Below are 143732 nucleotides of genomic sequence, written 5' to 3'. Positions count from 1 at the left end.
TCCGCAGGTGCCATTCATATCTTGGGATAATGCGGGTATACCTATGGCAGAGGTCTACGCGTCTAAATGGTTCCACTCAACGAGATCAACAAAAGTGTTTTGGATACTCGGACAAAGGATGGATATAACATATAACATGTTATCCATCAACCGAAAGTCATAAGGGTAGGACCAGTGAAGTAGTTTACTCACCCAAATCAATGGGGTTAAGGCAAGGGCCCTAGTCCGCTTAACACTTGAGAAATGGGGTCTCGGAATCACATTATTCGACCAGGGACGGTTTTCTTGGATCATGCGGCAAAAATAGTGTTTTGCATGATAACAAATTTTAAAACCTTGTGTTTTTCTTTGTTGTAGTTTTAATGGCATATCAAAAAATAATTTTTCTAACCTTCGTTCAATCCTTGAAAAGGAGTTGAACGAAAGTAGCTTCCTTGAATGAAAAAAGAATCCGAGAATGGTTCTCAGATTCGAAGTAAAGAAAACGTCCTAGAACTCCCAATCCTAGTGTTGACTCATGAGGTATAAGTTCAAAAGACTTTGTAAGCAACCATGAAATATTCTCTTTGGAAGAGATATGGATGCATACGCGACCATTAGGCAACTGAGGAACAAGTTTTTGTAGAAGTCATGAATGGAGAGGTAGGAGACCTCTAAGGCAATCTAAAGGTCATCTTAAGCAAGGAAGAACCAAAAGGTTTCATAATTTCGATATGATTTTTCTATTCGAAAACTTGAAACAACTTGGATTTCCCCTATGAAGAGATGACGACAGAATTTATCTATTACCCAGTTCAATATCGATTGAACCAAGATAGATAAAGACCTTAGATGAGTCACTCAAATTTTTGTTAACAACTGAGCAAAACATATGGGAATATTGAATCTAAGAAAAGTTCTTGAGATTCAAAAAGGCAAAGGGTCAGTCAAGAGAGACAAACATTTGATCAAGGAAAGGCAAGCAGTTGCCGAATTTATGATCCAGATTGTTCCTCATTACTGTGAATGTTTCTAAACAATTGGAAACTACCCTTAGTACCTGGAAGACAAAAGGAACGGAATTGAGAATTGCGGATCTAGTATCTTCCTTATCGAAGTTAATCTAGCAAGTACCGTAGACTCTCTTCATCAAGTGTTTACAACCGGATGTGCGGCTCAGTGGGAGCTTAAGGGAATTACATAATTGACTAAAAGGAGAAAAGATCCAAGAGGTAGCATAAGCAAAGATTGCTGAAAGGGATCAAAGTTTTGTTTTAGACATTGATATAGCTTAGAACTTAATAGTGGTTATTATGTTCTTCTAGAAACATCAAGTGTTTTAAACCAGTGCTAAATTAACAAAAGGGTTCTTAGAGAACCGAAATCGTTAACATTGATAGTAACGGCTGAAATCAAAAGATTCAAACCCGTTAACTCTAGCATTGTCGTTTGGGTCTGGTTGACTTTACATACATGAAGAAGCTCCAAGACGATGGACTTCTGAGTCTCAATGATTTGAAATCATAGGCACATGTGAATATTGTCTCAATGACCAAATGACAAAGTCACCATTTTCAGAGAAGGATTAGGACTGGTAATCTATTGGGACTCATACTTGGTTATGTAGACCTATAAGATTACTTATTGGAGCTAACAAAAGCTACCGGATTGGATTGGAATAATGAAAATTTAATTCAAGAATTTGATAACCATCAAAAGAGTTGAGAAATGGCTTCCCAACTGAACCTAAGGGACACATCTGATGGATGGTGGGTCCACTGGGAGTAATCGAACGATGTTAAGACTAATTTGATCAGTGATGGGTTTTAGCCAGTCTTTCGAATACCTTTTGGGAAATATTCCGGAAACAAACGTTTTCTCACTTAACTTACTCCGTCTAAAGCTGAAAAGAGTCTATGACGATATGTAATTGGAAGGGTTCCATCACTACATTTATGGAGTCTGATTTACAAGGCACAAAATTAGCAAAGGGAGATGCTAGAGTGCCCAAAAGTATTACCAGTAAATGCCCAAATGACGTGGAATTCACTAAAAGACAAAGTTTTTTCAAAGTTTGACTACGGTGGGTACCGATTTTGTTTCGAAATGAGGAAATTTAGGCATTTTACTGGTCATACTTTTGGGCACTATATCATTTCCCATTAGCAAAACGGTCAAAATTTTCTTCGTAGGTTATCCAGAAGAAAAAATGAGGCTTTTCCACAAACAATCAGAGAACAAGGTAATTGTTGCTCGTAATGGTATCTTCTTGTAAATTAGATTTCAGGACGATAAGTGAGAGAAAAGTACATCGAACAGTTCGATGAAGAGTAACAAAACTATTTGGAACAGTGAAAGTGTCTCAAACGAAACTCTAAATACCTACCGAACAACACGAATTAGATTCGCAAAAGAACTCTCAAGAAGTTGAAAGTGTCTCAAACGGAAACATCTCAAAAATTGAGAATATTCGACTTGTTGTTTACAACCCCTTTAGGTCGTAATGCCTTGTCTATCTAGCTTAGAATATTGAAATCTTGCTGATAAAAGATAAAAAACATAAAACCTGCGGAGAGCTATGACGGAACCTAACTCTGAAAAATTGGCTTGGAGCCGAAAGGATCGGAAATGGAATCCTTATCTCTTTCAGATTTAGTCAATGGAATAAAACCCATTGGACGCAAATTAGCTTTCGAAAGGAGAAAACTGAGAAGGATGGAAACACTGGTGTTTCCCAAGCTAAACGGAAAGGTAAAGGCCGTGAATTCCTAGCACGAAACTACGAACAAGATTTTTACATTCGTCTCTTGAGTCCATAAAGATCACACTGACACATGAAGGTCAAAACTAACTTCATTTGGAAGAAGATGTGTACTCAACACAATATAAAAGGTTATTGATTCTAAAAGTTAGTAAAATATGCAAGCTTCGGGAATCGATCAATGGATTGATGCAGGCAAGTAAGAGTTAGAATCTTCGATTCAAATGAGGCAATCAAAGATGTTTGATTCCTAAAAAATGAAAAAAATCTCGAACATTAGGAATTTCAAGAGGGTAAGTGGGAGTAAACCGTTTTCTAGCTCTGGTATGTATAGGACATACTGACTCAATAAAGGACCGCACAAAAGGTAAAATGCTTTTGGGCATCAAAGATCTATGAGGATAGATCGAAAGGATGATATGACTAAGTCAAGGAACTTACTCAGATAAGATTCTTGAAAGGTCTAACGCGAAAAAAAAACTCTAGAAGAGGGATTCGACCCAAGTCTCATGGCATAAAGCTAAGCAAGACTCAAAGTGCGGTAGGCTCTGATGAGCAAACACGCGCTAGAAAGATTCTTATGGTTAAGCATAAGATTGATCATGTGGGACATGATGAGCATTCGCCTAAAACCATCTCATATACTAGGAGTATTATTATGAGAAGTCGCCATTTGAATTCAGATAAAGAAATCTGAACCACAACTAATGAACATCCTAAATAGCTTGGGAAGTACTTAGGATAAGTTATTAGTACAAAGTGAAAAGGAAAGTTGAAAATACATTGCAAATTTCCAGGCATTGAAGGAAAGTAGGCTGGAAGAATTCCAAGGCGCATATTGTTGCAAACTCTACAGACGAAAGAATATAATCAAAGCTTTAAAAACATTGCTTCTACGTAAAGAATACTAGAGATTATCAAAAGAATTAAAGGAAGGAACCTTCGATTAAAGAGATAATCAGCAAAGTAAGATTGGATAAGATCCATTTTTTTAACTAAACTATCACCTAAGACAAAGTATGAATCATACAAGTGAAGGAGTTAAAGGAGATGTCCTTCGACCAAGGTGACAATGCGAATAATATGTCGAATAGGACAATTGATGTGGAAGATCATCAAGTCCGATTGATTTAGGGATCGTAAAGTTGTAGCTAGAGACCAACTACGACCGTCGAATTACGAAGTAATTCGCGGCTAACTTCGATCGGATCCTACAATGGGTTACACATAAGAGTGTCAAATTGATGTAAGATATGACTAGTGGAAGTGAGATATAACAATGGGAATGTCCCATAAACATATCTCATAGGCCTAAAAAGAAATTAGGCAAAGATAGTACAAAAAGGCCAAAAACAGGGTTTTTGGGCCTTAGCCGATTCGGGCACTTATAGGGCTCGTATTGGGCTGAAATTTTGAGGGGATATTTATGACATATCCAGTAGTATGCATGAAAAATTTCGTGGTGTTTGGACACCTCCTAATTAGGGAATTGAGAAAATATCATTAGATGCTATTTTCGACTATTTCCTTAAATCTTATTCTAAAGGGTGTTTTAGGAAACCTTTGAGGAGGTGTATTCTTATTAGGTTTCTATATAAACACTTTTAGGGCAGAGAATAAGGTGTGAAATTTCTCTCTAAGCTTTCTTACTCTACCATATCAAGTAGAGAGGAGAAAGTGAACTAATTCCAATTAACTATCTATCTAGTCAAGAAGAAAAGAGCTAATTCCCAACAACTATCTATCTAGTCAAGAAGAAAGGAGTTCTTCTTCCAACCACCATTGGTGTGCTAGCTAAAGAACAAGGTGGGAGATCAAGTTGATTGCTCGTGTCCCAAGTAGAAGAGCTACGCTTGAAGCTCTTGGTTTTCTCATAAGCAATTGGAAAGGTTCGAGGGAAAACTAGCGAATAAGGTATTTATCTTTCTAGTTTTACTTAGTATTATTATGGGCTTATGCATGTGATCCTGGGAATACTAGTGTAGACATTAGATGTCTTATTTCTGCTATAAACACTAGTAGAAGGGTGTAAAACCCAACAGTGGCGTCAGAGCCTCTTGCAATAAGCCTATCTTATCAAAGTTTTGGACCAATTCCATGCTTTTCTAGATAGATTATTGTGTTTAAAAGTGTTTTGAACACAAAATTTTGATTAATTTTGAATAGGCTTCAAGTATTTGTCAAAAGATTTCAAAATTTGTTCTTGAAAAGAGTTTCAAAACCTAAAATTTTGATCCAAATTGGTTTGATTAAAAGAGTTGTTTTAAGTTCTTTGGAAACTTTTGAAAAACAAAATTTGGAAATTTAGAAGTATTCTAAAAAGAATTTGAAATATTTTAGATCGGGACTTGTCCCAGGTTTTTTCAAGGGTTTTCGGACCATGAAAAGGGACCATCACTCGAGTGGGAGTTTTATCCAAATTTTCTCCCGATTCCAATCCAATATTTCTGAAATTAACCCTGGCCATTCATGGCCCAAACGGAACTTCTCTTTAAAATCGGATTTTAAAATCAAACCAAGACGCACCATTAGTCTAATCCTTTGATGTAGACTTAAGGTCCGTACATGACATATGGATGTCGACAAGAGTATCTCCCGGATATCCATGCATATATAATTGTTAGCCTTGAACTATATTATATGATTGCATGTGATGTGAATGCGGAAACTAGTATGACCATAGAATTTATTTCTTATTCTTGTTTTAAGCACAGATGGGTGCATAATTTGTAATAATTTTAATTTCAAGTTTACACGATCTGCGAACCGTTTGAGTCTCGTAACTAGAGTTTAGGGTTTACAAGTCCATTGAAGAAACTCAAGGAGGAAATCCAAAGGCGAGTGGGAGAAATCAATGGAGGTTCAAAGATGGAGATCTAGACGAACTAAAAGGCGAAACAAGAAGCAAACCAAAGTAGATTAGATCTTCTAGGCTAGGGGTCATTCTAAGATCCATATGTGCTTGATTTACTTTCTCGCGCGCATTTACTTACTTTTTACGCTTTATGTCGTGGATGTTAGTTAGGCTAATTAGTTCACTAAAACAAAAGCCAGACTAGCGTAAAAGTCCCTAAAAGTAATTTTGAGTATAGTGCCTATCCAAATTAAGACACTCCTTGCTCCCTTGTTCGAGGAAGGTGGGTCGGCCTTCGCAGAGTACCTCCTCTACCTTGGGACATTGCGGGTAGGCCTATAGAAGAGGCCGACATGTCTAAATGGTTCTACTCAACGAGATCAGCAAGAGAGTCTTGGATACTCGAGGCAAAAGGATGGATTTTACACTAAACATGTAATCCATCAACCGAGAATCATATGGTATGATCAGTGAAAGTGTTCACTCACCTAAATCAATGGGAATTAAGGGCAGGGCCCTAGTCCGCTTAATCCTTGAGAGATGGGATCTCGGAATCGCATTATTCATCTAGGGACACGTTTTATCTTGAATAATGTGACAAAAACTTAGGACTTTTTGCAAAAATTATCGAATGTAATACTTGGCAAAGTCCTTTTTCTATTTCATGTAGTTTTACTATGGCAAAAATCAATCTTTTCAACCTATGTTCAATCCTCGATGAGGATAAATTGAACATGGATAACTTCCTTGATTGGGAAAAGAGATTGAGAAGTGTTCTCAAGTCTACAAACAAAGAAAGCGTACTAGATACCCCTATTCCAAAAATAACTGCGAACTCAAAGGTTGAGGAACAAAAGCAAGCCAAAAGTATCCGGATGAAATTGGTTTCAGTAACTTGCCTTATGTTGGCCACCATGGAACCTAATCTTCAAAAGAGATTCGGGAAAATGGATTGCGCACACAATCATCCGTCGATTAAGGGACATGTCCCGAAACAAATCACGGTTGAGGAAGTACGGGGCTTCCAAGGCAATCCGGAATGGCATTGGAATGTCTGAATCAAAGAAAGAACTTCAACTGATTCAGAAGAACAAAGGGAAGAAGTAAAGAACTCACGGTTCCGACCAAGGTATCTATGTTATCGAAGTTAACTTAGCAAATACATTTGATTCTTAATCCTGGGTATTTGATACCGGATGTGGTGCTCATATCATTTCTGATGTGCAGGGCCTTCAGGGAATCAAGTATTTATCTGCAAGGGAGCTTGTCCTACGAGTAGCAAATAGAGCAACGGTTGCTGCGAAAGCTGTAGGAAAATTCAGTCTACCTTTAGAAACTGGTCTAGTTTTAGAACTTTATAATTGCTATTATGTACCCTCTATTTCTAGAAACATTATCTCTGTCTCAGAGTCAGACAAAGAGGGATACCTATTAATAAAAAACCAGCGTTGTTCTTTATATAAAGGTGAAATGTTTTATACCAGTGCTAAGTTATACAACGGTCTCTATATTACGAATATTGAGAACGAAGTCTTTAACACAGAAACCAAAAGGCTACGGTTAGATGATTCGAATCCAAGTTACCTTTGGCATTATCGTTTGGGTCACATTAACATGACACGCATGAAGAAGCTCCATAAGCATGGACTTCTAGGTTCGTGTAATTTAGAATCATATGACACATGCGAATCATGTTTAATGGGTAAAATGACGAGGTCTTCTTTTAAAAGAAAAGGAGACCAAGTCAAAGAACCTTTGGAACTTATACATACCGATGTATGCGGACCAATGAGTACTCCGGCGAGAGGTAACTATGGCTACTTCATCACGTTCACGGATGACTTCACTCGTTATGGTTACATATACTTGATGAGGCATAAGTCCGAATCGTTTGACATGTTCAAACAATTTCAGAACGAAGTAGAGAATCAACTTGGCAAGAAAATAAAAGCCATTCGATCCGATCGAGGTGGTGAATATTTGAGTCAAGAATTTGACGATCATCTTAAGAGTTGTGGTATAGTATCTCAACTCACTCCGCCAGGAACGCCTCAAATGAATGGTGTTTCCGAAAGGAGAAATCGCACCTTGTTAGACATGGTTCGATCTATGATGAGTTTAGCAAATCTTCCGAACACGTTCTGGGGGTATGCTCTAGAAACGGCTGCTTTCACACTTAACCGAGCTCCGTCAAAAGCTATAGAAAAGACGCCATATGAGTTATGGTTTGGAAAGGTTCCAAAGTTGTCTTTTCTCAAAGTCTGGGGATGTGAAGTTTATGTAAAACGTTTACAAGGAGATAAACTCGCACCCAAATCAGACAAATGTTTCTTAGTGGGCTATCCAAAAGAGACAAGGGGTTACTACTTCTACCACGAATCTGAGAACAAAGTGTTTGTTGCTCGAGATGGTGTCTTCCTTGAAAAGGAATTCCTTTCCAAGCAGACAAGTGGGAGAAATATAGATATCGATGAAATTCGATATGAGCAACAAATAAACACGGATATAGAGATATCAAGACGTTTAGCGGCTCCTATTTATCCACAAAGTATGGAAGAGGAAAATAAGGTCGAGATAGAGAAACTCGTGGAACCTCCCGCACAAGTCGAATTAAATTCGCAGGAGACATCTCAAATAGTTGAGAACACTCCAAAAGTTGCTCAGGCCCCTCGTAGATCTCAAAGGCTCCAGGAATTATCTCAGAAAATAGATGTCCTACTGTTAGAAGATAATGAGCCGAGTACCTACAACCAAGCTATGACGAGCCCCGACTCCGAAAAATGGCTAAAGGCCATGAGATCGGAAATGGATTCCATGTCAAAAAATCAAGTATGGGACTTGATCGATTTGCCCGATGGAGCAACACCAATCGGATGCAAATGGGTTTTCAAAGTAAAAACTGACAAGGACGGAAACGCTAGCGTTTTCAAAGCTAGACTCGTGGCAAAAGGATACAAACAGATTCATGGTATAGACTATGATCAAACCTTTTCACCTGTCGTAATGCTTAAATCCATTCAGATCATTCTAGCAATTGCAGCTCATTATGATTATGAGATTTGGCAAATGGATGTCAAAACCGCCTTCCTAAACGGACACTTGGAAGAGGATGTGTACATGACACAACCCGAAGGTTTTGTAGATTCCAAAAATGCTGGAAAAGTTTGTAAGCTTAAGAAATCCATTTATGGACTCAAGCAAGCAAGCCGGAGTTGGAATCTTCGATTCGACGAGAAAATCAAAGAATTTGGATTTCTCAAGAATGCAGAAGAGTCTTGTGTTTACAAGAAGGTTAGTGGGAGCATCCTAGTTTTCTTAGTCCTTTATGTCGATGACATATTAATCATATGAAACAATATTCCGATGTTGGAATCATTTAAAGACTGGCTTTGAAAATGCTTCTCTATGAAGGACCTAGGGGGGCAGAATACATATTAGGAATCAAGATCTATAGAGATAGATCAAGGAGGATGATCGGACTCAGTCAAGAAACTTATATAGATAAGATTCTTCAACGGTTCGAGATGACAAACTCCAAAAGATGATTCTTTCCCATGACACATGGCATAGTGCTTAGCAAAGATCAGTGTCCTAAGAGTCCTGATGAGCTAGCACACATGATGAAAGTACCTTATGCTTCGGCAATAGGATCTATCATGTACGCCATGATATGCACTCGCCCAAATGTCTCATATGCCTTGAGCATGTGCAGCCGTTACCAATCAAATCTAGGCGAAGCGTACTGGAGCGCCGCCAAGAATATTCTAAAGTACCTGAGAAGGACTAAGGATCACTTCCTGGCATATGGCGGGGAAGATACTTTAAAGGTTGTAGGCCATGTGGATGCAAGCTTTCAGACGGATAGAGGCGACTTCAAATCGCAGTCCGATTACGTCTACTGTCCGAATGGAGGAGCAGTGAGTTGGAAAAGTTCCAAGCAGAGCACAATTGCAGACTCTACCACTGAAGCAGAATACCTAGCGGCCTCAGAAGCTGCAAAGGAAGGAGTTTGGATAAAGAAGTTCATAATAGAATTTGGTGTCGTACCTGGCATAGAAGAGGGAGTGACTCTCTATTGTGACAACAATAGAGCGATAGCCCAAGCCAAGGAACCAAGAGCACACCAAAAATCCAAGCATATCCATAGGAAGTACCACTTGATTAGAGAAATCATAGAGAGAAAAGATGTGGTCATTTGCAAGGTTCACACGGATGACAATGTTGCAGATCCGTTGACTAAACCGTTACCTCAGCCCAAACATGATTCACACATGAGGGGCATTGTATAAAGCACATTGGGGAATGGCAACAAATGTAATTTGGATTCATAAAAGAGTTTATTTACCTAATTACTTACATTCAATAAATAAAATAAAAGGAATTTTATTTTTGTCCTTAAAATTTGGTTTGGTATTTAAGAGACAGTCCGTAGATAAAGAAAGCACTCTGAATAGGCTTGTCAGATACGTGATCTGATGAATGAAACCCGACTAAGTGAACTTGGAGTGATTCATTATCAATTCCCTAGTCCAGGTCATTGCATGGACAACAATGACTCACGAAGACTAGCACGGGAGTCGATGGGATAGCGCAGTTTCATGGGCTCATCTTATGTAAGGAATGTCTGACTTTGGTTCCGTTAAACGCCGCGCCATAAAAGGAGGTTATAAAAATGGATAGTGGGAGAGACAGGATAGACATGAAGTTGAGTGGGGGCGCAAGAATGGATTATGTCCTCCTAACCATGTTAGGATGCAGTGTCCTCGGGCCACTTGACGAACAACAACTGAAAATGCATGGTCGTGCTCAAATGAATTAAAAGTGAATCATTTGTTTTGACAGTTGTACTCGAGATCAAGAAAGTCTGAATGACGTGACGTATCAGATGGGATACTAAGTGACATGGGAATCGAGCATTGCACTTGTTCTAAGTCCAAGTGGGAGTCTGAAGGAGTTAAAAGAGATGTCCTTCGACCAAGGTGACAATGTGAACAATTTTTCAGATAGGACAATTGATGTGGAAGATCATCAAGTCCGATTGATTTAGGGATCGTAGAGTTGTAGCTAGAGACCAACTACGATCGTCGAATTACGAAGTAATTCGCGGCTAACTTCGATCGGATCCTACAATGGGTTACACATAAGAGTTCAAATTGATCTAAGCTATGACTAGTGGGAGTGAGATATAACAATGGTAATGTCCCATAAACATATCTCATAGGCCTAAAAATGAATTAGGCAAAGATAGTACAAAAAGACCAAAAACAGGTTTTTGGGCCTTAGTCGATTCGGGCACTTCTAGGGCTTGGATTGGGCTGAAATTTCAAGGAGAGATTTCTGACATATCCAGTAGTATGCATACAAAATTTCGTGGTGTTTGGACACCTCCTCATTAGGTAATTGAGAAAATATCATTAGATGCTATTTTCGACTATTTCCTTAAATCTTATTCTAAAGGGTGTTTTAGGAAACCTTTGAGGAGGTGTATTCTCATTAGGGTTCTATATAAACACTTTTAGGGCAGAGAATAAGGTGTGGAATTTCTCTCTAAGCTTTCTTACTCTACCATATCAAGTAGAGAGGAGAAAGTGAGCTAATTCCCATTAACTATCTATCTAGTCAAGAAGAAAGGAAATCTTCTTCCAACCACCATTGGTGTGCTAGCTAAACAACAAGGTGAGAGATCAAGTTGATTGCTCGTGTCCCAAGTTGGAGCTACGCTTGAAGCTCTTGGTCTTCTCATAAGCAATTGGAAAAATTCTAGGGAAAACTAGTGAATAAGGTATTTATCTTTCTAGTTTTACTTAGTATTATTATGGGCTTATGCATGTGATCGTGGGAATACTAGTGTAGACAGTAAATGTCTTATTTCCGCTATAAACACTAGTAGAAGGGTGTAAAACCCAACAACAAGGTCTAAGGCACAAGGTACATTTTGAGAATGACCTTGACAAGTAAAATTGAGTGAAGTAAAGAAGTTTACGGAGGAGACTCAAATTTATATACTCTTGTTATCAGGAAATAAACCGTTGTTTATTTTGTCGTCTAAATTTGGTTTAGTATTTAAACGACAGTCCGTCGATGATAAAATATTCCAAATAGTTTTTCAGATACTTGATCTGATGAATGAACCCCTATCAAGTGAACTTGGATTTAATTTGTCATCATTTCCCTAGTCCAGGTCATTGTATGGACAACAATGACTTACGAAGACTAGCACGTGAGAATGGCAAGACATCGTTGTTTCATGGGCTATGAGAATAGGAGTATTCAAGTCATCTACGTGGGTGTATGATTGGGAATACACACTAGATAATCCACCATGAGAGTACATCAAGAGTGATGAACGTAAAATACCTCTCATTGACAAGATTGGAGAGATTCCTCAAAACGTGAGTGTTCCACTCATCTTATGTAAGGAATGTCTGACTTTTGCTCCGTCAAACGTTGTGCCGTAAAAGGAGGTTATAAAGGTGGATACTGGGAAAGTCATGAGGCTAAGTGGGAGTGCAAGAATGGATTGTGTCATCCTAATTAAATTAGAAAAAGTGTCGCAGGGCCATTTGATGAGTAGAGATTGAAAATGTGTGCCCACACTCAAATTGATTAAGTAGTTAATCGTTTGGTTGACAGTTGTGGTCGCGATCAAGAAAGTCTGAAAGATATGACGTATCAGATGAGATACAAATTGACACGGGAATCGAGCACTGCACTTGTTCTAAGTACAAGTGGGAGACTGAAGGAGATGTCCTTTGACCAAAGATGCAATGCGAGCAATTTTTCGGATAGGACAATTGATGAAGAAGATCATCAAGTCTTGACGATTTAGGGATCTTAGTTTTTAGCTAGAAACCAACCGTCGAATCACGAGGCGATTCGCGGCTAACTTCGTTCAGATCTTACATCGGGTTACACCAAAGAGTGTCGACTTGATCGGAAGACATGACTAGAGGGATGAGACATATAAACATGGGTAAAACCCATAAATATGTCTAAAAGGCCTAAAGAAAGTCAAAGCAAAGATCGTACGAAGGTCCGAATAAATAGGTATTTGGGTCGGGGGCTTAAAAGACATTTAAGGGTCCATTAGTGGGTCGACCATGCCTTGGCCGACCGAACTAATAGGGCCGGCCAGATCTGCCCATTAGGGCTTAGTTTGGTTGGCCATAAGAGAGGAATAAGTTTCTATTTTTAGATAAATCCTAAACCTCCTTCTGTTTTGGTCTTTTAGGAAACCTAATTGGAGGTGGACTTTAACTTTGGGATCCTATATAAGACTCTCACTAGAAGAGATTTAGGTGTGAAAAATGTTCGATGAGGTTTCTTATTCTACAACATCAAGTAGAGTAAGAAAGACAGAATAGTTCTCAACTATCTATCTAGTCTAAAGAATAAGTGTTCTTCGTCTAACCATTATTGGAGTTCTAGTTAAACTTAAAGGTGGAAGATCATGTTAATTACTCGGTGTCTCAAGTAGAGGAGCTACAATTAGAGCTCTTGGTTTTCTTATTCAACTGGAATAGTTCGTGGGAAATTTAGCGATTAAGGTAATCTCTAGACTAACTTGTTTCATTATTAGCTTATGCATGAGATCCTGGGGATATTATTGTTAAACACTAGATGCATGAGATTCCGCTTAGAACACTAGGAGACACCATAACCCAACAAAACAAGCCAAACTCCTTCCAGAATGCATTAAATTCATTCTCTTCTTCTCGTCTCTTCTGAGTTCAGTATTCTGGTGGGTTTGGAATTTAATTTTGGTCTTAGAAATATTCTAGTATATCTAGAATTCTGAAGAAAGAAGTCTCCGAGTGAATTCCGTTTATTATCTTCTTCTCTTCTGAAATCAGTATTCTGGTGTGTCTAGAATATAATTCTGATTTTAAAAATATTCTAGTGTGTCTGGAATTTCGAAGAGAAAAGTACCCGGATAAAGTTATTACATTCAAGTGTCTAGAAGATCCATTCCCATCAGTCCAAGAGCTCATACTATTTACGAAGGTTCGCCTGCTTTTTGAATATAAAAGTACCATCTTAAATTCTGAAAGGATAGTCATTGTATCGTGAAGATATACACCCTAACTGTTGGTACTGTTATGGGGGTGTAAAATGTCATAAGGAAAGCGAATTTATTCTCGCTTCATCTCCATAAATTCTTCTTCTTACCCTCCATTAATTTTGTCTATTTTCGTTAATCCGAAAGAATGATTACTGATAAGTCAGAGTCTGCTTATTGTCTATCTCTCTATAACTTAGAGATATGAAGTTCCCTACTTCAACCCAGACTCTGTTTTAATTAAGACAAGATCGAGATAAAATGAACTCGACTCATAACTAGAAGAACAACACGTCGTAGCTAGAAAAAATAAGAGACCCACCACCATTAGCTTATGAGGGTCATATATGGAGTAAGCCATATTTGTACGAATATACATTTTCTTGATACCTCAAGTAGTATGTATAACTAGTACTGATTTTATTTTATTTTATTTTATCTACACCTAGTGTATCCCACATATCAGTATGGCTGGGTAGGAGATAATTTTTTATCCCAATTGGACATGAAGATCATGTGCAGGAAAAAGATAATGGATTAGATAATGAGGGTCCTTATGAAAGATAAGCATTACTTGCATAAGAAAGATAAATAAACCCACCCAAAATTAATTAAATCAACTATTAGTTTGATAAGTTATTGAATTGGCATATATTGGAAGCCGACTAGAAGCACCATCTTATCAGGATAACCAAATGTTAACTGACATACTACAATTTAATAATATTTTATGCTACTAGTTTAATATCAGCAGAATCCTTTCAACAAAAAAAAATATCAGCAGAATCAAATAGTAATTTAAACTTTACGACAAAATAAGCTATTTACAACAACTGGTTGTAAAATTGAAATATTTTAGTGACAAAAAGTTACCGTACCGATGTTAAGATTATATTTTTCCTACTCCAAACAAAGCAAATTATTTGTTGGGACATATGCCAAATTCTTTGGTATAAAATAGAATTTTCATATATTCCCCCCTGGTTTTAATTTTTTGTGCAGGATTTATCCTCATTTTCACAGGTCAATAGAGATTACTATGCGTTTTTTTTTGTTATAGACATTATTATGGGTTTTTTTTTTGTTATAGACATTATTATGGGTTAGTTCATATATAATATAGTTTTGCCTTTGCCCAAATTTAAAAAAATGTAGTACAAAAATTGTGTTGGAAGCCCTAACCTAAAAATGTATTGGACATCAAGTCCAAGAATACAAAAGATATTGGCATTTTAACCAAAATCAACACAAAATCGGTTCCTATTTGTTTAAGATGAATTGGTTACATATCTCTTTCAATTTTGCCCAAGTCTTATCTGGTTGAGATGTCCCAGTAACAGTATCATTATTAAAAGTTTTTGGCTGAGTTCGTGGAACTTTTGTCAAAAACAAAATGCCATACTCGTAGACTTGGGTCTCAAGTACCAAAAGAGGAGACAACATCGCTAATAGTTAAGAGTTGGGGCGTCACATGACCCATGACACAAATGTGACAACCCATGACACAAAATAACAATTGGTTATCATTATAATTTATGATAATGAAGCATTACCAATATTTTGTTGCTCCATTTAGGTAAAAATTTATCGGATAACAAAAGACAGACAATTTTAAACTAAATTTTTTTTTATGAAAGTATTTTTTTTCATTATAATTTTAAACTAAATAGCATTCACAATCCTTCTTGAGTTCTTCCGACATACTTGTGGACACTATTTATACGCTTACCCCTATCACTCTCTATCATGGCTCACCCACTATATCCTACTACATACACTAACACCACTAATACATCCACTACATCAATACTGCACCACTAGACCTTCAGTATACCACTTAACCTAATTTAAAAAAAATACTTCGAAAGTCACTAGACGAATAGTAAGATGCACTGATTTTGACACTTCCTTTCAGTGCGTGATTATGATTAATTACACCAAGAATAGTTTTGAAAGGTTCTGATAAAAACGTTTCCAACTAATCTTCTAGTTCGAGTATTTTTTTAGTTTATTCCTAGTCAAGCACCTTCTCGCGAATAAACTGATGTCAAATTTCTTGTTGCAATCATCAAAACTGAGTTTTTGTCATTACATGGATAATTAGATAATTCACTTTGGTGGTATCTTCTCTCGGTTGTTTGGGCCACAAAAATTCCTTATAGTTATTTATGAATGTATACGTTTACCATTCAGCTTTAATACTTGAAAGAGCAAACATATGTTGTGTTTTGCAACACCATGAGAAACAGTTGCAGAACCTAGATATGAACGATGCTAAACTAGCAGTTGGAGCATTCCTAATTCATATCACTTTTCTAATATCCACCAACTATCCATTAGTGCGGGACATTTTCATGTTCATTAATATCCGTGTTATTGGTTAGGGACATTTGAAATGTCCCGATGTCTGTGCTATTCGGTTGAGACATTTCAAATGTCTCGAAATGTCTCTGTTATTCGTTGGAGATATTTCAAATGTCCCGAAATGTCTTGAAGCGTCTGTGTTATTGGTTTAAGACATTTCAAATGTCTCTCGATGTTTGTGTTATTCCTTTGAGACATTCTAAATGTATGTAAATGTTTATGTTATTCGTTTGAGACACGAAACTACAGACATTTCAAGACAAATTGGTTTCATGAACATTTGAAGACATTTTAGTGCAAAATTTAGAGAGCTTTTAGAGAGAGAATGTCTTTTAAAATATGGAAGACACTTGGGGTCTTGGACATTTCAGTAATGAAGATAATAAAAATTATTATTATTATCATAAAATTAGATTAATAATATATAACAATATAACAACATTGATAATTTACATATTACTATATTATAATAATATTATACTCCTATATTATAATAATATTATATTATTATATTCTTCTTATTATATTATTATTATTATTATTATATTACTATATTATTATATTATTATAATAATTTATTATATTAAACTAAAATATAATTTTGAGGTATTAATAAAAATGTGTTGTTTCATACAAGGAATAAAATTTCGATTTCGGTGGAAATTTCGGTCGGTCCAAAAGTGGAAACGTTTCGTAGAAATGTTTCGGTCAGTGTGGAAATCTTACAGATCTACAGAAATGATAGAAGTATGATGCAATTATGTATAACAAGATTATTAAACCATAATGAAGCATAAAAATGATGTTTAACATTATCTATTAGTTTGAGGGAAACAATTACACAGTTACTTCCGGAGGTAAATTGAATAATTTTTTTGGCTATAACACCAAAAAAGATAGTTAATAGTTAACAAACTATGTTAGTTTGAGAAGGTATCGTCAATTACACAATTATATCAGGGGTGTTAATAGGATAAAATCAATTTAAGCAGTTAAGTCAAGGTGTAAATCATTCAAATAGATTTAAAAGTCGTGGAAAATATAACATAAAAATGAAGAGAGATCTAAGGGAAATGAAAATGAAAAAGACGAAGGAATGGATATGTTTCTAGTATTAGTTTCTCCAGTTTTTGTGCTAGATTTCAACTATGTCGGTCGAAATTTCTATCATGTCGGTGGAAATTTCGATATTTCCACAACTTCGGTGGAAATTTCGATCATGTCGGTGGAAACTATGCAGGAAATAGTTGTAAGTGTTATTTCGTGCACCTAATCTCATTTTAGGAAACGTTTCGCGAAATTTCGGTGAAATTTCGGGAAGTTTCATTCCTTGGTTTCATATGATAAGACAATAATAATAATAATAATATTTAAATGTTTACCAAATGTCTATAAATGTCCACAGATATCCAGAAACGTTTACGAAACTCGAAAAATATATTATTGAAATATTAACAAGAATATTTTATTTCATATGATAAGATAATAATAATATTAAAACAATAAATATCCATCAATGCCTACATATATCTACGGATTTCTACAAAAGTCGAAAAATATATTTGAAATATTGGTACCAATATATTATCACATATGATTAGACAACAATGAGAAAATTAAAACAATAAATGTCCACCAATATTTGTCCATCAATGATGAGATAATAACAATAAATAATATTATCATTATTAATAAAAATATTAATGATACTAATAATAATAATAATAATAATAATAATAATAATAATAATAATGTCCACTACACATTTTGTCTATGAACTCAATATTTTGAAATGTCTCCGAGACCTTTTGTTTATAGACCAAATGTCTTAAGATGTCTACAAGACATTTTGCCTACAAACTCAATGTCTATAAGGACATTTTGTCTACAGATAAATGTATCGAAATATCTTAAAATGTCTCGAAATGTCCTAAAATGTCTACGATATATTTTTTTCATGAATGTCCTTCTAAATCCCTATCCACTACCACCCGCTGAGAAGAAGATTGAAGGGCGTTTGTTACGGCAGACGCCTTAGCAAATGACCATAAAGTCGTAGCAAATGAACTTTAGCTATGAAAAATAACCTATAACCAATAGTGAAGTCGTAAATGGCTTTAGCTACAAACTTTCGACTACGGGGTAGTTCTTAACTGAAAAAAAGCTCTTTGGCTATGGCTCTGGTCGTCACAAATGGAAATATATTCATGTAATATATGTATATCCATTTCATTAAATTTATCAATATAATTATGTTACTTATACATTTTTTCTGTTGCAACCGCATTCGTTGCAAGAATTTTTTGATTTATGAAGTTAGTCAAGCCAAGCAGGGCCGACTCTAGTTTTTAGGAGGCCCAAATCAGTTCACAAAATTGGGGCTCCATTGGAGGAAATAAAAAGCAGTGTTTTTCACATTTTATGATGTAACGAATCGTAAAAAATGGTTTGGTAGAAGTTGGAGATGTTAAACTATGTGACTTGGGCGTACACCTTCCCGTGTATATAATGATTTATTCAAAGCTAGTTCTATAAAAAAAAAGTAGTTGAGAAATGGGGTTGGGGGATCTAAATATGGGTCATGGAGAACAAATAACAAGCATTAAACCGTTGTGCTACAACTTCCTAATGTTCAAACTGGACCTGCTCTAATACGTACTTATTACTAGCACATCGGCCCTCTTCTAAATTTGGGGCCCAATGCGACCAAAGCCCTGAAGACATGGTTAAGAAACAGAGTGAGTGATTGGTAGTTAAATGATGGTTTATTAGTCTTTACTGGAAAAAAAAATTATCGAATTAACAATTAGTCGATTATGGGAACATTTTAAAAGATGAACTCTTGTAGAGGTCAACTGCGTTTGTAATCCTTAATGTATTACTATAATATATGAATATAAGTATTTTAGGGTATGTAATTTTCACCCTATAGATGGAATTCTGGGATCCGTCCTTGCTTGTTATACATTAGTCTGAACTCCAAAGTTTTTTTCACGTAACTTTAAACCCTCTTCGTCATCCCGTGAGAAACATAACAATTTTACATAAAATTGGAAAAAGTTTACTAAAGAGTATGCAATATTCCAACCACCCACAAGTTGTCAAAACTGTTAGTATCACGTAGTGGTTCTGTTTCTTTCTTTACTTGCAAATATGGATTTATAATAGGGGGATTGAGCCAAAACTCCAAAATTAGTCCATTAATGGGAATCCAATCTTGTTCAAAAAAAATATTAGTTGTAGGTCAACGCACAGTTTTCTTGTCAGTGAGAAAACGGAGTTTACAAAATTGGGTGTACTTTACACGATATATACAAATTTTCCATGAAAGAAAATTTCGTGTTTTTCTCACTTTCCGGTAAAATTACAAATATGCCATCCCCTAAGACATTGACACATCAATTATTTTCTTCCTTTTTTTTCTTTCTCCAAACTGAAACATTCTTTCCCTCTCTCAAATTATTTTAACGAAAAATTATACGACATTTTGTTATGTACAGTACATAAGAATATTTTCTGTACATTCCTTCTAAAAGGAAAACTATAACACTGAAAATTTATAACAAATGCACAGTATATAATAAAATTTCATATACGTTCCTTCCAAAAGGTACACTATTTCACTTAGAACATTTTGTTATGTACTGGACATTTTTATATGTACTTCGATCTGTTTTAAAGATACCAAATTCGTTATGATTCTATTTAATTTTTAAGAAATCATACTTATTGATTTTAGGATTTTAAGATTCATGAATCCAGAAAAATCAAAGATTTCATTCAGAAATCCATTAATAAGAAATAAGTTAATACTTCAATATCTTAAAATCGAAAACTGATAATAGAGATCTGATACAAAACCTCCAGATATTTTCAAGAAAAGAAATTCAAAATTGTTCAAGAAAAAAAATATGGATTTGTTCAAGAAATACTTCATTAATTTCGATGGTGAATCCTTCAGATTTCTTCTTATAACCCTATTAATCTTTGCTTCATTGATTTGTAGATAAAATTTTAGAGAGAAGAAACAAAATTTATGTAAATTTTAGAGAGAGAAATGATGAAGAAACTATAGACAAAAATAAGGACAAATGAAGGTTAGATTGTCAATGTACGATGCAAGGGTAAAGTAGGAAGCAAAAAAATCAATATATGTACTGTTGGAAAGGGAAAATGTCAGAAAACAGAACACAAAACTGACCCTTTGGAGCTGCGCCTAATTTCTTGTAGACGTTGGGGCGGAATCTCATTAACCCCTCAACTTTTGGGCCTTCAACCCATTTTTTCCTTTATAATAGTAGTTATATGTTTGGCGCGCTGAAGGCAAAAAAAAAACATACCAGCTCACAAAACTAGCCTTTCCTAACTGATTCCAAGTCCGAAAGTTGCAACTACAATCGCTTCTATATCCAATATAATACTGGAAATTCAAAGTAGGTTCAAAAACACAATCATTGTGATAGCGATACTAGCTGCAATTTAGTTTATTGGATATTTTCAAAGTAGTTACGAAGTCGTTGTCGATTATCAAGATATTCCATAGTTTTCTAATGTTAGGATTTTTTTATATTTTAAAGTATTAAGAGTTCTAGTTGAAGTCTAATTAGAAGTCCTAGTTGAAGTCTAATTAGGAATCTTAGTCGAAGTCTAAATTGTCAGGATCTAAGCCTATATATATAGTTGAGTTCATGGTATTAAGGATATAATTTTTGGGAGTTATTATTTTTATTCGTATTACGTCTATCTTTAGCTGGACTTGAGAAAAACCTAAAAGTTCTTATCAATTGGTATCCACAACATCTGCTCTTATCACTCATTCGCACTACTTTCATCTTCCTTCATAAAACTTCGTTTACGGTACAAACTCGAAGAGGACAAAAAACAAGAAAGAAGAAGCAACTAAGTGAATTGGCGGAGTAGTGATATCAAATCAGGCATTGTTGATTGAGAAAATTGGTTAATTTGTTGAAAATAGAAGTATTGTGTTTCATAGAGTTGATCATTTTCAAGGTGAAAGGTTATATTTTACACGGTTTGACGAATCAGATGTGGAAGGATGAATTCTTCAAGTTGAAAAATATTTTGAGTTCTATGACACTGCACAAGATCGAAAGATTTAGTTTGCAATCAGTTACTTTGATGGAAAAACATTACAATGGGCAAAAAGAGTTTCTCCTCCATCCCATTTTGTTTAAACCTTTGGGGAATTCAACTAATTAAGGAAATCTTATTTATTGTTGACAAATAAAAATACTTTCCTAAACTACCCTCATTTGATTTAGAGTATTTCATTAAATATAACATTGGTAGAAGTGTAGAACCAATTAGAAACTAATGGGTAGTTTTGGAATCTATACTGTGATCATACTAATATTTAAATGAATGTTATATATAAAAGGAAAGTGAACAAAATTTTGTGGACATCCATAAAAGGAATAACATCCAAACAAAATGAGGTAGAGAAAGTAACTATTTCCCTCATGGGATAAGTTTTCGAAGCGGTTATAGGTCGCTTCGGGAGAACAACGTATGAAGATGTAGGGGTTGCACTAGCAAAAATATGACAAACAAGGTCCATCTTTGAATATCATGAAGAGTTTGAGCGACTTTCGAACATGGTTAATTGATGATCCAGAAAATGGTCCTCAGTTGACTGCGATCGATAAGTCAAGAAATACCAGAAGCCCAACAGGCCAACCCGTATCAAGTTAACAGGGATGATGAATCCAAAAGATGTCTACCACTCAAGCCCAGAATTATGGGGTTAACATAATCCAGAAAATGGTCATCAGTTGACTGCGGTCGATAAGTCAAGAAATATTAGAAGCCCAACGGGCCAACCCGTATCAAGTTAACATGGATGATGAATCCAAAAGATGTCTACCACTCAAGCCCAGAATTATGGGGTTAACATGATCGTCCTAGGCACCTAAGCCATGTCTTATCTTAAATACAACCAAGTCTGCCTTGAAATTTAAGAAAAGCCTAAGGAGTCTGCATAAGTGTTGTCGATACCTCAATCCCAAAAAATGGGGATAAAAGCGTGCATGATGTTTTACCAACTTAATCCCGAATCCTGTCAAAAATCCCAGTTGATGAAGATCTTAAATATATAAACTTGAGCTACGAGAGTCCCACAAGGAGGAAACTTCTGCTAAAGAATCTACAGAATTAGAAACATAACCTATCAAGTATCCATGAAGAAAGTAGCTTCTATTTATCAAATATACGAGATAACCCTAATATCTCCAGACTATGAAATAGTAGTTTGAATCCAACAAGATGGATCTCGGTCGCCTCATCAAACACTGTCTATCAAAAGTCGGTCAAAACAATCGATAAGAGGTAATCAAATCATCTCGCAGAAGACACGAACCAAATCGACGAGTAAGTCACAACTCCATAAACTCGGGTTCACTCGATACTTAATATGTTAACTTCAAGGGCAATCTGATTGTTTTGAACGTCAAAGAGATTTCTAAGTTCCTTGCATATTTCGCCCCTAAGATCGTGAGGAGCAAAGAAGGATTCAATGAAGCAGTTTCAACACCTTGACTAATTCCAGAAACAAATTTTGACATCTGCATTAATATTTTACCAGATAGTTTTTAATGAGTTGTTTCCTGAATGGATCGAAAGATGAGGCTGCACTGAAAATTAAACCCTTTAGTCTAGCAAATTTACATGATGCAATGTTTATAGCTAGATTACAAAAGGAAAAAAGTTTCATAGAGACGCCAAAGTTATAGAAGTATTACAAGAAAAACCCCCTTATCAACGCAAAACCACTAAATTCAAGACCACCATTTGTACCAAACCGGACTAATAATGAAGCCTGGTAATTCGTCGGCTCACATCAACCGAAGCTAAAGAAAGAAGTAAATGACAGTTATGTTACAACTGCGATGAGAAGTGGCATTGTCGCCATCGATGTATGACAGAAACTTTATTCTAGCAAATTTACACAAAATGCAATGAGAAGTTGCATTTTTCATTTCTGTAAATGAAAAATGCAATGAGCAAATCTGTTTTCTGCATTGGACCTTGATATGGCCTAATGAACAATCAGTAAATTAAAAACACCCAAATGTGATACTCATTCATTACTTTAGTAATACTATAAGCACTCCCCCTATAGGCACTCACATGTCCTATATGGACAGCAACATCTGTTATAACAAAATCATTGACTACGGATAAATATGGGGCCAAACTGCAACTATGGATAAATATGGGGGACCATATTGAAGCCAACCCTCAACATAGATTCAAATCACCAAAAACAAAGCTACCATCTAAATCAGCAATGTAAAAACATTAGAAGTAGGACAATTTGGTAGAAGAATTGAACATTCACTTGTTACAAGTGAAAGGAATTTATTATTTAACATGTCCGAGAACTATTATCTTTCCGCGATAAAGGTAATTACAACTATTCGTCGTGGAGATGAAATAGAGCAAAGTTTAACATAAACCTTTTTGACCAAACAAAACTTTCCATAATATAGAAGAGAAAAAGTTTCACTACCTTTAACCCACCCAAATCAGAGCACTTAAGCACTAACAACAACTGTTTTGATTCATCACATCTAGTAATAAGAAACATTTTTACTTCTCTCACCTGATGTTCAGATGATAGACACTACTTACCTGTTACCTTCTTATTTTCCTTCTCATCAGCTTCAGTGCTGCTTGGTTTTGGTTCAGCTTCAGTGCTGCTTGGTTTTGGTATAGGTTGAATCCTCACATATGGATTTCTTGTTAATGTTTCTCCTTTTAAAGCAGCTACATATCGATCATTTGTATTTTCCTTTCGCTGCAACTCTCCTAGATATTCCGCCAGTCTCTCTCGATTAACTTGACCCATCATCTAATTCACAAATTGGCAGAGGAAGGTTAGTAATAAGGTATATTATACACATCTTGAGGAAAGCAAGAAATAGTCACCATTTCATATCTAAAGTTCTTCAAGAAGAAAAAGAATACAGAAACTGTATTCGACTGTTATTTCGCAATAACAACCAACATAGCGCCAGCTATGTTTTTTATTATCTGAAATCTAAACTTAACTTGCTCGATTTTGACTTATCCCAACCCGACCTACCTGAGTCTGCCTTGTTAGAGCAGGAACAAAATAATCATTTGAATTTATTTCAGACAAGAGTCTCATAATTCAGTTAGACGGGCTAACTATCAGCCTAGCATTTAGACGAAGTCAGAAATCTCAAAATAGAAAAAATGTTCTGAAGACAGCCAATCGGATCTCGAGTAGGATTTCATGTCTGAATTCAACTGAACAATAACCAAGGACCAGTCCAGAGGTAATACCAGAGTCCAGAGCCAGCCTGAGGCGGCTGCTTTGGGCCACCATTATTAGGGACCCATAATTCGGGTCTGACACCAATTTGCGTTAAGCATTTTACATTTTTTCTACAATAACCTTGAAGATCTTCGTTCTTTTTTTGCTTATTGAGGCCAAGAGATCTTCAAATACTCTATGTCTAACAAAAAACCAAAAATGTACATTTTGGAGTTATCATCTCGAACAAATATGTTTCTTTTTCCTCTGGGGCGTCTTCTATTCATGAATTGATACTACTTGAGGACCCAAAGGACTTCATAAACTCAGATGATCGTAACTTGTGGACCCAAAACTTACACACATCATCTAAGTTATGCAACATAAGAAATGCCAACATTTATGTTTCTTCTTTGTTAAACATTTAAGTCTTTATATTATTGTAGCGAAGTGAAAAATACTTTGTTATCTAATCTTTTCACAGAAATTTGGTACCCTTTTTTCTACAAGAATTATTGTACACCTTTTGCACATGGAGGCATAAGCCTCAAGACATCGCTTCGATTTTTCATGGCAAACTACCTTGAGGCAGTAAAACTTCTTTTTTTAACATTGCTTGTATGTTTTAGTTGTTCACCGAGGATGTCCTACCTAAGCACATTTGAAATTGTATACTATTTCTGAAATTTTATTGGTTCAGAGTTTGTAGGCCAAATAGAAATACAAAAACTGTTTTCAGAAAATGGAAAACTTATGTTTGGTAAAAAGTGCAGATCGCATTGATGAATGAGAAAGGGCATGAAAAATGAGAGAAACGGAAACAGTAAAAAAGTGGGGGATTCTTTGGTAGAAGAATTACCAAGGAATCAGGGCGAGCATTTTTCCGGAGCTCTGCTTCAAGCTTTTCGTTGCTGGAGCTGGTAACTTGCATAACACAGTATCCAATCACGCCTGGTATAACACCACAGACAGTTGCAAAAGTTAAGAAGAAGGGCTTTGAATCTCGAGTCTTGCGAACAAGCCATCTCCATGTTCCACTCTTTTCCCACAGTAGCTGTGACATTTCTTTCTCCCTTCTTCTTATCTCTCTCTCTTCCTCTCTGAAGCAGAAACCAAGATACTGTAGACACCAAAGGATTAGTTTCATAGACTAAAATCTGGCTAATAAGTCATGAATTGCATGACTTTGAGTCGGTATCAAAGCTGCCAATCACTTAAAGTAACAACAAATAATAAACGAAACCATCAGGTAGAAACGAGAAAGTAACATGCATTTCGACTATTACTATGAATTATAAGTGTCATGTTCTTTTTCTGCGGATTTTCGCTTGTGATTTACAGCAATTGGCAACTCATTAAACGCTATCAAGCAACGTTATTCGCCAATCCCTTTGAATTTACTTTCTCATGATCTAAGAACTTGATAACAGTCAAACTAGTGTCTAAATGGAGATTGATTTGAGTTAGAAACATCAAAATGTTTCCCTAGCTTTTACAATATCTAATGACTATATTCATCAAAATGAATCAGTTGGGTATGCAAGAAGAAGAAAGGAATAGACAATAGAGATTATAACATGTTTCAATGAATCAAAATCTATTGCATAGAGGAAAATTGATTAAAATACAAAACCTAACTAAATCTTCAATAAGAATTTGCTTTGGTAATTACCAATCTAAAACATCAAAGTTCCTCAACAAATTTCTAGGGTTTTCTGATAAGATGAGGGGATTTAGTTTCTTACTTATAAATGCTCTTCCGGGAATCCGAGATTAGGCGCGAGAAAAAGAATTCTTACGGTAGGATTGTAAGAGGAGAAATACCTAATGAGATGTCAAATCATCTTCATCTTCATCTTCATCTTCACTCAAAATGGTGACGAGAAAAACGGAAGGGATTAAAATTGCGGCTAACGGCCCTCGGATAAATTGCTATCCGCACCGGGGAGTATCTCCTTTGACCCCAAACAAACTTAGTAAGAACACAGATCCACCAATCCGAAGGCCTCAATCCAGAACGAAGTAGCAACCCATCCCTAGCGTCCTGAGTGGCTGAGTCCAAACACTTATTGGTCACCCTACCCGACCGAGTGACACCCCGCCCCACAAGTAAAGGTTATTTAGGTTAAATTTCTATTTGGACCAAGTAGTCCTTTCAGCTCCTATTTTTCTAAATGCCGACCCATCCCAACGATGAAAGGTGAGGGATTTATGTTCGTGGACAGCCCCGCCCCACAAATAAGGACTATTTTGATCAAATTTCTATTTGGGCACAGTAGTTTTTTTAGCTCCTATTTTTCTAAATGGAACTTTAACTCATTTACAAACTCGTGTTAAATATCTTTTTTTTTCAAGTGATATAAGAGGAAAATCTCACATCACTTGGGAGAATGTTTGGAGCCTAGCCATAGGTGAATGCTCAAACATAATAAGTGGTGAGGTCTTTTGGGTGGGCTCGTGGAGCCTTCGCCAAGAACAAAATTCTGTATTTGTGGGTTTGGACTTAGAGTCTCAAAAACGTGGACCGTTAACTGCTAAGTCTTGAAGCGTCACAATTTGTTACAGTGTAACGAGAAAACAACAATATTTTGACACATGTGACATTTTTTAGCCTATTATCTAAATCCCATAATTTCCTTTCATAAATAATAGGAGGGAGATTTTATAGGGGCCCCTCATTTTTGTTAAAAGGCCACCCCCTCAATGATAATTGACCAGTAAAATGGTTCATGGGCAGGCCTTTTAACAAAATTGGGGAGGCCTTATAAAACTTCGCATAATAGGATTCTCATTACACTTACCACCACCTCCTTCCTCTCACCCTAAATCAACCTCTGTCTCTCTTTATTTTGCGAATCAAAGATGGCTTATATCTTTCTCTCTGTGACTTGAATTATTGTCAGTTTCACCAACAAAATCCATATGTGAAATCTCTCTAACATGAATCTTTGAACTATCTCTTCCATCTCTAGTCTATCTCAAGTCTCTAGATTGATGGAACGACAAATTCGACATCAATTAACCTATATCATTGAACTACAACTACAACAGATATATTAAACCAATAGATTAAACTCTACACTTAAAGTGCTACGTAGGTATTTGTAGAGTTTCTCTTTAAAAATCATCTCTGATGCAAAACACAACATGAACCTCTAAAATGATGTGGCACGATTTATTTTAAAGATCCTCAATAGGGCAATCTAAATTAATTTATGATCACAATATAAGTTTTAAAGTTGATGATATATAAAATGGTCAACCGTTGACTGACGTCAAGAAGTCAAGAAAAACCCTAGAAGCCCAACAGGTCAACTCGTCTCAAGGCAACAGGTCCGCTGGGTCCGAAAAGATCTGCCACCTAAGTCCAGAATTGGGAGGTCGACAATATCAGCTAAGGAGCTTCAGCCTTGTTCCGCCTAAACACAAACAGGTCTGCCCTAGGATTCTCAAGAAACCTAGGGGGTCCGCGTAAGCAATGCCGACATCTTACACCCCAAACTGGGAAGGCGGAAGCGTGCCACACGCTTACAGACTTGATCCCGAATCTTCCTAAACATCTCAATTGACTAAAGATCCTAAGTGTTTAATTAACTTGGGGTTCAAGAGTCTTAAAGACGAAGATACATGTGTTTACAGTTGGAATTCCTAATGCTCTTAAATATAAGTTTTTTCTTTTCAACAAAACAACACTAGAAGTTTTTTTTACCAAGTAGTTCTGTTTTCGATATAGAGTACAACTAGATTGGAAGGGAAATTTGTAAAATTTGGGCCTTATGAATTACTAATGGGTCTTACATTTACAAGCCCAAAAGTAAGTTGCATTCAATGAGCCCACCAAGTTTTGGGCTCAAGAATCTCTATTTATCTAGTTTATATAAGCCACATATATGAATTCAAGATCTTGTTATGTTGTCTTGATGTCTTGACACTTAATAAACATGTTGTGTTGTCTTGTTGTCTTTAAGCTAATGAGCGTGTTTCCTTGACACGTAATGAACACTTGTTGTCTTGATACCTAATGAATACATGTTGTGTTGACTCCGGATATGAACACAACTACAAGTTCTAGTAGGCCAGACAAATGACAATGACGAGAATGTCTTTTGTACTTGTATAAAAGAGAGATAAATATAGATGGAAGATATGATCTTGCTCAGAATTCCCATCTCTAAAAGACTTGAAGAAGAGGAGAGAAAGAAGTATACCTATTCATCTTTGATCAAAAAAGAACTTTATTATCTATATCTAAATTCTAAACTCAACATGGAGAAGTTTTTATTTAATGTTAAATTATTTGTTGTTTAGATGTGATAACATGATATCTCTACATCCTTCTTGTTATTACAAAATTTTTGGTTTTACATTTTGTCCCATGAACTCCATATATCTATTATATAAAACACAATGGTGTTTTTTGAGGTGGACTATTGATTTATCTCTGAGATATTCGTGTCCCTCGGATTTTCATCAAAAACTTCACGATCGAATGGTTGAATTTGAATTTAAGAAAACTACTCAAACTAAATTCGGTTATAACTTCTCCACCCACCCACGATTCACATCTCTTCATTTTATGGTCTAGAAGTAAGAGCTAAAAAACTGCCCACATCCTTAAATCTCTCACTATCAAATTTGGTTTTAACTACCCATACCCAGAACTATCTATTTTACCTCTAAAATCTCTCCCTCTCTTTCTCTCTCTAAGAAATTCGGTTCAGTCTAGATTGTAGAGCCATAGCTTCTCTATCTATTTAAATTCAAATCTTCCTCCCACATAATTATCTTACCCACCAACAAGGTGAATCACTTCTTCACAGTTAGTGTTACTTTCAATACTATTTGTGTTCATCTTATTAGTGTTTATTTTGTATTCTTTGATTTAAGGAGTGCCAGATGAAGAAGCAAATGGACCGAGTGATGGAGCATATCATAGTCACTTATGGACGGTTTTAGATAAGTAGAAACAACTATGTAGAATTGCAAACCAACTTATGTAAATATGAAAACCAAGAGAGATCGAGTGGAGAAGATAGAGTCAGAGAGCTTTGAATTACTCGGTTACATTTGTATTCATATCATATGTGTTTATATAGAGATTACATTTAGGGTTACATGGTAGATATACATGAAATATAAACAAACTCTATCTAAGATCCTAACCAATTTTGTACATGAAATCATAGATTTAGTTGGCCGGGTGTGACTGTTTGTGTTGGCCGGGTGTGGCTGTTGCCTTAAAACAAAAGAGAGTAAGAGTTACTCGGCTTAAAACGAAAGAGAGTAAGAGTTACTCATCTTACGTGACAAGGGATGTCGACTTGAATGGTTCAAGGGACGATCGCCTAAGAAACTTCTTAAGGAGTTAAGAAGGTTGCTCAAAAACCCCAATGAGTCTTGGGAAGATTCAAAAGAACTATAGCAGAAACCACTCTGAAATTGGATCGAAAATCCAAAGAGATAAGAGTAAGAATGGTTGAATCTTGTGAGACAAGAAGGTAAGTGGGAGTGAAACAAGAGTTGTTTCAGGGGTCCTGTATGTGGGAGACATACAAGAAAGGACAAGAAGACGAGGGTGAATTAACCATGGGCATCAAAAGTCTATGGAGATAGACCTTAGATGATAAAGACGAGTTCAAAAGGAGTTTTGGAGAGGTCTGAATAAGAAATTCTCTTGGAGAGAAATTCTACCCAACTCCCGTGATAAACACAGGAGAGACACTTGTGTTAAGAAACATAAGAACGATCATGAGATGATTGTTGTTTACCCGTACATCTAAAAGGTACTTGGAGTACGAAAAGATGTCATCGCCCATACAAGTCAGAAGATTGAAGAAAGTCATAAAAGTAATCTTCCGAAAATAAAGATAGGAATCTTTTAGGAAGGGCTAACAGATGGGAAAGAGTTTTCCATGCTGGGAGTCGTTACTTAACTCTACTAGATAAGAAAGTAAAATTAGAACTTGGGAAGTACTAATTTCAGTGGGAGAAAACTGATAATATCATAACAGCTTACGAAGAGTTCGAAAGCAAGATAATTACAAAGCGAAGTGAAAAGGAAACTAAACTGTCACCTTAGAACGATCATGAGATGCTCGGGTCTAAGGAATTAGGATCCAGGAGGAGAATCCTAAAAAGACTTGTAAAATTGAGAACGTGAAGGAGTTCACGCGGGTGCTCAAATTTTACAAACTCTTGTTGTCCGAAATAAACTGGGTTTATTTCGTCATCTAAATTGTGGTTTAGAATTTAGACGACAGTCCAAAAGGATGGAGTGTTCCAGGTAGGTTTATTAGATACGTGATCTAATGAAAGAAACCCTACTAAGTGAACATGGAAGCACATCATCCTACTATCCCTAGTCCAGGTCATTAGTTGGACAATAATGACTTATGAAGACTAGCATGAGTGATTGACAAGATAGCGCTGTTTCTTGGGCTATGGGAATAGGAGTATTCAAAGGTCAACTTCATGGGTGTATAGTTGATACACTGGAAACCCGCCGAATGAGAGTACTTCAAGAGTTGAAGTTATAAGATGTCATAACTCTCATTTAAGCAAATTGGAGAGATTCCTCAAAACATGAGTACTCACTCAGTTTATGGAAGGAATGTCGAACTTTGGTACCGTCAAACGCCATCCGTAAAAAGTGGTTATAAAAGCAGCATACTGGGGGAGACAGGATAGACATGAAATTGAGTGGGAGTACAAGAATGGATTATGTTTTCCTGAGTAAAATCGGGATAAAGTATCTCCGGGCCACTTGATGAGATACAACTGAAAAATGCATGGCCGTGCTCAAACGGATTAAGAGTTAATCGTTTGGATTGGAAGTTGTTCTCGGGATCAAGAGAGTCTGATAAATATGACATATCAGATGAGATGCGAAAAAACATGGGAATCGAGCATTGCACTTGTTCTAAGTACAAGTGGGAGACTGAAGGATATGGTGCCTGAAGTCTGAAGGAATGGTATCCTTCCGAAGGAGTGTCCTTCGACCAAGGATGCAATGCGTGCAATTTGGCTATTAGGATCTTAATGACCTTATTCGGAAGATCATTAGTCCGGTCCAATTAGGGGTCGTAATGCTTAGCTAGAAGCCAACTACGATCGTCGAATCAAGAGTTGATTCGCGGCTAACATAGACCGGATCCTACAAGGGTTACACAACAGAATAATGATTTGAACGGAGAGAATTGACTAGATGGATAATGGCAAATAAGTGGATTGGATCCGTTATTGGTAAGTCCAGAAAGATTCGGAGAAGTCCGAAAGAGTTAAACATGTCCGGGCCCAAAAGGGAGGCCCGGAATGGCTTTAGGGAAGCCGGCCATGTGATGGCCGGCCAAGGCAATAGGGCCGGCCATGTGATGGCCGGCTAGGCCCTAAGTGGGCCGGCCAAGGAAGCCCATAAAGGGCTATGTTGGCCGGCCACACTGAGGTGACCCAATGGAGGGTATTTTGGGTGTTGCCTAATAATTAGGTTTATGGAATCCTAGTTTGAGTCTAATACCTCTTCTAGGGAATTCTATATATACCTAATTATACAACCTAAAGAGAGAGGCAATTTCATAAGAGAAATTTCCAAGAGTCTGAAAGAGTTTCAGAATATACATCTCAGAGAGAGAGAGAGAAAAGGAGTTTTCTCAAGTATCTAGTCAAGAAGAAGGAGTTCTTCATCTCAACCTTCAAGAAGGTCCTAGCTGACTGAAAGGAGGGAGTTCAAGTCATTATTCGGTGTCTCAAGTAGAGGAGCTACACTTGGAGCTCTTATCTTCCGAATACTGATCGGAATTTAGTTCGTGGGAAAGCGATTAAGAGGTAATCTTCTTTCCAATCTAGTTCATTGGTATGTTCATGTATAGATCCTGGATTAGTGTTAAACATATGATGTTTGAGATTCCGCTACCAACACTAATAGACAATTAGGTGTATGAGATACACTAGGTTATTCCCCTTCAGTGGCATCACGAGCCGTTTGCATGAACTATCTTTGACTAGATGAATTAGATTCATACTTGAACAACTAGATATTAGTGTTTTAATGTTTGAATAGAGATTTAAACATAAGTTTGATGAGATCAAATTAGGGTTTTGGATGAGATTCATGACCTAGAAACACTAGAAACAAAGTTTTATGAAAAGAGTTTTCATAAACAAGTGTTAGGGTTTTAGAATTTTGATAGAAATCATTAAAACCATGAAGATTGGTTGATGAATTGATCAAAAACAGGACCTAACAGCAGCTGGAACAGAAAGAAAGAAAAGAAAAAGAAGTTGGAACGCAGGATTTTCCAAAAAACTTGGAAACCCTACTGGCCGGACCGGCCAGGACGCGTCCAGGACGCGTCCGGGCCGGACCAGCACGTCTCGGACAGACAGTCCGAGACAGACAGGGACACGGACTGGAAATCCCAGTCCGTGAAGGACCGGGAATCCTAGTCCGAGCTGGACTAGGAGTCCGAGACTCTCGGGTCTCGGACATCCCAGAGCGTCTAGGACGCGTCTGGGAATCCCAGTCCAACACGGACTAGGAGTCCGAGACTCTCGGGTCTCGGACGTCCCAGCGCGTGGGACGCGTCTGGGACATCCCAGTCCGAGATGGAATAGGATTCCGAGACAGGAACGTCTCGGATATCCCTGACGCGTCTGGGACGCGCTCGAGGGAACCTATTTAGAGTCTCGGTCTAGGACCGAGACACTGGACGGGCATCCGGATGCATCGAGGATGCGTCTGGAGCAACCAGAAGCATCTCGGATGCGACTGGAAGCTTCCAGACGCAACTCGGATGCGACCGGAGCATCCAGAAGCGTCTAGGACGTGTCTGGACGCGTCCAGAAGGCATCCCAGATGGGATGGCCTAGCCGTCTGTGCACAGAAGCGTCTGGGACGCGACTGTGGGGCACGGGTGCATCCCGGACCAAAAATCCGAGACCAGACACGTCGGGGACGCGTCTGGGAGTTCCAACAGCTCTCGGATTAAGCATCCGAGAAGCATATGCAGCGACTGGATGGCCTGGACGCGTCTGGGACGCAACCAGGACGCATCCTAGACATCTCACCCGAGATGTCTATGGTCTGTCCTAGGACAGAAGCGTCTAGCTGGGCTAGGACGCGTCTGCCCGAGAGACATAGCACGGCAGGAAGGTGCTGTCTCTAGGACCGGACCTTGACCAGGCCGAGTCAAGAGTTGACCAGAGACCAGTCAAGGGGCTTTGACCAGGGTTGACTCAGATCTTTTTGAGTGAGACTCAAAGGCCTTTTGGGCCATGATCTGAAAGGGAGTTTTTCAGACTTTTCTCCCGGTTCCGAGCATAATTTTTCCGACTTAGACCCGGGTTAGAGGAGTACCCGAACGGAGTTTTTCCTTATTTTGATTTTGGAAACAATTAAGGAAGAAACGTAATGTTTTAGTTTGAGTATTGAGAATACGAAACTTTAGAAACATTAGACATAGAGATGTCACAAATTCCCACGAATAGCTATGCGATAGCAAAACCTAGAAACGAATCTAGGATACATACTTTATTTATTATGATTGTCATATTTTTGTATGTATGGATGTATGTGATTGCGTAGAATAGTATACCTTTAGATAGGATTATCGTTTCTTGTTCTAAGCGCAAGGAGTTGTGCCCGAATAATACTTAGAGTATAGGGTCTTAGAATCTATTGACGAACTGAATGATGAGATCATGGTTCAAGTGGGAGTAGTCAATAGAGGTTCTTGGATAAGAATCCAATCGAACCATAGGCGAACAAGAAATAAACTTAAAAGATGGGATCTTTTAAGGGGTAATACTAAGATTTAACAAATCATTACGCAAACCCACATAAACTTTTACGTAATAAATCATGAATGGTTATGCAAGAGTTCACAGTAACGCAACTTGATAAATTACGTAATAAGTCCCAAAAAGAATTTTGAGTAAAGCCTACCCATATTAAGACACCTGTTGAGCCCTTGTTCATCGATGGTGGGTCATGCCAAAGCAGGGTGCCATCTTTTACCTCGGGACAATACGGGTAGATCTATGAAGAGGTCTACATGTCTAAATGGTTATTCTCAAACGAGTCAGCAAAAGGGTTTTGGATTTCGAGGCTAAAGGACGATTTAATGTTTAAATCGTTAACCAAGAGTCATATGAGATATGATCAGTAAGGAGTTACTCACCCAGGAGGGTGAAGTTAAGGGCAGTGCCAAAGTACGCTTAGCTTTACAGGAATGGGATCTTGGAATTATATTATTCTAAGGGGACAACAAAAGTAGAATAATATAGGCAAATTGGGAAAATTGCCAGGATAACAAGTTTAATCACTTTCGCATTTCTTACATGTAGTTTAATTATGACAACAAAAGACTCAAGCAGCATTCGCTGGCTTCTGGAAAAAGAAAAGTTGAATGGTGACAACTTTATGGTATGGGAAAGGAACTTAGGACTTGTCCTAAGATCCGAACATAAGGCAAACGTGTTAGACACACCTATTCCTGTTCTCAATGAAGATTCGACTGAACAAGAAAGGGAGCAAGAAAGGAACATTCGGAAGAGGTCCGAACCCATAACATGCCTCATGTTGGCAACCATGGAACCTAATCTTCAGGATAAGTTCATAGAGATGGATGCCTACACCATGATTCGACAACTTAGGAATTTGTTCCAAAAGAAGTCAAGAATGGAGAGGTATGAGATTTCAAGGACGATATTGGATATGCGTCTTGAAAAGGGAAAGCCTGTAGGGCCACATGTTTTCAAAATGATTAGTCTTTTTGAAAAACTGAATCGACTGGGAGTCGATAATGGCCGAGATTTTGCCACTGATATTATTTTGCATTCACTTCATAGTGGGTTTAATCAATTTAGAATGCATTATAATATGAATGGCTGGGACAAATCTCTAGAAGAACTACACGCTATGCTCCAAACAGCCGAAGAGAACATTGTAATAGCTGAACCTAAGAAAGAAGTTCTAATGGTTCATAAAGAAAAGGGATTTAAGAAGGACGGGAAGCAGAAATTCAGAAGGAAGAAAACGGGTAGAGTGAAAGGTAAAGAAGTTGCCATGAACAAGAGTACCCATTCTGATTCCAAGTGTTTCTATTGCGATGGCACGGGCCATTGGAAAAGAAACTGTCCAAAATTCCTGGAAGACAGAAAGAGCGGAGCTGGGAGTTCCGGTCAAGGTAAAAATTATTAAAAGTTATTCAATTAAATACACATTCCTCAAGGTATGCGATACCTAAAAGACTCTTATCATTGTGAATGACAGGAGCGAGAGGGAGCTGAGTATTTATTGAAGAGGAGATGAACCTGTCGAAAGCTGAAGAAGGCAAGAGTTGCTGGAAAAGCTCAAGAAGGATCATAGACTCGATAGGCAATACTTTAAAGTAGTTTTAGTATTTCTTTTTCCTTTTTAGAACATTGACTCTGTAATGAGATTATGGGAGTGAATAAAATATGAGATATTTTATGATGTTCTTAAAAGAGCCTATCTAACTTTTAAGTAAATTTTAACGAACGATCCGACTTAGTCATTCTAAATCTTGTAAGAGTACAAGAGTACAGTTAATCGTAGAAAACAATGTTGGACATGAAAGTCTGCGATTAGTGTGATTAGAATGGACATAAGACTTGATTGTGGAGGAGTTTTAGAAACAAATCCAAAGTCGAGAAGTGGATCTGGATGACTAAAGAATATGATGAGATCATGAGTTCGATAGTCATCGGTCTTCCAAAACACAAAGTCTAATATGTATCTGCCAAACCACTAAAAACCTAAAAGCTATAGTGAATAATTGAGTCCATCTGGATATGGATATTATTTTAGAAGGAGTTCTAAAAGGGTCAATTATTCTAATGTCTAAAGCGTATTAGACATAAGTTCTTCAAGAAGAAGAACGGGGTTTTCCTGCCAAACATCGGAACACAATGAGATTGTTGCTCTCGATGGTGTCTTCATTAAAAGGAGGGTCCTTCTAAGAAGACAAGTGGGAGGAAAAATCGAATGGGATTCGATAAAGAGCAACAAGAGGAAGTAAGGAGTTACTTGCCTTAAAACAAAAGAGAGTAAGAGTTACTCGACTTAAAACGAAAGAGAGTAAGAGTTACTCGTCTTACGTGACAAGGGATGTCGACTTGAATGGTTCAAGGGACGATCGCCTAAGAAACTTCTTAAGGAGTTAAGAAGGTTGCTCAAAAACCCCAATGAGTCTTGGGAAGATTCAAAAGAACTATAGCAGAAACCACTCTGAAATTGGATCGGAAATCCAAAGAGATAAGAGTAAGAATGGTTGAATCTTGTGAGACAAGAAGGTAAGTGGGAGTGAAACAAGAGTTGTTTCAGGGGTCCTGTATGTAGGAGACATACAAGAAAGGACAAGAAGACGAGGGTGAATTAACCATGGGCATCAAAAGTCTATGGAGATAGACCTTAGATGATAAAGACGAGTTCAAAAGGAGTTTTGGAGAGGTCTGAATAAGAAATTCTCTTGGAGAGAAATTCTACCCAACTCCCGTGATAAACACAGGAGAGACTCTTGTGTTAGGAAACATAAGAACGATCATGAGATGATTGTTGTTTACCCGTACATCTAAAAGGTACTTGGAGTACGAAAAGATGTCGTCGCCCATACAAGTCAGAAGATTGAAGAAAGTCATAAAAGTAATCTTCCGAAAATAAAGATAGGAATCTTTTAGGAAGGGCTAACAGATGGGAAAGAGTTTTCCATGCTGGGAGTCGTTACTTAACTCTACTAGATAAGAAAGTAAAATTAGAACTTGGGAAGTACTAATTTCAGTGGGAGAAAACTGATAATATCATAACAGCTTACGAAGAGTTCGAAAGCAAGATAATTACAAAGCGAAGTGAAAAGGAAACTAAACTGTCACCTTAGAACGATTATGAGATGCTCGGGTCTAAGGAATTAGGATCCAGGAGGAGAATCCTAAAAAGACTTGTAAAATTGAGAACGTGAAGGAGTTCACGCGGGTGCTCAAATTTTACAAACTCTTGTTGTCCGAAATAAACTGGGTTTATTTCGTCATCTAAATTGTGGTTTAGAATTTAGACGACAGTCCAAAAGGATGGAGTGTTCCAGGTAGGTTTATTAGATACGTGATCTAATGAAAGAAACCCTACTAAGTGAACATGGAAGCACATCATCCTACTATCCCTAGTCCAGGTCATTAGTTGGACAATAATGACTTATGAAGACTAGCATGAGTGATTGACAAGATAGCGCTGTTTCTTGGGCTATGGGAATAGGAGTATTCAAAGGTCAACTTCATGGGTGTATAGTTGATACACTGGAAACCCGCCGAATGAGAGTACTTCAAGAGTTGAAGTTATAAGATGTCATAACTCTCATTTAAGCAAATTGGAGAGATTCCTCAAAACATGAGTACTCACTCAGTTTATGGAAGGAATGTCGAACTTTGGTACCGTCAAACGCCATCCGTAAAAAGTGGTTATAAAAGCAGCATACTGGGGGAGACAGGATAGACATGAAATTGAGTGGGAGTACAAGAATGGATTATGTTTTCCTGAGTAAAATCGGGATAAAGTATCTCCGGGCCACTTGATGAGATACAACTGAAAAATGCATGGCCGTGCTCAAACGGATTAAGAGTTAATCGTTTGGATTGGAAGTTGTTCTCGGGATCAAGAGAGTCTGATAAATATGACATATCAGATGAGATGCGAAAAAACATGGGAATCGAGCATTGCACTTGTTCTAAGTACAAGTGGGAGACTGAAGGATATGGTGCCTGAAGTCTGAAGGAATGGTATCCTTCCGAAGGAGTGTCCTTCGACCAAGGATGCAATGCGTGCAATTTGGCTATTAGGATCTTAATGACCTTATTCGGAAGATCATTAGTCCGGTCCAATTAGGGGTCGTAATGCTTAGCTAGAAGCCAACTACGATCGTCGAATCAAGAGTTGATTCGCGGCTAACATAGACCGGATCCTACAAGGGTTACACAACAGAATAATGATTTGAACGGAGAGAATTGACTAGATGGATAATGGCAAATAAGTGGATTGGATCCGTTATTGGTAAGTCCAGAAAGATTCGGAGAAGTCCGAAAGAGTTAAACATGTCCGGGCCCAAAAGGGAGGCCCGGAATGGCTTTAGGGAAGCCGGCCATGTGATGGCCGGCCAAGGCAATAGGGCCGGCCATGTGATGGCCGGCTAGGCCCTAAGTGGGCCGGCCAAGGAAGCCCATAAAGGGCTATGTTGGCCGGCCACACTGAGGTGACCCAATGGAGGGTATTTTGGGTGTTGCCTAATAATTAGGTTTATGGAATCCTAGTTTGAGTCTAATACCTCTTCTAGGGAATTCTATATATACCTAATTATACAACCTAAAGAGAGAGGCAATTTCATAAGAGAAATTTCCAAGAGTCTGAAAGAGTTTCAAAATATACATCTCAGAGAGAGAGAGAGAAAAGGAGTTTTCTCAAGTATCTAGTCAAGAAGAAGGAGTTCTTCATCTCAACCTTCAAGAAGGTCCTAGCTGACTGAAAGGAGGGAGTTCAAGTCATTATTCGGTGTCTCAAGTAGAGGAGCTACACTTGGAGCTCTTATCTTCCGAATACTGATCGGAATTTAGTTCGTGGGAAAGCGATTAAGAGGTAATCTTCTTTCCAATCTAGTTCATTGGTATGTTCATGTATAGATCCTGGATTAGTGTTAAACATATGATGTTTGAGATTCCGATACCAACACTAATAGACAATTAGGTGTATGAGATACACTAGGTTATTCCCCTTCAGTTAGTTAGTCCAGTTCGAGCAGTTACTCTGATGATTTATTTGATTTTCTTTCCCCAGGTGTCTTTTGTGGAATTCAGTGTGAAAAACAGATAAAATCAGGAGAAAGAACACTTGAGGGCATTTTGGTCATTTTGAGATTCTAGTATTTGAGCCAATATTGATGATCGGGTGAAAAGTAGAGTCCAAGACGAGCCTGTGGGTGAAAACGGAAGTCGAATTGGAGTCCGGATAAACAAACTAGAACCGGTCAAAGTTTAAGTCTAAAATCAATTGGTCCAATCACCTAGTAGGCACGTGGCAGACGATCTAACGATTATGAAAGCATTTCGGTATATAATCGGGATGTGTGAGGTACACTTGAGTATTTCAGGAATCCTTGACTTAGTGTAACCCGGTGCAGGTTAACAAAATAGGCCTGGAGATCAAGCGGTCAGTTTTGTTCTGCGAACGCGTGGCGTTATCTTAAAGCAGGTCGCAGCGTCTTAAGGTACTACCCGAAGCACCTGATCGTTCCATAACCAGCTAAGACCCGTGACCCAGCTGTGTACGTATCTCCCTCTTCCTCTCTTATCTTCTAAATTCAAAAACAGAAATAAAGAGAGAGAAAGAGAAGGAACGTGATAGTACAGAAAGGAAAGAAAGATTAGATGAGACCGAGAAAGAGAAGAGTTGCTGTTTTTAGAGAGAGGGGATATTTTCTCTCTCTAAAAACTTAACAAAAAAATATGATAGAAAGAAGGAAAGAAGGAGAAGAGGATTACCACGGCTATAACAAGAAGAAACAGGGAGTTGGAGTGGATCATCTTCTCACGACCAGAAAAACCGAGATCATCATCTATTCGATCAACATCATCATCCATCTTTCATCTTCATCTTCTGAATTTCTTTTAGTGACAGAGAGAAATTAAGAGAGGTTGAAGAGAGATTAGACAGAAACCAGAGTTTAGACAGAGAGAGAGGAGAGGACTCCACGGTTATAACAGTTAGAGAGAGAAACCGAGAAAGATAATCATTTTATCATCATCATCACCTTTTCTGTTTCTTTTCTTTTCTTCTTCTTCTTCTAGTTCTTCTCTTAGTGAGAAAGAGAGAGTTAGATTAAGAGAGTTGAGAGAGAGAGAGAGAGATATTGTAGAGAGAGAAAGATTGAATCAAAGTTTATAAAATCCATTATCATCTTCTTCTTCTTTCTTTATCCTTAATCGGTTATAACTATTAGAGAGAGTTTATGTATTCATTAGAGAGAGAAAGAGAGAAGTTTGGAAAGAGAAATAAGAGAAAACAGAGAAGGAGAAGAAAAACCAGGGAAGGAAAATTATTTTCTCACCTGGAAATCGTTTCCGGGAAGACGAGAAAATAATTTTCCCTAAGGTTCTGTTTGGCTGCGCAGAAGGAAAAAAAGGCGAAAAAAGGTGTTTTCTCTCCGATTCTTTACTTTATTTTCCAATTCTTTTTACATAATGCCTATGAGTAACTAATCTTATCTATCTAGGGTTTTAGATGAAGTCATAATAATTATATTCTCGATAAATTTATTAAAGTTTTTATTATTTTAACGATAAAATCTTCCGGGTTTTTAGACCATTCATGGACTACAACCTGAGTTATATAAAGAACTCCCTAATTAGATCAAAATTAAATTGTCGTTAGAATTGATTATATGGATGGATTCGAAAAACCTTAGGTTCCCATAATCTGAATATCAACTTTAGTATTATTTGAATTTTAATTATTGTTTATCTTTTTATTATTTAAAAAATATTATCAATCAAACCATTTTTTGAAAACCTAATAGTTTTAAGATTAGAGTTGAAATTCGACTTAGTCTCTGAGGAACGAACCGGTCTTACCGGAATTTTACAACTTGACACCCGTGCACTTGCGGGTGTAGACCTATTTAGGAAACTTTTTAGGCCCATCAAGTTTTTGGCGCCGCTGCCGGGGACTTAGTTTGAATTGAATCTAATTTTATTTCTATTTTTGGTAAGTTTTTATTTTTGGACACTTTGACTTGCTTTTCCATTTTTGGTGTGTAGAACGCTAAGGAGCGAAGGAAAAGGCGCAACAAGGAGAGGAGCTCAAGAAGGAAAATTTACATTTTATTTTTAGTACTTTTTTTTATTTTTGGTGAGAGAGAGACTTTTAGACTTTCTAGTTTTTATTTTTGGTATTAAAGTTTTGACCCTAAATTGGAGGGCTTTATAAATTGTAACCGAAAACCAAAACCATTTTCAAAACCGTCTTACTTCCAAGTCTTAGAATAGGTTTCACTTAGTCTCTGAGGAACGAACCGGTCTTACCGGAACTATTACTTGACGCCCGTATACTTGCGGGTGGTGACCTATTTAGGAAACTTTTTAGGCCCATCAGCCGTCGGTGTGAAGTGTGGAGCAATTGTGTTATCTTTGATCTTCTCACGAACGAAATGACAATCAATTTCAATATGTTTCGTTCGTTCATGAAAAACAGGGTTGTCGGCGATATGTAGCGCCGCACGATTGTCACAATAGACGGACATAGGAGAGGAATGATTAATGCATAGATCATGAAGGAGAGATTTGATCCATCGTAATTCATAAGTGAGGTTAGCAAGGGATCGATATTCAGCCTCAGCGGAAGACTTAGCAACAGTGGGTTGTTTCTTGGATTTCCAGGATAAAGAAGTGGACCCAAGCATAGTAAAATATCCAGTAGTGGATCTTCTGGTTGTTGGGCAACCAGCCCAGTCAGAATCACAATAGCCCGAGACATGGAGTGTACTGGTGGCCGAAAGGAATAGACCATAATTGAGTGAACCTTTGAGGTAGCGAAGGATACGATGTGCCGCATCAAGATGAATGTTAGTCGGATGTTGTAGAAACTGACTAAGGTTATTAACCGCATAACCAATATCCGGGCGTGTGACAGTGAGATAGAGAAGTCGACCGATTAGGCGGCGATACGGAGAAGGGTCAGGAAGAGGAGTACCATCCGTGGGACCCAAACGAAGTTTTTGTTCCATTGGGAAAGCAGAAGGACGCGAAGCTGTTAAGCCAGAATCATTGATAATATCAAGAGTGTATTTTCTTTGACATAAAAAGATACCGTTAGAAGATCGAGAGACCTCAATACCCAGAAAATATTGAAGTCGACCGAGGTCTTTGAGGGAAAATGTTGTATCAAGGAATTGCTTGAGTTCCAAGATGGCCGAATTATTATTTCCAGTAATAATAATATCGTCCACGTAAACCAGAACATAAATTGAAGTGGTAGAAGTGTGATAGGAAAAGAGTGAGTAGTCGGAAAGAGATTGAGTGAAACCCTTTTGAATGAGAACAGACGAAAATTTCGAAAACTATTGACGGGAGGCTTGTTTAAGTCCATAAAGAGATTTTCGCAATCGACAAACTTTGGACTCCCCCTGTTTCAAAAAACCAGGAGGAAGTTTCATGTAAACTTCTTCATGGAGATCTCCTTGAAGAAATGCATTGTTGACATCGAGTTGATGAAGGGTCCAACCTTTGACGGCTGCAATAGATAGAAGGATACGGACCGTGACTAATTTGGCGACTGGAGCGAAGGTGTCATGGTAATCCAGACCTTCTATCTGAGTATATCCCTTGGCCACGAGCCGAGCCTTGTAGCGATCAATAGTGCCATCCGGTCTAAATTTAATTTTATAGACCCATTTATAACCAATGGGCCTCTTTCCTGAGGGTAAATCGACGACTGACCAAGTCCCATTAGACTCTAAAGCTGAAATCTCTTTAGCCATGGCATCACGCCAATGAGTTGACTTCATGGCTTGAGTAAAAGAAGAAGGTTCATCCGTTGAAAGAACGGAGGTAAGAAAAATTTTATGTGAGGTGGTAAAAGCATCAAGTGAAAGATAATTAACCAGGGGATATGGAATATCTTTTATAGGAGGTGATAATAAAGATGTGTTACATAAGTAATCAGAGAGATGTGGAGGGGGTGGGTCGTCGATTACGTGGTACCCGAGAGATGTGCTCAGGTGGATGTGGAACGAGTGGGTGCCCAGTGGAAGATTCCTGCGTGGGCTCAGTTGCCGAGTGGGTGCCTGTAGCAGAATCATCCCTAGACGAAGCCGGGGGTGTGTGCAGAGACGAAGGAGACCCAGAAGTAATAGGGACATTGGGTGTGTGTATAGGCGATGGAGGCCCAGAAGTAATAGGGACAGCGGGTGTGTGTGTAGACGAGTGGGTGCCTGTAGCTGAGTTCGTGATATTAAGACCGGGAGCAGATGAGGGTGATCTTGCTGGAAAATTAAAGGAGTGATGTGACACGAAAATGTCACATTTGGAGAGGCTAACTTAGACTAATTAGTCATTTTCGAGTGTTATCAATAATATTTTATGTGTTTTTCTTGTTTAGGTACCATATTTGGAGCTAAACATGGAATTCGGAATAAAGGGGGCGAATTATCACTATCATTTCATGTGCCCAAAATGAGAGAAAAAGACTTCAAGCAAATCATATGAGAAGAGGAGTCAAAGACGAGCCCAACGGTGAAAACGGAAGTCAATTCCGAGTTCAAACGGGGAAGTTGCGAAAGAAAGAAGTCGAGGTTCGGTCTTAAAACAAGGATTCTATGAAGGCACCCTCCTTTGGTTATAATTCTAGAAGGCACCCTCTTGATTTCCAAGTGAAGTCTAAAACCCAAGCCCAAAGAAGATGAAAGAAGGAAGAGATTTTGGAGGCACCCAATGGACTCAAGTTTGAGTCAAAGTCAAGGTTGACTATGTCTAGGGTTTGAGTCAAATACACTATTCATCTTCTTCCTTCTTCATTCTAACAACCAAGGAAAGAGAGAAAAAGAGGCAAGGGGCTAGGGTTTTTGGGTGTTTTTGAGCTCTAAGCTTCTAGGGTTTGAGTGGAAGAGAGGAAAAGAGAGAAGAAGGAGGTAGGAGTAGCCGGCCTTAGCTTGGCCGGCCTTAGCTTGGCCGGCCAAGCTAGGCCGGCCAAGCAAGGTCGGCACTACAAGAGCTCGGGCAGCCATGGAAGGATAGGCATGGGACAGCATCTCGGGACAGCACTCATCAACAGCCCGAGCTGCATCTTAGAAGGTGGAGCACGGGACGCGTCCAAGGAGCAGCAGCAGCCGCGACCTGCAGCAGCTACCGGAGCAAGGACGCGTCCACGGGAAGCTTTCACAGCAGCAAGGACGCGTCCACGGGAAGCTTCCCATGCTCCGGGACGCATCTGCAGGCGCGCACAAGGCTCGGACAGCACTCATTTGGCCGGATCTTGATTTTTGGCCGGATTTCTTCACTCTTTGACCGGACTTTTATGAGTTTTCCGGCAACCTTCTTGATCCGAAACCTTAGGGCTTTTGCTCCCCATCATCTTGGCTAACTTCCCATGTAGTTTGATTTGGTTTTGGGCTAGAAATTGCTAGAGAGAGAAAGCTAGGGTTTAGCTTTAATGGAGGTTTGTGATAAATGGAGAAGATGATGGTGGTCGCTATGGGGAACCCAGAAAATTGCTAAGGGGAGATCGGCTGCAACTAAAAACTCATATTTTCCGACGATCTTAGCCTCGAACCACATCGAAAAAGGGGGATTCTCTCACCATTTTCTTTCCATTTCTTATTTAATCACCATGTTTAGCTAACTTTAGTGTGTCGATTATATGAGATGAAATGTGATGAATTCGTGATTATGTTTAATGTGATTTGATGTTTTGATTATAAATTGATGTTCATTTATTTCGATTATCGTTTTGATCGTATTTTCATGTGTCTTGTCAAGCACTTCGCATAGTTAATAGACGAAACGAAATATTCGATATCGATCGTAGTCTAAGTCATAATTTCATGTGTCTTGTCACGCACTTCACATAGTTAGGCAACTAGACAACACTTTCGTTGACTCGGGATTAATCGATTATGATGTTTGTTTGACTAAGTATGATCTCCGGATATACGTAGTGCTTATAACATCACTTTAGGAGTCGAATATCAATTGTACCTCGACACATCAAATCGGACTACACATAGTCATAAGTTTATCATTATGGATTCCCGGACTTCGACACCTCTTTCACTTATTTGCCTCCCGACTCTTGTTCCTCCGAACTTTTCTCTCGAATCTCTCTCGCCCGTTTACTTTTATTGTTTAGTCTAGTTTCATTTGTTTTCTTGTTTTGTTACCCTTTCAATCATAACCCCCTCATTTATCTTTGTTTCCTTTCCTTTTTAGTCTAAGTTAGCATTTAATATCTAGACCTACGGATAAGACCCTTCGTTATCCGAACCGCCTTCCTATCCTTGGATCGACTCCGGTTTTACCGGTTACTACTTGATACCTCCGCTTGGGTGTGCAACCTTTTCGGGTGCATCAAGGAGCCATCATCTTTGATGGAGATGTGTGGCCGTGGTGGAGGAGGAGAAGGAGATGATACGACAGACATGGGAAACCGATCCTCGTGGAATAAAACATCACGAGAAGTTATAATTTTTCGAGTGGACAAGTCATAAACACGAAAACCCTTCTGTCCATATGGATACCCGACAAAAATTCCCGGAGAGGCGCGAGGTTCCAATTTATTCTTAACTATAGGTTTTCTAAAAAAACATAAACATCCAAAAACTCTAAGATGTTTCAATGTGGGGGGTGAACCTAACAATTTTTCATGTGGAGATTTGCCATGAAGAATTGGGGTTGCTAACTTGTTTATTAGATAGACCGCCGTAAGTACACACTCTCCCCAAAAGGAGAGAGGGAGTTTAGATTGAAGTCGGAGGGAACGAGCCACCTCTAAAATGTGCCTATGTTTGCGCTCTACCACCCCATTTTGTTGAGGGGTGTGTGTGCATGAAGTTTGATGATGAATACCGTGATTAAGAAACCAAGATTGTAAAGTGTGATTTAGAAATTCCGAACCGTTATCGGAACGAACGGTTTGGATTTTAGGAATCAAAAAGGAACCATTACCGGAAGTTACGTGTGAGATATTAGTGTTGAATTGAGTGGAAACAAATTTCGTAAAATTGATAATGAATTTTGATGTGTCCGATTTATTTGGAAGGAGAAATAACCAAGTACACCTAGAGTAGTCATCAACAATCGTTAAAAAATAACGGCAACCGGAGTGTGATAAAACGGAAAATGGACCCCACAAATCGACGTGGATTAGTTCGAATGAGCGTGTAGAAACGGAAGTACTATTTGGAAACGGTAATCTTGTTTGCTTAGATAAAGGACAAATATCGAACGGTTTATTCTCATTAATGGAAATAGATTTCATACAAGGTAGATGTGAACGTAAATACTTAAAACGAGAAAGCGACGGATGTCCCAATCGCCAATGCCAAACATTAAAGGAAACATGACTACTACTACTAGAAAAACAAGAAATGGAACAAATTCTAGGGTCCGTGCGAAGAAAGTAGAGTCCTTCCGATCGATCACCAAGTCCAATCGTCGATCCCGTCGCTGGGTCCTGAAAGACACACGAGGCAGAGTTAAAAAACACTTCACATGTTAAAGAAGTAGTTATTTCGGATACGGAAATCAAATTGATTTTGAAATCCGGAATATGTAAAACATCATTAAGAATAAATGATTTTGAGAATAAAATTGATCCAATGTGAAGAACACGAATTCGTGTTCCATTGGGAAGTCTCACAAAGTAATTAGGAGGTGCATCAACATAATTTGTAAAACGTGATAAAGAAGAACAAATGTGCTTAGCCGCTCCTGAGTCGATTACCCAAGTAGACGAGTTAAAAAACATACCTGTTAGGTTGATGTTGGGTTCGGCTTGCTGGTTGGAGGTACTGGGGGTGCCTGTAGTCTGTCGGGACTGGTCTAACAATGAAATCAGGCCCTGGTATTGCTCCCTGGTTAACGAAGTTGCTGCAGCCACTCCCTGTTGGGTCGAGTTCTGGGCTGGAAGAGCAAGGACAGGAGCAGCTAACATATTCTGCTGTGGGCGCCCCCTTTGCCGAGCAGCTGGACTTGATCGAGGTGGGTAACCATTCAATTGATAGCAAGTCGATTTCACATGTCCATGCATATGACAGTAGTCGCAATAGGGACGTTGTCGCTTTGGACGAGTTTGATCATTCCGGTCCGAACGACCACCATTACCAACAGCCAAGGTTGCGGCTTCGGAACCATGAGAATCGGATTTCACAATATTCTGTTGTACCTTCTCTTGTTTAACAAGAGAGTGTATACGCAAAATAGATGGGAATGGATCCATGAGCAAAATCTGACTGCGTATGGCCGAGAATCTATCATGGAGTCCTTGAAGGAACTCCATGGCTCGTCCTTGGTTGACGCGATCAATGATGGACTTTCCATGAGTACAAATGCATGGTTCAACAGTCATGAGGGATTGAAGTTCATCCTGTAAGGATTTGAGTTGGGTGAAATACGTCGAAACATCCAATCCCTCTTGTTTCAAAGAGGAAATAGCCCTCTTGAGTTGGAATATCTTTGGAGCGTTAGTCTGAAAAAAACGTTCATAAAGATTCTTCCAAGTTTCAGCCGCGAACTCATCATATAAAATTGAAGATTAAATGTCCGGTGAAACGGAGTTGAGAATCCAACTCGCAACCAAATCGTTGCAACGAGACCATGAATGTAGCTCCGTAGGAGACGTGGGTTTGACAATGGTGCCGTCGACAAAGCCAAGTTTATCCTTGGCTCGAAGAGCTTTCGTCATAGCACGAGACCAGGAGGCATAGTTATCTCCTGAGAGCAATGGGGTGATTAAAACGGTGGTGGGTGAATCGGAGTGGTGGACGTAAAAAACTTGTGTGTTTTGGGCAGCGGAAGAGATAACATCATCACTGGAAGACATAGTTGCAAAAGAGGATCGAAAAAAAAAATGTATATATAGGCTCTTATACCATGTAGAATTGCAAACCAACTTATGTAAATATGAAAACCGAGAGAGATCGAGTGGAGAAGATAGAGTCAGAGAGCTTTGAATTACTCGGTTACATTTGTATTCATATCATATGTGTTTATATAGAGATTACATTTAGGGTTACATGGAAGATATACATGAAATATAAACAAACTCTATCTAAGATCCTAACCAATTTTGTACATGAAATCATAGATTTAGTTGGCCGGGTGTGACTGTTTGTGTTGGCCGGGTGTAGCTGTTGCCGAGTCCATGAAGTTCGAGTGGGTGCCCTTAATAAACTATCTTTCTCTACAAACTTTTCTATTTTGTTTGAGTTTTGTTACGTTTTGATTTCATATTTGTTTTGATTTTCAGGATTAGAGTGTTTCCTCAACTTTCCTAGACACATTCGAGAGTTGTAAAAGTTGGACCTTCTCAATTTATTTTATTTTGTCTGTAATTGTGGTTGACGAAATTATGTTCATAAAAAAAAAGGTTCATATAACTATTGTCTCTCTCTCTCTCTTTCCTATTTTATTATTCATTTTTCTCTCATGACGGTGTGAATTTTAAGTAGTTTTTAAATTTTTTTGTTTTTCCGTGTCTTTCTTTACATTTTATGCATAGCCTAATCTTCAAGATTTGATAATATTTTAGATTTGTAATTATTTAATCAATTGGTTTTACTTTTATATGTCAGGAGAATGCTACAATCAATTGAATACCAAGTCAGATAGAAGAAGATAAAAGAGAATGTGGAATGTTGGTTTTTTTTTACTACATTCTTTTTTGCTTTCCTTTTCCATGTAAAATCTTATTTAAGTTAAATTAGTGTTCATTTATCATTTGATTAATAAAAATTAAGATTAATAAAAATTAATTAGTTTTGATCTAGGTGCTCAACTACTAACTTTTCTTTTGTGTTAAATTGGGTTGACATGATTATATAAAGAATTTGTTTCACCATAATAAGATTATTTTCTCCGTCAAAACTATTAAAATACTCACTTTTCTTTTCACAGGTAGTTTTTCTAACTATATTTCTCATGTATCATTGTAATTAATTGGTGTACCATATTCTCAACCAACAATTCAAGTTAACATACAGAAAATTGTGGCTTTAGTCTTTACAGGACTAGACCTATTTCATTTAATGTTACTAAATTTTTGTATTATGGAATTCTTGAGCTTTTTCTCCTTCACTTTTAAAGTTTTAAAACTTCACTTTTATTATGATGACTTTTTATTATTTAGTTATTTATAGCTTTTGTATTCCCACAACTAATAAAGAGAAAACTCTTATTCTTTTTTTTGGTCGTATGCAATGTAATTTTTATTTTTACCGATTAGTGGTTCGCATAAAATGTTTCGTTTTATTTTAAAGAAAAAGTTTCCAACATTTTTAATATACCACAAGTGACATTTCGTTTTTAATATACAACGAGTAAAGTTTCCAAATAAAAAATAACTAGTTATTTATAGCTTTTGTATTCACCAACTGAGATCATACAGGTATCTGTAATTCGCATAATTGCGAATTACAGACACCTGCATAATGTCGGATTGTGAAGAAATGGAAACAGTGGTACATGCATGTCTATTTGTATGCTCGACCCGAGTTATATTGAACGTAAAAGATTCACGAACACGTCATATACTCTTCCATAATGTACTAACAACGGCGTTAGCCAAAAGGGATCTACCGCGTCCGTAGGACGCGGTAGACACCTAGTATACATATATAGGCCCATGGCAACAAAATTGATACCTTGGTATTAAAAAGAAAAATGGTTATGTCAAAAAGAAAAAGTTGTTTGGTAAAAAAAAATAAAACAACATGCGTGACTATCCTTGTTTTCATAATGCCTAAAATATCTTTACTTACACAAGTAAAATTAGAGTTTCTGAGAACATCTCACAAAAGTGCAAGACGGCCAGATTTTGTGACTGGCGACCGCTTCAAAGGTGACGTGGACAACCTCAACTAATTTCAAAGTGATTGTTGAATCGTAGAGGCAATCACCCAAGCCCAAAGTCTTACTGATTAGAAACAAAGAATGCAACAGGGTTTTTAACTTACTATTAATCCTAGAGGCGAATTTGTATTGCATTTCCAATTGGAGAACATAAGTGAATTTGTTGTCTTTGTTTTTACATTTGTGATGTGATTTTACAATCGCCTATTGTGTCATATGTTTATCGGGGCAGAGATAGATGTTAGTAAAAAAATTTGTCGAGAAAAATCCATTCTACTTGAAGCAAAACGAGTACAAGCTTGTAACAAAGGTTTTCAATCAATAAGGGTTCGAGACACACGCTGAAAGAACATATAGTAACCAATAACAAGAGGACACCTTATTTAATCAACATTTTTCCAACTTTGGTTGAACAAAAGATTTTTCAGTATTTTAGAGAAGTTGGAAACCTTAGAGAAGAAATGACTTTTAGCATATAAACGAAGCTGATATAATAAAAGGGCGCTCTATTTTATTAACATTTTCCTAATTGTGAATGAAAAAGTTTCTTCAGTATAGCGCTAGGTCGAAAACCCTCGCAAAGCAATAAATTTTGGAATGTTTAAGAAGTTGATATGATAAATCAAAAGAGTTAACATCGTTAAACTACAACTCGTCATTGTTTAACAAACACTCCCCGATAATGCCTCATTGATAGATTTCATCAATTTAATCTGGATTCAGTAGTTAGCTGTAGTCTGTAAGGTCCAATTCTTAGCATGGGAATATGCAAACACCACAAAAAATGTCCTTGGAATGATACCTTAATCTTTAAGGTTGTGGATTGTGGTGGACTACCTCTCTTTTCATCCTTGGCAGTTTCATCATTATATTGCTTTCATATGCAGCTCGGTGCGAATAATGTATCTAACTTAACTAGTTGCATTTTCGTGTAATAGAAGGTAATGAATTGAGACTTTTTTTTTACCCCGGAGTCATAAAAGAATTCAAAACATGAAAAGGTGGACGCCAAATAACTTATGCAAAAAATATTATAGACTAGGGAAATAGAAAAGATCAAATACCGAAACCAGATCAAGTCAAACATAAATCTTTTTCCCTAAGCAACGCAACATGATATATTACATGAGCATAGAAACATACTTTATGATTGAAGTCTGTAAATACCTGGTAAGTAGTATCGAATTTGTGGCACATAAAACTGAGTGATGATACTCGTTTTTCTAACAGATATCGCCTAAGAAAACAAAGTTTGTATTTGGCAAGAGGAGAAACAACCGCCAATAATTCCTCTCTCTCTCTCTTCTTCTCAAGGAAGATAAATTCATATTTGTTCAGCTACCGCTGTGAACCAAGCCAGGCTCGGGTTCTCATACGCCTGGCCGGGTGTTCCGCTGGCTGAGGCGAGCGGCCTACTGACTTAACCATTGACGCTAGTGTGATGGGTGTGTCTCAGGCATCGGCTACCACATTTTTCAAGGATAAATCATTCTTATCTAAAACTTCCATAGCGAACAATGTGACTTACTGATCAGCCAGATAAGGAAGATGATGCAGAAAATCTCAAATCGAAACCAAAATACTAATTGTATTAAGTTCAAAAGAGAAGATACACTTGACAATACAAAGTTATTTCAACAGAGATAATCCTCCATTAACTTTCATTGTGCAGCAATCTAACCTACAAAAACCAAATATGAATAGCTCCTGCCAAGAAATGTAGACCATTACTTTGGAGAATACATACTGCTCCATGGAAACTTGACAGTTTCGGTTGGACGTTCATCACGATTGTTACGTCCACCTCTATACGACGATTGACTCTGTGTCTTGTACCTGTTAGCACCTTTTCCATAGCTTGAATGCTTTTCAGATTTGTATCCTCTGTATCCCTTTCCATCCAATTGTTTGCCGGGCTTATTTCCATCAAGCCAATGCGACTTTGTTTCTCCCTCTTCCACAATGCTCGATTTTGACTGCTTGTTCAGGGCATTTCTATCTTCTTCGATTATACGGATTGGGTACAAGTCTTGGGAGAGAGATAAGGGATGCTTTAAGGTTAGGTATGCCTTCTTATAGTCTGGCTTTGCGATCAAAAGTCCTCCTCGCTTCTTCTTTTTACCTTCCATGTTAAGAGTTCGAACTTCTTCAACATCGAACCCATACAGTGATTCAAGAACCCTTTTGATTTCAATCTTCACATTCCAAAAAGGAACAAGTAATTGAAAGAAAAAAAAACTTTAAAAAGGTTTCACTGCCGGATTATGGAAAGTAGTTGAACGGATTAAGATATCGAGGTTGTAGTACCTTAGAAGCTGAAGGAATGGTCTTGAGTGCAATTTCCTTGATGTTGTTAAAAGATGTGGGCATTAGAAGCTTAATGGGAAGATTAGCAAAATGGATGACCCTTCTACCCAACCTGCTTCCCATTTTTTCCCCTTACCTCTTACTTCTTTTCTTCTTATCTAATATCTACAGAACGAAAATAAAGACATTAGTTCCCTACTCACATTCACGTTCATGAGAGAATCGAGACTAGTAGTTCCCGTGTTTGTTTTACACAATTCCGGCAATAAATTGTCTTCACTAGCACCGAGTTTTTATATTGAGCAAAGCTTTAAAATGGCACTTTGAGAGCATCGCCATCGCAAAAGCAAGTTGACTGGACACGAAAGGATGACAAAAAATGAAACTTGGAAAGTTTTATCACGACGGTCATCACGGAAAATGAAAATAGAGAAGAAATATCATAGAGAGATCATGTCTAGTTCTCTACCAGATTGAAAGCCGAGGGGAAGCGCAAGGCCACAAGAAAACGTTGGGGTGCCTAAATGAAAAATGAGAAGTTAAGAGTTCAGCTGTCTAAACCCATAGACCAAAACACATCGAAATCAATTTCTCTCTCTTCCCTTAGCCCTAATCGATCGAAACAATCCAGAGGGAGAGAGCGAGAGGAAGTCTTGATCTTCTTCTTCCATTTACTGCAATTGAACATCAAGGTAATCTTTATTTTTCGGTTTCTTTTCTTCAATTTCTTACTTCCATTTTCCTTTTTCCTATGGTTTTGCTTCTTCTAATCAGTTTTAACAACCTATACCTGTTTTCCTCCTTCACTTTTCTTTTTCTTTCTTCCTTCTTTAGGGCCATGTTTGACTGACAGTGACCAGTTCAGTCGAACAACAAGTCTCTCACTCTCAAACAGCCAAGAGCTAACTGTGTTTTCTTCTTATATTTTTCATTCTTTTACTATTTTACGTACAAACTAGTGATTAGACATTATGATTTGTGTAAGAATTGTTAATGAATTGTCTATGAATTATGTATGAAGTGGTTTCCACTTATTTTTTTTTGTTTATGAAACATGAATTACATAATGAGGGTTCTTCTATATCCCGATTAGAAATCAACAACCAAACTCACACTATGAGGGTTCTTCTATATCCCGATTATAAACCATAATTACCTAATTACGATTTGAGAAAAAAAAATTAGTTCTCTATATATTCATTAAACCCCATTGTCTTTAAAGCCATTAAAACAAGGTTAAGGAGAGAAAGAAACATACAACAACATAAAAAAAAAACCCTAGCAATCAGAGAACCCATAAAATAAGAAGTAGAATTATTGGACAAATCAGAAATGAATTTTCAACATAACATCTTATCTAACATAAAGATTTCTTGAACTCTCTGTTCATATAAGAAAACACAAAAGCTAGGGAATGTGATCAAGTGTAGAACCTAAACAGTTGAAGATCGGTTTTGAAAGAAGCTTTTACCTGAGTTTTGGTGGCCGGGGGCGAGGAAGTGATTTGCTAGAAGAGGAGACAGGAGACCAACTACCCTAGGTTCCCTGAGAAGCCAAAACTGAGAGTCCTTTGAAGAGTTTTAAAATGGTTGAAGAAAAGAGAGAGACCCTATAATTAAGGTAGCTAATAAATGGACAACTAAATTTTTTATATGGACAACAAAAGATAAGGTGGAAATATAATTAACAACTTTTAATTGGGGGACAACCAAACACTTCTTCAATTCTCTCTCTTTCTATCTCCATGTGTACCGCCTTCTTCTTTCTGCTACCTTTTATCTACCCCTCTTTCTCTCTCTAAGAGCAAGTCCAACCCCAGCCTGTCTTAGGCCGAAAAACCCACTTTTTCACCTAAAATTATTGGCCTCAGCTCAGCCTCTAAAATTCAGCTCCAACCCCAGCCTCTCTTGAGGCCGAAAATTTGAATTTGAAATTTCCCAATTTACTAATAAAATTCAATTAAAAAAACATCGATTACAACTAATAATTGATTAAAAATTTAAAACTACTTAAATACGACTAAACAACACTAGAAAAAATAATTAAAAATAACTAGAAGGGGTTTCTTGGGTCTCGTGGTGCACCGTTGAACAAAGTCTCTCGCGCCGCTAAAAGCATTTGTTGAGCATGTTCGTCGAGAGACCTAATATCAATCTTCATTAAATCCATCGCATATTGTCGGTTCGCCAACTCCGTTTGCATCCGTAGAAAATCTTGTTGCACCTTTAGGGTCTCTTGTTGAACCCGTACTGCTTCACTCAAAGTTACAGTTCTTTGTTGGGAATCTTCTTCTCTTTTTTCCCAATATCCCTCACTGGGAGTTTTTGAAGCGGTAGAATGTGTGGATGGTTCGCCAACTCTTGCATTTGCTTTGGCTTGTTTACGGCCAATTGGTCTTTCTTCCGATGGATTGGTATTAGAATCTCTTTTACCGGATGTTGACTCTCCTGGCATGTCTGCCATCCACTTGTTGTGTGTCATCAAAATTTTGTAAACATGTAGGAACCTAAACCCTTTACCTTGATGATTTTTTTTATACATTTCGATAGCTCTTTGTAACTAAAATAAACAAAATATATATATAAGTATATATTATGAATGAAGTGAAAAGATAGAAAAAAGAAATTAAAAAGTTAGAAACAATTACCCGGTCATAATCGTTTTCTCCGCTTTTTGGAACTTTATTTATTATCCTCAAAGTCGATATAAAACTTTGACATTCCGAGCTTATCTCACTGAAACGAGATTTACAACTTCTAAGTGTGCGTTGAAACTTTGCACTCGCATTATATTCATCCGATATTTTTTGCCAAAATACTTTATATTTTTGGCTATTTCCGACAACCGCATCAAATGTTATTTTCAAATAACAATTAGTAAGTAAAATATCTTCATCCGCCTTATACGGTTCCCGTTTAGCCTTTGTCGAAGACGTCCCTCCTTGCACACAAGAATCCTCACATACTTCATAATCATCAACTCCTAATTGAGCCGACGGGTAAGTAGAATTAGGGGACAACATTTCCATATAACTTTGGTTATCGAATTCGTTGATGTCTAATGGATCCATGGGTGAACAAATGAAAAGATAAAAAAAAATTGAAAGAAAGAGAGATAGAAATGGAGAGGAAGTTGCAAGAGATGGAGAGAAAGAAAGAGAGATAGAAATGGAGAGGGTGAGAAATGAAATTGATCCAACCCCTATTTATAGGGGTTGGATCAATTTCTGGCCGTTGGATTTGCTCCAACGGCTAGATCTAGCCGTTGGAGCAAATCCAACGGCTAGGGGAGATGCCCCAAGTGACCGTTGGAAGCCCCAACGGTCACTTGGGGCTTCATTCAGTCGCCCCTAAAGTAAGGGGCGACTGAATGTCCGGCCCCAGCCTCCGCTCCAAGGGGCTGGGCTTGGAGCGGGGGGCTGAGGCCAATAATTTGAATTATTGGCCTCAGCCCGGCTGGGGTTGGACTTGCTCTAACTAAACCAAATAATCCCTCTTTTTCAAACTCAAAGACAATCTGATCTTTCATTTTCTCTTTCTCTCTACCCCATCTCTTAGGTCAAACAGATATTCATTATTCTTCATCTACTTTCTCTCTCTAAAGAAGAGATGAGGATACAGGATGTTGGCCTGATACGGGAGAAGTTGAAGTTGTTAAGTGATGGTGATACTGAACTGAAATTTAGGGGTTTTCATCACTATGATCTGCTAACTTTTTATTAAGCTTGAATTCTTGAAATGATAGAAAGGTTTAAATTTATTCATAAACCCTAGAAAAGGTCAACAAGAAAACTTATTAGATTATAAAATCACGTCTGATTCTTTGCTTTAAAAACATGTTCTTTTCTTCTTCTTTGAGTTTTGAATTTTTGATACGTAGCAATTGTTGGAGAAGACTACGATCTTGAGACAATGTGCCGGTGATGGTTGTTTGGAGAAGATGGCTATGAAAATTAAGAGACAATGAAATCTCTTTTGTTCACTTAATAAAAGTATCTAATTATTTTTACACCCAACATGTTTGTCCATCTAAAAATTTTGGTTGTCCATATATTGGCAACCATACTTAATTGTCTAGATTTGGCTTGGGAACTGTTGGTATACCTAGTGGTCGGAAGGTGTTGAAATAAAGTTCAGAAAGCCCAGGAAGTTCGAATACTAGAGAAGGGGGAATCTTTAGGCCATAATTTAGTTGGGCTATAGGGCCGGTCTTGTGAGAGTTTGAATGGGTGGTTATCGAGTTTATCACATCTTTGATGTATCATGTCAAATGTAATGACTATCCTTGATCGTAGTCAATTTCCAAAAAACAAAACTGTCTAGATTTAATCTGAAAATCCTATCTACGGGATCTGAACCGGAGAATGGTATGCTGGGTAGCCTATAGGCGCCCCACATAGCTACCATAGGCGCCCTGCAACTGATGGGGTGGTAATGGTTCAGGACATTTCTTGTCCCTCAATTTCCTTGTTATCGGTTGGGGACAATTCAATTGTCTCCAAATGTCTGTGTTATTCGTGTACGACATTTCAATTGTCCTGAAATGTCTGTGTTATTCGTTTAAGACATTTCAAATGTCCGGAAATGTCTGTGTTATTCGTTTGAGATATTTCTCGATTTTCGTAAACATTTGGGGATATCTGCAGACATCGATGGACATTTGGTTGAAATTGATTATTTTAATATTATCTATATTCTCTACTCCTATAAAATAATATATTTGTACTAACATTTCAAATATATATTTTTCGACTTTCGTAGACATCTATGAATATTAATGGACATTGATAGACATTTGATGTTTATTATTTTAATATTATTGTCTTATCATATAAAATAAAAGGAAATTTGGCCAAAACTCCCTAAAAAATTTGAGTTTTGGTTAAAAATGATTTATCAACTTTTTATAGGCTTCAACTCCACATGACATTTTTGTAAATAATCTAATATAGGGAAAAGACGAAACTGACCTTATTGCAAACGAGATTATAAACCAGTTTGCAAAGCTCCGCAAACCAGATTGCAAAGCTTTGCAAGACAAATCAAATCGCAAAGTAGTGCAAACTGCTGTGCAAACTGCTTTGCAAACCAGTGTGCAAAGTCATTGCAAGGCAAACCAGATTGCAAAGCAATGCAAACATGATTGCAAAGCTCTGCAAACCAGATTGCAAGGCAGTGCAAACCAGTTTGCAAAACTTTGTAAACTAGATTGCAAAGCAGTGCAAAGCTTCGCAAGCTAAGATTCTAAGGGCAATTTCGGCATTAGAAATGGGAGTGATTTTAGAATTGTCCTTCAAGACTATTTCTAAACTATATATGGGGCCTAAAAGGACAAAAAGATAACTTGTCTTCTTGACAAAAAAAAAACGTGAAATTGGGCCTCCGGCCTAATTTCCTTAGAATAAAATACTTTTATTAATATTTCAAAAATATATTTTTCGACTTTCATATACATCCGTAGATATCTGTGGACAAGGATGGACATTTGGTTGATATATATTATTTTAATATTACTATTGTCTTGTCATATGAAATAAAATGTTTTTATTAGTATTTTCAAAATATATTTTTCGACTTTCCTAGATATTCGTAGATATCTGCAGACGTTGATGGACATTTGGTAAATAATTATTATTGAATATCATTATTGTCTTTTCATATGAAATTAAAAAAAAGTTCTATTAATATTTCAAAATTATATATTCTTTTTACTTGTGTAGACAACTGTCGGAATAGATGGACAATTGGTAGATATTTATTATATAATATAGTAATAATATAAGAATATAATAATAATATAAGAATATAATAATAATACAATAATAGAATAATATAATAAGATAATATTATAAAGAGTTATTTCTTTTTGGCCCCCTACTTTATCATTAGCTTTCCTTTTGGCCCCTTATTGTTTGTAAATTCAAATTTGACCCCCTTTTGTTAACACCGTTAGTTAACTTTAGTGGATAATTTTTTTGTTTCCATAATTGACCTTGTTATAAAAGTGATTTTGTAAATTCAAATTTTTCTCTCTTTTAATATAGGTTGATTCTAAAAAAAAAATTCAACTTATTTAAAACAAACTAGGGGGCCAAAATGGTATTTGTTTTAAAAACATCTCTTAGAGTGTCTATCAACTCGGCAGAAAATCTACGAAATATCCTTGAACATAGAACTTCTAATTAACCTAGATACGAGATAAACTAAAAAAGGAAACCCTAACTACGCATAGTAGTCTGAATTCCGAACGGCGGATCACAACCGCCTCATCTACACCGTCTATTATAGTCGGTCCAAATCGACCTATAAAAGGGCATCACATCACCTTTATCAAGAAAAAGCTAAGTAAGTTGAACACACTCAATCGTTCCCAAGGATCATCAATACTCAATCTTTTAACTGGAAAGAGCAATCTGATTGTGTTGAGCGTGAGAGAGGTTTCCGAACCCTTTGCAGGTTTTCTCCACAAGTTTCTTGGGGCAAAGAGCGGGAATCGAAAGAAGGAGTATCATTCATCCAGACGGAGTATCTATCAAGTCAGACGGTCCATCATCAAGGTCTCAATTCCCTGACTGATAACCGAAGGTGACATTTTTCGACATCAGCAAGGTTTCCGAACCCTTTGCAGGTTTCCCCCACAAGTTTCTTGGAGCAAGGAGCGGAAATCGAAGGAAGGAGTATCATTCATCCAGATGGAGTATCTATCAAGTCAGACGGTCCATCATCAAGGTCTCAATTCCTTGACTGATAACCGAAGGTGACATTTTTCGACATCAGCAAGAGTGGTTTTCTAATTGGGGTGGGTTTTAGGTCCAAAATCATAGGGTTGATGGGTTTAGATCCTAAAGATAATAAGTATTAAATAAAAAATAAATTCATTAGGTCTAAATTACATGTCTAACCTCTCTTTTCTCTACTACTACCTAATCTATCTCAGGTTAAATAAAATTACCCATATTACAAGATAAAAATAGTTTTCCCAGTTTCATGAAAATAATTCCTCAATAAAAAGTTTCCATCTCTGGAAAAGTTGTCTTTCTTGTTTAAAGGAACGTTTCCTTAATCTTTTGACCCAAAGAAAATCGATCATAACTCTCTCTTCTTCAATTCACCGAGAAAAAATCTAGAGAAATCGTAGAGAAAACTCATCAACACTTTTCTAGTCTTCACGTGGAGAAAACCTAGAAGGACATGATGCTCAACGGGTTAAATTTCTTCGTTTACAATGTTCTCATTTTTTTTCAACGATAGCTTGTTGCACCGTGCATGATTTTGTTGTTCTTATTTTTAAAGATAGGATATCGATCTTTTTCTTAAAAAAATTCTTCAGGTCTTGTGCCACTATTTCTCTCTCTACAATCTTGTTTTGTTAAGAAAATTGCATCAAAAGTAATTATTTTTTTTTTAACAATTTTTTGTATATTTTCGTAGTATTTGTCTGATTCTAACAACGTATTTACGTTTTGTAATTTTGTGACTTACCCAGAAAATCATCTACTTTTTGTAATTTTGAATGAGCGTGTTTGTTTTACAGTCGGCAACGCTCTCAAATTTCTTGTAGCACTTCTTTGATTTTTCATAAATTGTGAAAATGGTTACATTTTCTAAACTTTGACAAAAAATAACTTGTTTTACAAACATAACAACGTTACAAACTTTGACAAAAAATAACTTGTTTTACAAACATAACAACGTTACTCTCAAAATGATTTTATCGGAAGTAGAACTGTACAGATTTTCCGTAAAGTTTTACATTTCAATTCTTTTACGTTTTTTTTATCTTATCATTCCAGAAATTACAAGTATTTGTTTGAACACTTATATATTTACAAATTTACATACTAGATTGTGGTCGTTTTTTATTTTGCACGTGGATGAACTTGTGGTCGAATCTAACTATAAGTATTTTTCACACGGGATATTAGCCAAATATTTAACAATACAAGCGCAAAGAAAGAGAGTTGAATTAACGTGGTTGTTATATCTAAGAGTGTTGTTAGAATCAATAAGATGCTAGATAAATAATCAAACTTTTATTCATCTACTCTAACTAATTCATAACATATTCCACACATATTATGCTAATTCAAATAATAAAATATTAAAAAAATACTGAAAATGTCAGTTAAATAAATATCAGTTTACATTATATTTTTTTTATGAAAAGAAGATTGCAGTAATGAAAAATTCAACTTTTTTTCTTACAAAAAAAAGTGAAAGAAAATTAAACATTTGAGTATTTTGTTAGAATTAAATAAATGTTTTAAAAAGATTCGAAATTTAATCAGCATATATATAATTATCATAATGATTTTCAAGACAAAATAGTTTGTAGAGATATAACCATTGTAAGAACGTAGAGAGAGAAGGGAAACTCGTTTTTAGGACAATAACGACTGATTTGGTATGTTGGTCTTGACAACTATAAATTTTAGAAATAAATATTCAGAATAAATTTTGACTTTAAATAACCACAAGAAACCTTTGATTTAGATCGATGTTTTGGGGAAATAAGAAAGTTTTCAAGGGTACAAAGTTTTGGGTGTAAACAAATATTTTTTGTTTCTTCCAAACAAGTTTTAGTGGAATAAAAAAAAATTTCTTCTTCCTCCCTCTTCCCTTCACACCACCATTAACTTCGGCGACCATAAACTCCGGCGACCCTTCAACCCTATTTTCGGCCGACTGTCTTCATCTTTCTTTCTTCATCCCTTCCTACCTCTCTCTCTTCTCTCTCTCTTCTGTTTCTCTCTTTAAATTCTGGCGAAGGGAAGAGATAGAAGATGATGAAGTCGCGAGCCGTCGCCGGCAACATCCGAACCGCGACTTTTTGCGGGCGAGTTATAAGGTGCGTCTGATTTGAATTTTTTGGTTATCCACCGTCTTCCCCTGAAACTTTTTTACCTTCCCCAAAACGGTGGCCTTGATTTACTATAGGTCAAAATATATTTATAAAAAGACAATAATGAGAGAAAACAAATGGCTTGAAGCATGAGAACTACAGGACTTATTTTCTATTTCATGTTTTATTTTGATCATTAGTATTTATTGATTTAGGATTGGATATATGACTAATTATCCCGTATTTTTGAACCTTCATCACGAAAATTAGTTTTGTAATAGAGTATTTCTCCACTGAGTACGTACAAAGTAGCTTACTAGGGAACTATAGCAGCATTCCCTTTTTCAAATTGGGCTTGTATTTGATGAAGAAAGAGTAAGAGAGAAAGTGGTTCTCATTTTGAGAGAGTTGTATGTTCTTGTGAAGAATGAGTTGCAATAGTTGGTTTCTCTCGACGACGACTATACCCACCATTTCTTCTCCCTTGAGCTTCAAAAATGCAACCATTCTATCACCTAAATCTGGTTACCCCTTCTCTTTCTCTCTCTCCCGGCAACTCAATTGGACCCACTACTCTTCTTCCTCTTCTTCCTCCTACCAGAAGAAGCATTCACTTTCCTCAATAATTAATTCTTTCATTTCACCACCAGAACTTGAAATTGATAACAATGGAGGAGGAGGAGGAGGAGAAGGAGGGGGGTTTGGTAACAACAACAACAAGAATCACCGTGGAGGGAATTCAGATGAGTGGTGGTGGTGGAACAGCAACAACAACACTGACAGCGGCGGGGACTACAGTTCTATCTTCCTCCTTTATCTTTTCCTTTTCTTTTGTGGGTATTGTCAATTTCATTCTAATTCAGCCCTAGCAAGAACAACTGAAGCTACTGAAGAAACTGAAGATGTAGTTTGGGAAGTTAGAGGTGGTAAATGGATTAGACTTCTTCCAGACCCTGACCCTTCCAAAGATTCATTCATCATAGTTGATACCAAACCCTTATCATTGTCTCTAGGTTTGAATTTATGGAGACAGTGTAAAGAACTCTTCATTCAACTTATGCTTCCAGAGGGTTACCCTAATAGTGTTAGTAGTGATTATTTAGATTACTCTCTCTGGAGAGGAGTTCAAGGTGTTGCTAGCCAAATCAGTGGTGTCCTTTCCACTCAGGTCTCTCTCTCTCTAACTCTTTTAACCCTTTCTCTCTCTACATATATGTATATGTGTGTTACTAATTGTTACCCTTGTTATTGATTTCCATAGGCTTTACTTTATGCTGTTGGATTGGGGAAAGGGGCAATTCCAACAGCTGCAGCTGTGAGTTGGGTACTCAAAGATGGTATTGGGTATCTAAGCAAAATTTTGTTGTCAAAATATGGACGGCATTTCGATGTGCATCCAAAGGGTTGGAGGTTGTTTGCAGATCTTATGGAAAATGCTGCTTATGGAATGGAGCTATTAACTCCTGCATTCCCTCATCTCTTTGTTTTCATTGGTGCAGCTGCTGGTGCTAGTCGATCTGCTGCCGCTTTAATTCAGGTTTGTTTTCTATCTTGAATTTCTTTTTGCGCGGTCCTTTAACCTTGGTTTATATACCAATATACTAGAATTATGTCATTGCATATTAGATAATGATCAGTTATCTTAACCTTCTGAAAGAATGAATTCGTAAGTGTTCTTTTATCAGTTATGGGTATCTGGTGTCTTCAGGAATACTAAACATTATCCGAAACCAAGAATTAGAAATAAGATATCCCATAAGATCCAAATGAACAAGAAAGCGTAATACCTGTGGTGGAAGCTGGAGAAAAGGAACCTACATTTAGTTATTTAGCAACTAGCAATCCCGACTAACTAGTTGAAAATCCGATATTGTGATCAAGCTGTAGTTTATTAGATGTTTACATCTTAATAACTACAATATATAGTTTCTATGCTGGCTTAGTAACTACAATATATATAAAAAAGTTCAATATTGTTGCTTCACAGGCTGCTACAAGGAGCTGTTTCTATGCCGGCTTTGCTGCTCAAAGAAACTTTGCCGAGGTAAAAAGACTAACTCTATTAGGATAAACTTCAGGTAATTGATTTACTTCTATGGATTTGCTTGTTTTTTTTTCTCCTGATGGTCAAGTAGCTCCCATTTGCTTTTTCAAGGTTCACTTGCTCGATTTCATTCTTGTTAAGATGTGGTACTATGGCAGGTAATTGCAAAGGGTGAAGCTCAAGGAATGGTGAGCAAATGGATTGGTATCATGCTTGGTATAGGATTAGCTAACTGCATCAACTCCTCGACTCCTCTTGCTTTTGCTTCTTTTTCTGTGGTAACTGCGATCCACATGTTTTGCAATCTTAGATCATATCAATCCATTCAATTGAGGACCCTGAATCCATATCGTGCAAGTAATTTCTTTCCTCCAATCTTATAGTTTTCTACAAACAGAAGTCACTAGAATAATGTCATAGCCCAAACTAAGAGTGTCCTTCAATTTATTTATCCACATGCTTGCATTTCCATCACTAACAATGAGCTGTTTAATTATTATTCTATTGTATTCCCTGAGTTGAGCTTTCATCGGTTTCTCGTATGCATCCCCATTCATCATCCTATATGCTGAGTGCGCAACGATACAACAGAGTCCCTTTAGCCATTCCCATCTATCAAAGGCCTTCCTTGAAAGATGTGAGTGGGTAAACACTAAACAGTGATAGCAGAGAAATACGTTTGCACAAGCAAAACCCATAAATTTATTATTATGTGGAGAAGATATGGAGTAGATGAGTCATCACATATGAGAATAAGGGAACTAGGGTCTCAACAAATACTTAACAGATGGATAGTGCAGTGTATCTGTATCCGTTTCTAATATCCAAAAATTATCCAATATATGAACCGGCAACACATTTGCCATCTTTATATGAATGTTTTCAAATATATCCAAATTCCAAACTATCTGATAAGCTTAATCTAAAATTTCTATTTAGAAGAAAATGTAAAGTTTTTCAAAGTTTTACACCCTTGTTCCCTTCCCCATGATCTGATGAAGTTTTGACCATATGAAGGGAAACATTATTATTATATGTCTATTTAATAGTATATATTATTTGTATTTAATAATTATATATCTAATAATTAATAAATATATTAATATTTTTTCGGATCGGATTTTTCGAATACAAATGTAGATTAGATACAGATATTTGTCTAAACATTGACAGGCCTAAATAAAACCATCAAGAATAAGTGATAATTTCTTTGGCAAATAGCAAACTGGTTCTTAAAGAGGACCAAGAACCTTGATTCCAGTATCCGACCTCGCTATCCTCAGTGGGAAGCAAAACATAGCAACACGTACCCAAGTTGGGTTTCTCACAACAACTGAAATTTTATATCATGTGTTTATGAATTATTTCCGTTGTCATTTAATCATTATTTCTTATTTTCTAGAATGCTTACTAATCTGAACTTGCTTACTGATTTTGCAACAGGTTTGGTCTTTAGTGAATATCTACTCAGTGGCCAAGTTCCTCCTGTAAAGGAAGTCAACGATGAGGAGCCGCTCTTTCCAGGCCTGCAGCTCGGTAATGTTGGCCTTGTATCCAAGGTAAGTGGTTAGGTTTACTCGTGACTTTTATGTTACTTAGATCTTGTTTTCGTTCCATGATTTTTTCGTTTACTTCTATTTTCTTAACCTTTTATAAAGGAAGTGGCTGTATAGTTCCCTTCAGCGGTTTAACATGAAACAGAGTTATACAATTCGGGGGAAGTCTATCGCTCTTTCTATGTTGACCTTGGGAGCCTGCTTTTGTGTAAAAGAAAATTCTACTCCAGGATATAATTGATTCTCTGCTATAAGCACTAATTTGTTTATGCACTTCTTATCGAGACACATAGGCTTACTATAGAGAAGTGATCAACTGATAGAAAAATCTGAATACATGTTACCCTGGACCTTATAGAGTTTATTGCTGCCACTTATCATGTGAACTCGACCTAATGTCACCATTTCCTAATGTAATAACAAAAATGATAAAGTAGTCGAAAATCTTGGCCGAATTAGGACCAAATCAGCCAGGATTTGCGGCAATCTTAAAATATGACGTTGAATAGGAAATCCTGGTCGTCCAAACTGATTTTGGCCTAAATTATGGCCCTGTCTTTCGGCCCATCTGTCACCGTTGATATAATAAGGAAGAACATAAAGTAAATTGAAAATATAAATCCCAGATGAGGATCTCAGATGTGTTCACTCAGCTTTCAAATTTGATTTTCTCAGTAATGGGTTTTCATAATAGTAAGAAACTGTGTGATACTTCGAAAAAGAGATATTGACAGGCTTGATAAGTTCAAAAATAGAAAAACGGGAGGTTTGAAGGTACTTAATGTAGTTTGAGAACTCAAGATACCCTAGCTTTAGGATATTGCCATATATTTATACTAATGGAAAGGTATTACAATGAACAAAAGTAACCCTGAGAAGAAAACAAATTACATGAAAGATATATATACACTAATACTTGTTAGTTACTTAATTACATAACCGGTTATTGATTCATGTGTGCAGGCAGAACCACAAGTTCTTTCCGACGAAGCCAAGGATGCTGCTGTTCAAATTGAGGCCCGCCTCCAGCTAGGCTCCAAGCTAAGTCAAGTTGTTCAGAGCAAAGATGACGCATTAGCCTTGGTTGAGCTGTACAAAAATGAAGGTTATATGCTGACAGAGCATGAGGGACGATTTTGTGTAAGTAGTACCAAAAGAACTTGTGCTTTCTCATGTTTAGTTTTTATAGAGAGTAGCTTGTAAACTGGATAGCTCTCTGGTGACTAAAATTCCGACCCATAATCAGGTTGTACTTAAAGAGGGATCTTCACCACAAGACATGCTCAGATCATTGTTTCATGTCAACTATCTATATTGGCTAGAGAAAAATGTAGGGATTGAGCCGAAGAGTGCAGCAGATGACTGCAGACAAGGAGGAAAACTGCAAATTTCTTTGGATTATGTGCAAAGGGAATTCGACCACATCAAACATGATGGGAACATAGCCGGGTGGGTCACTGATGGACTCATCGCTAGACCATTAGCTAACAGGATTCGACTACAAAATGTTGCCGCTCCTATTTCGAAAAGTTAAAACATTAAAAGCAACTACACCCGCTGTCACATTAGAGCAACTGCATTTTGTTATAGGTGGCACATCCGTTTGGCAGTTGTGTAGCCTCCAATGAAATGGAAAATGATTTGAACCGAAGATTGCTGATTCGAGGAAGTTTTGAGGCGAGGAAGTGGGAGGTTGTTAAGTGAATATTTTAGCTCACATGATGTAGTAAGTTTGGGTAGGTATAACCTTGATGTAGAGTTATTAGTTCATTTGATGTATTTAGAATGGGTCAATTTTCTGCTCAAAATTTCATTCTTTTCTACTTAAGGTCTTATCATATTACCACCTCCATGGGGACCCTTTTTCTCTGGTTCGAAAGTCGAATTCTTGTGATACTACATATGATAGACCTCCATGTGCTTATATTACATATTGAAATAAAATAGTTTATCTAAACTTGATCCTGCTCTATCTTATAAAGCCTTCGCTACAATTAATGTACCACCGAAGTGCTAAAATAACAAAAGATTTTGACAACAGAAGTTACCTAGTTGATGTGGCGGTTGTGATATTCATCTCTCAGCGTTCAAGATTTAGTTAAACTTTCAAACCACAACCGCTACATCAGCTGGGTAACTTCTTTTGTCAAAATTTCTTGTGATTTTAGCATTTCTCATGTACCATTAGAATAATGCAGTACCATTCTAATTCGAACTTTTTCGGATATTGATTTTCGGATATTGATTTAAATAATACCTCTATTATCTATACGTACTCTATAAAATTAGTTAGTGGATGGTTTCTAAAAGTGTTGTACTTGGCTTTCGACTTGGAGTAAAAGAATCTTCCTCACCCCAAGGTAAACTTTATTGAAATAGTAACTGGAAACAACTCTTGGTTGGAGTGGTAAGAGGTATAATCTTCCACGTAGAGGTCATGGGTTCAAAGCACATGTTGAACAATTCAAAAAAAAAACTTTTGGGTATCAAATTTTGGTGGCATGTGGACGAACAAATATCTTATGTAGACAAATCAAGAAATTAATTTTTTTATAAGGACAACAAATTTATTAGGGGACAGGAGAGTACCAAGGGACCTTAATTGTATCTTCCACCCCAATGAGAAAATAAATGGTAGAGAATGGCTCTGCTCTCTCTCCTTAAAACTTCTATCACAAAATATTTCCATTCCATTGCTATTAGAAGAAACAGACAAAATAGAGTCCATTTCATTAAGAGTAGCACCGGAGATTGGGTTTCTTCTAAAACAGAGATTACGTCAATCTTTACCACTCACCTGCAAATGATCTCCACTTCGAGTAAACAAATACTTTGGAGGAAATACTTAACTGGTCCAGTAAGTCTATTTCTGATTCTCAGAATAGCCTTCTTATTGCTATCCCGTCCAGTGAGGAAGTGAATATGAATGCTAAACACTTCGAGGCAGAGGCAGCTTCGGATCTTGACGGTTTCCCTCCCTTCTTTTATCAATCGAATTGGGATCCCATTAATGGTGACATCATTGAAATGGTTCAAACTTTTTTTAGACCATGATGCTGCCTCAGAAAGCTAATCATACTCACATTTGTTTGTTACCAAATCTAATACCATGCAAATCCCTGCGGACTACAGACCCATTAATCTCCTTAGTACGACATACAAAATGATTACAAGAATTCCAGTTGACCGCCTAAAAAATATTCTTAATGATATTATCTCCGCTTACCAAGCAACGTATGCCCCTGGATGCCAAATTAATGATAACATCAACATCGGTCAGGAATTAGTTCATTCTTACAAGAAGATTACAGGATCCAAAAGCTACTTTTGCGCTCGAACTTAATATGTCTAAAGTCTTTGATCGTATAGAATGGTCCTTTCTCTTAAACAAAATGACCAAACCAGGTTTCTCGGAGCATTGGGTCAATTTGATCAAATCTTGTGTAACGCCCCAAGTTCAGATGTCCACGCCGGCCGCCATGAAAACCTAAACTTAAAGCATTTCTCTGCAGAACAATAAACATATTCGATATAATCATCAAAAGAGACAAATAACATCACATATGAAGCTCGTAAGAAACAATAAATCATCAAAAAGAAACTTTATTTAGTTCACAAAACTAGAATGAAGTCTCTAGACCATCGACACATGGGTCGGAAATAAACGAATAAAAGAAATAACTACTTAGGAGATGCAACTCCAAATAACTACCTCCAACGGCTAACTACGACTCAAGCAGGTGGCACTTCCTATTTTCTTTGACCTGAAAAATAATAGGCTAGGTCAGAACCCGACAAGTAGATTTCGAAATCCCTTAAGCCTTAATAGACAGTTTCAAGATCTATCAAGATAAAAAGGACAACTCCATAACTTAAGTGAAGGTGTTCAAGTATGCATTTCAATCGGACAACTTTAATAAAGGAAAACACACTTAGAACAAACAACCAAAAGTGATATGATAAGTTGGTATCCACCAGGGAAATCTCATCTAAACCCTCCTTATAACCCTCGTGTTAACACCGTCCCTATACGCTCTATACCTAGGCCATACCTCCGTACGCATATATCATGGGAACCCGTCGGTCATCGCATCAAACAATCGGTAGAGAGGGTCAGGCCAACCACCAATCGCTTACAACTTTGAACCAACTCTATCACATTACCCACACATAATAACATCACACCACAACATACATGTATTAAAATTCATATTCATCAATATGTTACTATGACCTACTAGTTTCATACCGATAATATTAGGCAAGTAGTGACCGGTGTTTAACAATAACTTAAACAACATATATCCACATATCATGTTGAAGTCTATCAATTATTCTTTCATATATACAAGGAGCTCGTTTATGAGCAAGAGATGCCTAATTACGAGAATCATATACTTAAATCATGTCAAATAAAGGGGTTTAAGCCGTTGTTATCATTATAATACTTGCTGAATTTTTCTAGGGTTATTTCTCAAATGGCCCCCAACTTCGTGACCAGCTTCCTGCCTGACCCCCTACTTTAGCAAAAATACCCATATGCCCCCTTTTTCCCTTATCTTTAACTTTCCGTTACTCTCTCTCCTCCATCTCATTTTCTCTCTCTGCCACATCATTTGAGCACGCCACATCATCGTCTTCACCGACAAGGGTCGTCGGCCGGCCAAATTTCCGGCCGGCGACCATCAAACATAAAAAAAAAAATTCCCTCTCTCTTCTTTTTTTTCCCTTTCTCTCTCTAGATCTGGTTCACCATGAACCAGATCTAGGTCTGTTCGACTGAAACAGACCCTCAATTAATGAAGGTCTGTTCGGGTCTGATTCGAACAGACCTTTGAAGGTTTGTTCGAACAAGACCTATATTTGGTTCATGGTGAACCAGATCTAGAGAGAAGAGAGAGAGAGAAGGAATTTTTTTTTTATGTTTGAAGGTCGTCGACTAGAAATTTGGCCGGGCGGCGACCCTTTCCGGTGAAGACAATGATGTGGCGTGCTCAAATGATGTGGCATATAGAGAAAATGAGATGGAGGAGAGAGAGTAACGGAAAGTTAAAGATAACGGAAAAGGGGGCCATATGGGTATTTTTGCTAAAGTAGGGGGTCAGGCAGGAAGCTGGTCACAAAGTTGGGGTTATTTGGAAAATAACACATTTTTCTATCATCATACCAAAGTTGATATTTATACATAAATGTAGCATGAGAATAATAATAAAGATTGTACGTTCATTATCAAGATCATTAAGGCAAGTTTCCTTTATAATCTAGCATATAGATGTGATTTAAAGTGACCTAAAATTCTGGTTTTACAGAAGTGATTAATCTACTACTTCTAATGTGTATTGTTTCATGAACCTTATTTTATGTTCGATTAATACTAACTTTAGGGTTTATGGTGTTCCCTAGTTGTCTAGGTTTATCTATGAATATGGATATTCAAGCCGTAGGAAGATGAAACCTACCTTAATCGCCAAGAGAATCGAGTTGTCTGGTTGTCTTCGATCCCTTCTTCTCCTTCTTTTACTTCTTTTTTAACTCTCTCACTAGAAACCAATACCTCCCCCTCTTTAAAACTCACGGCTGGTTGAGAAGAAAAGAAAGAAAAGTCTGATGGGTAAGTAGGGTTCTGATAGGGGGTTTTAAGAGAATTACTATTCACACCCCATTATGTGGGGTAGGGGCGGTACATCTTGCATTTCTACTTCCTCCATGGGTGTTCATAAATGGTCGGCCAAGACCAACTTTCTGGCCTAATAGAAGAATCTGTCAAAGAGATCCTTTGTCACTGTCCTTTCTTATTCACCTGAGCGATGGAAGGGCTTAGTCGTCTTATTGAATCCTCAATTAATCAATGCCTTTTTATTGTAATTCCCACTCCCAACCTTAATATGGTCATTACACATCTCCTGCAAGGCCTCAGACCAAATGATCAACTACACTAAATCGAATATCTTTTTTACTAAAAACACTCACCCCAAATTCAAGAGTTTGATTATCAAAAACCTTAAGTAAAAAAAGTTTTTTTCTCTGAAGAATATTTAGGAGATCATCTCTTCATAGGTGCTAAGAAAACATCAATTTTTAACAATATCATTGATAAAATCCACTCTAAACTCTCCAAGTGGCAGAATAATTTCCATGCACAAGTTGGTTGCACAATTGTAGTCTCCACAATTGCTGCAGCCATTTCCTGATAGCTGATGCAATACTTCGCTATACCCAAAAGCGCCTGCAAAAGCATTGAGGTCTCTCAAAGGATTTTTGGTGGAGAAAATCTAAAGGTATATTTACCAAAGCCTAGAACAAGATATGCCTCCCCAAAAATCTTGCCAGTTTGGGTAGTTGTAATCCGTATTGCGACAATAAAGCTTTCCTTTGCAAACTAGCTTGAGGCTTACAGACGAACCCAATTCCATTTGGGCTAAACTCTTGGAAGCAAAATATTTTCGTTCATCCAATTCTCGTGATCCTCCCAAACCAACCCACTTTTGGCTATGGAAATCCAATCGTCCTCGGATGGATAAAATTCATATATCTCTATTCAGAAAGTGCATACATCAACTAATATCAACGTCTGGAACGACTTTTGGATCCCTCACCACCCAACTCCTTTAAATAACAGGTACAATTCTAATCTAACTTGAATTTCCCTACTTCTTTTAAACAATCAATGGAACAAAGCTATAATTAACAACATCTTTGAACCAAACATTCGTAACTGGATGAAAGCTATTGATATTCAAACTAAAGGTCATGATAACCTAAAATGAACTCCTACACCTTCAACTAAATTTACATTAGTTATATGTATAAGCAGCTAGCTCTGCACCTATCCTAGAATGTTTAGACGAAGTTTCATGGAAGTTCATATGGAATATTAAGACCATTCGTCGGATAAATCTATTTTTACGGAAATGTTTCTCTAACAGTCGTCTCATTGGTTTTCGAATTAGCATATTTTTAAACAACTCAATGAATTGTCACTCGTGTAATACTTGGAAACTATGGAACACGGGCTATTGCACTGCAATAAGGCTAGAAAGGTATGTTTTATATTAATATTCGATTTACTAACATGGTTTCTCTAGAGGAATGGATAGCTTCTTGGAAATTACATTAGTGCAGGTTACTCTAACCAAATTGAGCTTCAGGACATTATTCTTTGGCACATTTGGAAAGCCAGGCGTGAAAACAATTTTTAACAGAAACATAATGACCCCAAGAAAGTAAATCAATTAGATCATGACATTCCCAAATCTGAAATAAAACCCTCTATCGACAAAGGAAAAAAAATATAATCAACAAAAAACCTGGTTACTGCCGAACAACCTGCATATCAAAATTAAGATAAGTGCTTCTTTCAACCAAACTCATGAAATAGAAGGCATTGGTTGTTATTAATTAGTCACACATATTCCAACCCAAAATGCATTCTTCCATTTGTCAAAAAGGTACATTTCTTAGCTAGCATTATGAATATTGCTGGAAAATTTTTAGAAAGATGGTCAATTACTTTCACCCCTAACCTCAAAATCAACCTCCACTTTCCAAGTTATTGAAAGAGTTAATTCTTATTTGGCCCCTTATTTTGTGCCCAGCTTCCTTTATGGCCCCCTATTTTCTGTAAATTCAAATATGACCCCTTATTTTTATGAAAAATGTCCTAACTACCCTTCTATTAAATATTTTTTCAAAATAAAATGAAAAGAAAACATAAATTCCACCTCACTTCCCTCTCCACTACTTATCTCTCTCCAACTCACCTCTCTCTCTATCTCCAACTCACCACTCTCTTCTCCGATGAAGGTCGATGACCAGAAAATTTTTCTGCCGGCAACCTTCAAACTAAAAAAAATAAAATAAAAATCTCTCTCATCTCTCTTTAAAAACTCCGGCGAAGGGGGTTCCCTTCGCGGGAGTTCTGGTCTGTTAAAGAACAGACTAGATCTGGGTCTGTTCGTCAACAGACCAGAACCCCCTTCGCCGGAGTTTTTAGAGAGAGAGATGAGAGAATTTTTTTTTTTTTTTTAGTTTGAAGGTTGCCGGTCGGAAGATTTTCCGGCCGACGACCTTCATCGGAGAAGAGAGTGGTGAGTTGGAGAAGAGAGAGAGGTGAGTTGGAGAGAGAGGTGACGTGGAGAGAGATAAGTGGTGGAGAGGGAAGTGAGGTGGAATTTATATTTTCTTTTTAATTTTATTTTAAAAAAATATTTAAAGGAAGGGTATTTAGGACATTTACTTCAAAAAAGGGGGCCATATTTGAATTTACAGAAAATAGGGGGCCATAAAGGAAGCTGGTCAAGTAGGGGGCCAAATAGGAATTAACTCTAATTGAAAAGAAAATCTTTATTTTGTAAAATTCCATAACTTAGAAAATAATTTTTTATTTTGTTAGATGTAAATTCACTTCCTCCATCGCTCTAAAAAATTTGAAGTTTGGCTTGAAGTTTGAGATTTTTCAGTGAGAAAATAAAGCCAAGTGACTTTAGAAAAACCATCTACCAAAATTAAGAAATATCGCTATCCTAGATTGGAGATAATAGGCGAAGGTCCCCACACATCGGAATGAACTGTTGAAAATAGTTGTTGAGACCAAAAATAGGAGGGTTTATAGGGTAATTTGTGATGGTTGGCCATGATACAACGTGAGCATAAAGAATTTGAATCTGAACTAATTGAGTTCTCATTCGAGATAATTTTGGGAATACACGCGATAATGGGGATAACCCAAGCTCATGTGCCATTATGCATAACTTTGGACCCTGAAAAACATGAATGAAAATCTCTATGACTTTTATGAAAATCTTGAAGAGCTAAAGCGGAGCATTGATATAGACCACCCCTGTTATGACCGTGAAGGACCTGCTTCCCCGTTACACGATCCTTCACAAAAAATACATTTTTATCAAACACGACGAAGCAATCCAAATCATTAGTAAACTGTGAGACTGAGATTATATTTTTTTGTGATTGAAGGCACATGAGAAACATTTCTCAAAGTTATTGAAGACTACAGAGACTTAAGGATGACATTACCAGTATTCGTTACGGGCAAAGGAACCATTGCAAACAGAAACCTGATCACTACCATAGTATGGACTGATATTAACCATCTGACTTAAATCATGTGTCGTGTGATTGGAGGCTCCCGAGTCAGCAGAGTAATTAGGATCATAAGCATCAACATTTGGTTGATAATCATTAAACGATTGAGGAATGTCAGCACTCTATTGATAGTTTTGATCTCCTCGATGGTAGCAATAACAAGCAATGTGACCACTACGTCCACATATTTGACAAATAACATGTGGAACAGAAGAAGAAGTAAGGTTTCCAAAAATCGAACCTCAGTGAGACTGAAAATTGCGATTCAAATTGCTTCTACCACATCCCTGACCTCTATTGTCAAATCGATCACCACAACCACCTCGACCAGAAGCATTTGATCGACCGTGAGGTGAGTTCTGTGATGGAGTTTGCTTTTTAGCAACCAATGTTGTGGACTGAATGGAAGGAGTATTTTGACGCAACAAACACAGTTGATGCGTAAATAACAGCGGCAGAAGTTAGGAGAATGAGGGGAAGTTCTCCATCGTTTCAATTGCAGTGGCGAAGGCAGAATAAGCAGGAGTTAAGTCTCACAAAGTATGTAAAACTAATTCGAGATCAGATAACGGCACATGAATGGCGGCAATAACATCAGAATTCTCCTTGATTTTACCTACATAATCAGACATTGACAAAACATTATTCTGTATAGTTTCTAGATGGAGAAGAAGTTGGAATTTACATATATATTATTTTGAGCCGAAAAAGATCGACTCTAAATAACTATAAAACTCTCTTACAGTGCCAAACTCAGGTGTCTGAGCAAGAACTGATGTAGATAGAGTCTAATTCAACCAACTGGCGAGAGTTTGATCAATCCTCGTCCATCGCATGAAAGCTGAATTGACAATATCCATATTTAAGTCTTCATCAAAGATCTGGTTCGGAGGAGCAGCAGCTGTGATATCTATATGATGAAAGAGATCTTGTGATTTCATGATCAGAATGATTTGTTTCGATGTTAGATAGTTTGTATTAGCTAACTTGATTGAGACTAATGGAATAAGGTTAGTCAAGGTAGGAGATTGTGGTAGAGAATAGGGCGAGGCAGGGATTTGAGTAGTGATTTCTTGTGAAGAGGCAACCATTGTTGGCATATTTAAGAGTTGTGATAGAGAGAAGAAGAAAAAACCAGGGGATTAAGAACCGTCGGCTCTGGATACCATGAAAATGTAAAATCCTGCCTTACTTTCTTAGCACCGAGAGTTGTTTATTTGTAATCTTTCAATCAGATTTACATTTCTGTTGTGATTTACAAAATATCTTATACATATCTTAAACTGAAAATAAAACGACTTATCAAATTTGAATACATTGGACTGAGTTGATGTCTGTATTGGTCAGTACTCTATCACTTAGTACTATTGAACAATAAGTTGAAAGGGAGAGATGGATGAAAAACATATTCAACATAAACATGACTATATATAGAAGGAGGAGGCATCATTAATTTCAGATCTAAAATGCAAATCTGTGTAGGGACCATTTCTGGACCAGGTCCTATTCTCTTTACCAAAAACTTCAAGATCAATCGATTTCTTCGATTACTTTTTATTTTTCTTCTTAATCGCGTCAAGTGAAGATAATTTCTTCAAACGGCGATGAATATTCTTCACTGGTTTTACATCTTCAACCAACGACGATTTCTTAGAACGACGATCATTGTTCTTCATTGGTTTTACATCTTCAACCTACGATGATTACTTCGAAAGAAATGAGAGATTTTTTTTTGCTTGATTCCGATTTGATGAACGACTTCCTAAAAATTCTAGGGTTAGGGTTTGGAAAGAAGAAAGAGATGATGAGAGAGAGAGTTTTTCGAGAGAGAAAGACAGGGCCGTGCCTAACAATTTAGGGGCCCTGTGCCAAACATTAGTCGGGGCCCTCTTGCAAGTCAAGTAAAATAATTTTTTAAATGCGAAGTAACAAAATTTTTTTTGTCATAATTTATTGAAATGAACTTATATGAAATCTTTGATGAATCTAAACTTACGGAATGGTTTTGCTCTATCATGGACTTAACATTCAAATAAACTTCTTTGACTTCTATACATTTTTTATTCAAAATCAGAATTAGACTGTCTTTTTACCCAATGCAAAATTAAAGTTTAGTGAGATAAATTTAATACAAAGATAGGAATTTATTGTTCAAAGAGTCAGTGATAGACATTTACATGAAAGATATGGGATTTTAGAAGAGGCGGTTCGAAAGGCCTTAACGGGCAATATGCTTGAAAATACTACAATAAGTTATTTGATAGTCGGAGTTATAGTTAAATAAGATAGATTAACATAGGTAAATTGACCTCACATAGATGGATATTTAGCGAACAAGAAAAATAACATGTATTGAGAGGGTGACTCCTGGTATAAAGAAATATGGAAACGGTTATTAGTGCCCATTTTTGTCACATCCTGCCTCCAAGTGTTGCCTTGAGGAGGCGCCAATATTACTTCTTAGGGGCGCCTTTAATAACTCAAAAAACTCAAAATGTTTGTCAAAACACTGCTTACGGGAGTCAAACCCACGACCAATTGAATGAGTTCTTTGCGACTTACAAACTAGCTACACACCTCCTGAATGATTATTCACACGCTTTCTTTTTAGTATCTTGTACTAAATCTAAGAGTACACAGAAAATAGGCTCTTTGTGGTGGGGGGGCCTGTGCGGGCGCACGGCCCGCACGCCCCCATGCACGGGCCTGGAGAAAGAGTTTTTCGAGGGAGAGAGAGAGAGTTATTCGACAGAGAGGGAAAGTTTTTAAAAAGAAATTAAGTTTTTAAAGGGGGGGGGGGAGTGAGAGATTTTAAGGAGAGTTTAATACACAGTTAAAAGGAGGGTATTTTTGAAAAATCAATAGAAAATTAACAGTGAATGGACAGTAACGCCAAAAAAGAAGTCATCTGGGTATTTTCGATAAACTAAGGGGTTAGGGAAAAAGTTGGTAGTAAACTAGTGGCCATTAAAGAAATAACCCAAAGATAAATAAGAAAAGATGAAGAAAGTGAGTGTCTCTAAAGTTTAATTGAAACAAAAAAAATTATAAAACCTCCATTAATGGAGGTCCTCTTTGGATACAGAAAGTAGAAGAGGCGAAGATAAAAAGTAAAAAAAAAAAGAGAAGAAAAACAAAATGGAGAAAAACAAAAATAAAAGAGAAGATAAACAAAATGGTAAGTATAGAAAGTTAAATTTGACTTTTTAGTCAATGTATCAAAAAACACAAAAGCGGACATCTCGACATGTAAGCAACTTTAGAAGACCACGCAGGAAGCTGGTAAAACTTTAGAGAGCCAATAAAAAAATGTTCTAAATAACATTTAACTCTAATAGTATTAATTAACCCGGCACGTTCCAACCCAAAATGCACTCTCCCATTTCACAAAAACTGCAATTTCTTAACTAGCATTATGAATCTTGCCCCAAAGAAAGATGGTCAATTACTTTCGCCACTAATCTCAAAATCAACCTCATCTTTCAAGTGGAGTTCTTTTTTTTTTTGTTGAACTCCAAGTGGAGTTCTCATTAAAATAGTTTAGATAGAGTAGAATGTATAGATGACAAAATATTATCCATTACTTGAAGAATAAAAAAAGCCACGTCTCATCTTCCCACCACAAATACAAGACGATGGAACTAAAATTGCCACGCCAACCCCCTCGTCTTCTCTCTTCTTCATCCTCTCCAACCGGACTCTCTCTCTCTCTCTCTCTCTCTCTCTCTCTCTCTCTCTCTCTCTACTTTCTCTCTCTACTTTCTCTCTCTCTACTTTCTCTCTCTCTACTTTCTTCTTACAGTACGACAGTTTCAGATCAACTCCAATATACTTGAACAAAATCAAACACAGAAAGAATTCCAATTAACGAATTCAAACATTTCATTTAACTACAAATAGATGAGTTCTACATTATCATCCGAATTCTTAGGGTTTTATGTATTTGGTACAAATGCAAATACTCCATCTTCTGCTCGAAAATTATCAACTCAAACACGAAGATTATCATCAATTAGATGTGAAACCAAACCAGGAGTAGGAGGAGGAGAAAGAAGAAATGATCAAAATAGCAATGAAAAAGAGGATAATACAAGTATAATCACCAAACAACAACAACAACAACAAACCTCTGTAACAACAATAACACTTGATAATGTAAATCCAGTAGGGTTAGGTCGAAAATCACGTCAGATTTTTAACGATGTTTGGAGAAAATTTTCAGGGTTAGGTCAATTCTCAAGACCTAGAACAGAAGAAGATGATTCACTTGATAGAGGTCAATTTCCATTGTGTGAGTTTACTGTTCCTAATGCTCAGAATACTCGTGTACTTGTCGTCGGTGCTACTAGTCGTATTGGCCGGATTGTTGTTCGGAAACTTATGCTTCGTGGATACAGTGTTAAGGTTCAATTCCTTCATACTTTTGTTTTTTTGGATTCTTGATTTTTGTAGCTAGATGATGATTTAGGGTTTAGTTCTTGATTTGTTTTGATTTGAATGAAAAAATACCAGGCTTTAGTAAGAAAAGCAGATGAAGAAGTTATAGAAATGTTACCTAGGTCAGTAGAGATTGTGATTGGGGATGTTGGTGAATCATCAACTCTTTATTCTGCTGTTGAAGGTTGCACTAAGATCATATATTGTGCTACTGCTCGTTCAACTATTACTGGTGATCTTAATAGAGTTGATTATCAAGGTGTTTATAATGTCTCCAAAGCATTTCAGGTTTTTAATCCTTAAAACCCTAATCTTCTTCCATTACTATCATTTGAATTTGATTTATCAATGTTACTGTCTTGTATTTTGTGGGTCTGACTTAAAGTTCAGATTTTGATGAGGGTTTGAGCTAATAATTAGCTAAATTGGATAAACATAAGTAGGCATTATCATGATTATTAAGCAAAGTAGGTTTTTATAGTACAAGTAAGTCAAGATGGCCGAGTTGGTCTAAGGCGCCAGTTTCAGGTACTGGTCCGAAAGGGCATGGGTTCGAATCCCATTCTTGACAATTTCTTTTCATTATTTTTGGACTTTTATATTTATATTTAGAGCTAATTCACTAAAGAGACTAGGAGTTCAGTATGAATAACTCCTTCCTCTGCTCTCTTTCCAACTGCTGCCATTGGAATTTGGGTTCCCTTTAAAGATTTAAAAAAAAAAAAAATTAAAGTTCAATGTTACGAGGTTTTGTGCTTATATGTAGCCCATCGAATCCTCGATTTGTGCCGTCGTTTACCTGATAAAATTTTTGGGTTAGTCAATGCTTTATGAACACAGACTTAGACGGATAGATTGGGCCCTGCCCAAGCTTCTTGGACTTTGAGTTAATACATTCATCACCTACACAATTGACATTAGTTCTGGTGGTTGGTATCTCTTGGTCTTAAAACCGCTCTCAATGTGTATGCTTGTGTGTTCTATAGTGAATCAATTTTTTTAGTTTTGTTTTGGTTCATTGTGTAGGCAGTTCTGAGGTTAACCAATTTTTTTTTTTGCAGGATTACAACAATAAACTAGCACAGCTGCGGGCTGGAAAAAGCAGCAAAAGCAAGCTCTTACTTGCGAAGTTCAAATCTCCGGAATATTTGGAGGGGTGGGAAGTTCGCCAAGGAACTTACTTTCAGGATGTAGTTGCCACAAAATATGATGGTGGAATGGATGCCAAGTTCGAGTTCACAGAGACAGGAGATGCTGTTTTCTCAGGTAAGAATATTTACTTGATTTTGATCTTCTTTATCTATCACCAGATGCACTTCCTGTTTTTATTAGTTCCCTTTGACCATTGTTACCCCCACACTTTTCTCTTGGATGTAAGCTGTTCATGATTTGAATTTACACCAATTTGTATTTTCCTAATTCTTGGTCTATTTACTGAGAACCAACATAATTTACTAAAATTGCTCTCCTCTTCTCCTATCTGAGATCTCTCTTCAAAGTCTCATAGTCAAACACTCTTCTCTGATCCTTAAAACAACTCCATGAACTCCTCATCCTCCACCATGTCACCACCCTCATCACATGACCTTCAGATAGGCCGCCATTCTACTTTTACAAAACTTCTCTGGAGTCTTGAGGAGCCGGAAATATTCTTGATGGATGATCTTCTCTCTTTCTACCACCCTTACCTTATGGTTTTAGTCGAGCGTAAAATGCGAATGAAGTGCATGATACACATTCCTTTCCTTTTTGTAATTGCTGTTTTTGCACACAGGGTATGTCTTTACCAGAGGTGGATATGTGGAACTCTCGAAAAAGCTATCACTTCCATTGGGTAGTACACTTGACAGGTAGTTCAAACTTGGCCAATAGCTGACTGCAATCTAGTTATTGCATCCTGCATAGTTTCTCAATCTCAGTTGCTCACTGAATTCTAATCGTATGTGGAAAGGTATGATGGTTTGATTCTCTCAGTTGGTGGAAATGGGAGATCATTTGTTTTACTCCTTGAAGCTGGTCCTTCAGCCGATACATCTGAAAGCAAAACTTATTTTGCACGAATGACCACAAAAGTAGGCTTCTGCAGGGTAAGTGACCTTTCTCCTGCAGAAAACCGCTATCAGATGATGCAGCCCGAATTAGATTCCCATTATAAATGTTGAAAGTTTATCCCTGTCTGCATTTGGCAGGTCAGGATACCTTTTTCATCCTTTCGCCCAGTGAAGGCGGATGATCCACCACTAGATCCCTTCCTTGTTCATACTTTAACCATACGTTTTGAACCAAGACGACAGGTTTGTTGTGTTCCCATACATTAATTATCCTAATGTTGTATACCTACAAATATCGCTAATTGGACAATAAAAATGGTTTAACTAAAGATGAATCTTTCTTTTGCTTGATCTTTGGTATTAAAACAATCATCTGCTGCAGAGGGCTATAGAAGGGCCAGCTGGAAGTAAGCAAGATCTAAGAAGCTTTAAATTGATAATCGAATACATAAAAGCATTACCTGTAAGTTTTTCCTGTCTCCATATGACGTAGTCTCTTTTTTTTAGATGGATCATTTTAATTTCTGCATTCCTATATATGCTTAGAACCGTAGGCTAATATTATGGAGTTGAATTGATGAAGGCATGACTGATTTTTGCTCCAAAACTATATAGAAACTCAGTCTTTGGCATTGAACAGTTTGGTATGAATATGGTAATATGATAGTTTCGACATCGTTTAGGTAATACCGGTTCCCAATCCGAACCTGCCCTTATGGCACTTTATCTAGCACCGTGAAACACTAGGTGACATAACTTCAAACTGGGGTAGATCGGTAGATGTATATTTATCATGTACATGGTTGGTCTTTATTGTTCGTTAGAATCTTGTTTCTGTTCTAGTTGGTGCTTTCATGTAGAGGACTAGGAATTGTTCATCAGCCTTTTTGTTAAATCCTGTTCTTGAAAAGATAAAATAATAATTCTAAAAATTGATTAGAGTTGAATCTAATTTGTTTGAGTATTTAATATATTTGCAGACTGGAGAAGAGACGGATTTTATACTGGTTTCGTGTACGGGATTAGGAATTGAACCTAACAGAAGGGAGCAGGTTCTTAAAGCCAAGAAGGTTTAGCTTTCGTTCTTAGTTTTCTATTTTGAAGTACTTCTGTTGAGTTACTTGTTAGTCTTTAATTTTGAGCACATCAGGCTGGAGAAGATTCCTTAAGAAGATCTGGTCTTGGATACACGATTGTACGCCCTGGTCCTCTACAGGTACTAACTCTTCTTCTTTCTTTTGTCATCATCAACAATTTTGGGGGTTGGAATCCAACATTGATTTACTCACACGTCTTCTAATTCACCGTCTTCCGTTTCTAGGAAGAACCTGGCGGACAACGAGCACTAATCTTTGATCAAGGAAATAGAATTTCTCAGGTTAATGAATGATCATTACAAATTACTTGTCGTTTCAGTTATAGTCGCTGATCCCATCATTTTGATTACTTGATATAGGGGATCAGCTGTGCCGATGTAGCTGATATTTGTGTGAAGGCATTGCATGATTCAACAGCAAGAAATAAGAGCTTTGATGTGAGTTATTGTAGTAGTAGTAGTTTTGTCTCTCTACACTTACCTATATGAATTTAGAGGCACTACTAATGCTGTTTTACGCTCATCCAGGTTTGCTATGAATACATGGCAGAACAAGGGAAAGAGCTCTATGAACTGGTAAGGAATTTCATTCATTTATGGGTATGGCTAATAGTTCCAAGTTCAAGATTGGAGCATCTCCAGTGCAACCCTCAATCTTAGAAACTCTTAGTGCCACATAGAATTTGTAGAGTTTTTCCTCAAAACTTTCTTCAACGCAAAACCTAATTTGGATCTCTAAGATGATGTGGTTGTAGTTAAATAGAGATATCTCAAGAGGACACTATATTTCTAGAGTGTCCTCTTGAGGTATCTTTAATTGTCCAACTCATCATTTTTATAATTTAAACCAATAGAAATCAAGTATTCATATATCTTCCAATATAACTGAATATTTCTTTACAAAAATTATCACGTAATATCAGTAAACAAAACATCTTTAGAGATTAACATTGGATAGACACAAAAATTGGAGGATCCCTATTTTGTCACATGAGTGAGAATCTCAATTAAAACTTGACACATGGGACTATTGAGTTTTGCATCGGAGATGCTCTTATGATTGCTAAAACAAACAATGTCTGAAAAGAGAAATGATCTTCCTTGTGCAGGTAGCTCATTTGCCTGATAAAGCAAATAATTATTTGACACCAGCTCTCTCAGTTCTAGAGAAGAACACTTGACTTCTCTCTCTCTCTCTCTCTCTAGCTCATTTGCCTTGTTTATTTGTTGTATTTTATCGACCTTCACAGATGAGATGAGACAGGTTCCTCCTGCCAGTTTGGAGATATCAGTATATATATATTGCATAGGGAAGTTGAAGTGTAAATGGTAAAGTGTTGTATATGATTATTTCTTGTTGCATAGAACTAGTAAGACAACCACAGATGATGTTACTTGATTTCAGAGAATTGGTTAGAACACCCAAATGTTTAATCAGATGGGGCCTATACCTATTGGTATTTGTAAGTGAGTCTTTCTTGTTTGTGAAGAAAAATATCTGATCATTAATGATTGGACAAAGCTTCTCTTCTTTGTAGAAGATTCAACAATTTCATTGATCGAAGTCAATAAGATCTGATATACTGTGGGCACCATAGACACGATATTTTTTCTTCTCTCTCCCTCTCCTTTCCCCCTTTCCTGTCCTTGTACTACAAATGGGAAAAGCTTTTGTTGGAATCTTTGTTTGGTAAAACCACACAAACTTCGTCTGGGGAAGTTTAAGGTCCAGGCGAAACCGGGAAGGGATTATCCTCCATCTAGCCAGACAGTGAGAAGCAAGAGAAAAGAGGAAGAAGAGAAGAAAGTAGGTCTTACCGCCACTACTACAGAGATTTTTCCAGAGCTATTGTTGAATTTTGTAACTAGTGTGAAGCTAGTTCCTTTTATCAATGCTTTGTCAATTGATTTCAACAAAAAAAAATGCTTTCTCAATTGTAGTACGATCTCTTTCTTCCTGAACTACTATCATTGCCTTCTCAAGAGTAGTGGCCACCATAAGTGCATAACCATGGGTAGAACTTGGCTTGTGTATATTGGGGTGGAACTTCTTGACCAATATGAGATTGTTCTATTCGAAGTACTCATCTAAAAATTCACAATTCGAAGAATATACAGATGCAAAATATCTATATTGTGCTTTGTATCGTGCATCTTCCACCCCTGGAATTCCTTCCTTCTTCTGGAAAATACATTTGCTGCCAATAATCTTCTAATACTTAGGCTTCTCGGCTAATTCTCAAGCCCGATTCTTATTAAGAGACTCAATATCTTCATTCATGGCAAAAGACCATTGCATCGATTCATCACCCCTCATAGCTTCTTCGTAGGTGCATGGTTCACCTCCATCAATGCTTTCCCCCACACTAAGTGCGAATGCAACCATATATGGCATTCCATGCCTTTTCGATGGCCAAATGTCTCATCTTCCCCTGTTTCTCGCAACGCTGTAATGAACTTCTTCATGTTCATCTTCCTCAGCTTGCTCATCTATCTAAGGCCTAACCTCTTCCCGAGTGTTTATCTCAAAATCCACCTATTCCCCATGATCTTCCTGCTCCACCTGTTTACCAACCCTCTCCCGATCATCTTCAGGCGTTACCTTCTTAGTTATCATGGCTAACTCATCAAAAGTAACATCTCTAGTGATGAAAAACTTCTTTGATTTTTCATCCGGAATCTACAACCGATAACCTTTCATCCCGGGCTCATAACCAAGAAATACACATTTCTTAGCCCTCGAATCCAGCTTAACTTCTTTAACATCCGAAAATCCTCAAGTTCTCATACTTTGCAGGATAACTAGACCACACCTCATTAGGAGTTTTACATTCAATAGATGTGCATGGAGAAATATTTACCATCCCTCTGCTTGCTCAGTATAGCCATCCCCCTTTCACTCATATGCCCTAACCGCATATGTCATAGCTTGGTAGTTTCAACTTCCTTGTCTGATGATGATACCGCTACATATCCGGTAACTGTGTTACCCTGTAGCACATATATACATACCATTCTTCTTCAACCCCTTCATAACTGTAAGACTCCCTTTAGAAATCTGAAACACACAACCTTCACCAGTATACTTGCAACCATTATCATCCAGAGTTCCCAAAGAGATTAGGTTCCTCTTCAAATCTAGAACATGTCTGATGTCTGTTATGGTCCTCACAACACCATCGTGCAACTTGATCTGAATTATACCAATTCGAACCACCTTACAGGGAGTGTCGTTTCTCATTAGCACCTTACCGCGCATTAATGGATGTGTAAGTGGAAAACCATTCCCTATGAGGACATACATGAAACGTACAACTAGTATCCAAAATCCACTTATCTTCAGCGAAGCAGGCATTAATAGCCAGAACCATAGTTTCATCACATTCTTCAATGATTGGCAAGAGAGTGCCATCGTCGTTGTTTTCTTTGATAACTGCTGCCTCTCCTGGTTTCTTTTTAAGCTCAGGACAATTCCTTGATGTGTCCCTCCTTCTCACAATTAAAGCACCTGTACTTCCTAGGTTTCGATTTAGACCTAGACCGGCCCTTCCCATCGCCTAGATGTTGCGACCTTCCCCTTACAACCAAATCATCTCCTGAACTGCTTTCTTTCATTGCCCTTCGTCTCAACTCCTTCGAGTTCAATGCTGCTTTAACATCCTCCAATGTTGTAGTTGTTTTACCATACATAAAAGAATCAACAAAGCTTTCATATGATGGAGGCAGGGATGCAAGCAATAGTACTGCCTTATCTTCATCTTCGAATTTGACATTTACATTTGTCAAATCTAAGAATACTCGGTTGATTTCATTCATATGGTCTCTCAACGGTTCTCCTTCTAACTTCCATAAACTAAATAATTTCTTCTTTAGATACAAACGATTAGTTACAGATTTTGTCATATACCTTGCCTCCAGCTTACTCCATAGCCCATCGGCTGTAGTTTCCGTCGTTACTTCCCGCAAGACCTTATTGCTCAAACACACAGATGTCCATGAGCTCTTTCAATGAGATCTTCCTTCTCTGCTTCTGATAATGATTCAGCGAGTGAAATCTTCCCATTCAACGTTTTCAGCAAACCCTGATGAACTAATATTACACGCATCTTAATCTTCCAAAGATTAAAATCATTACTTCCATCAAACTTCTCTATCTCGTATTTTTCCATCACAGAAACCTCAAAAAACTAAAGCTCTGATACCAGTTTGTTATGCCAATCGGGGTTTGATGTGATCGAAACCAAGTAATCCAAGAAAAGCAATAGGAAATAAAGAACAATCACACAGAACACAAGAGATTAACATGGTTCGGTTGGTGAGACCTACTCCACAGCTGCTGATGTCAAAAAATGGCTTTCCGTTATGTCAGCATGAAACAGGGAGTTGATGCATGACAACCTCCCTTAAGATGAATTTTCTGTAAAGTCAGGTTGGATTCTATCGATCGTTCTGCTTCCAGCTCTGGTTCTCTGTTTCCTTGCTCCTGCTCATTGCTCTTGTTCCTAGCTCCTCGTTCCTGTTCCTTGTTCTTGTTCCTAGCTCCTCGTTCCTGCTCCTTCCTCCTTGCTCCTATTCGTCTGTTCCCAAAGGGGAAAAAACCTGTAAAGGATTCGAAAACCGCTCTGACGCTCAAGATAGTCACGGTGTTCTTTCCAGTAAAAGAATGAATGTTGATCGATCCTTTTGGGGGGTGAGTTGTGCGAACTCAGTTTTTTGTGATCTTTTAGGGTTTTCCAGCTCGTGTCCTTTGAAGGGCGATTTGGGGGCCTTTTATAGGCTTAAGAGGCGGTGGTGATTGTCTAGAGGGAAGTTTTCCCTTTGTATTTATCTCGCATCCAGGATAGATGAAAGTTCCTAAGTTCAAGGATCTTTCGTTGATATCATGCCGATGTGATAGATCTTCGGGGAGAAGTTTCCTCCCTTGGACACGTGAAGTCCACACTTGCTTAAACACTTAGAGATCTGTAGCCAACTGAGATGTCTGTGGAGATTCTGGGACTAAGCCGTTAGATTGCTGGTGCGCTTTGCCTTCCTATTTCTGGGCGTAGGACATCGACCGAACCTACGTGGACCCCCCTCATTCCTTTAGAAACCCCATGGCTGATCTGTTCATGCCAAGGGCGTTACAGAGCTGGTTTCCTCCAACCGACCTCCCAGTTAGGAGAGTACGTGACGGGTCGTCAAGGGTTCAGCTGACTTGTTTACCTTAACCAGGTTGACCCGATGGACTTCAGGTCTGATCTTGACTCTTCAGACGTTAGTCAACGTCTGGACATTTTGTGCATCATCAACGACGACAACGTCGCGATGATTTCCACTATAATAAGCAAACTAGTTACACAAGAGATTCGTGAGAATTAGACACAGATATCTCCTAGGATTTTAGTTTATATAGCCACTAAAAATCTAATCCCACCGCCTCACCGACTCTCTTTCTAAATCCGAAATACACATGGATACGCTAACACTAATAACCGACATAGCTCTGCTCCGCATTCCAGCTCTGTCTTGGAGTCCAACTCTGCCTCGGAGCTTGCTTCGCATACTAGCTTTGTCTCAGTAATCAGCTCCGCTAACAAGTCCAAAATTCCGGTCGTAAACAGGGTTTGATATCAACCATATTCCAGTCGCTTTCAACAACCTACTATCATCTATGAAGATAACACAACATACATTCCTCAGATTAAAGACAAATATATTAGAGGCGATAAAACTAAGCGTATCTCACTAAAATTATTATACTCTCATCATCTTTAGAAGAGTCACGAGATTGATATCTTGAAGATGCAGTTATGTGAAAACTATGCAGTCCTATTCATGAATCTTTGCCTACTACAATTTTTAGAAAATTAGTATATGGGTTCAAAATGCAACAAATGCATTATAATTGTTAATTAGAGGGAAATCTTCAGTAGGGGGAGAATTTTATCAAGAGACTCAATGTTACTGAATTACTACGCGTTATACTCATTTTCTTTCGTTTTAGTTATCTCCTCAAGCTTTTATTTACAAGATTTTAACGAGGTTGCTTATGCGTGTCCATTACTGCTCCATTTCTCAAAAAAATTGTACTTCTTATTTTCTTCAACCAAATTTTTTTTCTAGATTTTCGGCTGAAATTTTTAATGAGACAATTATAAAACAATGGACATCCAAGGAGGAATGTTGTAATGACTTCGAGAATTAACCCTTTTGTAACCTAGAGGTCAAAGGAGACATAAGCCTATTGTAACCTATAAGTGAAAACATTACAAAATATTGTGAACTCGGCAGTTTCCGAAGAAAGAGAATGAGTGAGGGGAAAGCGTAGGATTTTCACACTTCTTTTTTTGTACATCCAAACAAAACAAACTTGATTTTATCTCAATTTGTAACAACAAAAACAAAAAGATATTTTTAAATTTCTACGAACCAATTTTACCACCTAAGAAGAGAAGGGATAGTGAGACAGTAAGACTCGATTTTCCCAACTAATTTTACCAAGTAACACAGAGACCGTGTGATTACTGATGCATCTTCTAACAAAACTAATGAAATTGCTGGAATTAGTTGCATTATTCACAACCACAAAACTCAATTCATAAATGTAAAAGTCGATACCATCTGATCAGGAAACGAGGAAGAATGTGAAATCCAATCATTAAGCATCTTTAAAACCCAAATAAAATGATCCACTGCAATCAGAAACCTCTTCTTTCACAGTTTAATGGGGTCAAATTCTCTCATACACATTCAAAAGAAACCTCTTCTTTCACAGTTTAATGGGATCAAATTCTCTCATATACATCCGAAAGAAACCACTCCAGCCGTCTGTTTAACTAAATGAGCTCCTACCCATAATTTTAATTCTATTTGGATAATAGTTTCATCCTTTCTTTTACACAAATATTTCTTTTGCACAAATATTGTAATAGTCCACTTGTTTATTAATTAAGTGATCTTTACAAAAAAAAAAAAAAAAAAAAAACACGATTGATACTATTTAGAAGTTGATGATGTATTATTGATGATAGTTATGAAATGTGAGGAAGTGATATTTGATGATGAAATAGTGAATAAGTTGGGGTGGGGTCTGGCTGGGTGCTGAACCGGTAAATGACGATAACGACATGGTTTAGAGTCTTCCTTTTCGTCGTCTTCTATGACTTTCAATCAAGAAAGAAACTCTCTGTCTCTCTCTACTACTTCCTCCACACACATCAACAGAGAAACTTCTTAGAAATGGGGGAATCCTTTGAAAGATATATATATATATACACACACTATATACTTATGGCGTCTCGCACACGGTAATTGAAAGAAGAAGCAGACGGAATCCCACCGTCCAACAATCTCTACTTACCCAAATCAAAGGCAATTCAAACCCCCTATAAACTTCTTCCTCATCAACAAGTAAGCTTCCAACTTAACAATTTAGTATTTGAAGAAACAAGAGTAAACCCATTCTGAATTGAAGTATTATTATTAAGCAACCAGAAGAAGAAGAAGATGGAGAATAAGCAGGGTACAGCCTCATCCTCTTCCAATACCCCTACAGAAAACAAAAGCAAGAGAACTGAATTCCTTAACATCATCAAGGTAACCCTTATTATGGGTTTTCTTCCCATGGTTTATTAATTAATTTCATCATTCATTAAACTATACTCCATGGGTTTTTATCAGTTTTTTATTCATGGGTTTGGATTCTTATTCTTTTATTTGTTATACTTGTATGCTCCCTGGTATTTGACATCCTTATATTATGAATATTGATTGTTATGGGATGGCGTCAACCTTGCTGTAATGTTTATCTTCCTCAGTTCTTTTGTGTTTTTTTTGGTTTTTGCTATGAAGGCTACTTTGGGCAATTCATCATCATCATCAGACACCGGAAGAGGTCGAAGCAAGTCATCAAGTAACAAAGTAATTCATGGGTTCCATTTGGTGGAAGGTAAATCAGGTCATACTATGGAGGACTACCATGTCGCCGAGTACAAAACTAAAAATGGCAACGAGCTAGGCTTGTTTGCTATCTTCGATGGACATCTTGGCAATCGTGTTCCTAGTTATCTTAAAGAAAACCTCTTTAAAAACATACTTGATGAGGTAACTACCTATGTTCTTGCCTCTCTCTGTCTCGTCCCTTTTCTATTCAGTCTTCTCACTAATTAGGGCGATAGCTAGCCTACCACCCACTACCTTTGCGTTTATTTTACTAGGTAGTTACTCAAATTAAAAAAGATAAGGTTTTCAATTACTTTGTATTTGGATTCGTTGAATTTTAAGATTGTGGCTTATACAGTTATATGACCAATTCTGGAATAGCGGATTTGAAGTTCTAGTAGTGACATTGTGTCATCATCTAAGTCAACGTTAAGTTGAGTTAATATGTGAGAGAAGACAACTTTTGCAATGTGAGGTAGCACAAAAAATGACAACGGCACTTCACGTAGAAGCTTCCTGCACCTAAGATCTAGTTAAATATGTCAAGATCGTACTAGACGGAGAAATACACTCTTCACTGCAAGCCTGTTTGTAACTCGACCTAAACAAAAAGAGGAACAATGGAGGGATATCCTGCAGGTTCAGGAGATCCTTTTGAACTCTTGGTGATTGCTTTAATATAGTACTCTTGTCATTTCGATTTTTATTTAATGAGTACATGGTTCTAAACAATATCCAAAACCAACTCAAATTTAGTAGAAGTGACAAAGTTTTGATAACTTGATTACTCTCTTAAAAATAAGTGGTCTTATTTTCCTGCTTTGAACTCAATGTCCACCAACCACTATAAGTTTGTTCTTGTCCAACCATTTGTTGCTATCTATGTGGAGCAGCCAAGTTTCTGGGAAAATCCTAAGAAGGCAATGGAAAATGCTTACCAATCTACAAACAAATTCATTCTAGATAACTCCACAAGATTGGGTATCGGTGGCTCGACGGCGGTTACAGCAATTGTTATCGACGGTAGAGACTTGTGGGTGGCAAATGTTGGCGACTCCAGAGCCGTAGTGTGTGAGAGGGGCTGCGGCAATCAGCTTACTGTGGACCACGAGCCGCACAGTGAAAGGAGAAGGATTGAGAAGCAGGGTGGCTTCGTGATTACTCTACCTGGTAACTTTCTACCATTTAACTGTTCAAATATACTAATAGGACCTTTGCTGAAGACTTTCTTATTTCATTATGTTGAGTTATGCATATTCTTACCGTTGTACTATGACTTCAGGAGATGTGCCACGCGTTAATGGGCAACTTGCAGTTGCACGTGCATTTGGTGATCATAACCTTAAAGCACAGTTGACTTCCGAACCTGATGTAAGGCATGTGCCCATAGATTCAACAATGGAGTTTGTTATATTGGCTAGCGATGGTTTATGGAAGGTTAGCTATTTATTGTGGTCTCTTTCAATGTCGAATATCTAATGTAATCATAAACCTCGTGAGCATACAATTTTGTTTCCTTTGCGCATCAGCTATTATCTCTTTTCTTCAATTTATTAACTCCGTTCCATTAAACGTGGTCATGATGTTTAAATGTATCATAGTCTACACAAGAACAGAGAAGTTGAAATTCCTTTTATATGTTACTAGGTCATGAGCAATCAAGAAGCTGTTGATTTAGTTAAACCCATCAAAGATCCTCAAGCTGCAGCGAAGCGTCTGACAGCAGAAGCACTGGCCAGGAAGTGTAAAGATGATATATCATGTATCGTCGTCCGTTTTGAGTGCCGAAAAGAGGTAAAATAGCATGTTAATTGTTTCTTTTTACCCTTTTTTTCCCCTACCAATTCTCATTCCATAAAGGAGCATGTTCCCAAAATTATCGTGACAACAGTATATTCATATAATGATATAATCTCGATTTTTGGTAAATGTAGTGAATGCAGTAAACTGGGAGCTTCATCATGTTCGTAAAATGAAAGCAGCAGGATGGGCATCATCGATCTTTGCATTGCCAAGGTAAACGTTTCCGTCAGTTCATCCATGGGCAAACAGTGATTTGTTAGATGAGTTGCTGTATGAAGAGTACTTATTCTTTGTTATTTCCTTCTTTTCTTTTCTTTTTTTCTTTTCTTTGATTGAACATAAATAATGTATATGTTTTTCTGTATATGTTCTGCTGTACTGATGTTTCCTTTAGGTGCTACGATCTTCACTTTCTTGAAGATGATATTTGTAGTGTACTGAAATATATAATAAAATTATAGAGTTCAGAAAGCTAATTTTATAGTCACCGTAGTCAATTTCATATAATCATTTATGAACTTCGCAAATAACTTGAATGTACATAAAGACTTTGCCAATCCTGTTACACTGTAACTTTACATGAAGGAAAAATATATAATTATGTTGAAAAAGGGTTTCAAAGAAGTAAAAGAATATAACAATCGATATAAAGATCAACAGAAATGAGACTTGTACAAATTAAGAAAGAAAAGCAACTCAGGAAAAAAATGCCACTGCTTTTTTTACATTATTTTTTGCTCTAGTAAATACAGCTTCTCTGATCCAGCTCGCCATCACCATCACTAAATTATTTGTGTAGAGAGTTTCCTTTCCCAGCATGAGCAGTTAATAGCAGCCAAAACACTGTATTCTTGCTTTGATTTTCCCTTCTTTTTGATCTTTAGCATATATAAAAATTAGAAAAAATTACAGTGAGAAAAGGTTGGTTGAAATGATTGACAATGTGGTGGGTGAGATGATCATCAGTAGTAAGGAATGGCAGGAGGAGGAGGAGAAGCGTATGACTCTCCTGTTATGGGTGGGAGAGGTATGTCTTCAAAAATGGGTGACGATGGTGATGATGTCGGCTGTTGGGGAGATGTATAATTGTAATCAGTTGTTGTTGTTGGTGGAGGAGATATTGTATCTCCCGGATAATCTGTGCTTTTTGGTGGGGATGGAGTTTGGTATGTGTAGCTCGGAGGTGGCGGTGACGCAGTTGGGTATGTGTAGCTCGGAGGTGGCGGTGAGGATGTTGGGTATGTGTAGCTCGGAGGTGGCGGTGAGGATGTTGGGTATGTGTAGCTCGGAGGTGGCGGTGAGGAGGTTGGGTATGTGTAGCTCGGAGGTGGTGGTGACGAGGTTGGGTATGTGTAGCTGGGAGGTGGTGGGGAAGGGGTTGAGTCTGTGTAGCTAGGAGGTGGCGGGGATGTGGTTGGATATGCGTAGCTCGGAGGTGGTGGTGACAAGGTTGGGTATGTGTAACTTGGAGGCTGCGGGGAAGGGGTTGAGTATGTGTAGATCGGTGGTGGTGGGGATGGGGTCGTGTATGTATAGCTTGGAGGTGGTGGTGGATTCAGGTTAGGTTGTGGCGTTGTTGTCTCGCACGCAGGTGGTGGTATTGGCTGGTAGCTCGGAGGTGGAGGTGGAGCATAAAGGATTTGTGGGGAAGTTTGAGCCTGAGGTGGTGGAGGGCTGTTGTAAACTGGTGGTGGTGGACTAGTGTACACTGGCGATGGTGGTGGACTGTTGTACACTGGCGGTGGTGGTGGACTGCTGTACACTGGCGGTGGTGGGGGTGGACTGTTGTACACTGGCGGGGGTGGTGGTGGACTGTTGTACACTGGCGGCGGTGGTGGTGGACTGTTGTACACTGGCGGTGGTGGTGGTGGACTGTTGTACACTGGCGTTGGTGGTGGTGGACTGTTGTACACTGGCGGTGGGGGTGGTGGACTGTTGTACACTGGTGGTGAGGGTGGTGGGCTGCTGTACACTGGCGGTGAAGGATAAGTGTAAACTGGTGGTGGTGGTGGCGAAGTATATTCATACACAAGTGGTGGTGGTGGTGAAGTATATTCATACACTAGTGGTGGTGGAGAGTGTTTCCTTTGTTCAGATAAGGCCGCTGATTTTGGTGGAGGGGGCGAATAGGTTTTCTTTGGGGGAGGTGGAGACTTCCTCCTCATCATAGGAGAGATCTCTGATGATGGTGGTGGTGGAGAAGCATAAATGTTCTTGTAGCACGGCGACTTGCTGCAATCGTAAGGCCATGCATCCGGGGACGAACAAGACCTTGAAGATCGCTGGTGAGATTTTCCTGCAATACAATTCTGACTGCTATCAACCACCACCTTCACCGCCTTCCTTCTGTTCGCTCCACATTGAGGCGCCTCGGCGGTAAAGTAGTTGTATGCATAGGTGAAGTTTTCCAACTTGGGTAGGGAACAAATACTTGCAGGAATGAAACCAGTAAGACTGTTATGAGCAACATTTAGTTGCTGCAGGGCCTTCATCTGAGAGATAGTTGCAGGAAGCGAGCCTCGAAGATGATTAAAGCTAACGTCAAAGACATCAAGGTTCTTGAGGAGTCCGATCTGTGGAGGTAAACAACCAGTAAGGTTATCATTCATGAAAATGATCTGATTTAAGGTTTCGCCCATGTTCCCAATGCTACTAGGAATACATCCACCAAGGTCGTTGTTTGCGAAAACAGCTACTGAGACAGGAGAGTTGCCAAGGTTCTCAGGGATGCCAAAACGAAAACGGTTATTATTAAGGAAGATAGCATCAAGACTCTTCTTATCGAAAAGCTTAGCAGGAATGGAACCCTCGAATTCATTATATCGAATATCCAAGTACTTGAGTAACGGCAGAGACAAAACAACCTTTGGGAACGGACCAACAAATCTGTTGTTACTGAGGTCAAGCTCGAACAGAAGCTTCAAAAGTTGGAAAGTGGTCGGAATAGTCCCACAGAAACGGTTAGAATTAATATGGAAAATGCCTAATTCGGTGAGGAGACCTAGCTCGGCTGGGAGGTACCCAGCAATATCTCCGTGATTAAGATCGATTCCAGCAACAACCCTGAGAGAAGGGCTGATGAGAGACGGAGCGCAAAAGATGCCATTATAGGAGCAAACATCAGGTCCAATCCAGTCAGAAGTGAAGTTTAGTGGGTCAGACAAAATAGCTTTTTTCCATGATTGAAGTGCAACATAAGCTTGTTTAATTACTGAATTCTCAAACTGAAAAGTTTGATCTGAATTCTCAAACTGAAATGTTTGATCAACTGTTACAATGCCGGAGCTTGGTAAACTATTACTACCTTCATCATCGTCGCCTTTGCCTTTATGATGTCTGTGTTTATGCTTATTGTGCTTTTGAGCAGATGAGATATTGATGAGAGAAGAAGAGATTAAGAGGAAGAGGAAGAAGATGGAGAAGATGAGACGAGGTGGTGGTGGCAATGTTGGCATCTTTTTCTCTCTCTCTAAGAGGAAATGGGAAGAACCTATGACTTCATATGGTTTGCCCACCAACACCCTCTAAATACACATTTTTGGTTTCAAACCTCTCTCTCTCTCTCTTGATGAAGACTTGAGACGTGCGAGTAACTAAGTATGGAAAATCTCATAAGGAGACGTGTGCTCAATTATTTGTTGGTGAAGGAGTAATAAAAGTACTTACTTCAAGGCACATTGAGACATGTCTAGTGGAAATAACATATCTTGAAAGGGTATTAGACTTTAAAAATCAATAAACAAAATTTGTTCAAAAAACCGAGCCCGTAGCGAAAGATTACACTTTTGTAAGTATTGTTCCAATAATTTTCGTATCTTCAAATAAATAGAGAACTCGAGTAAAGCTCCTGTCAAATGGAGAGTACTAGAGTTACTTTGTCCGCATTTAGTGCGCAAAAAAAAATAAAATGGAACTATCAAAAATAACAATTTTGTAATATGGTTCATAGTAATCCCGCTACCTTATTCTGTTGTTTGAGTTGGTAAAAATTTTCACATACACGTATCTCGCACGTTACAGACTAATTGTGTCAATATTTCGACGGTCTAATCCTTGTGAGTTTGTGAAAGTGGTGCAAAATACCAAATGATCAGTAAGTCAACCATCAATCTACACCAAAATAATTAGTAATCACGTTGCAAAAGTTGTATACCCGCGTAATGATAAGAAATTTGATAGTATTCCCAAAAGAAATGTGTTATCAAATTTGTCAAACAAATTATCCATAAAGAAATGAACCCCAAGAGTAATGGAATGCACGATTACTTGGTTTTGTTTGAATGTCTTTATTTTTAATGAAGATTACTTGGTCAATGTTATCAGTTTAAAGAAAAGGAGGTTTACTTGGTCTCTCTCTATTAATATATTTCCTTGGCTTGGCTTCTATCTGCCAACTAACCCATACCCACCACATCATCTCATGACACCAAATAAATGACAAAATTTTAGCCAAAATAGGTCAGAATCCTTTGGACCAAATCTTCTTTCGACAAAAAGATCCAACAACATTTTGGTATCAATTCTCTAGTAAAATTTTCACTTTAAATAACACTTACAGAAATTCACACATATCTTGCACTTGTTTGTACTGTTTTGTGGAGATTTGGGTCTTAGTGGAAGTGCACATAGAGTTCAAGGACTAAAAGAAAATGGAAAATTTATCCGATTACAAAAGAAATACAATACCAAGGTTACCAGATTCGCGGTACGAAAACGGGTACGCGGTACGTCTATTAGAGTGTATCTGGTACGTTGGGGGGTGGGGGGGGGGGGGGGGGGGGGGGGTATACTTATTCGGTACATAATTCGTTTAATATAAAATTTAGGTTCGTTATTTTAATTAGATATTTTAGAATTCTTTTTTAATTATAGACATAAATATTTGAAAACTCATAAGGGATTAAACAACTAATTACTTAAAGTCTGATATCACAATAGTAATTAAAACATGAAGATGAAATCATAAAATAGAAATTACTTGGAAATTCAAAACCTAAAACTCAAATTCCTGAAAAAATATTACTAAATTACTAATACTAATTCATGTTTCCTTTGCCTTTGTCTTTTGAACTACTTCCTTTTGCATACTTTGATGTGCTTGAAGTGTTAGATGGTGTATTATCTTCTTCATTATCATCATGAACTTGATCATCTTCTAAGGAACTCCAACGCATATCCTCTAGTCTGACAATCGAGTCATCTAGGTGTGTGTGTTCAGGATCGATGTCTCACTTTTTGTAAGGGTCTTCCTTATAACCCTTAGTGAAACGTGATTGAAAACGAATATCAGAATGAATGTAAACCAATTTATCAGTTCTCGTAGAATTCAACATATTTCTCTTCACACTATGTATAAATCAATATGTGCTCTAATTCCTTTCAGCAGACGAGGTAGTAATTGGTTGAGCCAATACCTTAAAATAAAAATAAAAATATTTTAAAACTATGAAAATAAGAGTAGAAAAATAATAAAGAGTTATTTCCCAAATAGCCCCCAACTTTGTGACCAGCTTTCTACCTAGCCCCCTACTTTATCAAAACTCCCAGATGGCCCCTTTTTGAATTAACGTTATAACACCGTTAACCAATCATCACCTCTCTCTCCTCCATCTCATCACCTTTCTCTGCCACCTCATCTTCTCGCCACCTCATCGTCTTCACCGGCGACCTTCAAACCAAAAAAAATTTCTCACTCCTCTCTCTCCTTAATTTTTTTTTATTTTCTTTCCTCTCTCTCTATCTCTCTCTAAACACTCCGGCGAAGGGAAACCCTTCGTCGGAGTGTTTAGAGAGGAGAGAAAATAAAAATAAATTATTTTTTGTGTTTGAGCGTCGCCAACCAGAAAATTGGTCGACCGGCGACCTTCGCCGGTGAAGACGATGAGGTGGCAGAGAGAGGTGATGAGATGGAGGAGAGAGGTGATGACTGGTTAACGGTGTTATAACGGTAACTCAAAAAGGGGATCATGTAGGTATATTTGATAAAGTAAGGGGTAGGCAGGAAGCTGGTCACAAAGTTGGGGGCTCTGTGGGAAATAACCCAATAATAAATAGGGTTATTTCCCAAATAGCCCCTAACTTTGTGACCATCTTCCTGCCTAGCCCCTAACTTTATAAAAAATTCCCAGAAGTCTCCTTTTTTCGGTTACCGTTTGAACACCGTTAACCAGTCATCAACTCTCTCTCCTACATCTCATCACCTCTCTATGCCACCTCATCTTCTCGCCACCCCATTGTCTTCTCCAGCGAAGGTCGTCAGCCGGCTAATTTTCCGGTCGGTGACCTTCAAACATTAAAAAAAATTCTTTCTCTAAATACTCTGGCGAAGGTTTCCCTTTGCCGGAGTATTTAGAGAGAGAGACAGAGGAGAGAGCCAAATAAATAAATAAAAAATTAGAGAGAGAGAGGAGAGAGAATTTTTTTTTTAAAATGTTTAAAAGTTGTCGATCGAAAAATTGGTCGGTCGGCAACCTTCGCCGGAGAAGACGATGAGGTGGCGAGAAGATGAGGTGGCAGAGAGAGGTGACGACATGTAGGTGAGAGAGTTGATGACTGGTTAACGGTGTTCTAACGATAACTGAAAAAATGGACCATTTGACAATTTTTTATAAAGTTAGGGGCTAGGCAGGAAGATGGTCACAAAGTTAAGGGCTATATGAGAAATAACCCTAATAAATCTATATAATAAAATAGAAGGGAAAACGCTGACTGGGACAAACACCCTTTTTTAATAAAAGGTATTGTCTAGAAGTCCTTCTCAAAATTTAAAATATAGTCCTTCGTAGAGATAAAGTTATCTATTTAAAAAAATAATAACTGTATCCTTCTTAGAAATAAAATAACTAATTTAAGAAAAAAAAACAAAATAAATTTCAAGAGTTAAAAAAAGAAATTAAAATCTCTCTCTCTCTTTCAATAAAATAATAACTAATTTAAGGAAAAGGAAACAAAAAAAATAATACAAAAAAAAATGAGGGTATCCAGAATATAACAATAAAATTTTGTCACATTTAATTGATACAACTGTCCTTGGCCTAGGGCACGGGATATACCCTAGTCTATATAATAAAACAGAAGGGAAAACGATGACTGGAACAAACATCCTTTTTTGATAAAGGATATTGTCTAGAAGCCCTTCTCAAAATTTAAAATATAGTCCTTCGTAGAAATAAAGTTACCTATTTAAAAAACAATAACCGTTTCATTCTTAGAAATAAAATAACTAATTTAAGAAATAAAGAAACAAAATAAATTTCAAGTGTTACAAAAGAAATTGAAATCTCTTTCTCAATAGAATAATAACTAATTTATGAGAAAAGAAACAAAAAAATAATACAAAAAAATAATAACTAATAAAAATCTCTCTCTCTCAATAAAATATAACAATAAATTTCGTAACATTTGATTGATACAAGTGTCCATGTCCTAGGGCACGGGATATACCCTAGTAATAATAAAATTTTACATGTTTAGCAACTTCAGCCAATTTTGGAGTTTCTGAACCACATGTGCACCGCCAATCAATTGCATTCACTGTTACAACATATGTTTGCGCAGACATCATGACATATATACCTTTTCTTAAGTGAAATCTCGCAAATTCCTCCCGCAGGTCCATTAACATCTTCTGATATTCTATCAAATGCTTCCAAAACCCCCATCATTACCTCCTTGTCTTGATTTGGAGATTTTCTTGTTGTACCACATGGGGCAGGTGTAGCAAGACAAAGAGAATTATATTACCCTTGGGGTTAATGCAAATCCAAGATCATGCAATGGAATATTCATTTTTTGCCACCTCTTAAGCACAATAATTTCAATTTCAAGATATTTATCAACATGTTTTTCTTCGCATATAATATCTTTTATTTCACCAAGCATATTGTCTATTCTTTCATAAATTTCACCTATTTTTGGACCTTCTCCATCACAAAACTTGATTAAGAAATATATTAGTTTGGTAATGCTTAGTATATGGTCCACATCATCCCAAAATTATTCACAAATAATTGTATTTGTAACCAATTCTCCCATTTTTCGATTGTGTTCATCTCCACTTTTCACCATATCTTTCCATGTTCTAACAACAATAGTAGTTGCAAGAGCTTCTCTAAAATCAACAAGTCACTTCAACAAAATATAATGTGAAGCAAACCTAGTCTTTGCCACCTTAAGAAGTTCTAATTTGGAATGATTCCTAAATAAAGCTAAAGCATGTGTGTGGTTAAGAAAGTATTTCACAATATTTTTTCCACTTCTATAAGTATTCATAAACCATGTAAATGTTTTTGCAATGTCTTTGAAAATAAGATTTAATGTGTGAATAACACAAGGAGACCAAAATATATGTTTGTGTACCTTCTGAACTTCTTTACCAACAAGCTTGCAATTTGCTGCATTATCAGTAACAACCTGTAATACGTTAGATGATCTTAATGTTTCAATTGCTGTAAGTAAGAACTCTGAAATCGCTAAACCAGTTTATTCTATTTGCTCAAAATCTAGAGCATATAAGAACATGGCGCCTAGACTATTTACTGCAATGATGTTAATCAATGGTTGGTGTTTAACATTAGTCCAACCATCTGAAACAATTGAAACTCCATGGGAATACCATGTATTCTTGACAAGTGTCACATCCCTTTCAACGTTTCTTCTACGCTCATCTAACAAAGTAGTTCTTTCCTTTTCATATGATGGAGCCTTGTAATCCTTAGGTCCTCTACTTATTGTTGTAATCATCTCATGAAACTGAGGATTTCTAAGAACATTAAAAGGAATTCCATTCGCGCACAATCCTTTCATGATTTTCATATCAACCTCGTCTCTATCCATTATTCTGAATGCACTTTCTAGTGGTCCTGAAATATTTGTTTTGGTTTTGTAAGAGTGGAACATTTTAGTAGCGAAGAAACTCCTTTTTCCCGCTTCAATTGATTTTTGACGCACTTTATCATATAAAGATCGATTGCTCATTAAAACATTACTTCGTTTCATATCAACTTTTTTGCCTACTAAAGGACCAAATAAGTGAGTGTGAATACGAGTATATGAACTTGTAAAATTACCTTTACAATGTTTGCAAGACCAATTCCTTGATCCACCTCCTGTATTTGTTGATTCATTATCATTCAAAATAACTTTGTCATGCAATGGTTTTGATTATTTTGAATTTGAATCGCATCTTTCATTTGTCCTGGTTTGTTCGAACTGTTGGTTCTTGCACATGACTTATTGTTAGCATTAGTAAAATGGTCATCTTCACCAGAGTCTGCTTCCAAATTATGAATTTCAATACCTTGTTGATCAACATCTAGTGTCTGAGTTGAAGAAATATCATGATTATCCCTTGTTCTTTTTTTTCCCAAACATCATCTTTGTAAATCACTCCAAACAACTACACAAAATTATGAGTAATTTATAAACTAAGTATGAGGTGATCCATATATATATATATATATATATACATGCAAAAGAGTCATTGATTACTATTAGTCTTTTTTTTCAATTAGAAGTTGTTATTTAGGGTTTTAATTTTATTCGTAATAATGAGATTTTTCTAATTAATTAAGTAGTTAGAAAATTAGAATTGTAGTATTTTACTACCGTATGATGGGTCATGAAAATGTCCCATCAGAGTCGTTTAATTTAGTCGAGTTAGTTCGTTTCGAGTCTTTATTATAATAAAATAGTTGGTTTTCTTGATTAGGTGTCTTTTGGAGAGTTAGGTGTGAAAAACGGTTAAAAACGAAGAAAAGATGCATGAAGGGTATTTTGGTCATTTGGAGTCAAGGACAATCTGGTAATTTGGCCAAGGTCAGTGCGTGGTTGAAAAGTAGAGGTCGAGACGAGTCCGTAGGAGAAAACGGAAGTCAAATCGGAGTCCGGACGAAGGAATAAATCAAGGTCAAAGTTGAGTCAAAGGATGTTGACTGGTGGGACACCTTCGGGCAAGATTCTGGCATGCGGTATACTTGTGGGCACGTGGCGCGTCAGCGATAGCAGTATATCAAATTACCGTGCTTCCGCTAAGCAGCGAAATGACCCTACGAGCTTGATTCCATAGTTCGGATGCATTTTAGTTCCGTGTACCCAGATCTTGCGTTTTAATCCTGACCGCTTCCTCCCGCGTTTTCAAGATCTGACGGCTTCAGATGATCCATTTTTTTTGTTGTAATCCCGTGTTGCCCGAAGCTTCATATTAAGTTAGTCCCGGACGCGTGTCAACTTCCCGGCCACCCAAGATCCGCGCGTCTTCTAATCCGACGGTTCCTGTGCGCGCTGCATATTAATTCCATACACCCGGGAGTACCTTAGCATCCGAATTCCCAACTTTAAACCCTAGCCGCCAGCCTAACTAGGGTTTTGCCCTTTTAAACCCTTTTATTACCCTTTTGACCCTCAGCTTTCCACTTTTTACCAATTTAACCCACCAAAAACCCTAACCCACCTATAAATAAGTCCCTTTCTCCTCCATTAAAACCTAGACTTCAACAACCCTCTCAAATGGCTTCCTTATCTAATTTCTAAGCCACTTCTCTTTCTATCTTCTAACCCTAGTCCCCCATTCTTTTCTTCAACTTTCTCTACCACCTTCATCAATTCTCTACATTTTCTTTCTACTTCTAACCTTCTAATTTCTCCATACCTTCTTCTCTAAAATCTCTTCTTCTTCTATCTCTCTTCTAAATTTCTCTTCTTTTATCTTCTAATAAGCTATTATTTGGAGTTTTGAGCAATATTCTTGAGATACTTGGAGCTTAAATTGGACATCAAAATGGAGATACATGGGAATATGGATTGGGAACATTCTTGGTGATTTCTTTTCATTAATCTTTTGTAATTCCATTTATTTTATGAATTCAATGAATATTATTTTAGATTCCATGAGTAGCTAAATTTTGTATCTAGGGTGTAGAGGAAACCCATATTTGGGCTTATTTTGAGATATGTTATAAATCAATGAATCCTTATTTTGAGCTTCAATGCCTATTGATTGTCATTTCATGATTGATTCTATAACCTTGTTATCATTCATGTATTATAATTAGATATTTCATGCTTTTATTGATTTATTAGATGAGATATACCTTTTAGATCTTGATTGATAGTGTAGGAAATTAGTTTTATATGGTAGTCAATCATACATTCTTGATTTTGAATTGTGTTTTTAAAGAATATATTCCGAAATCTAAATAGTTTATTATGTTAGATTTTGAGTTATACATGAGAAAAGGGATTTGTTAATTAATGCATGTTTTAAGTAGTCCATTTATGTGGTGAAATCGAAAACCCTAGATTCTTCTTCTCATCTTGATTTAATTCTTATTAGTCTATTAGTATTGCTCTCTTTTTGTCATAGTAGTTTCCTAATCAAATCAAAAGTTTGAAAGGGGGTTTAATTCGAGATTTAGATAAAATAGCTTGTCTCTTGGGACGATACTCGACTTATTAGAAATACTATAACTTGACCCCGTATACTTGCGGGATTAGACCCTTTTTGGGCCTATCACCGTACTAATTAATAATAAGAGATAAGATTTGTAAACATCCTAAATTTTTGAAATTTTTTGAAAACCCCTATAGAAAAACTCGTTTTTTATTCTATTATAACTTCCCTAAACTTTTTTATTTGAAATAAGAAAATATTTTGTTTTTGAAATACTTTCTTAATGGTTATTTTTACTACTATAACTTCCCTAATTTTTTATGATTCCCAATGCAAGAATATTTTGTCTTTGAAAACTATTTAATTTAAAATCCTACAGAGAAAAACGGTTGGAGATAATACAACAATTGTCCTTTACTGTTGTAGTTTATAAAAAGAAGTCAAAACCCTAAAAATCTAAATCCAACAGTCACAATCTATAAAGATGAAATTATTTAGGAAACCCTAAAGATAACTTGGGTACAAAAAGAAGTATTCTCTCCCCCCATCAACTGGCCGATTCTTTTTCTCTCTCTCTTTCTCTACCGAAAATTATTACTAGACAGAAAATGGAAAACCTAATACAGAGTAATAGAAGGAAGAAAAAAAAAATTGTTATTGGCTTCTTGCTATCACTTAAATTTCATCTTCTTCTTCATATTACTTTGTATTTTTTTTCTTCAACCATTCACCAAGAGTTTTTATATTTCAAAAGAATTTGGAGCCTTCATTTCATCAAATCAAGGTATCTATTTGCTTCACTGGGTTCACTCTTCTTCTCTTAAGAAACGGTTAGCTAGATCGAGCGATCTGGTACGCAAACGTACCTTGAAAGGGTACGCGCGATCCAGCCCGCGATTCATGGGGAGTTCCAACGAATCTGGTAACCTTGTACAATACTCTATTTATAGAGTCGGAATGCTACTAGATTCTAATTTTATAACGAATTTACTAGCTTCTAAAAGCTTTTCTAGTTTCTAATATTTGTTACTTCCTAATATCTCAATATAGGAAGGATATTATATGGGATATCTCAAATATGGAAAGATATTTCAACACTCCCCCTCAAGTTGGTGCATAGATATCGCACATGCCCAACTTGTCCACCAATTTCAAAGATATTTGACTTCAAACTTCTTTGTTAAGAACATCCGCCAATTGATCTTCAAATCGGATCTTTGGTAACTCTACATTTGTTTCGTCTAACTTTTCTTTAATAAAACGGCCATCTACCTTAACATGCTTTATACGATCGTGTTGGACTAGATTGTGAGCAATATCACATGTTACTTTATTATCACAATATAATTGAATTGGTCTTTCAGAAGATACTAAATCATCAAAGAGGAGTCTTAACCATAAAGCTTCACATATGCCATCGGTCATACCTCTAAATTCAGACTCTACACTTGAACGTGCAAAAACGTTCTATTTTTTACTTCTCCACGTAACGAGATTCCCACCAACAAAGGTAAAATATCCTGTAGTTGATTGAGTACCATTTACTTCCCCGACCCAATCTGCATCAGTATATACATCAATAGTTTGACAACTTGAATTTTCAGTAAACAGAATACCTTTTCAAGGAGCTGCCTTCCAATATCTCAAAATACGTAAAACAACATTAGTGTGTTCTTCGCAAGGATTGTGCATAAATTGACTAACAATACTTAACGCATATGTAAGATCTAGCGTCATGCGCGCCAAGTACAACAACCGTCCAATGAGTCTTTGATATCTTCCTTTATCAACCGCTATCTGATTAGGCTCGATGAACAATTTAATCCTTCTTCCACAGGTGTTTCAATCGGCTCACATCTTGACATACCCACCTCATGTAAATTTAAAGTATGCTTTCTCGGGTATAGGTATATCCCTTTGCTAGATCGAGATACTTTAATAAAAAAAAGTATTTCAACCACCAAGGTCTTTCATCTCAAACTCTTTAGACAAGTAATTATGTAAAGCCTTACGTTCTTCATCGGGATCATCCCGACTAACCACCATGTCATCAACATATACAATAAGTATTGTTAGTTTTCCTTCACGACTCTTTATAAATAAGGTATGGTCAGAATTACTCTAGCGATACCCAGACTCCTCGAATTCATAGCCTTTGTAAACCTTACGAACCACGCTCTTGGGGATTGTTTTAATACATACAATGACTTTTCAGTCTGCACACCTTCTGGTTATGTGTCTCTAGTATATTGCATCCTAGTGGAAGATCCATATAGACTTCTTCTAACAGTTCTCCATGCAAAAAAACATTCTTCACATCAAATTATTGAAGTGGGCAATCGAAATTTGTTGCTAACAATAACAAGACACAAACTGTGTTGATTGTGCAACTGGAGCAAATGTCTCTGTTATAATCAACTCTGTAAGTTTGAGTGAGATAAATTTTTGCTGCTAACAATAACAAACATTCGTTTAGTTGGAGGATGATAACATCTGTAACCTTTCTGATTTGCAGGATATCCTACAAATACACATCTTAATGCCCGTGGAGGTAATTTTGTATGTTGGTGCTCATGAAGATGAACAAATGTTACACAACCAAAGATATCAAGAGGTAAATTTGAAACTGTCGGAGAGATTATAACATCCGATAGAGCTTGAAAGGGAGTCTCAAACTCAATGGTACTAGAAGGTACTCTATTAATTAAATAGGTTACAGCAAGAAGTGCTTTTCTCTTATAAGATAATGGCATATGTGCTTCGATCAACATAGGTCTGATGACTTCTAATAAATGACAATTCTTCCTTTCAACGACTACATTTTGTTGAGAGGTATTTGGGCAAGTGGTTTGATCGACAATACCATGGATTCCAAATAGGTTCGAAGTTCATTATCGATATACTCTCCACCGTTATTGATGGGTCATGAAAATGTCTCATCTGAGTCGTTTAGTTTAGGCGAATTAGTCAATTTCGAGGCTTTACTGTAGTAAAATGATTGGTCTTCTTGATTAGGTATTTTTTGCGGAGTTAAGTGTGAAAACGACTAAAAATAGGAAAACAAAATACTCGAAGGGCATTTTGGTCATTTGGAGACAAGAGTATTCTGGTACATTTGGTCAAAATTAGTATATAGGTGAAAACTAGAGTCAAAAACGAACTTGTAAACAAAAAGGAAAGTTAAATCGGAGTTCGGACGAACAAATTAGCCAAAGTCAAAGTTGCAGTCAAAGAAAGTGGACCAGCGGGATACACTCGGGCATGGTCTGGCTAGTGGGATAATAGTGGATGACCGTGGTGCAACCTGAGGTGTGGAGCAACTTAGTTCCATGTACACGCGAAGCACCGATATTGTCCCTTGTAGGTGTGATTCAGTACAGCGCAGAGCATCCGTCGTACCGTAGTCCCAATACGTGCCTAGCTCCAGATCCATCTTGATCCACGAATTCTTTCTTCAGCCTGCCGCTGGATCTCTCGCAACTTAATACCATGCTCCCATTCCACAATAGCCCGCGATTTCCCTCCATTTATTCTCCGTCGCCTGTGATCATATTTGGGTATTTTAGGGTTTAGAAAATTATTTTGTTGCCCCCCATTTGGTCCTCACATGATTTCTATAGCCAACAAGTGTCCTTTCTTGTTTCAAAAGCAACCCAAAATTCTCTTTTTCTCCCTAAATCTTAACCAACCCATATAAATGTATCTTTTATTCCCAATTTATATCTTACACAAAAATCCTTCGCATTTCTCCTACTTGTAGTCTTCTTCTTGCCCATCTCTTCTTCCTCTTATTTTTTATCCACCTCTTCTAAACCCTATCTTTTTTTCCTCAACATTCTTGAGAAATTCATCTCTTATTTCCTCAATTTCTTCATCTAAACTTCTAATTTCTCTATCATTTCTGATGATGCACAAAATGTTCAACCGTTGACTAACGCCAATAAATCAAGAATAGACCAGAAGTCCAACGGGTCAACCCGTCTTAAGGCAACAAGACTGTTGGACCCACAAAGATCTGCCACCTAAGCTCAGAACTGCGAGGTTGGCAAAGATCAGCTAAGGAGCCTCAGTCCTATTTCGCCTAAAGCACAACCAGGTCTGCCTGGATTTCTCAAGAAGAGTACGGTGGGTCCACGTAAGCAAGGCCGACGCCTCACGCCCTAAATTGGGAAGGCAGAAGCGCGCCGCACGCTTACCGACTTAATCTTGAATCTTCCTAAACATTTCAATCGGCTAAAGATTCTAAGTGTTTAAGAACCTTGGGCTTCAAGAGTCTCAAAGGAGGAAACATCTCATAGAAGATCTATAAACTTGACAGGATATCTACGAAGTATCCTTGGACATAGGAACATCTAATTATTCTAGATACTAGATAAACCAAAAGAGAAACCCTAACTAGTAAACGGTGGATCACGACCGCCTCATCTACACCGTCTATCACAGTCTGCCCAATTCGACCTATAAAAAGGCATCACATCACCTTCATCAAGAAAAAGTTGAGTAAGTTGAACACACTCAATCATTCCCCAAGGATCATTCAATACTCAAACTCTTAACTGCAAAGAGCAATCTAACGGTCTTGAGCGTCGGAGAAGTTTCTGAACCCTTTGCAGACTTTCCCCCGGGTTTCTAGAAGCAAGGGGCGGGAATCGAAGGAAGGAGTATGAATCGTCTAGACGGAATATCCGTTCATAATAGACGTTGTCATGCATCAAGTCTCGATTCCCTGACTAATAACGGAAAGTCATTTTTTGACATCAACAATTTCTTTCCTACGATCTAAATATCTCCTCTCACCTATTCTCAAGCTACTAAAAGAGGTTACTGCTTGGTTTTTGAGGGTATTCTTGAGCATATTTGGAGCAAGCATAGGACAATACGGAGGCACATGGTAGAATTGGATATACTTTGGTGATTTCTTTTCCTCTCTCTTTTGTAATTTCATATATTTTATAATTTCAATGAATATTCCTTAAATTTTATGTATAGCCAACTCTTCATCTAGGGTTGTAGATGAATCTTTGTTTGATCTTTTTGAGACATGATATTGATTAAATAAATCTTTTGATTGTTCTTTAGTTTAAATCAATTGTCTTATACATGATTATAAAATGGCTTTATGAAGAATATCTTTCGGAATTTAAAAAGTTTATTATATTACATTTCGAGTTATAACGGAAGAGGTTTAGTTGATTAATTGCATGTGTTAGAAAGTGAATTAATATACTTGATTTTAAAATCCTAGGTCTTTTCTCATCTTGCTCCCTTCCTCTTTAGTTTGTTATTGTTTTATCATTTTCAAAATCAAAATCAATTTAGGTTGTATTTGATTACATCTCGGGGAAAGGAAAAAAACTAAAGAAACTTTTTCTCTCAGAAACATTTTCTTCGGGAAACTTTTTCTTTGTAAACACTTTCTATAGGTTTCATGATTCTAACTTGGGGAAAGGAAAAATAAAATAAAAAATCACTATTATCTTCTTCTTCAAGCCTATGTACATCCATCATCCTCAAGTAATAAACTCAGATTTTTTTTTTTTGTTCTTTTGTTAGTTCTTTGTCATTTAAGCTATTTGAGTTCTTATATTGTTCATCTTATAGACCTATCTAATTCAAAAAATAAGGCATAAATTCATGAGATATCAGAGACTAAAGTTCAGGAAACTCAATTCGTTTCATTAATTAAGAATCTAATTAAGAAACTACAACCAAACTAAAGAAACTATAACAAAGAAAAACATCAATATTAATTTTTTGGTCCAATGAGCATGCCCCAAATCTAGTTTCCAAGAAACAACAGTGAGATTACATCACGGTTTCTCTTATAATGAAGGTAATTATGACCACTTGAAGAAGAGATTTAAAATTTAGGGTAAAGCAAGTGGAATAGGCGATGGAATAAGCATCCCAGGGTGTTTTTTTAATTAAAAGTGGTTGATGAAGTCCCTCAAATACGAGGACAGATTCTCATGGGAGGAGTGGGTCAGGCTTTCCCTCCATTTTAGGGAAAATTGAGAAAATTATTCACGTGATAGAAACTTTTTCATTCTCTAAAATGTTAATCGAACAAATGAAACTGTTTGATTTTAGAGAAACAATTTCCATTTCCCCTAGGAAAATGCCAATCAAACACGCCCTTAATGAAAGGGGGTTAAATTCTAGATTTAAAGCAAAGTTACTTGTCCTTGAGGATCGACTACGGTCTTACTTGATTTATTATCACTTGATCTCGTATACTTGCGGGTGGAAACTTTTTTTCGACATATCAATTGTCACTACGAAGTATCTGGACTTTTGAGTCGTACTAAGTAATAAATAATTTATGAACCTTCTGAAATAATACTTTTACCTCACCTTTAGATTTCATCAAACACACCCAAGTCATCCTAGTACAATCATCAATAAATGTAACAAACCACCATGACGCACCTAACCTAAGAACCTTGGATGGACTCCAAACATCAGAACCTAAGATGATAAAAGGAATTGGACATTTATTTAAATTTAACGGTGATGTAGGATGATTTTTTGAAAGTGCACAAACATCACATCGAAAACTTGAAACATCACAATTAATAAATAACAATGAAAATGATTTTGTAAGGTATCCAAGGGAATCATGTCCCAGACGTCGATGCCATAACCATATTTCAACTTTACTTTTATCTTCCAAACTATTCACTACTAATGCCTAGCACAATTTAGTAGAGCTTTCAGATATTAAGTCCAAGTAATTCAGGCCAACAAATCACAACACAAAATAAATCGGTAGTTATTTAATCACACTGATAATAAATTAGGAGATAAAGATGGCACAACCAAAACAGAATTCAAATTCAGGGTGTCAGTAAGAGATATAGGTCATTCCCCTACAACAAAGGTTGAAGTGTCATTGGCGGTAGATACACATTTATTTGAAGATTGATTAATGGTTAAAATCTGTCTAAAATCAAAAGTCATATGATTTGTTGCTTCAGAATCAATTATCCAACTATTATTCAAAACATGTGTAGATATTTAAAACCTTACCTACGTTACCTGTAGTGGCTACCATTGCTGAAGCTTGCTCAATAGTTGAGTTATCTTCCTCCGTCTCAATAAGTGCAGCTACAAGGGTCTTCTTGGAGTTTTTCTTTCGATTATGATCCCACCATTCTAGATAGTCTACTAGTTCATAAGAACGACTTTTGGTATGACTATTTTTGTTGCAGTGAGTACACTTAATAAGTAGATTTGTCAGATTGATCAATAGCTTTAACAAGATTTGGCTTTGTATTATTGCGAGTAATCATTGCGGAAGCATCATTTGTTTCAGATTCTCCGTTCATTGTTGTGCATTGAACAAGCTCTCGGCGAACCAATACATAACACTCTTCCAAATCAGGAATTGGATCTTTTCTCAAAATTTCACCCCGAATTTGTTCAAATTCACCATCTAACCCAGCAAGAAAAATATGCACACATTCTTGTTGAACTGATTTACGATAAGATACAATATCATTTTCGTTTTCCCTGATCACTTTTCACGGTGATCTAATCTAAAGATCTCAACCAGTTCACCGTAATATACACAGAGTATCCTCCCATTCTGTTTGGCGGAAAACGTCCTTTGATTGAATGAGAAGACATCATAAAAAGCTTTACATAAAGCTAGCTTTCCAAATGTCACGAGTTGTAGGTAAACGAATGTATCACTTCATAATTTCTGGAGTCAAATACATCAACAAGCATCTCTTGACTTTTTGATTTTTTGCATACCACTTCTCATATTTAATGTCATATTCAGTATGTGGTAATGAATTACCACGAATAAACGAAAGTTTTTCTTTTCAAGGATATGCATCTCCATGATTTGAGACCACATATCATAATTTTTTTCATTCAATATAATCCATGAATTAAAGGATCCCTGTGACTGAAAAATCGTACCAATTTTCAGATCTATCTTTACCATTATATTAGTTATAAAGAAGAAAGTATATCAGAAAATAAAATAAAAATTGAACCTCTGAGAAGATATGTTTTACCACCTCAAAGCTTTGTAAACTGTGAGACAATACAGACCACACAATAACAATTAAAGTTATTGTTTTGTCTTTTTGTCTTCTTTCTAATAACAAAATAAGTTTTCTCTTTAAAAACAAGAAGATGAATATACAGATAAAGGTTCCTTCTCCTTCAACCGACAGAAATTCGAAGTAAAACCTAAGATCATTGGCTCTGGTACCAAGTTTAAAGTGATCAAAGAAATTATTTTATTACTTGATGATTACAAAAGAAATACAACACTCTATTTATAGAGTTAGAATACTACTAGTTTTTAATTTTACAATATATTTACTAATTACTAGTTTCTAGGATCTTTACTAGTTTCTAGGATCTTTACTAGTTTTTAATATTTGCTAATTCCTAGTATCTCCATATAGGAAGGATATTATATGAGATATCTCAAAATATGAAAAGATATTGTAACAGTTTTTACTACTTAAACTCGTGGTTAATTCTCACTCACAATTTCAAAACGTTTTTTTTCCCTCATGTACTCACGTGTCATTTACACACACATTTGATTTTGTCTAGAAAATAGCCTCTAACCAAAAAATCGAGTTTGATCAGAAAACCGAACCTCTCTTTCTCAATTTGTTGTCTAACTCCTCCTCCAGACACTGTTACCTATTTCACCATTGGTAGCTCATTTTAACCGCTGTAACGTTTGAGGTACTTTAGAGAATAAAATGAGGGGTGAAAAGAAGCTATTGATTCCACCATTAAGTATATGTTCTTCTTTTCTTTTTTCTAGATTGGTGGTTATTGGCCAGCAAAAGTGGGAATGAGAAGAAGAGTGATTTTGGAGATAAGAAGAAATTTTGGGATTTTAAAGAGTTTAACGAGAAAAAGAGAGATTTTAACAGTGGACTAGAGTTCGGGCAGTGAGGGGGAGTAACCCGTGACTTTGTCAAAAGAGATTTTCCAATTCAACCAGAAGTGAGGGAGTGAGAGTCTCGTATTAGTGGTAAGTGCCAAAACAACTACTGGCATGTCCTTTTAGCAACACCAACACCACATTTAATCTTTGACCTTAATTTCCCGTGCACAAGAAGAAAGTTTGACAATGTCCAAAGTTGTTAGTGACAAACTTACTAAAAAGACTATCGCGCAAATGATTAGTGCCAATGTGGTCTATTAAGGTAACATGGTCTATTGAGGCAATGCTCATTTTCCTTCTCTTTCAAAAAAGTCGCCTTTTTGGCGTCTTTCAACCCACAATATTCTTTCTTCTTCTTCTTCTTCTTCTTCTTCTTCTTCTTCTTCTTCTTCTTCATTTGTCTTGTTCCTTCTTTTTCTTTTCCTATCAAACCCTAGATTTCTACTTCAATATTCTTTAATGAAACATTATTAAAAACTAAACCTAATGAAACAAAAACTTAGTTTAAGAAATTAACCTATAATAACAAATCAATTAATCATGGTGGCCAATACGTGGACAATCGTTTTTCTTATATGGACAACTATTTTATGTGGACAACCAAAATAATTAATTTTTTAATATGGACACCAGTTTCTAAGGGGACAACTCTCTATTATTTTCACTCAAGTCCTCTTAGAATTAGATGTATTATTTTAACACCTCCCTCTTTTTTCCATAAATCCTAAGTAAGTTTGTCTTCTTTTACTACTTCATCTTCATCATCAACCCAAAATTCTAGAGAGAAAATTTTTTTGGAGAAGATTATGGTATCAAACAAAGGGAAGGAAATTGTTGAAGGATATTCCTAACCAGAAAGATTAGATCTAAAAACCCTAAAACCCGTTAAACTTTTAAAACCTAGAAATCAAAAATTTCAAAACCCTAGATTTTTTTTTACAAACAAGTGGAGATTGATGAGTTTTATCTTCTTCATTCATCTAGGGTTTGATGAAAAACAAAAGGAAGTGGTAGAAACTATATTTTACTTTTAGTAGCAGTAAAAGAATAAGAATAAGACTAAGAAGAAGGAAGAAGAAGAAGATGATGGAGAAGATGATGAAGAAGAAGACGACTTAGGTTTTCAATTTTGAACTATTATTTTGTTAATGGTCCACAAGTTAGTAATTGTTAGTATTTAAGACTTTATGGAGTTGTCCCCTTATTAAATCAAAGTCAACTAAGTCAAGCATAATTGACTCGCACCGGTACCGAAAATAGTTGTCCATATAAAAAAAAAACAGTTGTCCACGTATTGGCCACCTAAATTATACATCACATGATGAAACCAAATCCATCAAACCGTAGCTTTCTACTTCAATATTCTCTTATCAAACATAATTACAAAAGTAAACCTTGATGAAACACAAACTTAAGAATTAACCTATAATACGAAACAATTAATCAACCATCACATGAAACAAAATCCATCAAACCCTAGATTAATATTTCATTGTTCTTTGCAAAAGTGCACAGTAACAATTATTTACTTTGAATCTCCTACAGCATCTTGATCCATACCCAATACTTCAATATCACAGCGACCGAGATCACATTGTCATGGAGGATAATAACTGCGTAAGAACAGGCAAGTTCTCCGGTCGATGACATCTTTGAATCAGGACGGATTTTTAACATGGATGAACTAACAGAAGTTACACATATAAGATCGTTGATAGTGGAAAAAATATCAAAATCTCTAAAGAGAGGAAAAATTGTTTACAGTCGAAGAAGATGGCCATTGTCTCTAGGGTCTGTGGGTATATAGCCCAAAATAATGTTCAAAAAGGGTTTAGGGTCCAATCTTCCCAAAACATGGATTTTTAGTTCTTTTACTCTTTGGTCAAAAAACCCTTACCATCTCTATTTTATTTCCAGTTATGTCCCAACTCTGTTTACACGGGATTTCTAAATGTGGGGCCGAGCGAATCTTGGTAACGGTTAAATGAAGCGTGATTTTTGGATTATTTCCGTTTACAACAAAATCCCTTAATCGACTTTCTCTCTCATCAGTTGTACTGTTTAGGCAAAAATCACAACTTTCCCAAATTGAAACGCTCCAAACTCCTAATGAGAAAATTGAATCGCCATTTTCCAGAAGGTAAGAAACCGGTTTTATTCTTCAACTTTCTTAATCTTTCAAGATTCCGATTCAGTTGAAGAGGTATCATCGTCATTAAAACGAAAAGGTTTCTCGATTCGTTTGGGTTTCGAACCATCATCACTTTCAGGTGAAAATCTATATAAAACCGAGTTTGCATGGTTATTTTTCATCATAAAGCAGTTTGTTTCAACGTTATGGTGAGATTTTGGGTTGATTTTTATGATTTTTTCTGTTGTGACATAGTTTCTGATGTTCAAAGCTTCGTCATAAATCAATTTTTAGAAATCTGTTTAATAAATTATGTTAATTTCGGTCCGGTATAACTTAAACTACTGTAAAGTATGTATAATTTATTCACAAGTATCCGTGATTTACCACAGGATTCGGTATTTTTTGATAAATAACCAATGATAACAACAAAAATTTAAAAGTTTTTAATTGATCAAACCTTGTAATTTCTGATTGTGGTCATTTATATGAAGGAACTTATATTGTATACTGATATACAATAAGTATGTATTACAATGGGATTTAATGATGTACAACAAATTATGATATACTAATGATAAAGTATAATTTTAAACGTTATATACCTAAACTGTAAATACGGTATTATGTATAATTTACAATAAATTATGCAAACTTTGTGAAAAATAATGAGATATTTATCACAAATAATGAAATCATGTTTCATTTCCATGTCTTTCAATATGAACATAGAATCGCATTTCAATGGTGCCCATCCATGCACTATCCATTTGCAATCTTCAACAGGACACACAGCAGTAACACGCTTATAATCATTCTTTATGAATTTGAAATCATGACTGGTGTTGATGCTATATTGCCTAGGAGCATACCGAAAAGCTTTTGCACCCCCAGAAAATAACTGTCCTGGTTCTGTAAATATCTTATCCCAACCATCTGATTTCAGTTTGATTTCCTTATTTTGATTTGATGATTCTGCCTGGAACTCCATCTGTGATAACAAAATGAGATAGATTAATCCAAATAAATTATATATACAAGTATATTATTTGCAGTAAATTATATGAACATTTGAATAAATTACATGTACTTTACAGAAAAGTACACAGGATTTACATATGTAAATCAAAGATGTTCTAATAATAAAACGAGAACTGTTTTGATATTAAATCATACATAATGTTCCATAAATTACGTATGATTTACACAAAATAATATAATGTCAATGTTATTCGTGAAAAATTTGCAGAACCAGAATATATATCATGTTCTCAATTTGATAAACATCGTAGGGAAAAGTTTATATAATTTACGTTACATTATGGTAATTTATTCTAAAGTATATATAATGTTAATTCTGTTATGAGTAACCGTGCGAAAGAATCACGTTTCATCAATCTGTACGGAAAAAAAAAATCAGATCTGAAGAAAATTTGAATATCATACTTTGCATAAACTTCAAATCTATTGATAACTGATATGACGATTGATTGCAAACAATAAGTAAAATCGATTTGTAAGATTTAGAAATGAAGTATTAATCTCATCAAGATCGTGATCATTAATACAAACTTTAGAGAGAAAAAGACAATAATAACTTTCTTGATCTGAAACAAAATCATCAAATAAGAAAATTGTTTACCTGATTAACAGTTAAGATGATGATTTTGAATAGCTCTAATGATAATGAAAAAGTTAATGGAAGATTTTCAATCGAAACATAATCAGAAATCATAAAAATTTGATTTGAGTTTTACCTGAACTTAGAAACTCAGTTTTCTGTTTTAATGGAGGATAGTTTCAGAGGATGAAGATGTACAGAGAGAGAAAGATAGGACGAGAAGGTTTCGGTTACAAAGTTTTCTATTTTAATGGAGGATAGTTTCAGAAGATGAAGATGTATAGAGAGAGAAAGATAGGACGAGAAGGTTTCGGTTACAAATTTAAGGAAGATAACGATTTCTTTCTTCCTTTAGAGTCGGTAATTGGAGAGAGAAACAGGGAGATAAAAAAAGGAAACGAATATTGGTCGATTTGAGCTTAAATTAGATCTTATATATATGGAAGGCTAGTTTAGGTATTATAAATTATTTGGTATTCTAGGGATTTGTGTTTTCTCTCTAGATGAGACCAAATGGACTAGATATCCATTTGTATTATTTTTTTTTGTTTTGAAACCCTTTATAGGATTAGAGAGGACTAAATGTCTTATTAGGGTCCGTTTTTTGAGCTATAAACTCAAAAATTCTTGTCTCTAGTTATACTTGGCCAACTTGTTTTGACCAAGTCTTGAGAAAAAAACATCATTACCTTTAACAACTTTGAACATTAGCTATGAAACTTCTCTATATTTGATGTTGAGCATTATTCCCGATGTAAAATACACCGAAATGTACAAAATTATTTTTATAACTTTAGCATGAATATATGCCCCACAAAAATATTCTACTGACATGTAGTAGAAATTTTCACATTATGATTTAATGCCCCACAAAATATGTAGAAATGTTAACCCTAGATTTGTGTATATGGAGGTGTTACAGCCCCACTTTAAAGAGCGCATAGCTCCAGTGCCAGTGATGTATGATGGGCTGCTCAAAAAAAAAAAAAAAAAAAAAAAAAAAAAGAGTAGGGGAAGGCGCATAAAGTGAGTATGTGGTGAGGAAAAATATAAAGAAATGAAGAGATAAAGTGGGACCATATGGAGGTTTATTTATGCACACATCCCTTTGTTTAAATGTCTACTCTAATAGGGTCCCTGAGGTTTCAAGTATTTACTTTTTGTAAAAGTCAACATGGTTTTAAAACACTTCGGCACAAAGGAACCAGGTCTGCTTTTTTCTAGGGAAAACAACACATGATACCGCTCAACCAAATCAGATTTCTCAAAATTCGAATATTTTAACATCTTCCTCTTATCTTAGTCGAGTAGCATCATCCTGTTATATAGAAAGTATATGGAGGGACTAAGCCTAAATTTGAGGATGTTGAAGGGGGAAATGTCAAATAGAAAGTAATATACGGAGTTAGGAAGGAAACTAGAAGTAAGGGAAGTGAAATGAAACCAGAGAGATAGATATCCATCTCTCATAAGAAATCAGGAAGAATTTACAAAAACATGTCCTTAGTTTATGGGAGAATAACAGTTGGAACTCAAATTCATCTTCGTCGTCATCCGAGTAGTACTTGCAGCAGCAGCAGCAGCAAAACCTCCATGGTGATTATGGGTAATGTAAATGACAGAATTAGGTACAAGAATAAGAAGAAATCAAAGAGGAAGAGCATCAAAATGGTTAGTGATTATCCCCTAAAATCTGAGGGATACTGCAGCAGCAGAAGTACTAGCAATAGGAGTGATAGGAGAACAGTAGCTTTGACAAGAATTTTAGCAGCAGCAGCAGCAGCAGTAATGGTGTTGGTTAGTACCAGTACAATAGCAAATGCAGCTTCCAATTCAAGAAGAGTATTGGATGATGAAACTTTGAACAACATTCCTCAGATGCTTTCATCGTCATCAGAAGACGAGTGTAATGGTGAACTCGATTGTAACAATAACAAGAAAAACCACAAGAAAGGAAAGATACAAAGGCCAAAGTCGAAGAAAGCTGAAGCTTGCACACGCAGTTGCGTAACAACTTGTGTCCGAGGTGGTGATGGCGAAGGCCCTCTCAATGCCTTCAGGTACCCAGCCACTTTGGTTTCTTAATTTAGGATAGACAAACTTGATCTAATTCTGGCTAATACTAAATGTTTATACTTTTATGCAGGCCACTTGTTGTTTTCAAGCAAGGATTTCGTTCTCGTCAATACTGGTATGTATACATGTATGTTCTAAGTAATATATCAAATGTTATTATCGCTCTTTGCCTTGTAAGATTGCTACAAATGGCCCTCACTAAAACACCCAATTTCGTCTGACAATGTAATTTTTTGTGAGGATGATCTCGTGCTAAACTTATAGATTGATGTGAAGTTAGTCTAACTGAAATAAGACTAAGCACGTCATGAAACAGGGGACCCAAATCGATGAGGTCTTGTGGTCTGTTTAATGGTTTCTCTATATGCTACATTTTCAGTCTGGTGGAATGCTCTGATATTTGTAATCTAATCAAGGAAAGTGAAGATGAACACTAACCATCCGTCGACATTCTTTGGAGTGATGCCTAGCTATGGGCGGAATTATCCGCTGATGTTGTTTCTGGTATCAGATACTTGTCCTTGGACCAAATGAATCAAAAAATACAGTGGAAAGATCTCAATGAGGTTGTAATTGGATGGTGTTTCTTCCTTTTCTACATCATTCATAGCGCCTTATTTCTGCTAGTCTGTTGAAATTTTCCGCTTCACTAGCAAGTGCTATTTTCTTCTGAAAACATTACTTTGTATTGAGACAATAATGACAGAGAAAAGATAGATATTTGGTTGCAGTTCTCAGACAGTGAATTGTATTTAATCAGATGTTTAAACACGAAAATTGCTTCTGAGATGTTCTGAGACAGAGAAAAGATTTCGTAAGAGAGCGAAACGAGTTTACTGTTATGGCTAATGGGTATTTGTTTTTGAGATGTTCTTAAGTTTGTTTTTCTCGCAATGTCTAAATATGATTTGTCTAATTCAAATGGACCCAAAATCAACCTAAATCAGTCATTTAGATGAGTCCAGACTTAAACAAACAGTATCAAACCTGACCAATTCAATTCAGACCTTGAATCAGATTTCATATCTGACTTAGAAAAAAGACACGGTAAGTTAGACAAATTAAGCCAGTAAAAAGTAGCCATATTTAACAAAAGATAACTTAACTGCACCAACAAATCACTAGTAAAAGTTCCATGTACATATCAACCTGTTGGATTTTGAATTGGAGCAGACTCCTTGCCCCTGCTCTCTCCATCAAAGTTTAGTTCACTACAAAAGTTTTCTATCATCCCAATATAATATATATATATATGTATGTATACACACACATGCCAACGACTCCCAAAAGTCAGCACCAGATGCCAAGCTCTCACAGCAGATCATAGAGGACTTGATCGAGCACAAAATAGTTCCTCATCCCATCTTCACCTCATTCTTCCTCTTATTTTCGTCGAATAACCATCTCACATGGCTCAGTCTTTGGTTCACTTATGAATTCCCTTCATCATTTTGTTCCACTATCTCATCAACAACCCATTCATTGATTTGCTCGATCTCTTCAGCGAAAATGTCACTATAATCTCCATTCGAGTATTGATACAACTTAAGATTGTGGCGAACAAATATCATCTCTTTCAACCTTTCTTGTTCTAATTTGCTTCTTTCGTTGTTATGAAACTGCTCAGATAAGCTCCTTTTCAGACCATATTTTAAAGCACCAGTACACGTCTGGCATAGAACCCGAGTAGCAATCTTTTGCAATTCAGGGTATTGGCCTCCATGCAAAGACCACCACATAGCTGCATGCAATAACCAATATATAGTAAAGCAGTTCAAAAGTTACCCTAACAAGTAATTGAATAATTGAACCCACAAGATGTAAGAAAGATAGAGCTCCCTAACCTGGAGTGAGTTTCGTCCTTTGATCAATAGCAGCTTCCTTGCCAAAAGAACCAATAGCCCCTCCATACGCATGTAATTGTGCTATCACTAAATCCTGTTTCTGTTTATCCTCTACCATGCGCACAATGCAGCAGAAAAGTCCACATTCAACCTCTGCATCAGAAGAGAAATCACTAGAATAACGAAGACTGGGATTCAAGAAGTAGGCAGCCGAATGGAGAGGGCTATGGAGTTGGTTATCCCAAATCTCATCAATAATGTTCCAGAAAGGCATGTATTTAGCTTTCTTGTTGTTGTATTCCTCTTTGATCGTCTCCTTTACCTGGTCCATGGTTTCATAAATGTAACCCAGTTGGGGTTTATTATCTCCACCATTAATTAGATGCAGAGAACGTATAAGCGGAGTACTCGCCTTTATTAGCATCCTGGCCTCAGCCCAAAATGACGAATCCCCAACTAAACGGGCGACCTTCCTTCCGTCAGTTGTAGAAGCCCAAGCCGAGTTCCTCCATGAAGATGAAGAAAACATCCTCTCCAAATTCTTCTTTCCACGTTCAATTTTCTCTAATGTTAAAAAGGGTACTGCAAAGCCGATCCTAGAGAAGCTAACTAGATCTTCTCCAAAAGTGTGTTTTTTCATGAGTTTTAACAAAGATCCACGGCTGTATATGAACCTTGTGATGGTTTTCACCTTACTAAGTACCTCTCTTGCCAGATCCATTGTCCCAATCTTATCCAACATGAGGCCTATACAGTGAGATGCGCAAAAAGTAAAAAAAATACTCCTATATTTATCGGCTAATATTTTGCCCACAGCCACCATAGGATTAAGTGTAGTATATGTAACGATCTGAACTACATTCTCGACTCCAACCTCCTCGATCACTCCACTTAACAATAAAACCATTGCATCAACATCTTCAGCTTTGTTTGAAATATCAGCGGACTTCAGAAATATTGGGCCTCGTGGACAATCAACTAAAAACATAATCAGATTCCGGCCTTTGTTATCCGTCCATCCGTCCAACAAAATACTACACCCAGTTCTTCCCCACGAAGATTTGACTTCTTCTACATACTCTTGTATTGCTTTTGTTTCTTCCTCTAAAACCCACCCTTTAAGGTCATCACTACTTGGACCTTTATACTGGGTTGATCCCGATCCAACGAGAGAACGTATCATCTTTTGGAAGGTAGCAGATTTTGCAGCATTAAAATCAATACCATTTTCGAGAAAGAACCTACCTACAGACCTTTGTGCTTGTCTAAGTGAGTCATCTTCAACCGAGTAAGACTTCGGAGTATGTGAATCCAACTTTCTGCGAGATAAAACTTGGTGGTCATCCTCCTCATCTGATGATGAGTCGGATATAATATGTTGTCTCTTCTTTGAAAAGTGGCGTTCAACGGATTTAAGATGGTTCCTTTTTTGGTCAGAGGAGTTAGAATATGAATCACTCTTTAATGGAGTATCTGAATCAAGCAATTGCACAACCTCCCTCTTCACCATTTCATTGTGCCTTTCAAGTACAATGCTTTTCATTTGTAGCTTCACATTCTCAGGAACTTCTAGACAAGGTAATACATCTCCACGTATTCCTCCTAAGTGCTGCTTAAGACGAGTATACCCACTTACCTGTTTGCCACAATAGTTGCATTTAACTCTTTGCCTTTTTCTGTCAACTAACGTACCATGATCATGAACATCTAAAGACACTTCAGCTCTATCCATTCTTAAACAAGAAAGCCTTCTGAGGAATGATTAATCTGCATTTGTAACAGATACAAATAAGGTTGAGTCAGTAAGTCCAATTTTTAGCTCTACTTCTTAATCGTAGTAGCATACTTGATAATGAAACTACCTAGTTAGGCCATCCGAACAAGTTATGCGTAAAAAGCAAATGCCGTAGTCATATTCACACAGACATGCCAAAAGAACATCTTCCATGAATCCATAATTCCATACATAAGAGTTAGTTGATAACTTCTCATTCATAGAGCAACTCAAATGGTCTATAAGAAATTCAAAAGAATTCATCAATATTTTGAGGTTCCTTAATATCCATACTTCCCCAAGTTGAAAATAGTAACAGGAGACATTTAATAGTTCTTGAGAAATCAAGACTGATTATCATGTATATAGATGGACTTAGATTCCCACAATAATTAAAAAATCAGTTAATTAAGTTGAACTACAAATGGAGTACTGAGGAGCCCAAATGCACCAGAAGTTCGAAAGGCTAACAGCCTATGAGACTTGAGGACAGAAATTTATAATTTTATGAGATATAATAGCGGGTCAAGCTAAAATTTGGACAACTTTCTAATAGAAGTATCCTACTTAAGGCGCATGTAAAGACAACCCATCAGCCAGTTCAAAGAATAAATCTCTTTGTAAATATGTGTGTGTGTGTGTGTGCGCGCGCGTATACATATATATAATGCAAGAATTTGAGTCTCGCAAGACTTGAACTTCAATATCAGGAACAGTCAGGGGTCTTCCAATTTACCAGAGAATTTCGCCAGAGAATTAAAAAGAAAGTTTCTCTCTTTCGACTTTTAGTAGGTGGACCAACAACAGCCTTCAACCGTAAAGGGAAATAACTCCAGAAAAGGTGGGTTTAGGAGATTCAAATTATAAAGCATACGAGAAAAGAAGCATTAAATACCCATAGCACGGAAATCTAGCTGGAAACAAACTAAATATCCGAGAAAAATTCCTCAAAAGCAGAAGAAGAAGACGAAAAAAGAGAGGTACAAATGCAGCAATTCTGTTAATAGTTGCAACTTTTGCTATAGTCAACAATGTTGATACTTTAGAAGAAAACTACGAATTTTAGAGGATGATCCTCCTGATGAACCAACCATACATCAAAACAAGACAAGTTAACCATACTACCCGTCATTTATTAAAGCGAAAACTCTGCATACACTGTGTTTTCACACGCTTAGTGTGTTGTTCGCTCCGTCTGGCTCACATAAGACATAATCCAACAAACAATTTTTTATGGGCATTTCCTACTAACCATGAAGATAATCTTCATGAAAAATTATCCCATTTCCGAAGTCAACGTTGAAATAAACTTCTTTCAACTGTTGATTTCAAACAAACCCAAAATACCTTTTGGTACAGGGTCAGAGGAGTTAGAGTGGAAGCTTCAATCTTCATCTACTTCATCTAAACACCAAGAGAACTCTTAAACTAAATTGATAGACTAATTCAAATTTAGACTTCAAACTCAAAAATTTGTATGCAGATCCCTAGTCAAGTCCACAGACATGAACAATATACTGGTCCAGTAAAAAATGGGTATGCAAATATCACATGCATTATCCTGAAAAATTCAAAATGAACACAATGCATGATATGGGCGATCAAGCAAACCCCTTACTAGATGTGAAGAGCTCATTTCATGAAAACCCTATTTACTCAATACAAAAACCTAACAAGATAAATTCCTTAAAAAAGAAAAGAACAGTACTGAAACGCCTAAACCCACTTCAAACAAACAATCACCCCCATTTTTCTCTGTTCTTCTCTTCAAACAAAAATAAAAAGGTGAAAATGGAGAAGAAAAGGGTTAGTCCAATACAACATCATTACCCCCATTCAAATAGCCATTAAAATACAGTCATGGGTAGGGAAACCGATCAAAAAAAATTAATAAAAAGAAGAGGGAAACGGAACCCCACCCACTGAAGCAGATAAAAAAAAGAAGATGACAGTAAAATAAAGTAGAAAACTTTGGTGATGAAGATGACGTTTACTTACTTTTGTCCAAAGGGTTCCTTCGGATTGAAAATGGATTTAGGGTTGTCTTCTATAAAATTGAAGGGTTTAAACTAGGTTTTCTCTTTAGGTTTGGTTTGTGATGAGGGTGAAAACATCAATGTTAAGAAGATGAAAATGAGGAAAGTTTGAATCCTATCTGTATTACTGTAAATCACTGTGTAATGGAAGATTCCTCTTTTTCTGTGGGTCCCACGTATTCTGTCCGACCAATATTTGATTTTAGAAATTTTTTTTTTTGTTGCAAATCTGATTTTAGGTAGTTCAACAAAAAAAAAAAAAAAAAAATCTGATTTTAGGATTTTGGTGTATGGATTTTTAATAGGGTCAATCGGTTTTTAGTTCAAAATAATATTCTAAGTGAGGGTTATTCGTTCAGAACTTGTATCAGATCTTCAAAATTCTTAAGATCTTTGAAGTTTGCTGTTATTGTTTTCGACCTTTTTTTAAGAGTTTTGACGTTCCGTGTTAGTGGTTCAGACCTTTATTTAAGAACTTTAAATTTTCATGTTATTGATTCAGATCTTTTTTTAAGAAGTTTAAAAGAACGCGTTATTCATTTTTTTATAAAAAACTAAGAACTTTTAATCAAAGATCTGCCCCAAGGACTTAAAGTTTTGTGTTATCGATGTATGGATTTGTTGCAAAAGGATTTAATGTCTTATCTTGTCAAAAAATGGATTTTTAGTCTTTTAGGTGTTTGGTACATACTACCCTCAACATAACAAATCTACTACCTAGGGAATCCCTACTCAATTACCACCCAAAAGAAACCCTAAAAAGGGAATGACCGAGAAGATAATGAAGTGGCGAGAAGTTGAGGTGGCAGAGAGAGGTTATGAGATGGAGGAGAGAGAAATGATGACTGGTTAACGGTGTTATAAAGGAATCTCAAAAAGAAGGTCATTTGGGTATTTTTGACAAAGTAGGGGGTTAGGCACGAAGCTGGTCACAAAGTTGTGGGTCATTTGGGAAATAACCCTTTAGTAAATTTTGTAATGTTTTTAGTAAATAAAATGTTTAGATAATAAAAAGTCAGTTTTGTTATGTAATGAAATATTAAACTTCACCAATAAATTACGCGTCACTTAAGAAGCAAAACAAGAATCAGGGAACAAATTGTTACCTGCAACAAATAATAATTAGGAAACAAATATGTATTTTTTTTCTACAAAAAATAGGTTATGTTTTGTAAAAAAGTTATATTTCAAATTCTGTTAGAACAAATTGGCACGAAATTAAAAACTTTGGAGACAATATACGGATGATGCAGAAGATGAAGAAAATGGACGATGAGAACACAGATTTTAATAAAAAAAACAAACAGAAATATGGGAGATGATGAAACAGATTCGAAGATGAAGAAGACGATGCGTTTTAGAGAGAGAGACTAAAAATAATAAATAACTTACTTGATTACAATCTGATGAAGGAACGATGGTGGTTTTCGGCCGTGGAACTATGGTTGTTTTCGGTGATGGAGAAACAGTGATGCAGAATCAATGGTGGTTTTCGGATTTAAAGATGATGAAGAAAAGAATCAGTTATGGAAGAGGGTTTTAAGTTATAGAGAGAAAGAAAGAGGGTTTCGGTTATGGAAGAGAGAAGATTGGAGAGAGAAAAATCAGAGGAAAAAAAAAAGGAAGAGAATTTTGGGGATTGTTTTTCAAAAGCGAGTAATATCTTATATACAAAGTTACAAAAGCTATTATGAAAAATTAGAAATCATAGAGATTTGTGTTTCTATGGAGACGGGTCCATTTGGACTAGATTTCCATTATAAATATTAGTATTTTGGTTTAAAACCCTTTATTAATATTAGGGTGGACTAAATGTGGTTTAGTTGTAGATTTCTTTACCAAAAACCCAAAATAATTTTTAATATTTTGGGTTTCAAATGATTATGGTGTGAGGGGAAATTTGGAAGGCATTCCTCCGTTGTTTTTTTTCTAATATTGACTACCATGGTCATTACAAAGGCATCGATACAATGTGATAAGCACGATAACTGCCGAATTGTTACTGGCTTAAAGTCCGTCGACTTAAATAGTCTAAAGCCCTCCGCATTACGGAGTAGATGCACTGACCAATTGAGCTACCAGTTGTTGGCGGCGCTTCTCCGTTGTTGAAGGCCCTTATATTTTAATATTATTAAAATCACTCCTTTGAAAGAGGCATTTTTCACATTTCTAAAGATTCAGATAAATTTTACTGAATATATTTTAAACTTGGTACTCTTTAGGCCTAAATACTAGGTTTTTGGGCACCTTTTACTGAAGCCCGTCAAACAACATTTCCCTAGTTAAAAGAGTACCAAGGACACCTTTTACAAGAACTAGGTTTCCGCCGAGTCCTACGGACGCGACATGTCCCTCTTAGCTAAAACCGTAACATTCTCAAATTCTTCCTACAAATTAAAAACTTCCATAATTTTAGAAAAGAGAGAATTGCAGATAATAGAGAGAGAAATATAATTGCAAAGAATATAGAGAGAGAAATAATCCTATGGATATTGTAACTTATTTAGTGGAATGATTCCAAACAGACTAATTTAGTGGGAAAATTTGTTGGAGAAATGGTGAGATGGAAAAGTAGAATGAGAAGAAAGTGGGGCAGTAGTTATTTTAGGGATATCCTAACCGTATTTAAAAAAAATTAATTAATGACACTATTACCCTTCCCTTTTGAGTTTGTTTACATAAAGAGGGATTTATACCAGGCGTTGGATGTGATCTCTATCAAGCTCCCAACAAAAATGGACAGCCAGACTTATCCAAAATAAGACGACAGACACGCTTTAGATAGAAGGTCGTCAGCTAGACCCAGTATGGCTTCGGAGGTACACTAGAAGGTAAGTAGCAAGAGCCCCGAGAAAGAGAGAATTTTCGAGTACTAACGGTAACTAAGCGAGGAGTGGAAGCCACTTGACTGACAAGGAAAGGATCAGAACATGAAATTAGGGATTGGCCCCCTGGGGTTCCTGAGGTTGACCCGCCTTCGGAAAATCGGGCAAGCCAGGCAGGCTTATACCATTACGCTCACGAGCAGAATCTTAGCTTGAGCCTACCTTCGCACACCTCCGTTACTCTTTAGGAGGCATCCGCCTCCGAATCTTAATTGATTTGGATTCTGTACCTGTTCTCGAATAGCAAAACCCGGAGACATGGTCTAAGCCCGACGAAGAAATGCAAATTTCAAACATGGCGACTCGTGACGTGATTTGAACAAGCTACTATCGCGGAACGCGGGACGTTCCTTGGTGGTTCACACTAGAAAGTGCTTCGAAAGGCGCCATCTCCCTTCTTACTGACAGCACAGCTACGTGTTGGTACTCAATTAGTAGCGCTGGCATGTCACTCGGCTCCTCGGTTCGCTTCGGTTGCAAAGCCCCTTTTTTGTGGCATGCTTGGATCGGATAACCGCACAAAACCAACTCGAGCTGTGTGGGAATCTGTTGGCATCTGGGACTAATCGGGGATGGAATAGCTTGTTTAGAGCCTTGCCACCAGGATATGGAGTAGATGGACTTGAGGTTCGAGGTGCAGATGCTTCCTAATGGAGGAATAAAGGTCTTTTGATCTAAGTTACCGCCCCGTGGGTCCTTCAAAGCAGGTGATCTCCGACAAATTCGATCTGATTATCCCAGATCACACAAGGTTATGCCGTCACTCAAGTTTGTCAGTCCATGCACGCTCTCACCACCGTACATCTCTAGGCTGTAAAATGCATCTTACGGTATCTGAAGGGTTCTCTTAGTCTAACCATCACTCCGAGACCGTCTTGATCCAAATCCATAAGTCCATGTCCACGAGCCCAAAGTCCAGATGTAGCTACAAATGGGAAGGGAAATGCACATAAGGTGTTCGATGTGTGACATTCTCCCCCACCTAATCTACAGATTCAAAAGGCGAGCACTGAAATGAGAAAGGCTTGTAGACTCGTGACGCGATTCGAACAAGCTACTACTGCGAAACGCGGGACGCTCCTTGGTGGTTCACACTAGAAAGTGCTTCAAAAGGTGTCAGCAGGTGCGTGGAGCCGGAGCCCGACGCCCTTCGGCAGGGAAAGGGCAATTGTTTCGGCGAAGAAACGATATTATCGCCCGCTGCCCTACTATCTATAATGGGGTCGCCCTTCTAAGCTTACGTAAACCTCTCATCTCACTTCGCGACCCTCATTTCGATAGAAAAGTCTTTCCCACCCGCATTCGTTCCGTCCTTACCGGGGAACTATGCATGCCCAGGTTCTCCGATAGGGTTGTTCTTGAAGTAGATTGTTATTTTATTTGTGACAAGGTCACGTCGGGCGAGACCACTACTCCATACACCAAGTCCAATGAGCAAGTTGTCAATATTCTCAGAAAGGCCCTTTCCAACTTATTGATTGGCACTCTATGTATCTGTCTAAGCTGGGCATGTTTGACATTCATGCTCCAGCTTGAGGGGGGTGGGGGGTGTAGGAGAATGTTCTAGTGTAATGTGGTGTAATGTCTATTGTGCTTATGTTGAGCGATGAAGCTATTTATTTGTTTTAAATGTTCTTTCATTACTAAGCACTCCTCTGACAAGATCCTGTATAAGTCGACGTCTTAACCTGACTTCCGGAGCTCAGTTAATTGTTGAAGCAGTAGCCCTGGATCGTGAGCTGGATGCTTACCATATTATTAGAGAAAAGGGAAAGGCGTAGGCATAGGCTTTTCAAGTAGCGTTTGGAATGGCAGGATTCGATCCATCATTTCCTATTTATTTCCCTCTTTTTATAGAGATCTCTGAAACATGAGATGCAGTCACCCATGCTCATGAAGGTCAATAAGTAAAGTCGCTATCTCAATAAGTAAGGTCAATAAGCGGGCCTCTTTTCTAGTCTTCTCTCTTTTCTTTTCATAGCAATAGTCGAAACTTCTTCCCCTTGGTCACTCCTTTGTTGAGGGCTCTATAGTCAATGTACGGGCTACGACTTCCGTCGTCCTTCTTTTGGAACAGCACCGGTGCCCCAAACGCTTTGATAGCCTGATGTAGTTGACCTATTTTTATATATTAAATGTAACTTATTTAGTGGAAAGATTCCAAACAGACTAATTTAGTGGGAAGATTTGTTGGAGAAATGGTGAGAGGGAAAAGTAGAATGAGAATAAAGTGGGGCAGTCGTTATTTTTAGGGATATCCTAACCGTATTTAAAAAAAATTAAGTAATGACACTACTACCTTCCCTTTTGAGTTTATTTACATATAGAGGGATTTATACCAGCCGTAGGATGTGATCTCTATCAAATCCCAACAAAAATGGACGGCCAGACATATCCAAAATAACCGACTGACCTGTTTTATATATTAGATGGGGGCGTTTTTTTTTTTTACTCTGCCAAAAGTTATTAATGTTTGAACTAAAACTAATTGTATAATAAATTTTTGCAATGCAGTTTTCACATTTGAACAGAATTATTTGTTTGACGAGCCTGTTCTTTTTATAGATAGGCTATCATCAAGCTGACGAGATCATGTCAAGTCTAACAGTTAGGATCCTGTCCTCGATGATCACGCCGATCATCATCTACCACAATGGTCCGGCAAACTTGGCCAAGGCCCGTTGAAGCTGACAACGACTGTGACAATTTCCTGCAATAATTATTGTGATTGTTCCATCAAAGATTACGAGTTCAACACCATAATCTATTCCTAGTCTTTAATAAACAATGAAAATAGACTGAAAAATTCACTACGAATTTTATATATTTTCATAGAGGAAACCTTTAAGAGTTTATACTACTTGCTCAATATTAGGGGTGTACTCGAGCCGAGCTTTTAACGAGCTGCTCGAGGTTGACTCGACTATTTCTCGTGTTCGACTCGAAGATTAACGATACGAGTTTAACACGAGTCCAAAATCATAGTCGTTTATGTAAACGAGTCGAGCTTGATCATTCTTTAGTGTATCCCGAGCTACTCGTGAACATCTCATTTAACATACTATTATAATAGTGTAGTACATAATTACGTATTAGTATTGAAACTTGTGCATGTAATATCAACCATTAAAAGATTATTGGAATGAAGTATCAATTTGCAGGCTCTTCAGGAAGACTCGATGAAATGGACTCTAACCAAGTAAGGTAACTTTACAATACGATCTATGTACCACTATCTTCGAACCAATAATTACGATTATGAAACGATAGAATGAAAATTTATATGGAAAATTAACACCACTCCTCGTATTAAATTATTTCTATGAAAATGTTGTACGAACAGTCTACCGGTACGAAACAAAATAGGCAAATATATTGGTAATGATTTCAAATGTACCTACTGCGATAACGATGAAACATCACACATGTGATCATTGATAACATCAACAACTTGAATGAATGGATTATTCAATGGAAAGACATGGATGAGGAAAAGGTAACTCTATTCGCTAAAACTTTATGGACTATTTGGAAAGCTAGATGTGATAAAAAAATTTCTTCGAGATTACAATCTCCTTTGCAGGTAATCAACAATATTAATAGTATTATGACAAGCATCACTAAGAATAAGAACGACAAAGAGAGTGATGAACAAGTGTATGGACACCTCCAACTAGCCCGTACATCAAAATTAATGTGGATGCCTCCTTCGCAACTATGAATGAACCCACAGGTATTGGTTGTATTATGTACGATTCATAGCAGCTCTAGCAGACATCATTAGAGGGCAAAACGTAGAAGAATGTGAATGCCAAGCAATTTTTCATGCTCTCCATTGGGCGGCTGATCTCAAGTTGCGGTACATTCACATAGAAAGCGACCATCGGAACCTAATCATGCACCTTAACAAAAACTCCTCGGCGACGCAATGGCAATCTGGAAAACATCTTATCAACATATCGAGACTCAGAAACTAGTCTGAGGGCCTCATCTTCTCCTATGTACCGAGACAAGTCAATAAGGAGGCAGACGAATTGGCAAAATGGGAAAGAAAAAACCGGATACGACGAACGTGGCACTCGGTGCAAGATCTTCTTGATACTTCCTTTCTGTAGTGTTGGTGTTGTTAGTTCGCTCAACAAAAAAAAATGAATCATTAATAATCACTATTATATGTGACAACTGACAAATGATCAATGAAGTATTTTGATAATTTAGGAAGTTGTTTCAATTTGAAGCATTTTGATAAACGAGTTTAAAACAATGCAAGCTCGAGCTCGAGCTCTTTCAAACTTACACCAGTCGTGCTCGAGCAAGTGGACAATTACTCGAACGAGCTCGAGCTCTAGCAAACATCAAATCCACTAACCGAGTTTTAACATCTCACTACTCGACTCGACTCGACTCGAGTACACCGCTACTCAGCATTCAAGAGTTTACATTACAATTAGGAAAAATTTCAAAGAAAAACAAAAAGACATTTAATTTATGTAGCAAATGAATAAATCTCAATAAAGTTTATGAAGGAATATGATAAAAACAAGCACTAAACAATCATCATAATCAAGAACATGGATGAATAAATCTCAATAGATTCTATGAAGGAATATGATAAAAACAAACACTTAACAATCAGGAATATGATAAAAACAAACTCTAAACAATCATCATGATCAAGAACATTGATGAAATCATTTGGAATAAATACTGTGGCTATATAAAACTAACATGTATTTAATGTCAACATCAGCCAACAATTGCCAACAACTCTTGGTTGCAGTGGTAAGATGTTTAATCTTCCACTTTAGAGGTCAAGAGTTCGAGGCACGCTGACAAATTCAAAAAAAAAAACATCCGCCAACAACTGTGCGGCTAGTTAGTTATGCATCAAATCCGAAAATCAAAAGGTCACAAGTTCGATTCACTATAAAGGTGGAGCTGTTTCTCGATCTGAATAACATACTAGACATTGCATGATGTAAACTATCAAGTACATTAAAGAATAACATAAACAAGATTCAGACACCCACCTGCATATTTTGGCAATGGAATCCAATACATGACTAAAGAGAGAAATAGATGACAGCATTTTCGGGTTTAGGGCACAAGATCCTAACTAAAATCAAACTATCCCTTGCCATTTCTAACAAAATAGAATTACAGAATATAGCCTCTTCCCTTCTTTTTGAGGATTGACCAAACCTGATACACATCTTTCTACTCCACCAAACCCACTAACCAGTTCTACTTCTACCTTTTTTTTTTTCTTTTCCATTAATCTGTACATACACTATACAAAACTTAACTAAAAAACTGGCAATCTCAGACGGAGAAAATAAAAGACACGAGAGTGCCGAGTCGGATCAATCATTATCACTCTGAACTATTAATGACAGCGTTGTCGATGGGGGTTCCTTCGGTAGTTTCATTACAAGTTCGTTTACGACCTGCTGTCTGCTCTTCTGCTTCAGTACATTCTGCGTCTTCCTGCTTTGATGAGTCATCCTCAGTTTCTTTAGGCAAGTCAGTGCCGGGTGGACATAATGGGCGATCTTTTTCAGTTTGTTTTAGTGTGTTCACGAAAGGATTACCAGCTTTCTGCTGGTCTTCCATAATCTTTTGCAGGTATCGTGCGTGTTCCTCTATACGTAACTGGAGTGCCCTTTGCACCTGCATGAAAGACCACTCGAGTTTAAATGATTCACTTCCAAAAAGGTTTGAACAAGTCATGGGTGCTGAAGGGAGGAATAAGAACAAGAACTAAACAAACGACAAATTATAAGAAACCAGACAAATATTCATTTCAAAGAGCTAATAAAATGTTTCTGAACAACGAATCAAGCATAAGCTTCAGCAAACCAAAACTTATGGGTTTTCACGGACAAATAAAGAGGCAAAATAGAGATATATTTGTCCTCTAAAGAATAGTTTGAGTTCTGCAAATGGACTACACAAATGCAATTTGAACGTTGTCAGCTGGAACGTTTCTTTATGAGAGTAATCAAGTATTGAAATCAAAACATATTTTATGAATGAATTGGCAGTGAGTGGAGAGTGCTTGGATAAAACATTCTTTATTATGAGGCTTCCTTTTGTCCATGTGTAACTATTCTCACACACCCACTCACTAAGTCACTAGTGGCATTCCTTTGATCCTAACACATGCCCTTTTTTAAGGTGACGTAAAGCAAGATGATTGGGCCTATCATGTGTGGATCTAGCTCCAATACCATATCAAATTTGTAAGAAGACATAAAGCAGGTATGATCACCGTGTTTGTTATGTGAGGGCCTAGCTCTAATATCATACTAAATTTGTGGGCATTCAACTCAAAACCAAATGGCGAAGAGTGGAGAGATCCTAGGTATAATATTCCTCATCATGAGATTTCTCTTTATCCATGTGGAACTGTTCCTTCAGCTATGTGCCAGAATCAGCACAAGTAGTCTCGCAATTGGGAAAAAAATTAATGATCCTCAGCAACATATCAAGAACTGGTTGGGTTAGTAAGCACCTCTAGCTGTTCATGAAGTTGTTTCTGAACCTCCATTTGCATGCGGAGGGCATCTGTAAGATGCATGCCCCTATAACACAGGAAAAGAAAATGAAGATGAAGGAAACTTATTGCCATAACATGAGTAGACAAGTAGAAACAAGAACTAGCAAAAGATTATTTACCTGTTCATGCGTCCATCTGTTTCAATGCTGTTTGACTCCGCCTTCTTTTCTTTTTCTTCAGAAGATGAGGCCTTTTTGTCTTGAGAATACAATCAAAAGACATCTTGAATTAATTGAACATCACAAATACTTGATACTGTATAAGTAGAATATCAATACCAAAGGCACCATGATTAATATTATAACAGCAAGCAAGATCTTCCAGAGAAATGAGAAAGATCTTCGAAGAACAAACAACCCACAAAGAATTTAAACTCTCCAGAATGTAGCCTCTAATACCAAGTTATTATAAAACTGTCTTCACTCTAAAAATCAAAGCTTTGTTCAATAATTACAGGTGTTGTTAAGTTATGCCGTAGTCTCCCTAAAATTTGGGATTTATATATGAATTTCCAGTTCTTAGTTCAATACTCACTCAGAAACTAATTCCTAATGACTTGCCAAATTTCCAATAGACCATCTGACTACATACAACAGCTTTGACTACGTAATTTTCTGCATCCGTCAGTACTATTTTTCTAGCACGTGTTTTTGCATGTCAAAGAAGACTGCTGAAATTCTATCTATCTTGTTATTTTGGTTGTATTCTATATCTAGACAGACACCCAAAGTATTCTATAAGGAGGTCCTAATATAAAGAATCAGTTTATACAGGTTCTTTCAAGTTTAGGTCAGAGTTATTCAAGTTTAGTTTCAGCTTTAGCAAAGTTTATTGAAGTTAGTTAATTTGTTTCTTAAGTTCTAGTTGGAGTTTCTATCTTTATTTCAAAGGGTAAACCTCGCCTACAAGTTTATATCATATACACAATCATTATTAATTGATATGTACTAATCTGATCTGATTGATGTCAAGTCTACCCCGATCACTCAGTTCTAGTCGTTAGTCCCCAGCCTACTGACTAGCTTCTGATTCTGAGTTTGATTTTAGGTTTGATCTATTCTGTATCCGGGAGGTAGGCACAACAGATTATCAGAGTCGACAGGACAGGAGCGTCGTAATTAAAAATTACCCGCAGTACTCCTCCATTGCTTTCAAAACAGTGCCAGTTCTTAAATAGTTGAAAGGCCATATCAGAGATCGACCGGCTGGCGAAAAGGGGATTCAGGTTCGATCATTTTGAATTACAAGGAAAAAATACAAACTTGACAAAACCCAAGCAAGGTATGGCCATATGAATAAGTCAACACATTATAATTCCAGCATGAGAAATTTTACCTTCTTTTGGCTCTGGCATGTACTTGGCAAGTCGGTATTTCTGGAAACCAGAATATGAAATAGTGAGCGCAATTAATTCAAAAGGAAAACAATGAGCTCAATACAATGTTCTAGTTTAATAAAGAACCTAATTTATTATAATAATACAAAAAACTACCTGCAGATGACTCTTGACATGATAAATTGTCAAACCCTCAACATTCATAAGCTTCAATATACCCTTCGGAGTTGCCTCTGCATGTTATAGTAAAATGTGTTAGAGCAAGACGACAGGCATTAGTACCTAAACTCAAAGTATCTTAAAGACAATTACTTAATTTGCTTACTTTCAGCCCCATCGAGATTATTGACCGCTAGTATGAAACGCTCATGGAGATCAGGTGTCCACCTCATTCTTGGTTTATGTGCAGCCGCAGCACTAGGACTGGGTTCACTTGAAGGACTCTGATCATTGACAGGGAGAACCAATGGAGCAATACGGTTCGAGTTGCCATCCAACCCAGCATTTGAAGCACTAAAGACTTTTGGTTCCTCATATATTTCCTATATGAAGCAAGAACAATTCAGGTGAAGTCATGAAGATGCATACAAGATAGGTGTGGACGGTGGGATAAGGAGTAAATAGAAAACGAATGGAAGCTACTATGGCTGAAGATGATCTCATGATTCTTATCTTCTAAAGTCAGGCAATTAATATGGTGAGAAGAACATAACACTACAAATTCTGTACTAAAATATAACATTTCAGTCTAAAAGTGATGAAAATACATAAGAAAACATTTATCGCACTTGTCTAGGCAATATAAGCAAAAGTGAGCTGTACATTCTTAGGAATAAATTTTTGCTCGCTCTTAAGGAAAAGAAAAGGAAAGGAAAGGAAAGGAAAGAAAGTACATGAATCCCTATGACATACTCACATCAACCCTTGGATTTTCCCCGCTATCAGTAATAGCTATGTCAAGTTCCTCTGATAAAAACTGCAAGTCCAACTGCTCAGTAAATGCTAAGTTGTCACGTTCATAATTACCACCGAGAAAGCTACCATCTAAGACATCCTCGGACGAATTAAGAAAATCTATGAGATACTCGGGGTGCTCGTCAGCATATTGATTGCTTAAATCTCTACTCAGCGGCGATGGAGGAGATTGCACCGAAAGAACGGGTGAGATAGGCTGATTAGATTTTGGAGGATGCGGAAGGAAAGGCATGTTTCCAAGCTGTCGATGGGTCTCTGTACTTGTTGAGGATGACAAGTATAGACTGGTACAAAAAGTAGAAGAAGACTGAGAAAACACGTCCTTCAGGTACTGGACATCAGAAATATAAGACATGTGGCTATCAGGTTCAAGGTTGGGATTTAACTTGGACTTTTTAAACGGGTACAACTGCCGAACTTTTGAGGAACTATATGATTCTGCTTGTATGTACAGAGAAGAGGGTGAAGATGAAATGTCAACATGTGATTGACTTTTATCCTTTGGTGTATCACTAAATACGTTGATAATTGGCGACGCAACAGCACAATAACCTTGTTTAGGAGACTCGGTTTGCTTTAAGGTAATGACGCTTTGGTGATTCATTGTCTTAAGATGAAAACACAATTTATCATCTACGCTCTGTTGAACTAAAAGACTCAGCCTATCAAGTACCTTGTTGGACTTCTGCAATGGAAATTTGATATGAGAGAGATCAATACATTTATAATGTGTAACATATGAACATACAATTTCAAAAAGTCAAATTTTCTGCCGTAAAATGTCCTCAGTTCTATATAGTATATACAAAGCTATAAACCAACCTCACTAAAAAATAGTAAAATCCATATTGGTATCCTGAACAAAGAATCCTTTCAGGCAGAGAGAACCCAAACCAACACTTTACTTGTTTTCTTGACTATCCAAATCCAAGGGTAATGAACAAATCAAGTAAAAAATCGACTTCCGAAGTTAAAAAAAAAAAAATCAATATTTCAACTCATAGGAGTAAAGTGTGATACTTTCGTTTACCCAAATGGTTACTCTTACAGTCTTACATGACAAAATCTTCACTTTTCAACAAATTATATATATGGTTAAAACTCCATGGAAGGACTCCAAAACTTACTAATACTTGCTACCCAATATTACTACTAACTTGAATGACTCTTTTTAGACCTAAAATAACTCTTTCAACAAAGAGTTAGAAGATATTAATTCTCCCTATAGGATGTAATATTTGGTCTGGAAAAAAGCATCCCCTTTCTTTTTCTGTGAAAAAATCCTTTTTTTGGAAGGCTTACCTTTTTTCCATTAGAAGAACAACCAAATTGGTATTCCCTTATGCTCAATTTCAGATGTTGACACTTTGACAGGATTAGAGTCTTCTCAGTAAAGAGATCTGAAAAAGAAAACCTAATTTAGATACAAATATAAGGTTTTCAAATTTTAATTGAAAAAGATTATAAAAGTTCTGATCAAAAAATATCAAGAGATTATAACCGAGAAAACAAACCAGAGTAGTATACATGAGAGATAATTAGGGAAAGAAAAATTAAGGAACAAAATTGAAGAGTTGTTCAAGAAGTTGAGTTCTGACCTTTGAACTTGAAAATGTCAGATAGTAAGACAGAGAGTTAGAAAGTCTGAACCAGATTTCAGCTCCAGCAGCAACTAAAGCTAAACAGAAGTCTTCTCTAAAACTCTCTTTCTCTCTCTAGAAAAACAGAGATTATAGAGAGAGAGAGAGAGAGAAGAAGCTGAAGCACGGCTTTGTTTTCTTGTTCTACTAACACACGGAGGAGGAGATGAGAATAATCATCTTGATCCAATCGAGTTTATTTTTTTTGTTGAGACTTGAGAAAGAAATGATTAAAAAAAGTTTAACGTTTTATTATTAGTACGGTACCATTATTTGAGTTATTACGTCAAGTTCCGGAAATGCCCACGCCATCTTTGGTGGCTTCACAGGCAAATGAAAGGTCATACTTCTCTTTGACCCTACTTGACCAGTAAGATTCTACTAATATTCTCAAAATCCAAAATCCACAATGACAACCTCTAGAATACTGGTAAATGATATACAAACTAGTGTTATAGGATGGTGCGGACCAGTCTTCCGCGATGCTAGTGATATTATCCGCTTTGGCACACCTAGATCTCAGTAGGGAAGGGTGCTTAACCTCTTAAGAGAAGCACCACACTCCTATCTCCCACCAATGTGGGATTGCTTTACAACAACTAGAAAAATATTGACTCAAGTCAGACTCAAATTATTTAGAGTTATTTCCTTTTTGGCCCCCTACTTTGTGACCAGCTTCCTTCTTGACCCCCTATTTTTCATAAATTCAAATATGACCCTTTTTTAAAGTAGATGTCATAATTACCCTTCCCATAAATATTTTTCCAAAAGAAAATTAATTATAAAACACGAATTTCCACCTCACCTTTCTCTCCACCTCACATCTCTCTCCACCTCACCTCTCTCTCTACAACTCACCTCTCTGTCCACCTCACCTCTCTGTCCACCTCACCTCTCTCTCTCAGTCTTCTCCGACAAGGTCGCCGACCAGAAAATTTTCCGACCGGCGACCTTCAACCATAAACAAAAAATCTCTCATTTCTCTCTCTAAACACTCCGGCGCAGGGATTTCCCTTTGCCAGAGGTAGGTTCGTGGAACAGACCGATCTGGTATGTTCAAGAACAAACCTTCAAGGTATGTTCGTTGAACAGACCAATACCTCCGACGAAGAGAAACCCCTTTGCCGGAGTTTTAGAGAGAGATAGAGGAGAATTTTTTTTTTTATTTTTCAAGGTCATCGCCCAGAAAATTTTTCGGTCGACGACTTTGTCGGAGAAGACAGAGAGAGAGGTGAGGTGAAGAGAAATAGAGAGGTGAGGTGGAGGGATGTTTTTTATTATTTTTATTTTAAACATATATTTGTAAGAAGGGTAGTTAAGGAATTTAAATAAAAAGAGCAGGTCAAATTTGAATTTATAAGAAACAGGGGGTCATAAAGGAAGCTAGTCACAAAGTAGGGAGCCAAAAAAGAAATAACTCAATTATTTATCAATAATGGGATTTTTGTAGATTATTCTATCGGCTTATGGTTTTTATTCTCAAAGGCGAGACAGAAACCAGATGAAGTTCTTAAACGTTGATGGATCATTTTGGTCTGATTCGGTTGACTTCTTCGGTCAATCTATCGAGGTTGGAACATGAATTGAAAATAAAGGACGGACTTTCAGTTTGATTTTGCCTCAATTATGCGTCTAACTTGGGTTGGGGGCATCAAAAGCTTAAAGAAGTTAGTGAGGCATCTAGGAGTTAAAACTAACAATAACTACGTTGGATTTTGTTATTTTTTGGATGAGAGTATTTGTTATAGTTATTCCATGTAAGAAACTCAAAAGTAGGGACGAAAATTGAGTGGGGCTCAAGTACTCATGTGTGCCTATGGTTTTTGATCATATGTTCTGGGTTTCATATTCTTGAGAACACTAGAGTTCTTGGGTCGGACAAAATAAGAAATAATCTGCACATGGCTCGTCGTACTGGGCAATTTTGCGAACGAGTATCGGGTGTTTCAGATAGGGGGTACCTTGTATTCATGGGTGTTTCAGATAACGGGTTACCTGGTACTCACGACTATTTCAGATAACAGGTTACTCGGTATTCACGGGTTAAAATTCTCATGTCATCAAACCAGACTCTTATTTTTCTTGAAATCCAAGCAAGTTCATCTGAATTCATCACATCGAAATGAAACAAAACTGAAGCTTTCACAAATTCGTAATTCGACAAAAAATAGTAAAAAGCAATATACATATGGAAAGATCTAACGATCTATATATGTAGCTTCTTCAGTTTTTTATTTGAATACATATAAAATGTGAAACATGACAGGGATTAAGATAAGATGTTCTATATCTTTTTGAGATTAGATAGACATAAAAATTATAAAAAGATACGTACGAAAGATCTAATCGACTATACATATTTATGTGTTTAGCTTATTCTTCAAATATAAACGGATACACCAAGACAATAAAAAACGATAAAACATGAAAGGTGCCCAAAGTAACTAACCCATGAAAATGTAACGAGTCGGGTTGGTAGTGCGCATCTTAGGCTTCTGACCAATTCATTTTGCTATCATCAGATCCATGCATTTTGGACCAAGTAGCGGTCTCTTGAGCTTGATTCTCATGCACCACTGATAAAATAGAGGTCGAAGTTTTGGAAAACAAAGATATTTTCCGGGGTACAAACTTTTGGGTGTAAACAAATGAAATTTTGTAACTTTTTGTTTCCTTAGAACGTCGCCCACCCTTAATGTCTCATCGGTTTCTTCTTCCTCCATGTTCCCCTCCCATACATAACATCAACTCCAGCGATCTCCGCCATCAACTCCGGTAACCTCCACCACCTACTTCGATCGTTATCGTTGTTCTCCTCTTTCTCTCTCTCTTTTTCTTTCTTTCTCTCACTCTTTTTTTTCTTTTTCTTTTTCCGTCTCTTTTCTACGTTATGGCGAAGGAGATGGATGGGAGAGAGAGACAGAAGAGAGAGAATGAGATATAGATCGTCAGCAACATGGGAAAAGGTGTGTTTGGAATTTATTTATTTTTTTGTTGATGTCAAAATTTATTCTTTTGGTATCTGTCAAAATAATGAGACCGTGATACTGTCACTTGTGAACGATGAGATTGTCGTGATTATTTCTGCACCTAGTCCTCTTGATCTAGGGAAAACTTGCAAAGAGCTCAGAAACTTCTCCATCGATCAAGTCCGATTGCCCTTGCAATTAAAAGAATTTAATATTGAGTGAACATTTGGAGACTTACTTGATGTATTGAGAGAGTTGGTTCAACGTTGTGATTGGTGCCTTCTTCGAGATGATTTGATTACCTTTTATAGGTTGTTTTTATCCGGCCGTAAAGAAACGGTGTGATTAAGGTGGTTGAGATCCACCGTGTTGGATTGAAACTATTGTTTCGTAGTTAGAAGATATTAGGATTTCCCTTTAAGATTATCCCGTGTCTTTGTTGTTTAGGAGTTGCCTTGATATTTTCTTGGTTCATTGACCTCAGCCAACTAATGACCATTTTTTAGATCATCATAAATTTCTTTTGTTTCCCACTATTTGAAATTTTGTATCCTAGATTTTTTTTCTTGTGTTCCCTACATATGGAGTTTATGTTTCATCATATGGTACTTCTCTCTACCTAATTTGGAGAGCTCCCTGTTTTAACTATTTTTTTCTTCCAAAACTCAAGTGGCTTGTGCCCACTACAAAAAAAGAAAAGAAAAGAAAAGAAAAGGCCAAATCATGAAGGAGGGAAAACTTAATTATTGATTATTAGTAGTTGATTTTGTCTCTTTCCCACAAGTTATATTTTCTACTTCATTTCTTTTGGAAGAAAATGATTTGATGTGGCCCTGTGAAACATCAATAAATGAGGTACATCATTATAATATTGAGTGTGTTCACTGCAGCTGGATTTCAAGTTTAAACACAATTCGATTCTTTTACCACTTGTTTACCAACTTGGCTAATATAATTTTGGTAGCTAATTTTGTGTTTAACTAATAAATTTGATCCCTGTCTGCTTGAAAATAGAAAACGAGAGAGAGAGAGAGAGAAAAGAGAATAGATTTATCCTAAAACAAATGGATGTCGACCGAAAACTAGTAATTATTATATTTGAGAAACCCACATTTGATTTTTCTATCATTTTAGCTGTTGTTTGAATGTACAAAATTTAAAAAACAGTTCCTTCAAAATTGTTGCTAATGAATTGTCACATAATGGAAAGAATCAACTAGAATATGAGTTATTTTCCCGTGATTGTAACTTTCTTTTCGAATAAAATACTTAGATCTTTTGGACTCGTAGGGAATTGCTTAAAGTTGTGAAGTAAACAAAATTGACATATTATGCAATTGAAAATTAAGCTCAAATAAATACAAGCAAATTTATGTCACAAGACATATAAATGAGAGGCTATCAGCTTCCAAAGGAGCATCCTTTCAACAAAAAAAAAAAAAAAAAAAAAAGCTTCCAAAGGAGCATAAGTGGCGACGAGTAATCTGCCTTTATGTCCTACTCACAACTGTATGCAAAAACAAGCCACCCAGAAAATATCTGTGGTACCAACTCTGACTCATAGTGGACAAAAATTAATGAGAGATGGAGAGAGATATCACTCAAGTCCCTTACTTTTTTTTTTTTTTGTTGAATGTCAAGTCTATTACTTGAGTTTTCAAACAAAAACAAAAAAGAAAGTTTATTACTTGAATTTCCTCTCCTTTTTTTCCACTGAGGGGCATAGGAACAGAGATAGGGGAGGCAAACAACCATAGTAACCAAGTCCAACAGGGAGTGTTCACATGAGATGGGTCACCACCACATTGGCACAAGTAGATGGCACACCACTGCCTTAATTAGCATAGTTTCCTTGAGTAGAGGTTGAAGACCATCAATGATGGAGAAGAGAGTGCCACAACTGGAGACATTTCAAAAATCTAAGAACTTGGAGAAGTAAAAAAGTTTATCCGTGATAAGTTTGTGAAGCAAAGAAATAACTTATAAGCACAAAAAGTGAAAGAATATATAAGTACACTTTACATAGAAAAGGAGTGAAAATTGCACATGACTAGTAAGTAAATATTGTTGTTTCTCTGGTATTATTAAAAATCAAGAATTGAGTCTTCCTGTTTTAATAAAAACAAGGATACACTTTAGAGTGTCTTTCTGAAATAAATTCAGAGATAACTTTATGTCTAAAATTATTACTGTATTTGAAACAGATTAACAGAAAAGTAATACTATAATTTAAAAAGAAATTTCATTAGAATGTTAGAGAGAGAAAGTCGAGTCCAGTTGTCTCTTTCCCTAAGACAATGAACACCATGGTATTAGTACTAAAACCAGTCAGATGTTTGTCCCAGGACACAACGGTTATACCTTTCAGGATGACAAATAAGAGTACTTCGTTTTTTACCTGAAAGCGTGCGAACTTTGAACAGACAGTAAGAACGACAGATGAAAGTGACTTCTTAAAATTCTAAATGCTCATGTAACTTTGAATGTTAAAAATTTCGTGTTATGTTTGCTGGATTCTGTTTAGTATTTATAGAAGTATTGGTGACACTTCAAACAGGTACATATAGACGAATGGATGCTTCCCAACAGTCAAATATGACTCTTGACTTTCGGGTGCCATCTTGACCGTCAGATCTCGACGGATCTATCAAGATCTCGCGCCTTGAACGCCCACCGTTAGATCATCAACGGATCTATCTTAAGGGCGCCAAACATCCTGACCATCGGATCAAATCTATGACCGTAAAATCAAAGGCTCCAATCGCTCCTCGCGACGATGCCAAAGTGCAAAGTGCGTGCGGGTCTAATGCGCCCTTAAACGCCCATTTGCCCACGCCGCGTGTGCGTGGTTTGCACCCCTTTCCATTTCAACGAACATACCATAAATATATGGAAGAGTCTACATAAGGAAATAAAACTTCTCCAATATCATAAATGTGGTACTAATTCAAAATCCCGGTTTAGAGTTAATGTTACTCATACCAAACTAATTTGGTAATAACTCATTCGTACGGAATCGGATTTGGACAAAATTTTGGTCTAAATTCAAGAGCTCGACGAGGCGAATCCAACAAGACGTCTTGCTAGAGATTCTGATAAATATAGTTCCGTCAAATTCAGGAAAAATCAGTCCAAGTGATGTTGAGCTAGATACCGATTCCAATAATATTTGATTAAGTTATACACGAAAACAAATATAAAGTATGATCCTGACTAGAGAATTAAATTCAATGTAAAGGCTCGGGTTAATAAGAGCTGTACAACGAATAACTTATTGTGAGAGAAACTAAAAGAAATGGCTAAGGAATTGTGAAGTGGAGCTGAGTGACAGCCTTACAGGAGGGTAGCACATCCCCAAGAAAAACAAACCTTACGAAGTGGAGTTGAGTGATGGGAGGGTAGCACATCTCTAAGAAAAACAAATGGCATTAGCCACAATCTCCTAGCTCTGAATCTGCCAACAATAATTTAAAGACAACCCTGGAACAGGTTTGTGAGAACATTAAGCAGAGCTAACCTCATAGCTCTGGCCAAGTACGAACTTGAAAACTTGAAAAACATTACCTTTGTAAATAGCTTATTTCTCTAAACAGAAAAGAGATAATAAATTCTACTACTCCTTAGTCGTTCCCCTTTCAACTAAGGAGTGGTTGGGACCTCGTGTTAGGCCAAATATTGGTCAACTTTGACCAATTTAAGAAGTCAACAGATTGGTCGAGAGATACATGGGTTTGAAGGAGTTGAAGTAGATGTCCTTCGACCAAGATGGCAATGCGAGCAATATGTTGGCTAGGACAATTGATGAAGAAGATCATCAAGTCCGATTGATTTAGGGGTCGTAGTGTTTAGCTAGAAATCAACTACGATCGTCGAATTACGAAGTAATTCGCGGCTAACTTCGATCGGATCCTACATCGGGTTATGTTGGGTTTTACACCCTTCTACTAGTGTTTATAGCGGAATTAAGACATCTAATATCTACACTAGTATTCCCAGGATCACATGCATAAACCTATGATAATCATTAATTAAAACTAGAAAGATAAATACCTTGTTCGCTAGTTTTCCCTCGAACCTTTCCAATTGCTTATGAGAAGACCAAGAGCTTCAAGTGTAGCCCCTCTACTTGGGACACGAGCAATCAATTTGATCTCCCACCTTGTTGTATAGCTAGCACACCAATGGTGGTTGGAAAAGAAGAACTCCTTTCTTCTTGACTAGATAGATAGTTAATGGGAATTAGCTCACTTTCTCCTCTCTACTTGATGTGGTAGAGTAAGAAAGCTTAGAGAGAAATTCCACACCTTATTCTCTGCCCTAAGAGTGTTTATATAGAACCCTAATAAGAATCCACCTCCTTTTAGGTTTCCTAAAACACCCTTTAGAATAAGATTTAGGGAAATAGTCGAAAATAGCAACTATTGGTATTTTCTCAATTCCCTAAGGAGGAGGTGCCCAAACACCACGAAAATTGGCAGATA

General features: G+C 36.9%; 9 protein-coding genes and 1 non-coding gene across 19 annotated transcripts; 5 read left to right on the top strand and 5 right to left on the bottom strand.

Annotated features, from left to right (window-relative positions):
• Positions 1-23349: 23349 nt before the first annotated feature.
• On the bottom strand, positions 23350-26422 carry LOC147531835 (uncharacterized). Of its 2 annotated transcripts, none has more exons than XM_086649251.1 (3): positions 26141-26422; positions 25176-25436; positions 23350-23887 (listed from the first exon to the last, which is right to left on the bottom strand). In XM_086649251.1, the coding sequence occupies exons 2-3, from the start codon at positions 25377-25379 to the stop codon at positions 23660-23662; spliced, it is 432 nt and encodes a 143-aa protein (XP_086505377.1). In that variant the 5' UTR covers positions 25380-25436; positions 26141-26422; the 3' UTR covers positions 23350-23659. The 2 variants fall into 2 exon arrangements, with proteins under 2 accessions (XP_086505377.1, XP_086505376.1); XM_086649250.1 differs by having other exon boundaries at positions 26062-26354.
• Positions 26423-51500: 25078 nt separating this feature from the next.
• Positions 51501-53856, bottom strand: LOC147531834 (uncharacterized). 4 transcript variants are annotated; one of them, XM_086649578.1, is made up of 5 exons: positions 53709-53849; positions 52707-52757; positions 52491-52592; positions 52238-52402; positions 51501-52125 (listed from the first exon to the last, which is right to left on the bottom strand). In XM_086649578.1, exons 4-5 carry the CDS (start codon positions 52358-52360, stop codon positions 51658-51660), a joined length of 591 nt encoding a protein of 196 aa, XP_086505704.1. In that variant the 5' UTR covers positions 52361-52402; positions 52491-52592; positions 52707-52757; positions 53709-53849; the 3' UTR covers positions 51501-51657. The 4 variants fall into 4 exon arrangements, with proteins under 4 accessions (XP_086505704.1, XP_086505703.1, XP_086505702.1 ...); XM_086649577.1 differs by having other exon boundaries at positions 52238-52592; positions 52707-52955; positions 53301-53828; XM_086649576.1 differs by lacking the exons at positions 52491-52592; positions 52707-52757 and having other exon boundaries at positions 53709-53856.
• Positions 53857-61334: 7478 nt separating this feature from the next.
• Positions 61335-66635, top strand: RUS1 (root UVB sensitive-like protein (Protein of unknown function, DUF647)). Its single transcript, XM_086647735.1, has 7 exons — positions 61335-62246; positions 62340-62615; positions 63066-63122; positions 63281-63479; positions 64566-64681; positions 65642-65818; positions 65925-66635. Exons 1-7 carry the CDS (start codon positions 61506-61508, stop codon positions 66210-66212), a joined length of 1854 nt encoding a protein of 617 aa, XP_086503861.1. The 5' UTR covers positions 61335-61505; the 3' UTR covers positions 66213-66635.
• A 10541-nt stretch (positions 66636-77176) lies between these two features.
• Positions 77177-82959, top strand: HCF173 (high chlorophyll fluorescence phenotype 173). The gene is made up of 13 exons (XM_086647276.1): positions 77177-78184; positions 78293-78505; positions 79279-79483; positions 79992-80067; positions 80169-80304; positions 80407-80511; positions 80651-80731; positions 81249-81338; positions 81419-81484; positions 81590-81646; positions 81725-81802; positions 81893-81940; positions 82474-82959. The coding sequence occupies exons 1-13, from the start codon at positions 77681-77683 to the stop codon at positions 82543-82545; spliced, it is 1731 nt and encodes a 576-aa protein (XP_086503402.1). The 5' UTR covers positions 77177-77680; the 3' UTR covers positions 82546-82959.
• Positions 78708-78788, top strand: TRNAL-CAG (transfer RNA leucine (anticodon CAG)). The gene has a single exon. It is a non-coding gene; the product is annotated as a tRNA-Leu (tRNA).
• A 5539-nt stretch (positions 82960-88498) lies between the features above and the next one.
• On the top strand, positions 88499-91566 carry LOC147531830 (putative protein phosphatase 2C 44). 2 transcript variants are annotated; one of them, XM_086647592.1, is made up of 7 exons: positions 88499-88756; positions 88834-88942; positions 89198-89449; positions 90181-90457; positions 90570-90724; positions 90935-91081; positions 91222-91566. In XM_086647592.1, the coding sequence occupies exons 2-7, from the start codon at positions 88853-88855 to the stop codon at positions 91222-91224; spliced, it is 924 nt and encodes a 307-aa protein (XP_086503718.1). In that variant the 5' UTR covers positions 88499-88756; positions 88834-88852; the 3' UTR covers positions 91225-91566. The 2 variants fall into 2 exon arrangements, with proteins under 2 accessions (XP_086503718.1, XP_086503719.1); XM_086647593.1 differs by having other exon boundaries at positions 88658-88756; positions 88841-88942.
• A 98-nt stretch (positions 91567-91664) lies between these two features.
• LOC147531829 (uncharacterized) lies at positions 91665-94696 on the bottom strand. The gene has a single exon (XM_086647591.1). It carries the CDS (start codon positions 94543-94545, stop codon positions 92053-92055), a length of 2493 nt encoding a protein of 830 aa, XP_086503717.1. The 5' UTR covers positions 94546-94696; the 3' UTR covers positions 91665-92052.
• Positions 94697-116556: 21860 nt separating this feature from the next.
• LOC147531828 (uncharacterized) lies at positions 116557-118110 on the top strand. 2 transcript variants are annotated; one of them, XM_086648923.1, is made up of 3 exons: positions 116557-117217; positions 117304-117348; positions 117613-118110. In XM_086648923.1, exons 1-3 carry the CDS (start codon positions 116655-116657, stop codon positions 117668-117670), a joined length of 666 nt encoding a protein of 221 aa, XP_086505049.1. In that variant the 5' UTR covers positions 116557-116654; the 3' UTR covers positions 117671-118110. The 2 variants fall into 2 exon arrangements, with proteins under 2 accessions (XP_086505049.1, XP_086505048.1); XM_086648922.1 differs by having other exon boundaries at positions 116583-117217; positions 117650-118110.
• Positions 118111-118318: 208 nt separating this feature from the next.
• Positions 118319-123078, bottom strand: LOC147531827 (uncharacterized). Of its 3 annotated transcripts, none has more exons than XM_086648919.1 (3): positions 122850-123078; positions 119078-120844; positions 118319-118974 (listed from the first exon to the last, which is right to left on the bottom strand). In XM_086648919.1, exons 2-3 carry the CDS (start codon positions 120807-120809, stop codon positions 118664-118666), a joined length of 2043 nt encoding a protein of 680 aa, XP_086505045.1. In that variant the 5' UTR covers positions 120810-120844; positions 122850-123078; the 3' UTR covers positions 118319-118663. The 3 variants fall into 3 exon arrangements, with proteins under 3 accessions (XP_086505045.1, XP_086505046.1, XP_086505047.1); XM_086648920.1 differs by having other exon boundaries at positions 120940-122872; XM_086648921.1 differs by lacking the exon at positions 122850-123078 and adding an exon at positions 122595-122612.
• A 7811-nt stretch (positions 123079-130889) lies between these two features.
• LOC147531826 (myb-like HTH transcriptional regulator family protein) lies at positions 130890-136708 on the bottom strand. 2 transcript variants are annotated; one of them, XM_086646914.1, is made up of 9 exons: positions 136241-136708; positions 135945-136042; positions 134584-135327; positions 133993-134209; positions 133824-133900; positions 133667-133706; positions 132451-132529; positions 132287-132356; positions 130890-131442 (listed from the first exon to the last, which is right to left on the bottom strand). In XM_086646914.1, the coding sequence occupies exons 3-9, from the start codon at positions 135244-135246 to the stop codon at positions 131146-131148; spliced, it is 1443 nt and encodes a 480-aa protein (XP_086503040.1). In that variant the 5' UTR covers positions 135247-135327; positions 135945-136042; positions 136241-136708; the 3' UTR covers positions 130890-131145. The 2 variants fall into 2 exon arrangements, with proteins under 2 accessions (XP_086503040.1, XP_086503041.1); XM_086646915.1 differs by having other exon boundaries at positions 134584-135426; positions 135465-136042; positions 136241-136376.
• Positions 136709-143732: the final 7024 nt, after the last annotated feature.

This window comes from Eschscholzia californica, unplaced genomic scaffold (genome assembly GCF_041429995.1).
Source record: "Eschscholzia californica isolate CP2 unplaced genomic scaffold, dmEscCali1.0.p SCAF_6, whole genome shotgun sequence".
Classification (NCBI taxonomy): domain Eukaryota; kingdom Viridiplantae; phylum Streptophyta; class Magnoliopsida; order Ranunculales; family Papaveraceae; genus Eschscholzia; species Eschscholzia californica.
This window is presented reverse-complemented; position numbering and strand designations above follow the sequence as displayed.

What these genes read in the sequence shown, in the direction of transcription:
- HCF173 (XM_086647276.1), top strand. Translation starts at nt 77,681, where the DNA reads ATGAGTTCTACATTATCATCCGAATTCTTAGGGTTTTATGTATTTGGT. An exon ending in CAAAAGTAGGCTTCTGCAGG is followed by an intron (nt 80,305 to 80,406) that starts GTAAGTGACCTT and finishes TGCATTTGGCAG; the next exon opens with GTCAGGATACCTTTTTCATC. An exon ending in AGGTTCTTAAAGCCAAGAAG is followed by an intron (nt 81,339 to 81,418) that starts GTTTAGCTTTCG and finishes TGAGCACATCAG; the next exon opens with GCTGGAGAAGATTCCTTAAG.
- LOC147531828 (XM_086648922.1), top strand. Translation starts at nt 116,655, where the DNA reads ATGTCCTTAGTTTATGGGAGAATAACAGTTGGAACTCAAATTCATCTT. An exon ending in GGCCCTCTCAATGCCTTCAG is followed by an intron (nt 117,218 to 117,303) that starts GTACCCAGCCAC and finishes ACTTTTATGCAG; the next exon opens with GCCACTTGTTGTTTTCAAGC. An exon ending in TTTCGTTCTCGTCAATACTG is followed by an intron (nt 117,349 to 117,649) that starts GTATGTATACAT and finishes AATCTAATCAAG; the next exon opens with GAAAGTGAAGATGAACACTA.
- LOC147531827 (XM_086648919.1), bottom strand. Translation starts at nt 120,809, where the DNA reads ATGGATAGAGCTGAAGTGTCTTTAGATGTTCATGATCATGGTACGTTA. An exon ending in AAGGACGAAACTCACTCCAG is followed by an intron (nt 118,975 to 119,077) that starts GTTAGGGAGCTC and finishes TATTGCATGCAG; the next exon opens with CTATGTGGTGGTCTTTGCAT.
- RUS1 (XM_086647735.1), top strand. Translation starts at nt 61,506, where the DNA reads ATGAGTTGCAATAGTTGGTTTCTCTCGACGACGACTATACCCACCATT. An exon ending in CTCAAAGAAACTTTGCCGAG is followed by an intron (nt 63,123 to 63,280) that starts GTAAAAAGACTA and finishes GTACTATGGCAG; the next exon opens with GTAATTGCAAAGGGTGAAGC. An exon ending in AGCATGAGGGACGATTTTGT is followed by an intron (nt 65,819 to 65,924) that starts GTAAGTAGTACC and finishes ACCCATAATCAG; the next exon opens with GTTGTACTTAAAGAGGGATC.
- LOC147531830 (XM_086647592.1), top strand. Translation starts at nt 88,853, where the DNA reads ATGGAGAATAAGCAGGGTACAGCCTCATCCTCTTCCAATACCCCTACA. An exon ending in TTAAAAACATACTTGATGAG is followed by an intron (nt 89,450 to 90,180) that starts GTAACTACCTAT and finishes TATGTGGAGCAG; the next exon opens with CCAAGTTTCTGGGAAAATCC. An exon ending in CTAGCGATGGTTTATGGAAG is followed by an intron (nt 90,725 to 90,934) that starts GTTAGCTATTTA and finishes ATATGTTACTAG; the next exon opens with GTCATGAGCAATCAAGAAGC.
- LOC147531829 (XM_086647591.1), bottom strand. Translation starts at nt 94,545, where the DNA reads ATGCCAACATTGCCACCACCACCTCGTCTCATCTTCTCCATCTTCTTC.
- LOC147531826 (XM_086646914.1), bottom strand. Translation starts at nt 135,246, where the DNA reads ATGAATCACCAAAGCGTCATTACCTTAAAGCAAACCGAGTCTCCTAAA. An exon ending in GGGAAAATCCAAGGGTTGAT is followed by an intron (nt 134,210 to 134,583) that starts GTGAGTATGTCA and finishes TGCTTCATATAG; the next exon opens with GAAATATATGAGGAACCAAA. An exon ending in TAATCTCGATGGGGCTGAAA is followed by an intron (nt 133,901 to 133,992) that starts GTAAGCAAATTA and finishes TATAACATGCAG; the next exon opens with AGGCAACTCCGAAGGGTATA.
- LOC147531835 (XM_086649251.1), bottom strand. Translation starts at nt 25,379, where the DNA reads ATGTCACAGCTACTGTGGGAAAAGAGTGGAACATGGAGATGGCTTGTT. An exon ending in ATGCTCGCCCTGATTCCTTG is followed by an intron (nt 23,888 to 25,175) that starts GTAATTCTTCTA and finishes TTTGTGAATTAG; the next exon opens with ATGATGGGTCAAGTTAATCG.
- LOC147531834 (XM_086649576.1), bottom strand. Translation starts at nt 52,360, where the DNA reads ATGGGAAGCAGGTTGGGTAGAAGGGTCATCCATTTTGCTAATCTTCCC. An exon ending in CCATTCCTTCAGCTTCTAAG is followed by an intron (nt 52,126 to 52,237) that starts GTACTACAACCT and finishes TGGAATGTGAAG; the next exon opens with ATTGAAATCAAAAGGGTTCT.